Source organism: Staurois parvus, unplaced genomic scaffold, assembly GCF_062004578.1.
Source record: "Staurois parvus isolate SC_StPar_1 unplaced genomic scaffold, SC_StPar_1.0 ptg000106l, whole genome shotgun sequence".
Lineage (NCBI taxonomy): Eukaryota > Metazoa > Chordata > Amphibia > Anura > Ranidae > Staurois > Staurois parvus.
Window position 1 is genome coordinate 5,112,537 of NW_028317902.1, and position 144,179 is coordinate 5,256,715.

The 144,179-nt window shown below is 44.1% G+C and overlaps 3 protein-coding genes across 3 annotated transcripts in view; all 3 read right to left on the reverse strand.

Moving 5' to 3' along the window:
* Nucleotides 1-280, reverse strand: part of LOC149467550 (ferric reductase 1-like) — a 17,625-nt gene extending 17,345 nt beyond the window's left edge. The window contains exon 1 of the mRNA XM_089671511.1: nt 139-280. The gene's annotated coding sequence lies outside the window, so the exon portion shown is untranslated. The remainder of the gene's footprint in view (nt 1-138) is intronic.
* A 22,727-nt stretch (nt 281-23,007) lies between these two features.
* On the reverse strand, nt 23,008-60,685 carry LOC149467551 (uncharacterized). The gene is made up of 6 exons (XM_089671512.1): nt 60,481-60,685; nt 46,185-46,383; nt 34,847-34,986; nt 32,839-32,930; nt 26,114-26,786; nt 23,008-23,400 (listed from the first exon to the last, which is right to left on the reverse strand). Exons 1-6 carry the CDS (start codon nt 60,508-60,510, stop codon nt 23,326-23,328), a joined length of 1,209 nt encoding a protein of 402 aa, XP_089527638.1. The 5' UTR covers nt 60,511-60,685; the 3' UTR covers nt 23,008-23,325.
* Nucleotides 60,686-83,751: 23,066 nt separating this feature from the next.
* The window catches only part of LOC149467552 (ferric reductase 1-like), a 60,832-nt gene continuing 404 nt past the window's right edge, over nt 83,752-144,179 (reverse strand). Inside the window, exons 2-6 of the mRNA XM_089671513.1 lie at nt 136,960-137,158; nt 94,460-94,599; nt 89,051-89,142; nt 86,574-86,694; nt 83,752-84,094 (exon numbers count right to left, since the gene is read on the reverse strand). Coding sequence (XP_089527639.1) covers nt 84,020-84,094; nt 86,574-86,694; nt 89,051-89,142; nt 94,460-94,599; nt 136,960-137,158 — 627 coding nt within the window. The 3' untranslated portion in view covers nt 83,752-84,019. The remainder of the gene's footprint in view (nt 84,095-86,573; nt 86,695-89,050; nt 89,143-94,459; nt 94,600-136,959; nt 137,159-144,179) is intronic.

Sequence of the window (144,179 nt, forward strand, 5' to 3'; positions counted from 1 at the left end):
AATGTATAGTTAAATGTTAAAAGTAATGCTCTCTTTAAATGTAAACAGTGGTAGGTCCCTTGGTCCCATAATTCATAATTGTCTGTAATTGTCTGTGGTGATCTCTTCATATACTATGCTAGGGGGTAGCACACTTACCTGTGATCACAGGAGCACTGATGCTGTTGATACAGCTAGACTGTGTTCTCCTCCTTGGTGTTCAGTGACTGTAAAGCACACACACAAGCACACACTGAGCAGACGTGTTAATAGTGACCACAGGGAGGTTCCCAGGAATATATGTTCTGGTGAACATAGGTATATCGGTTTACAGCATTTTTTCAGCCCACATAACTTAAAGTTAACTGCCAATCCTGAAAAATTAGGAGGAAAGTGTCATACAACAAGCTATCTTACAATAACATATTGTACTTTAATAATATATATTACTACTACTACTGCTAATACTATTAACAATATAAATAACAACAATAGAACAATAGGACCAAAACAACAAAGAATTAATCAGGTTACAGGAAGTTTTTGTCAGCCTTGCGAACACGAGAGTTCGACTTATTTTTTTTTATAATACACCGCTTAGAATCCTTGTTGGGGCATGTTTTTAAAATGACAAAGCAGTTGACTGATCCTTCTTTCATTGTTCCTCACTGTATTTTTGCCGAGTCATAAAACACATTACAGCAACATTTGCCAATATTGGGATTTTCACACTCTCTACAAATGTGATCCTTTTTCAATGCTATTCTAAACCACACTTGATGTGCTTTCATTGGTCAACGTCTAAACTGCGAATCAAGACCAAGAATCTCCATGTATAGGTCCACATTTTCCATGTGTAATTATTACTGTAAATGTTTAAACTGTAGGAAATTGTGAATGCGAACAGATAACAGTGTGAGTTCTGTTTCAAATGTCATGTTACGCACAAACAATGCTTCTCCTTATACCCAGTCTATATGGACAGCATGGCTGCTTTCTAAGAAAGACCCAGAAGTAAAATCCAATACAGTTTATTGAAGCTTTATACATACAGATGATGTTATTCTGTTTTACATGAAGGAAAATACACAAGTCATTTCCAAAGCTTCCTTATGCTGCATTGGAGAGAACTGTATAAGTTCAGCGCATGGTGAGAGGCCAGCTAGGGACAGTACTAACAATAAACATAAAAGGTGACACAGGGACATACCAAAAAAACACCAAATCACAGATAATAAAATAGGCCGTATGCAAATGTTATACATGTTATGGGCCTGAATAGAGAGAAAGATATTTCTGTAAAGAGCAGGGAAAGTTGTTTTTTAAGGGTGTAAGAGCCAACCAATATTTGGATGCCTCCAGTCTTATACACAGAACTATAATGCCTGGCCATAAGGGAAACACAAACAGTAAGACAGGAGTCCTAGTTAAAAGTCAGGAAAACAGGACATTATTAGGGATGACAACAAGTTAATGGCTGATATCCAGCATCAGTGAAGAACAGAACCAAAAAATATAGATGGGTCAAGGTCAGGGCTACCGGTAAATTGATCCATAAGGTCAAGACCGAATTAGACAACATGGGTTTAGGGTTTAAAATGCACCCCTATAGTCACTTACAAGTGCTAAAAAATGCAGCTACAGCTCTGGCAGTACTGACCACAAACAATCAGTGAACAAATCTGTGGGTACCAAAGTGGAAGAATGTGAGCATATATGTACTGTATAATGCAAGCACCAACACTCCTGGAATGATGTACTTCAGAAAGAGAACTCTGTCACTTATGTGCAAATACTTATGTAGCACTACCCCTTTAGGAGTCGCTGAGTTTTTTGGTCCCCCTATAGTCCTGCAAAGCCCGGCAACACACATTTGCTTACACACTTGCACACTGGAGACAGTAAACAGTCCTCAAGCTTGTTTTTGTAGTTTTATTAAGGGGTATTGAACTTGGATGGGGTTGATGGGTGTATGGGATGCCCAAGGAAATAGACAAAAAGGTTTCTTCTCGGAAAAGAGCTCTCCAGCCCTCCTAGTGTACCACCTCAGACCCCAGATAAATTATCTTCTTTACTTAGCTGCCTGAGGGAATCCCTGGGCAAGGGAACCCAGAAATTGCCACTTTAACAAAGCAGCCACAGCTGAGGAGCTAGTTGGGTTTGCCACCTGACTGCCCTCCCTCCTTATCTGGCCCAGGGGGCATAGGATTGCTCACTCAGTCCTCTCCTGTGGGTTTATGCTGGGCTGGCTCCTTCCCTACTTCACAGGTGGTCTTCTTTCAGGGGATGGTGAGGCTAAGAGATCCTCCTCTCGAGCTCCTGCCTGCAGGTAGGCCCCTCTCCTGGGCTCCCTCCCAGGCTCCACAGTCCAGTCTTCACTTCATCTTCCACCCGTCACTACTACTACCTGATCAGGCTTTCTCATACTTAAGAGCTGTCCTAACCCCATGACAAGCCTCCTGCTTAGGGATTGGTCAGAATCCCTTGAGTATACAGATCAGCCCCTCCTCATCCAACACCCACTGCCTTCTAGAAACTTCTCAAGCTTCTAAAGTAGGGGGAAGTATCAGGGAACTGAACTGCAGAGCCCTCAGCCCTGATCTAACATTACCTGACTGACTCATCCCAGGCTCACTCATCCCAGGCTGCTACTCAGCCTCTATCTAAAAACCTATCTAGCTCCCCCTAGCTAACTAGAAGGGCGCTACACTTATGAATCTTAAGCATCTTAATTTTGAAATACATGACCAGATGCATGCAGACTCTGTAAATACCAATATCCTGGAACAGCAACTTAAATAAGAACATTAGATCTAAAAGAAAACAATAACCTCAAATCTCCATACCATTATGTCAGGTAACATTGTCAATATATTTTTGGTATTTGTTTTTTCAAAAATGAAGACATGCAAGAATAAAAACTCTTAAAACCCAAAACTACTCTGACTTAGTATTTTCATAGCTAACATACAATGTTAAAGATATGTATTGTATGTTGAATATAGGTTGTTTCTATATAAAGGACAGAGAAGCACGGCTACAGGAGAACCAGACAATCTTTGAAAGGATTACTTGGGTTGTCTTGCAGACAGTCTTTTACAGACTTATTGACCCTAATTTGTTTGGATTTTATATAACACCTGCTAGAAGTGGCTTATCTATCAATACTATCACCTGCAAACCATTAAAAAGTATATGTAAAATACACAAATAATATGTAAATTAAGCCTGCATTCACATCTGAGCAGAATGTATTCCTAGTGATTTTGAAGAGGTTTTTTTTCAGGCTTTTTACAGGCATTTTTGCACATGTATCAAGTTTTAGGAGTTTGTTTCCTGGGCTGAGCAAGGGAAGGAGAGCAGTTCTATAGGAGGAGAAGAATTCTGCAAAAATGTGCAAAAACACACATATAATACATTCACAGGCATTCCCATTAAAGTATATGGGACCAAAAACTCCTGAATAATTTCAAAGAGAGAGCAAAGCATAAGGTGACTGAACACATGCTGAAGCGCACAGTGCGCAGACGTCCCAACTGTCTGTAGAGTCAATAGCTAAAGACCTCCAAACTTCATGTGGCCTTCAGATTAGCAAAACAACAGTGCGTAGAGAGCTTCATGGAATGGGTTTCCATAGCCGAGCAGCTACATCCAACCCTTACATCACCAAGTGCAATGCAACACGTCAGATGCAGTGGGGTGAAGCACTCCGCCACTGGACTTCAGAGCAGTGGAGATGTGTTCTCTGGAGTGACCAATCAAGCTTCTGTTTGGCAATCCGATAGACGTGTCTGGGTTTGGCGATTGCCAGGAGAACGGTACTTGTCTGACTGCATTGTGCCAAGTGTAAACTTTGGTGGAGGGGGGATTATGGTGTGGGGTTGTTTTTCAGGGGTTGGGCTTGGCCCCTTAGTGCCAGTGAAGGGAACTCTTAAGGAGTCGGCATACCAAGACATTTTGGACAATTTCATGCTCTCAACTTTGTGGAAACAGTTTGGGGATGGCCCCTTTCTGTTCCAACATGACTGCCCACCAGTACACAAAGCAAGGTCCATAAAGACATGGATATTGGGTGGAGGAACTTGACTGACCTGCACAGAGTCCTGGCCTCAACCCAATAGAACACCTTTATGAGGAATTAGAGCAGAGGCTGCAAGCTAAGCCTTCTCACCTGACCTCACAATGTGCTTCAGAAAGAATGGTCAAACATTCCCATAGACACACTCCTAAACCTTGTGGGCAGCCTTCCCAGAAGAGTTGAAGCTGTTATAGCTGCAAAGGGTGGGCCAACTCAATATTGAACCCTACGGACTAAAACCAGGATGCCATTAAAGTTCATGCGCTCGTAAAGGCAGGTGTCCCAATACTTTTGTCTATATACAGTAGTGTATATACTATAGTTTGTAGGCTCTAAAACTTTCACATAGACTAAATTTTATACACCGATTTGGGTTATTTTTACCACAACCATGTAGCAGACTACATTTTGGCCAACATTTATGATGAAAGAATATTTGTTCGAAAAATGTTATAACAGAAACTAAGAAAAATATGTTTTTTTCAAAATGTTCGGTATTGTTTCGTTTATATAGCAAAGTAAAAGATATATTTGTGTGAAAAAAAAAGATATAAATTTCCTTTGGGTACGTTGTTGCATCACCAAGCAATTGCCAGTTAAATTAGCACAGTACTGAATAGCAAAAAATGGCTTGGACATGAAGGGGGTAAAAGCGCCCAGAGGTCAAGTGGTTAAACCCTTCCAGCTGCCAGCACAGTGTGACCACACCCTAACGTCAGTGCGGCGCACTAGACACCCTAAGGCTGGCCATGCACTATACAATTTTCTGTCCAATTTCTGCTCAATTTCCTTTAGATTTACCTTCAACTATGTAGTGCAAGGGCCTGCCTAATTGGATACAATTGAAAGTGTTGTTTAGGTTTGACCTCATATTATATGGTTTTTGGTAAATCTAAAGCAAAATTCTCAAGAAAATTGTATAATGTATAGCCAGCCTAAATTATTTTTCTTCCTGGCATTCCCCAGGTCTTCCCCAATCGTTGCAATGCCTCTGGCCTGTCTACTTCTCCACCCAGCTCCCTCAGCTTCCTCATTAGTGCAACTCTTCAGAACTGCAGATACAGTGAGGAGCAGCTGAAGAGAGGACAAAACGACAGTGGGCATCAGGGATGAATATTGCTTTTAAAATGAAAGATATTTTTGTTATAACTGTTAATTTACATGATGGTCATTTGGATCATTACACACCCAGCAATAATAACTATATAATTCTGTAGTTATTAACAGGCAGAGAATGTATTGATCACACAATATTGCCTGAGTTAGGTACATAGGGTTCTTGTGAGATAACACAAAGTTAGCAGCCAGTGCCCTTTGGACCTCCTTTATCTTGCCTTCAAGTGCACCTAGATGGTTAATTAGATGTTGGGCAGGAAAGAATTTTAGCAATAGTTGCTTCATCAGGTTTTAGCAGTTAAGAGTTGAATCAATGCTCCAGTTAGATACGAGGAGTTGACTATTTAGACTACAAGTCTTAGCCTTGAAGTTCAACACCACTCTAATCAGTCTGCCCATCCCAATGCTGGATGTTTCGGGTACTGGCACATTCATAGTGAAATTTAGATTGAATTTTAAATTAGCATAGAGCCTGTTTGTGGAATCCACTGCCTATTACCTTTTATCCTGACGAGGGGCAAGCACATATAAGAGGTCGCATCCTGTGATAAGCAGTTCATGACTTACGGTGGAGGAGAATAAAAGAGTGTCTTGCTGCATCATACACGGTGTCTGTAAAGCAGCTGAACATATCTTTACACTATGGGCAGCACAGTGGCTAAGTGGTTAGCACTTTCACCTAGCAGTACTAGGGTCATCAGTTCAAATCCCAACCACAGCACCACCTGCCTGGAGTTTGCATGTTCTTCCTGTACCTGCATGGGTTTCTTCCAGTTTCATCCCACACTCCAAAGACATGCTGGTAGGTTAAAGCAGAGTTTCACTCTGTAAAAAAAATAAAAGTCAGCAGCTACAAAAACTGTAGCTGCTGACTTTTAAAAAGCAGCCACTCACCTGTCCCACAATCCCGTGTTGCCCCCGGGCTAGCTAAATATCAAAAGTAAAAGTATTCAAGCTTGTAATTTGAACGATTGGTATTTTTTATATGTCACCCTCAAAGCTGCATTAAAAGAACATTGTTACGTTTTCCCAATGGCAGTGGCCAGCTCTTACACCCTTTTTTGACAATAGAATGCCTGTTATCTTGAAAAAATGTTCGATTTACTATTGCCTGCTTATGCCTCAGGGGGATTCGCCAATGAGTTCATTTCAAACACTATTTGCCAAACTGAGCTAAGGCAGATTAGCTCATTACCAGTATTTTTTTTTTCTCAGAATCATTCAGGTAAAAACAAATCATTCTGATTGCAAAACTGTTGAGATCTTTAAATGTAGCTATTAACCACTAACCACTACCAGGCACTTTTACCCCCTTCCTGCACAGGCCAATTTTCAACTTTCACTTTGAATGACAATTACACGGTCATGCAACATTGTACCCATATGAAATGTTTAGAATTTTTTTCACATAAATAGAGCTTTCTTTTGGTGGTATTTAGTCACCACTGGGGTTTTTATTTTTTGCACTTTAAACAAAAAAAAAAAAGTTTTTCTTTTTTCTATTATAAAGTTTAGCAAACAGGTAATTTTTCTCCTTCACTGATGTGAGTTAATGAGTCTGCACTGATAGGCAGCACTGATGGGCACTGATAGGCAGCATTGATGGGCATTGATGAGGTGGCACGGATTGGCAGCACTGATGGATTGGTGAGTTAATGAGTCTGCACTGATAGGCAGCACTGATGGGCACTGATAGGCAGCACTGATGGGCGCTGATAGGCTGCACTGATGATGCAGCACCGGTGGGCATTGATGAGGAGGCACTGATGATGCTGCACTGATATGCAGCAATGATGGGCACTGATAGGCGGCACTGATGGGTAGCACTAACTGACAGCACTAACTGGTGGCACTGACTGATGGCACTGACTAGTGACACAGATGGGCGGCACTGCTGGGCAGCACTGATGAGTGGCACTGCTGGGTGGCACTGCTGGGCACTGATGAGTGGTACAACTGGGCATTGATGGGTGGCACAGCTGGGCATTGATGGGTGGCATTGCTGGACACTGATGATCAGCCACTGATCATCAGTGCCCTGATTATAAGTGCAGATCTGCTCTGTGACATTTGCCGGTTATCGGTAGTACTTTCCTCATGTTGTGACAGTGTGAAGAAAGTGCTGCCAATATCCAGCAACTGTATTTACTTTGTGATCTGCTGTGTCATTGGATGCACCTGATCACATGGTAGAAGTCTGCTGTGATTGGCCACTGGGGGCGCGGAGGGCCTGTTCTGGGAGAACATCATATGAAGCCCTCCCAGAACTGGACAACCGTGCTGTAGCCATCTTTCGACTATAGAGCGTTTGTAAAGTGGTTAAGCAGCACGCCATCCAGCAATGATATTATACATGTATATATTTTCCTTCTGGACTGAAGCAGAACCTGGTGTTTTACATGTCTTGCATACTCAAACATTGGGGGGTCATTTACTAAAACCGCAAGGTGCAAAATCTGGTGCACCTCTGCAGAGAAACCAATTAGCTTTCAAGTTTACTGTCAAAGCTTAATTGAACAAGCTGAAGTTAGAAACTGCACCAAATTCTGAGTGCTCCAGCTTTAGTAAATCTCTCCCATTGAGATCTTACTGCCAAAATTCTATTTCTAGGTGTTTCTATCTACCTTTGTGTGTTCCAGTATTTCTTCTTGGATGCACAATGTAAACACCAATTTGTATTTGAATACGATTTTGGGCCATTATACCCACCCACTGATGGGAGGAGCTCTTATAGCATTATGGGACTTGACCCAGTTGTTATATAAGGACTTTGTATGCAACATCCAAGATGGGCTCTGGTGATGAGGGGACCCCCCCCCCTCAAAAAAAAAACACATCAGCCTTTTGGATGGTCCTCTTGTGATTGGGACTTGTCTAGGTGACCAAGTTGCTTTGAGTGCAATGTGGATTTCGATATGCCTGCAATGACAAGTCATTTGTGAATATATTTAATTTTATTTATACAATGAAGCTGCTAAAAGGTAATGCACAAGGCTGATGTGCCCCCTGTTCCTTGTCTTGCAATATCTCTCCTGGGTTTCTCCAGCCCTTAGAGGGCAACAAGGCCTGTGCCAGCCTCAGAACAGCCAAGGACCTGAGATCCATCACTTGCCAGAGGGCTGGGGATTGTTGTTTTTTTGTCACATGCTATTTGGTTGCCTGAGGGCTAGTTCACATTAGATGCAGTCCATTGCATTTTTTTCTGCTTCAAAAATGCATGCACAGTGTTTTCCATGTATTCTAATGACCCTAGTTCACACCACTGCCGTCAGTTCCAGTCAGTTTCCGGTGCAGAAATAAAGTAGAACATGCTGCATTTTTTCTGCACAGAACCATAGTGGAACATAGCAAACTGCATCAAAACTGCACTGGACCGCGTGTGGTGTGAACTGTAAGCAAACATTTATCCAGAATGCATCCGGAATGTGGTTCTGTGGTGTGAACTGGTCCTGAATGTCATCATCCATGCCCTGGCAGAAATTGTGAAATTTTGGTATTGATATTGAAAATATGACTGATCATGCCAAAAAATTCTCTTTTATTGATGGATGATGATCATATGAAGCCATTTATTATCAAATAGTTGTTTGGCTCCTTTTTAAATCATAACAGAAATCACCCAAATGGCCATGATCAAAAGTTTACATACCCTGGAATGTTTGGCCTTGGTACAGACACACAAGGTGACACACACGGGTTAAAATGCCAATTAGAGGTTAATGTCCCACATCTGTGGCTTTTTAAATTGCAATTAGTGTCAGTGTATAAATAGTCAATGGGTTTGTTAGCTCTTACTTGGTAGCACTGACTAGGCTAGATACTGAGCCATGGGGATCAGAAAAAAAAACTGTCAAAAGTCCTGCGAAACAAGGTAATGGAACTTTATAAAGATGGAAAAGGACATAAAAAGATGTCCAAAGCCTTGAATATGCCAGTCATCACTTCCACTAAGAAGTAGAAATTTCAGGGACCTCTTGATACCAAGCCAAGTAAAGGTAGACCAAGAAAAAAAGCTTCTTTCTGGAAATCAAATTTTTTCAATACTGTGTTCACATCAATGTGATGTGGAATGTTTTTGACAAAGGTTCCTTTACTACTTTAGTATGATTATAGCATGATTTTGGCTCCATTGAATATGCAATTTTTTACACTATAAAAAGACCAACAATTTTGAGAAAAAAAACAATATTTTTGACATTTTGCTATTCAACATGTCCAGTAAAAAAATGTAAAAAATGTTTACTAGTAATGGCAGCAATCAGCGACTTATAGCAGGAGTGTGGGATTGCGAGACTGCGGCAGGCATTCTGACACTGGGGGGACCTATAGCACAGTGACCCCATCAGAGTCCCCCAATAGCACAGTGACCCCATCAGAGTCAACCTATAGCACAGTGACCCCATCAGAGTCAACCTATAGCACAGTGACCCCATCAGAGTCCCCCTATAGCACAGTGACTCCATCAGAGTCCCCTATAGCACATCCCCAGTGACACCAATAGAGTGATCAGTGCTAATAAAAAGCACTGACACTGTACTAATGGTACTGGGCAGGAAGGGGTCAACATGTGGGGTTATCAAAGGGTTAACTGTGTGCTGTTTTACTATGAGGCTGTGTGCTGTGTTTCACTGTAAGCACACTGCTTTGTATAGCTCTGCTGACAGGGGAGAGATCTGTGTTGTTAATCCACAGGTCTCTCCCCTGTCGGAGATACATGGTGATCACCGAGGCCGCGAACAGCGGCGCAGGTAGGCTGCATGCGCAACTCATGCGCACCCACTACTCGGAAATGCAAAATCATATATATATATATATATATATATATATATATATATGTGTGAGTCAAGGTGAGACCTCCATAGGAGAGTGCTGCAGGGGAGGCAGTGTCAGCTGCTTGGAGCCAGGTTTCACTGCCTCCCCTGTAGCACTCTCCTATGGAGGTCTCACCTTGACTCACTCACCCAGGCCCAGCGGTCGGAAAGGAGGCGGGGTTGGTCTACTTCTGTCACCTCTAAGCACCTTTCAAGTCCTCCCTAACCATCCCTCTCTATCCTTCTCTTCCTTTGAGACCCACTGCATCCGGCTATTCTCTCCAACCTCCCTGAGGATTGCAGTGATCTACGGGCCTCCTGGCCCCGTGTCCCACTTTCTCGACGACTTCGCCGCCTGGCTACCCTACTTTCTCTCCTCTGAGCTACCCACTATCATCCTCGGAGACTTCAACATCCCTATTAACGTCAATAACCCGGCTACATCCCAACTCCTCCACTTAATCTCTTCTTTTGAGCTACCGCAGTGTATTCAGTCCTCCACTCATTCCGACGGAAATACCTTAGACCTTGTCTTCTCCCACCACTGTATTCCCTATAACCTCTCAAACACCCCATTTCCCCTCTCTGATCACAATCTCATCACCTCCACAGTCTCCTCGTCCTTAAACACCTATCCCTCCAAACGTCAAACTATCACCAGCAGAAACCTCCGCAACTTGAACCCTGCCCCATTCCACTCTGCTGCTGACCAACTTTACAACAGTATCCTTACCCTGTCCTGCCCTGACCTGGCCACTACTGTTTATAACGACTCGCTATCAGCCGCTCTAGACTCGCTAGCATCCCCAACAACACGAAGCATTAGACCCCGACCGCTACAACCCTGGCAGACTGACCATACCAAAAATCTCAAAACCCTCCCTGGGTCCCACCGACCTGAACAACATTAGACCCATCTCCCTGCTGCCATTTACATCCAAACTCCTAGAGCGCTTAGTCTATAATCACCTGAGTTCCCACCTCACCGACAACAACCTCCTTGATCCACTACAGTCTGGCTTCTGCCCCCTACACTCCACTGAACTGCCCTACTCAAACTCACCAACGACCTGCTAACTGCCAAAGCTACTGGCCACCATTCAGTGCTCCTACTCCTCGACCTCTCTGCGGCTTTTGACATGGTTGACCACCCCCTCTATTACAGCGCTCCTTTAGTGTTACCTATAAAGCTGCCACCTCCTCTTCACTCCCCCTCTTTGTTGGGGTCCCTCAAGGTTCTGTCTTCAGGCCCCTTCTCTTCTCCATGTACACCTCCTCCAATTGATACACTCTCACGGCTTCAACTACCATCTCTATGCCGATGACACGCAAATCTATCTCTCTACCCCTCACCTCACCCCTTCAATCTCCACCCATATCACAAGCCTACTGAGCGACATATCGGATTGGATGTCACTCCACTTCCTCAAACTAAATCTTTCCAAAACTGAGCTCCTAGTTTTCCCCCCAGCCCGCGCCCCCCCGACTTCTCCATCAAGACCAACAACACCACCATCAGTCCCTCCTCTCAAGCCAGAGTACTAGGTGTCATCCTAGACTCCAAACTGTCCTTCCAGCCCCAGGTCCATTCGCTGACAAACTCATATAGACTTCACCTCCGCAACATGTCCAAAATACGTCTGTTCCTAACCCCAGAAACCACTAAGCAACTCATTCACTACCTCATTATATTACGCCTTGACTACTGTAACTCCCTCCTCATCAGCTTACCTCACCGCAGGCTATCCCCGCTTCAGTCTATCTTGAATGCTGCAGCCAGACTCATCCACCTTACTCACCACTCCGTATCCGCCACCCCTCTCTGCCAATCCCTCCACTGGCTTCCGATTGCCCAACGGATAAAATTCAAAATGCTAACATTGACATATAAAGCTTTTCATAATATTGCCCCAAACTACATCACCGATCTGATATCCAAATACCACCCAAAACGTACTCTCCACTCCTCACAAGACCTCCTACTCTCTAGTTCCCTGGTCTCCTCTTCCCATGCCTGTCTCCAGGACTTCTCCAGGGCTTCCTCCATCCTCTGGAAATCCCTACCCCAATCCATCAGATTATCACCTACTCTCCTCACCTTTAGGCGCACTCTGAAAACCTTCAGGGAAGCCTACCCCGCCCTCAGCTAATTACTGAACTCCTCCACTCTTCCTACCACTCCATCCCCCACAACTATTTCCTCCTGTATCACTATCCCTTCCCTCCTAGATTGTAAGCTCCAAGGAGCAGGGCCCTCGAACCCCTCATGTATTGAATCATATTGTTACTGTACTGTCTCATGTACTGTCTCCCATTATAATGTACAGCGCTGAGCAAACTGTTGGCGCTATATAAATCCTGTATAATAATAATAATAATAATAATAATATGTGATTTTGTGCACTCCTGCTGCCCTGTAGCAGTATATCTGCTATAGGGCAGCGGGAAAGCAGTTAATACACTGAGTGTGGATATGGGTACTGAGCTTCTAGGCCTATAACAGCAATATGTCATGAAAAACAGGCCCCTATTTTTTCATTTGTACTGTGTTGATTATGACTTTAGATAGTCAGCTCCTCAGCCTAAAACAGCATATAGTTGCAATACAAAACTTTTGATTGTGTTTTGATTTATGAAGGTGAACTACCTTTGTTTTAAATAGTGGTGGGCAGAATGACGCCCAAGATTCAGTCTGTCATGTAGTAGTCAGTACCCTGACAGGTTTTTTTTTGTTATCAATCACCAGTAATCCCAGGTTTGAAGCATTGCTTCACACAAAACAGGGAAAATGTCACAGTATACACCTTCCTATTGTGTTTGCAAAGCAGAGTCATGCCTTTGCATAATTTGTTTTTACATTTAGTACTGAGTTTGCTGAGTCATTGTTCTTGACTTTCAGCCAGTGAATGGCACATTGTGAAATGTAATCCTAGAAGGTGGAAAATCTACCTAGAAAAAAAACAGATGTGCCAAGTACATTCTTAAAATAGGCTAGACACTTGTTCTACTTTTTCTATAGCACGCAATATTTGGGCAAACTTCCCAGCAATTAGTTAAACCTCACACCTCTTAGGGAGGTTCCTGTGCTTTTTAGGAATTTATTAGACGTGCAATTCATTTAGTTACAAATCAAACTTTGGACGAAACGTTTGTGATTCGAAAGACTCAGATGTATCTGAATCACTGAATCACAATAGTAACAAATTTCAACAAATCCAAAATAAATTAAAGCAAAACAACAAATTCATTCATACTCACTGGTTTTATTCAGATTATTATTATTATAATACAGAATTTATATAGCACCAACAGTTTGCTCATCACTTTACAATATAAAGGGAGACAATACAGCAACGATACAGTTCACTACAAGAGGGTTAGGAAGGCCCTGCTCCTCGGAGCTTACAATCTAAGATGACATGATGCGATAGTTTGGGACTTTTGTTAATGTTTGAAGCATCCAAAATAACATATCGACATAAACAATCCATATTGATTCGGATCCATTTTTATTTTTTTCATTCATATTTTTCATTATTTTACAATAAATACAGTAAGAGTGATATAAGATGATGATTCCTATTTACTCGGTTTGGGTTGGATGGAGGTAGATCCATTAGGCATGTGTGTGCTGTACATTTTTATTTTCTCTCTGATACATTTGTTCGTTGAAAAATTTTGTTTCGTTATATTCATTTTGTTGACCCCTTAAGAAAAAACGTCAGCATTATTTACATGTAAGAAAAGCTCACTTCCATTTCCAGCTGTGCACGACCAAGTCACGTGGCCACGTGGAAGTTCTAATCTTAGCCTGAAAGATAGCACAGGAAAGTAGGCATCCTTGGTCTCCAACATGGTGAATGATCTATCTACAGTTGTGACCAAAATTATTCAACCCCCACTGAAATTGAGTGTTTTGGCCAGTTTGACATTGCTTTTGATCATTCAGTCATCTTGCTTACATTTACATTAAAGAGGCACTTGTAGGTCAGACAAATATAACATAACAGTTATAATGAAATAACCACAAATGTCTTTTCTGTGCTCACAGCATTATCAGTTTTATTCAACCCCCAAGTGACATTCAATCTTAGTACTTAGTACAGCATCCTTTTACAGTTATAACAGCTTTTAAACGTGAAGCATAGCTTGACACAAGTGTCTTGCAGCGATCTACGGGTATCTTCGCCCATTCTTCATGGGCAAAGGCCTCCAGTTCAGTCACATTCTTAGGCTTGCGCACTGCAACTGCTTTCTTTAAGTCCCACCAGAGGTTCTCAATCGGATTTAAGTCTGGTGACTGCGATGGCCACTCCAAAATGTTCCAGCCTTTCCTCTGCAACCATGCTCTAGTGGACTTGGAGGTATGCTTGGGATCATTGTCCTGTTGAAAGGTCCAACGTCTCCCAAGCCTCAGGTGTGTGACGGACTGCATCACGTTTCCATCCAATATCTCCTGGTACTGAAGAGAATTCATGGTACCTTGCACACGCTGAAGCTTCCCTGTACCTGCAGAAGCAAAACAGCCCCAAAGCATGATTGACCCTCCACCATGCTTCACAGTAGGCAAGGTGTTCTTTTCATCATAGGCCTTGTTCTTCCTCCTCCAAACATAGCGTTGATCCATGGGCCCAAACAGTTCTAATTTTGTTTCATCAGTCCACAGAACACTATCCCACAACTTTTGTGGTTTGTCCACATGGCTTTTGGCATACTGCAGTCGACTCTTCTTATTCTTTGGAGACAGCAAGGGGGTACGCCTGGGAGTTCTGGCACGGAGGCCTTCATTACGCAGTGTGCGTCTTATTGTCTGGGCTGAAACTTCTGTACCCACATCTGACAAATCTTTTCTCAGTTCCTCAGCAGTCACACGGGGACTTCTCTCCACTCTACGCTTCAGGTAGCGCACAGCAGTCGAAGTCAGCATCTTCTTTCTGCCACGACCAGGTAGCGTTTCAACAGTGCCCTTTGCCTTGAATTTGCGAATGATGCTTCCTAAGGTGTCTCTTGGTATGTTTAACATCTTTGCAATCTTCTTATAGCCATTGCCCTTCCTGTGAAGAGAAATCACCTCTTCTCTTGTCTTCCTGGACCATTCTCTTGCCTTCACCATGTTTGTAACCACACCAGTAAATGTCTAGAAGGAGCTGAGTATCACAGTCATTTTAAAGCTGCCTAATTGGTGCTTATTATGCTTGATTGCTGCTCGGTGACATCCACAGGTGTTTTCAATACCTGATGGAAAGCACCTGTATGAACCTCTGTTCTTCAGAGTGGTAGTCTTTAAGGGGTTGAATAATTGTGGCAATGAAGAAACCACATAAGAACCATTTACTACTGTATTACATAAACAATTGATGTCATTTTAGTTGCATTTGGGTAGTTACAACGTCCTTGTAGGATTTGATTCTGAATACAATTCCAAATGTACACTATAGTCCCTAAACCCCTTTACAGCATTGGGGGTTGAATAATTTTGGTCACAACTGTATACTCTGTAAAATGGCACTGGTCACCAGGCAATAACACAACAATGGGCAGGTATGAAGTACTGACATGGTCATCGCAGCCCTCTTCCCTTTGAGAAAGGTCAGGTGATGAATTGCATCAGGGGCGTGGGACACAGATGGAAACCTAACATGAGCTACTCCTGCATGTAACTGATGCAATGTTTTTTAAGGGGGCAATCTATGTATTAAAGAAGCGATTACTCTTTTTGCACTGGATTTAGTTCACTATATTTATGTTGTTTAAATAAAGGGGAATGGTTTTTACAATATACTGCACTATGAGAGCTGTTTTGTTTTTTTGAGCTGATACTGCAGGAGGAGGAGTTGGCAGTATATGGTGAAGTGAAGATTGATATATCTGGTGAAAACAAGAGTACCAGCTCTATTTAAAAGGCAAAGTGCATATAGACCTTACTGTACAGTGGGTCAAATATATATGTGGCGCTACCCTCATGAGGGCTCCTGTGTTGTGGGTACCCCTAAGCTTCCCCCTGCGCAGCCAGGCAACACAGACTTGCATCCACAGACAGTGACCAGTCCATGAGCTTGGATTTGTTGTTTTATTAGGGGAATTCAACTTGGATAGGGGAATAGGGTTTATGGGATGCCCAACTTGGCATGGAAGGGGGACACTTCCCTTCTATGTACAAAGGCAGACCTGGACTAATATTTTCCTGAAAGCCGCCAGTCGTTGCGGATCAGTAGCAGCTGCCCTTTACGGGCGAGGAATTACTGTAGCAGCCCTTCAAAAATCACTATACTTCTCATAGGTACATACAGAGACGTCTTCTTTCCTCCTACAGTGCTGCTCCCAGCTCCGTAGTTCTCCTCCCTCCCTGCAGTCTTATGGGATACGTCACTGGTGCTGGAAGACTGAGGGACCATTCACAATGTATTGTATGGCGTGCACATGCGCCATGGGCAGCCGTTTGTAAAGTCACAAGCTGTCACAGCCAGGTGCCCACAGTTAAAGGGTAACTCCACTTTTGTTGAGGAAAAAAAAACATTCCCCTCTAGGTCATCAATGTACATTGCAAGGATTTTAACAAACGTTGTTGCAGATTCCTACCTTTTGTTATTCTGAAGAAATAGTTGTTTGTGTGTGTCCATGTGAAGAGTAAATCTGTATGGGAGTGATTTCATAATTATTAATCAGCTGCTGCACTTGCAGGGCTCTAATGGGGAGAGTGGTAGGGTCTGCATCCCTTTAGACTTGATTCCCTTTGAGAGTATCTCACCAAAAATTACTTTTGTGTTGCAGGGGATGTATCTTAGTCATCTAACGTCTGGGAAAATCAGTGAGCCAATTACACAAGCAGAAAATGGCATTTCTGGGGGGCGTTTTGTACACCAATTTTGTGCAGAACTCCTCCAGGTTGCTATATTGCATTGCATATTACAAACAATTACAGTGCTACAGATTGAAAATTAAAATGAATGAATTGAATGAAATGAAAATTAATTTTTAATAACATTCAATCACAATATGACTTGTTTCACAATTGTATAAGCTATATTATTATCTTTATTTACTATTGTTTTCCCATGAAAGTGGGATCGGTGCAAAAAACAACTCCTGGTGAGCATAGCACTGGATCATGGGACAGGTGAGTGCCTATTTATTAAAAGTCAGCAGCTACAGTTTTTGTAGCTGCTGACTTTTAATTCTCAGAAATATAACTGATGGTCCTCTTTAAGTATATATAAAGCCCATACCTTTTTTTTTCTAGTTTAGGGCAAAATAGGAAATGGCAAAGGTCTTATTCAATCTTTTTTTGGTTTTCTTGTCCTGTTGGGATTTCCCTCCACTGCATGCTAGAAATTTTCATTTCATTTAGGATGCATTTGTTCATTGAAGAATTTTCTTTCATCATATTTACGTTGAATCCTTTTCGGGATTCGTTTTTTGTATCTTCAGCAGTTTTTTTAAAAGATTGCTATACATTAGTTTTCGGTTTCAATATTTCGGGTGAATTCGTTATATATCTAAACCATTCAATACTTTTGAACGCAACAGAATAAACAATACAATATTTCAAACCTAAGAATTGCATTTGACTGTGGAACTGAACTGACTGAATGTGACATTTACAAATTCAATTTAAATCACAAATTTACTTAAACTTTATCAACCAAATTCAACATTTTTATTAATTTGCCAATGGGCCCCAATTACTATGGAATCATGAAACAAATGAAACTTTTTTAAATTTCATTATAACTTTTTTTTGTCCATCCAGAGATTCGTATATTATACATCCGCATCTTTGAAAATCACATTTTGTCCGAAAAATTGATTAATTGTGAAACAAAATACTCATGTCTGCCCTTCACTTCATGTCCTTATGACACAACAGGAAATGACAGAAAATATCTCTAACCTCCTGTTCTGGTGAAACATGTAAATGGCATTTCTGTTTGATTTCTGTTATCAGTTGTAATGGGTATTAGGACAAATAGAGATGGTGAAAATCCTAAGTGGCAAATGGAAAGCTGATAGAGGACCTAGCTGTTTCCTACTCTGTCCAATACTATAAAAGCAGTTTGTTTTTTTCCATAATGGACATAAACATATACTTTATATATAGGGAACATCTATAAATGCTAAGTGGACCTCAGCAGGAACCTAAAATGTATATTTTGTCTTGAATTGACCCAGAAAACAGCAGTGCACATCCAGTACCTAGGCATACCTGTGCATTAAAGTACACCTGTGCACAAACTATGGACATTACACTATTAAAATGTAGCCAGGTACTGGCATAAAGCCTCTCTAAGAAAAGGTTACCTGAACTACACTAAACTGTTGTTGGACAACAGGTCCCAGTATGTCCGCCTACTGTGATTCTATTGATTTTAATTGCTCTCCTCTGATTGGTCAGGTGCCAGAGGGGAAAGTGTGCTGAAAAGAGAATAATGAGATATGTAGTTCCATCATGCTTGGGTGGAACTGCACTTTGTTAAGAAGAAACTACAGCTCCCAAGGGTCCTAGCAACTGGGGAGGAGGGAGAGAGATAACTTTTAAAAACTGTCCGATAAGGTTTGGCGCCAAATAGGAGAAGGCAGCAGGTGCTTGGGATGGAGTGCTGAGTCTGCTAGCATCTGTCTTCCAGTGCAGCCTACATCCAGAGACACAGAGCAAGATCGCCAGTCTACACTCAGCTGTTTCAGAGACACAGAGAAGTATAACCAGTCTGTTCCCAGTTGTCCCAGAAATGCCAAGTGAGTTCGCCAAAGTCATTGCATCAGTTCATGAGGGGCCCCTGTGCCACCAATACCTAGAGCTAAAATAAAGGAATTTGGTGCACTCTTCAGCAGACATTGATACCCTAGCACATAGCCCTATTCAGTCCACTCTCAAGACTATTGTCCAAACCCCCCTGAACTGCACCTTCTGACGCAGTAACACCATTTGATATTTCCCCTTCCCTCAGGGAACTTATTGTAGCTCTTACTGGTTTAAGGTCTTCCTTGAGTTAAACTCTCCTCCATGTACCCTTTCTGCTACAGTTGCCTTCCTGACTTTAAGCGTTTGAAAACTATTGTGCTTTACCACTGTGCACCACCCTAAGGGCCCCAACCAAGCTGGCAAGACCAAATTATTATTATTTTTTTCTTTGCATATATATATATGGTATATCCACTCCTACAGACTTTACCATCCAAGCATTACTTTTTATTGGGGGTTGTTTGACTTTAAGTGGTTGAAAACTATTGTCTACTTTGTTTTACAACTGTGCACCACCCTAAGAGCCCCAACCAAGCTAGCAAGACCACATTCTTTTTTTTTTACATATATATTCACTCCTACAGACTTTATCATACAAGCCTGTACTTTTTATTGGGGGTTTTTTATTGTGTATGCAGTAAACTCCTGCAGGCAGACTTGAAGCAGGTCACTCCAGGGGGTCTGATGGTGCTGTAGCCTCCAGAGGAATTGGTACTATATTTCTTTGCTGCCATCATTACACCTTTTCTGGCTGGTGTAAGCTGACGTGAGTGTCTAGTGAAAGCCGGGCCCGGCTATTCTTTGCCTTATTGTTCATGAATATTTGTAGCATAGAGGGGCCATTGCATTCTCTTGTGCATTGTCTTGATTGGCAGTCACAGAGGTCACATGACTGGAAAGCTCACTATCACAAACATGCATCGGTAACTTTCCTGTACCTGCAAGAAACTGTGCTGGGAGCCCACAGGGCACGTGATCTCAGCACAGAAAATGTTTACATAGGGCCACATATATGCAGCCTCTCTGCGTTAAAGCAAAGTTCAAAGATGTCAGTATTGTGATATTCTATGGATCTATGCTTTCTGCACCTCTCTCTGCTGCTTGATAATTTCTCCATCAGTCATCAGATCACCAGTCATGCAATTCTTACATGAGGAAGCAAAGCCCTGTTCTACCATATAGAGACACAGGGGTTTATTTACTAAAGCTGGGGAGTGCAAAATCAGGCTCACTTCTGCATAGAAACCAGTCAGCTTCCAGGTTTTATTGCCAAAGCTTACTTGAACAAGCTGAGGTTAGAAGCTAATAAGTGAGCCCGATTTTGCACTCCCCAGCCTTAGTTAATAAACCCCACAATGCTGATCAAGGTATGGTAAGTAAGTAATGGGGAAAAGATCAGTTGCTGGGAGACCCCCAGAAATACTGATGACTAGTCCTTTGCCCCTCACCTGATTTTTTTTTTTTGAAGCAGTTAAGGTCCTCTTTAAGCATCAAACATTGCCATCCTAGAAAAGGACAAATATTTCACTTTGGATGTAATGAGCACAAAACCACAATTTGTTTTTTTTTTTCAAAACATGCATGTATATAATTACATACGCATATACTTAGAAAACCACATACTTCTTTCAACATGAGAAAATTACAACCACCTTTTGTAAACAAATATCTTTTATTACCATTGATACAATTTCAGTGCACCTCTCTCAGCAAATTGTTAATACATCTCTTCAATAACAGTTTAAAACCTCTTCCAGACCGCCCTATAGCAGAATTACTGCTACATGGCAGCACGGGTGCGCAAAATCACACACATATGTATATATACATACAGTCATGGCCGAAATTGTTGGCACCCTTGATATTTTTCCTGAAAATCAAGTATTTCACACAAAAAAGGTATTGCATTAACACATGTTTTGCTATACACATGTTTATTCCCTTTGTATGTATTGGAACAAATATAAAACAGAGGCAGAAAAGCAAATATGACATAATGTCACACAAAACCCCAAAAATGGGCTGGACAAAAGTATTGGCACCCTTAACTTAATATTTGGTTGCACACCCTTTGGAAAACATAACTGAAATCAGTCGCTTCCTATAACCATCAATAAGCTTCTGACACCTCTCACCCGGAATTTTGGACCACTCTTCCTTTGCAAACAGCTCCAGGTCTCTCTTATTGGAAGGACACCTTTTCCCAACAGCAATTTTAAGATCTCTCCACAGGTGTTCAATGGGATTTAGATCTGGGCTCATTGCTGGCCACTTCAGAACTCTCCAGCGCTTCTTTGCCATCCATTTCTGAGTGCTTTTTGACGTATGTTTGGGGTCATTGTCCTGCTGGAAGACCCAGGATCTTGGACGCAAACCCAGCTTTCTGACACTGGGCCCTACAGTGCGACCCAAAATCCTTTGGTAATCCTCAGATTTCATGATGCCTTGCACACAGTCAAGGCACCCAGTGCCAGAGGCAGCAAAACAACCCCAAAACATCATTGAACCTCCACCATATTTTACCGTAGGTACTGTGTTTTGTTCTTTGTAGGCCTCATTCCGTTTTCGGTAAACAGTAGAATGATGTGCTTTACCGAAAAGCTCTATCTTGGTCTCATCTGTCCACAAGACGTTTTCCCAGAAGGATTTTGGCTTACTCAAGTACATTTTGGCAAACTGTAGTCTTGCTTTTTTATGTCTCTGTGTCAGCAGTGGGGTCCTCCTGGGTCTCCTGCCATAGCGTTTCATTTCATTTAAATGTCGACGGATAGTTCGCGCTGACACTGATGCTCCCTGAGCCTGCAGGACAGCTTGAATGTCTTTGGAACATGTTTGGGGCTGCTTATCCACCATCCGGACTATTCTGCGTTGCAATCTTTCATCAATTTTCCTCATCCGTCCACGACCAGGGAGATTAGCTACAGTGCCATGGGTTGCAAACTTCTTGATAATGTTGCGCACTGTGGACAAAGGCAAATCTAGTTCTCTGGAGATGGACTTGTAACCTTGAGATTGTTGATATTTTGCCACAATTTTGGTTCTCAGGTCCTCAGACAGTTCTCGTCTCCTCTTTCTGTTGTCCATGCTTAGTGTGGCACAGACAGACACACAATGCAAAGGTTAAGTGAACGTCTCTCCTTTTTATCTGCTTTCAGGTGTGATTTCTATATTGCCCACACCTGTTACTTGCCCCAGGTGAGTTTACAGGAGCATCACATGCTTGTAACATTCTTATTTATCCGCAGTTGTGAAAGGGTGCCAATACTTTTGTCCAGCCCATTTTTGGAGGTTTGTGTGACATTATGTCGAATTTGCTTTCTTTCCTCCCTTTTTTTGTTTTGTCCCAATACACACAAAGGGAATAAACATGTGTATAGCAAAACATGTGTTAATGCAATACGTTTCGTGAGAAATACATGATTTCCTGGAGAAATATCAAGGGTGCCAACAATTTCGGCCATGACTGTATATATATGTATATATATATAGATATACACACATGATTTTGCATTTCCGGGTGGGGGGCCCATGCGCGCCCTACCCGCGCCAACATTTGCAGCCGCGGCTGTCAATCACCGGGTCCCGACCGGTGATTACTCGTTGGTGCTCGGTGATTGCTGAGGATTTCCAACGGGAGGAGAACTGTTTGTATATAAAACAGTTCTCCTCCCTATCAGCTCGTGGACACTGCTTTGCATGGCTGTGCGCAGCACAGTCATGCAAAGTAGTGTGCTTACAGTGAAGCACAAACATACGGCCCCCCTTGTAAAACAGCACACAGTTATCGCTTTGATTGCCCATTATGTTAACCCCTTCCTGCCCAGTGTCATTAGTACAGTGTCAGTGTTTTTTTTTCTAGCACTGATCACTGTATTGGTGTCACCGGGGATGTCAGTGACACCAAATCAGTTCCCCCCAGTGTCAGAATGCCCGCCGCAGTCCCGCAGTCCTGTTATAAGTCACTGATCTCTGCCATTACTGGTAAAGAAAAAAAAATTAAAAATCCAGTATATATACACCGCCATTTGTAAAGGCTATAACTTTCATGTAAACCAATTATTTTGTAAACCATTAAACACGTATTGGGATTTTTTTTTAGCAAAGACATGTAGCAGAATATGTTTTGGCCTAAATTTATGACGAAATTTGATTTTTTTTACTGGACATGTTTAATAGCAAAAAGTCAAAAATATAGTTTTTTTCTCAAAATTGTCGGTCTTTTTTTTATGGTGCAGAAAATAAAAAACGCACAGGCGATCAAATACCACCAAAAGAAAGCTCAATTCATGGGAAAAAAATACATAGATTTCATTTGGGTGCAGCGTTGCATGACCACGCAATTGTCAGTTAAATTAACGCAGCGCCATAATGCAAAAAATGGCCTGGTCAGGAAGGGGGTAAATCCTCAGGAGGGCAAGTGGCTAATATTGTTGTAGTATATATAAAATATAGTATACACATTATATAAAATATAGTATAAGCATTGCTAGCATCCTGTATTACTACAGTCATCTTGCCGCTAACATATCATCATCCGTAGCCTAATATTTACAGTATATTGGTGCTGTACATTTAAGGCACTCTTTTTGTCTTGAAGAAAACTACCAACATTCGTTGTACCAGGAAAGGAATGGCACAACAACCCAGAACATCAGGAAAGCTTGAAAATTCTGGCTCTGTAACATAAAATGTATAACAGTTAAAACTCAGAACTGCAAAAAAAAATCTATCTATCTATCTATCTATCTATCTATCTATCTATCTTTCTATCTATCTATCTATTCTTTTATAAATAATATAATAATAAATGTTATGCTTTCTTTTATCTTTGAGCTGTTCTTGCCGATTGTATGAAAAGTAGCTGCAGTTAGAGAGACCACAAAATGTTACAGTTGTCACCAGAACACCTGTTCCAGTGACAACTCTCTAATAGAGAGATTACGCACTTTAGTGAAACTTCCTATCCCTTCTTGCTGTGTTTCCTGAAAAGGCAGTGAAGGTACATCTCCCTAATATGACACAGGCAGAAACAAAACGATAGGGATGTTCTTACTCTATTCAAAACTAAAAAAACTGGTTACACATGACATACTTTAATACCATTTTTGGAAGCTGATGGCCAGTGTTGGTTGCTTAAAGCATTTGTAAAAGTTCAGATTTTCAAATTTCAAAAAGAAGTTCAAAAAGTTTTCTGTTTTTCTAAATAACAAACATATCATACTTATCTGCTCTGTGCAATGTTTTTGCACAAAGCAGCCCCTATCCTCTTCTCAGGTTCCCCACCAACGCTTTTGACCCCTGCCTTCTGCTGAGTGCCCCAATAGCACCTACAGCCTTCCGAACTACTATAAGCAAATTCATAATTACTCCACTGTACGCCAATATTTTCTAAATATGAGAGTTATGTGTATTTTTACCTAAATCTTGGGGGTCTGGTAAAAAATAAATCACTGTGAAAATGTCCCAACATTCTCATAAAAGTCAGGAAAAATACCAGTAATGTTTGTAATATATTTGAAATGTCAGTTACAATTTACTGCCTTTCACAAGCAAATATAACATTCCCTAACATTTGATCCTAGGAGAGAATAGCCGTAAGAACATTTGACCAGAAAAGTTATACATTCGACCATTAGAGGAAACACTAGCACTATAGGCTAAGGGCTAACAGCCCCATTTGATCAGAAAAGGAAATAACATAAGCTGGACTTCTGCAATGTAAAAAGATTCCTGTGCTCACCACCAACAGTGTAAGAAACCTACTACTGCAGAGAGTGAACCAGGGGCGGACTGACAACTCATGGGGCCCCCGGGCAATAGGGGATCATGGGGCCCCTGTGTCCTTGCCCAAACTAAAAAAAGACTATGAAAAAGGTACCAAGGACATTTCATGGGGCCCCCTACTGACCCCGGGCCCTCGGGCAGTGCCCGAGTTTCCAAATGGTCAGTCCGCCCCTGGAGTGAACTGTTCTACAGAATTGACACACTGCTGCAAAGTCAGAACTCTGTTGTGTTAGGTTATTTTCTCTGTTGGTTGAATGTTTTTTTACATCTTCTGGTCAAATGTTCTTAACCGCCTCCTGCCCACCATATAAGATAATGACGGGAGGGCGGTGATTCTCTCATTCTGGGAGGATGTCATATGACGTCCTCCCACTCTAAGCAGGGATGTATTTAACACAAGGCAAACAAGGCATTTGCCTAGGGCAGCATTTTTCAGGGGGGGCAGCACTGCCCCTTGGAAGAAGAGATGGAAGAAGGGACACACACGACATGGAGACCTGGTGGGTTCCGAGAGAAGCTGCGGGTTTCATGACGGTGTATGCACAACCCAACTCTCATTTCCGGGGATGTCCAAAGCTGTGAAGGTTAGTGTCTTTCTCTTTCTCGCCATGGGGGATGGTGGCTGGTGTATGGGGGCAGTGGCAGCACAAAACCTAAATACAGCACTGACTCTAACTGCTCATGCACGCCCCTGGGGGCGCACGGTGTTGCGATCGGTCATGCGCTGTGTCCTTGGGACACAATGGATCACCGATCAGAGTAAAGATCTGTCATGTCATCAGCTGTGTCCAATCACAGCTGATCGCAAGTAAACAGGAAATGCCGTGCTCCTGACAACACATGAGGAAAGGAGAGCCGGTAATCGGCATTCCTCAAAGGGGACATCTAAACTGATCATCAGGGCACTGATCATCAGTGTAGTCCCATCAGTGCCACCTATCAGTGCCACCTGTAAGTTCCCATCAATGTCACATGCCTGTGCCCATCAGTGCACATCAATGCCACATATCAGTGCTCACCAGTTCACATCAATGCCACATATCAGTGCCCATCAGAGCTGTCTTTCAGTGCCCACAAGCGATGCCTGTCGCCTATCAGTGCCCATCACTGCAGCCTCATTAGCACACATAAGTGAAGGAGAAAAATTACTTTTTTACAAAATTGTATAACAAAAACTAAGAAAAACTTTTTTTTTTCAAAATTTTCAGTCTTTTTTAGTTTGTTCAGCAAACAATAAAAACCAAGAGGTGATTAAATACCACCAAAAGAAAGCTCTGTCTCAAAAAAATTATACAAATTTTGTTTGGGTGCAGTGTTGCATGACCGTGCAATTGTCAAAGTGTGACAGCGCTGAAAGCTGATAATTGGCCTGGACAGGAAGGGGGTATAATTGCCCTGTAAGCAAGTGGTTAAGGCTATTGTCACTAGAATTGAATGTTCGGAAATGTTACATTCACCCGGCAGAAGGCAACAACTACAAAATTACATATTATATACCTTACAGGTACAGCTCACTACTGCTCTCTCTACTTATACATGGTGACTGGTCTTGTAGCTGCTTCTTCCTGTTCTTGTGGTGGAATTGAATTTGGTGGTGGTGCTTACCGTGGAACTGGAAGTGGCAGAGATGTTACTGGTCCTCACTGTGGAAGTGGAAGTGGCAGAGGTGTTAGTGGTCCTCACTGTGGAAGTGGAAGTGGCAGAGGTGTTAGTGGTCCTCGCAGTAGAACTGGAAGTGGCAGAGGTGTTATTGGTCCTCGCAGTGGAACTGGAAGTGGCAGAGGTGTTAGTGGTCCTCGCAGTGGAACTGGAAGTGGCAGAGGTGTTATTGGTCCTCACAGTGGAACTGGAAGTGGCAGAGGTGTTAGTGGTCCTCGCAGTAGAACTGGAAGTGGCAGAGGTGTTAGTGGTCCTCGCAGTAGAACTGGAAGTGGCAGAGGTGTTATTGGTCCTCGCAGTAGAACTGGAAGTGGCAGAGGTGTTAGTGGTCCTCGCAGTGGAACTGGAAGTGGCAGAGGTGTTAGTGGTCCTCGCAGTGGAACTGGAAATAGCAGAGGTGTTAGTGGTCCTCACAGTGGAACTGGAAGTGGCAGAGGTGTTAGTGGTCCTTGCAGTGGAACTGGAAGCGGCAGAGGTATTAGTGGTCCTCGCAGTGGACCTGGAAGTGGCAGAGGTGGTAGTGGTGGAACTGGTTGTGTTGCTGGCCCCTGACATATATGAAAGTGTTGCACTGCCGACATTAGTCCAAAAAACCTTCTCTGTTTGTACAACTGTGGCTCTGAAAAAAATAGCTTTGTAAATATTTAGAGTTAACACCACCTTTCTCTTTACCCAAAGATATTCTGCAAATACGCAACATATTTGGTTGCTAAGCAATATCCTCTAGAGAGGCACTATTTACCTTAAAAGTGTTTAGTATATTAAAAAAGAATATTGTGTGTGCTGCTATGATATGGTATGGTATAGTATACAGGGCCAGTGCTTCCACTAGGCAACCTAGGCAGCTGCCTAGGGCGCACTGCCACTTAGGGGCACAGCGCAGGCCAACACTCTACACGAGGGGTTTGAGGGCCCTGCTCCTTGGAGCTTACAATCTAGGATTAATGATCTTCCATCTGAGGGGAGGGGTGGAACGTTTGAAGAAGAAAGGACAGAGGAAGATGTCGGGTGTCTGGGGCCAGTGTAGTAGCTGAGCTGCTGTTCCTGCCAGTGTTCCTCTCAGACACAGTCCCTTACTTCAAGCCGAGTGGAGGGTGCTGATCACTGTGGTGTTTCAGTCCTTCTCTTCCCATTCATCAGCAGAGTCAAAACTGTGCCTGCGGAGAAAGGTAATGTCTGTCTGCATGTGTGTGTGTAAGCCAGCTGGCTATCCATCACATGTGCAATGTGTCAGTGAGTGATGACATCATCACCATCCCAAAGCCTGCTCTTCTAGTGCCTGCTGGGCCTGCTCATCTGTTTGTGTGTGCACTCACTGCAACTGTCACCCTGCCACTGCCAGCCACAGGTACAGTCTGTCCGTGACACTGATTTTGTCTTTAATATTGGTGCTGGTGGCATCTTATGGCACTTATTTTTGCAAATTAAAAGCAATTTAGCAGTTTCATGATTTTCTACTGTTTTTTTTTAAAAATGTATTAATTTTTTTTATCTGTTTTTTTTGGAGGGGGGGTGCAAGTAGCTGGTCTTGCCTAGGTGATTGCCTAGCACCCACCCTGATAGTATAGTATAGTCTCCCCCCTTATGTAATGATTTACTAAAGGCAAATACACTGTTCATTTTGCAAGGGAAGTTGCATTTGCAAGGAAATTTTCCCCAGAGCTCAGTGAAATTTCACTTTGCAAAGAATATCCAACCACATGCAGGGACAATAAAAACTGCATTTTTGCTTGCACATGATTGGCTGCTGAAAGTCAGCAGAGAGTCAGCAAAAAAATTACAGTAAAAACCCTTCCTAACCCTATTCAAAATGAAAAAAAAAATTGCCTTTAGTTACATTTTAATATAAATCCAAAGAATGACAGCGCTACTACTATCTCTCTATAACTTTTCAAAATAATCCCAGATGCTATTCAAGTCACTTGTTGCTCTTGCATATCAAACTGTGGCAGCAGTCCAAAGAAAACCTTAAAGTATAGCTAAAGGATAGAGTTTTGGTTAGAACAGATGGATTAGAATTCCTGTCAGGTTTTTACTGCTGTCTGTTCCCCTCCGCTAGGGAGACTCTCCCTCTCTATTTGTCCTGTTTACTGTTATTACAGAAAGTGAAAGGAAAAGATAATCCTGAATTTTGAGATGTCACCAGAAGAGAAACAGTGGGGGAATCCTCCAAACACTAGTTCTGCTGACCCTAGTGACAACCAAGGATTCTATCACTTTGGAGGGATTTTCTTTCACTTTCTGTTTGGCTATGGAAAAGGATATAAAGTTAAATTTCCCGAATGGGACACAGATGGGGTTATAACCCTCCCTTACTCTATCTACTTTTTAGATACAAAAGAAGTGGATTGAAGGATGCAGTGGGGTTGATTTACTAAAGGTTAGTAAAAGTGGTAAAGCTTCACTTTGTAAAGAATACCGTATTAGATGAAAGTAAATAAAAAAAAACTATAGCATTTTTGCTTGCACATGATTGAATGATTGGAGCTTTACCACATTTACTAAGCTCTGGGGAAAATTAGTGCAATTGCATTTGCAAAGTGTACAGTGTGTTTGCCTTTAGTAAATCAACCCCACTGCATCCTTCAATCCACTTCCTTTGTATCTAAAAAGTAGATAGAGTAACAGAGGGTTATAACCCCAGTGTGTTAAGTTTGTTCCTGGACTGCTGTCATGGTTAGGCTTTTAACCTCCTAACGGTAATCCCAAGTGTAGCTCGGGGTAAAATTTCTATACCAAAAGCGGTAACCCCGAGCTACACTCGGGCTTACCTTGCGGCGTTGCTCTGGGGGTCCCTGCAGCACTTACCTTGTCCTTCGCTCCCGCGATGTGTCCCCTGCAGCGTCCCCGGCCATCTCCTCCGGCCGATGCCGGCATCCGGCTTCTGTGTTCCGGTCCCTGTGACGTCGGGACGTACGGGCGGCGGAACCGGCGGGAAATTTGAAATTTTTAAAAAATTTCATTTTTGCTGTCATTGCTGTTTCAATGCATTTCACATATATTTTGTCCCTACTGCTTTGTCCTGCGCCCTGCCTGCATTTTGACTGTTATTTCTGCCTGGAAACTTAGAAAAGTCCATGTCGTTCAAAAAGCGTCCCTTTACGTCAAAAGCGGTTTTAGAACAGCTATAGAACAGCGATAGTAAATCAGAACCACTTGCAGAATTGAGTGATAATGATTCGTGGGGAAATTCGTCATCAGACACTGAAAACGATTTTGCAACTTGTGCGAATGTGCGAATTTGCCTCTGTATTTCAAATTTCAGTGTTTTCAGTTTGATTATATTATTGAATTAAATTTATTATTATTATATTATTATTTTTTATGATTATTTATTAGATTATAATTTATGATTTCGTGTTTCAAATTTTATCATATCCGGAATGTTTAATAGACTCTTGTTCGTACAGATTTCAGTGAGTTATTCCTAAAAATTACAGCCTACAATAAAAAACTACATATTTCCATGCAAACAAATGGTACCGCTTTCAGCACAAAAAATCGGAAAGAATCATACCGCCAAGGAGATTAAGGGCTCAATTATCCCCCCACCCCCCTGTTACAGCACCGCCCATCAAATGAAACCCATTCAAGTGAATGGAGCCATGTCGGCCTAGTGGTTCAGACTTTTAGGGATTAAAGCAAACAAATGCCTCTTTGCCACCTGTTAAATATTGCATATCACTTTTCAGAGGGCTAACACAAGTGTAAAGAGCAAAAGTAACTTAAAATAGTATCCGGAATTATTTTGATCTTGAAAACTTTTAGGCCCCCCCTGCACACAGGTGGCCTAGCCAGCGCTGGATTAAACTCTACGGAAGGCCCTGGCAGTCAAAACTTTGGGGACCCCTTGCAGGTTTCTTGTGCACCAGTGAGGTAATATTGAATTAAGTAGTGTGTATGCCGGCCGCTAGATGGAGATGACCACCACTGCTGTACATTACACATACATTAATACAGTATTTTTTCTATAGAGTCTTTAACCTCCTTAGCGGTATTCCCGAGTGTAGCTCGGGGTAACATTTCAGTACCAAAAGCGGTAACCCCGAGCTACACTCGGGAATACCATGCGGCGCTGCTCCGGCATGTGTTCTTCACTTACCTTACCCTGCGCTCCCACGATGTGTCCCCTGCAGCGTCCCCGGCCATCTCCTCCGGCCGATGCCGGCATCCGGCTTCTGTGTCCTGTCCCTGTGACGTCGGGACGTACGGGCGCCGCCGCCGCCGGCGGCGGGAAATTTAAAAATTTTAAAAAATGTCATTTTTTTTTTTTTCATTTTACACAGTAAAACATTGCTGTTTCAACCTATTTCACATACATATTGTCCCTAGTGCTTTGTCCTGTGCCCTGCCTGCATTTTGTCTGTTCTTTCTGCCTGGAAACTGAGAAATGTCCATGGCGTCCAAAAAGTGTCCCTTTAGGTCAAAAGCGGTTTAGATCAGCTAGAGAACAGCGATAGTAAATCAGAACCACTTGCAGAATTGAGTGATAATGATTCGTGGGGGAAATTCGTCATCAGAAACTGAAAACGATTTTGCGACTGAGCTCAGCAATGTGCGAACTTGGCGCTCTATTTCACATTTCAGTGTTTTTGGTTTGATTATATTATTGAATTACATTTTTTATTATTTTTATATTATTTTTATGATTATTTATTAAATTATAATTTATGATTTTGTGTTTCAAATTTTATCATACCCGGGATGTTTACTAGACTCTTGTTCGGACAGATTTCAGTGAGTTTTTCCTAAAAATTACAGCCTACAATAAAAAAAATACATATTTCCATGCAAAAAAATGGTACCGCTTTCAGCACCAAAAATCTGAAATAATCATACCGCCAGGGAGGTTAATGTAAAATTTTTGTTTCTTTGAGTCTATAAATTTTTTCTGTTTTGTAAACAATTATAATTATAGGTTTCTTGCAAGAATATTATTTTGATCTGTTGTCGTGGGGCCCTTAAACGGTTGGGGCCCATAGGTCTTTGCCTTCTCTGCCTGTTTGGTAATCCGGCACTGGGATTAGCTGCTGTGCATTGATCCTGGATGTTTTAGTGCTCCCTAAGGCACAGATGCAGTGTCCAGCCCTACTATCTATTAAATCAAAAAGGCAAAACAATGTACCAAACGTTACTCGTGTTTAGGACCCTATGTATTCAGGGACCAATGCCTGGAATGCAGAATCCCTGCATTATGGACATCTGTCCCTGAACACATAGGGCCTTAAATGTGAGTACCACTCCGTACAGCATTCTGTCAGTCCAACCTTAGACTCTGGAAAGCTGCAGGCAGCAAGGCTGGACGCTGTACCTGTGCCCCTCGAGTGCATTAGAACACTAGGAGGGACGCACAAAGATTAAATCGCCCCCATATGTGCAAAGGGCAATAGCGAGAATGTGGGATGTGGGAGGGCTGCCATTCTTTGAGTTTATAATGGATCTTTTTTACAAGGTAATGCAATTTGTGTTGGCAGCTCCTGGAAGGGCTAGCAAGTAGAAGAAACTAATATAAAAGATAGTGAGCGCTCTCATAAATATCAGCAGCTAGAACACTTAAGGCAACCACAATGCCTCAAAAATATCAATATAATCTTAAAACAACATAGTGCAGCGCTTAACAAGGTGAAAAAGTCAATAAAGTAATAATCGAGCATCCACAGTGATTCACTGGAGAAATACGAATTCCCACGACATCCACTCTGTCAGATAACAGAAATGCGCACTCACCAGAAACGCATGGAATATGCGCATGTGTGATCATGCATCACAGGCAATGGGTACATCAGAGGTTAGGCAGCAGGCATCTCCCTCACGGTGGGTCATCACAGACTTTTTAATCTGGTCCAGGGGTCCCCTTAAGGTCAGCCAGGTGTTCCATACAAAAAACCTCCTCCCAGGATGGCAAAGTGCTTTCTCTGTGGGGATGATAGCTCCAAGAAGGAGCCCCAGAAAACAGATGCCAGAGATAGTGTAGTATTTCCAGAAAAGTAATCTTTATTCATATAAACAGGTCAGTGTGCATACTAAACATCTGGTGAAAATAAAGATATGCAGCTGTACTGACCCCAGTAATGATGACCGCCGGGCTTCCTCCACCGCCGGAGCCACGAGGAAGCCCGGCGGTCATCATTACTGGGGTCAGTACAGCTGCATATCTTTATTTTCACCAGATGTTTAGTATGCACACTGACCTGTTTATATGAATAAAGATTACTTTTCTGGAAATACTACACTATCTCTGGCATCTGTTTTCTGGGGCTCCTTCTTGGAGCTATCATCCCCACAGAGAAAGCACTTTGCCATCCTGGGAGGAGGTTTTTTGTATGGAACACCTGGCTGACCTTAAGGGGACCCCTGGACCAGATTAAAAAGTCTGTGATGACCCACCGTGAGGGAGATGCCTGCTGCCTAACCTCTGATGTACCCATTGCCTGTGATGCATGATCACACATGCGCATATTCCATGCGTTTCTGGTGAGTGCGCATTTCTGTTATCTGACAGAGTGGATGTCGTGGGAATTCGTATTTCTCCAGTGAATCACTGTGGATGCTCGATTATTACTTTATTGACTTTTTCACCTTGTTAAGCGCTGCACTATGTTGTTTTAAGTAGAAGAAACTATATGAAGCTGTTGGATCTTTGTTATATTGAATATTCAGAAGAATCTTACTTGATTTGAATATCTGCAGTGATGGACGTCGGTGCTACCCATGTCACCTGTAGGCTGGTCTTTCCAGAACTGGATGTGTGACTGACTGAACTCTGCAATTAAAGTATGAATCTAAATGTTTGCAATTTCATGATAATATAAACCATATACATAAAAACTGGAGGAAATAAGATTGCCTGTACAAATTAATTTTTTTTCTGTCATGTATATGCACAAAGCATTGAGTATTGCATTGCATGGGATGCAAAGTATTTGCTTATCCCTAGAAATGTGCACAATGAAAAAAGTTGTTTAATTTCAAACATTTTGTTTCAGCATATTTGTTTTGTTTTCTGAATTAGTTTTGTATATTCAAATTAGTTTAATATATTGGTTGTTCTGAATTAATTAATATTTTCGGAAAATTCAGAATAATTAGTTATGTAGTTATGTTATTTCAGTGACTTGCTTGCAACTTTGATGCCACTTGCTTGCAACTTCCACATGACTTGCTTGCGACTTTGATATTTTGTGACTTTGGCTTTAGCCAAACATAACAATACAGAGTAGGGGTTAGTTGCTAAAACTGGAGAGTGAAACATCCGGAGGAGCTGAAGTCAGAAGCTGATTAGCTACCATGCACAGCTGCACCAGTTTAAGTAAATCTACTCCAGTGTGACACATAATTTTGGATTTACAAAACCCTCTGAAGTCACAAAAGAATGAATGAATACAAATGTATTCGTTGTTTTCATTATAATTTATTTTGGATTCTTTGAAATGTGTTACTATTTTGATTTAGAAATTTGGATGCATCCCAGTCTTTTGAACAAAACAAATCACACATGTCTATTTAACACCTTGGCATTAATCCTGTAATATTTTATCCATTAGTGCAAGGAATGTAATTTCTATTATCCTTGTCTCATGTTGTTACATGCTTGTTAACTTTGCTTATCATGCAATATAAATATATATAAACATTTGGTTCCATGCATCTCAGTTAATTTATTTTTTTAAAGTGGTTATAAACCCTTAAGCCGGGTATACACTGTGAGTTATTTTTTCACTCAGTAGGTAAAATAAAATGCTGGTTTTCCAGCAGAACCAATCTAAAAATTGGCTTCTGTTGAACAAAGGGCTAAACACAGATCGAAATTCTGTTGGCCCCTGTTGAGCCTGCAGAATTTCAATCCTTGTGTACTAGGGTTGCCTAGTACCGAACACATATTAGTTACACAGGTTCTGAGGCTAATTTAACGCAAATAAGGCACTAAGTGATTTTGATTGCCACCTTAATCAGCCACAGAACCTGTGCAATTAAAATGTGTTCAGTTTTAAAGGGATGAGGTTACAAACCTATTGTTTACCCAGCTTTACTTATACTCAGTGAAGTGAATGGCCACATGTGATGCAAAGAGGTGAAGCAAATCCTCCTACATAAGTTGTGCCTTTTTAACTGCTCTATCTCTCCTCTACAGCTATATAAAACATACAGCTCAAAGGACTTTTCACAGTAGTAGAAGGCGGGGGGGATCTAATGTCACACACACTGCCCAGCTAGAGCACACTCCCTGAAGCCTGAAACATAAACATAAGCACAAAAAATCAGCCAATCAGCTGCAGCCATTGATCAGTATATCTGTCAAAATACAATGTCCTGGTGGGAATAGGGGTGGGGGGGGGGTTCTGACATACACCTTGTTTGTGATGATGAGGGAACTTGTTGGCTAAATGAAATAAGACCTGACAATGTATGGCCAACTTTATTCTGAAATGTAAACTATAGCGGTCCTCTCATCTGCTGTGCTGAGTAGCACTAGGAAGGGGGCAATTACATGTACTGGAAAAGCCGGAGTGGTAAAGGTGAAAAGATGATTGGTGGGATAATTTCTCCCATACACTCTCAGAGACTTATTGGTTGCTTTGTATGACTTACAATATAACATAAAATACATCACTAAATTTTACTGGCACTTTTTAGCTATAGTTAATTAGTGGCATGCATTAAATACATGTCTATACTCACAGCAGTTGTTGTGCAAGCAAGAGTCTGTGCATTCGATGTGGAAGTTTGGAAAGACCCCAAAGGGGTAGTGTTGCTGCCTGATCGGGCTTGGATTAGAAAACCTTTAAACTGAGTCGCACCATTACTGCTGGTGAGAGTAACTGCAAAATTAAAAGCAAACTGCAAAGTAATTACATTATAATATGCATGTTAGAAGATATGTATTTGACTTGAAATATTTTACCTGTAAATTAGTAGTGATGGTTGAGTTACTAAATAATGAAAGGGGGGGTGGGGAGTGACATCACAAGGAACACATAATATACAGTCAGGGAAATTTATAAAGAGTGTCTAGAATTCCAACGCTGCCACAAAACAAATGTCTGTGCAGGCAACAGATTCATGTACCTGCTGTAAAAAGGTACTTGAATCTTGGGCTTGCACCACAAATGGAGGTGCACCAAGGCCACAATGTGCATATGGATACCTTGGCCTCAGTGCAGCTGACCTTCCTCCTGCCTCTACCGAGACCACACAGATGGTGGGGAATTTTGCATCTGGGGGGATGGAGCCTGATGGGGATTCACAGACACTAGTTCCCCATTAGGTCCCCTCTCCTTGTGAGTGACAGCAGGCAGCGGGCAGGCATTAGCCATTCTATTGGCTATAGAATCGGTCCACTGCTTGCTGTCACTTACAAGGAGAGAAAGAGAACCTGAAAGGGAACTAGAGTCCCAGATTCCCCATCAGGCACTGCAGCATAACTAGTCCCCACTGCAATGTCACTGGTTGCTAGGAGGCTGTCGGCTGGAAAGAAGACAGTGTCCTTAACAACTAGTGACAGGGAGAGAGCACACTGCATACAGAGACAGGTACTCTGCCTCTTAATCTTTCATTACCTACAATTTTGTTATCTACAAACTGGAGGTAATTATTGAATTTGGTGCATTAATAGTGTCACATTGTGACAGTGGCACTATTAAGAATTATTTGAATCTGCAGCAACTGTTAACTACACAGGCAGTAGGTATTTGTAATCAGGAAGACCATTTTAAAGGGCCATAGCACTAGAAAAGCATCAGTAGGGAAATATTGAATTCCTCTGAGTATATGTAATGCTGCAGAAGACTGTTATAGAGTGTGGACATGCTATAGGAGACAATCAGAGATTGCGGACAAGCTAAAAGAGACATTAAGCTACTGTATACATACTACATGAGAACTTCATGCCCACCAATGTAAAGTGTTACTAAACCCACAACAGTAAAATCAGTCTGTATATGCAGTAAAACATACTTGTTATACTCACTGTGGAACCTAAGGGGTTAATTCTCTGCATTGTGTAAAAAGACTGTTTGATCCTGACTTCTCTGCCCCTCCTCTTGTTCAAATGTCCACGCTGATAAAAGAAACAGAACCCGCAGCCCTTCTGCACATGCTCAGTTTGGTGTGTATTGCTAAAGAGGTTTTTTTTTTTTTTTACTTGGGAGAGTGCATGTGATTACATGAGCCACTCAGCACTGTCCAGACAGAGGTCAGGGGTTCTACATCCTTCTAGAGCAAAAAGAAAACTCCTCCTACAAGCTTTAACCAGTGCTCTGCTGAAGTCACATGACTGCTCTAACTGATGAGAAAAGGTATTTAGCAGTTTATATTTGCTAGAATAATTGCATTTCTATGTTCTGTGTACTGTGGGAGACCAGATATAGTGAATGCAGGGTCCTGGGTTTAGTAACACTTTAAATTTATGAATTATATAGCTGCTGTGAGAATTAGCACCCCTGAGGTCACTTATCACACCACCTTGGCAGGTTTCTTCACTAGCTTCAGGGACTTCTGTCCTTGACACCACACAGAGACACATTTTTAGGGCACCATGAAGAACACTCTTTACCCTCCACCTGTTCCATATATTTTGCTTTCAACTTAGCGCGAAGGCATAACAGGAACCCACTGAACACTTTATTAAGGACTTGCACACTTGAGGTCCAGGTTAGCACTTGGGAAAACTTGTTTCACAATGTGCCTTGGAATAGGGACTCAACTGTGACAAGGAGCAAAACAGCCAGGAATCAATTTTCCTTTCTGATGGCAACCTCCATAGCAGGCCACCACCATTACCGCTTCTATACTGGCTGCTCTTCTTTTCATTCCAGAAATGTTTTCTCACGCATTGGCTTCCATCACATCATAGCAGTGTACTTCACTCCCCATTAGAATTCACTGCAGGAATATATACTTAAAGTAGAAGTTCACAAAAACTTAAGTGTAAACCTACTCACAGCCACATTCTAAAACTATTCTATTTAGCTCTGTAAATAAGAAATTGCCATACCTTTTCTGAAGTTGATGTGGTCTGGTGTCCAGCGGCCGATGCTGTGTGCAGGAGAGAACTGACAATGGCTGTGAAATGCCTGGGAAGTCAGGTCACCCATAGACTTACTATGGGGCTTCCATTGCCGCCTGCCTCTCCTGCACACACCTAGACACTGAAGCCGCTGCTGACAACTCAGTGTGGGACCAGACCAGAGTGGCTGCAGAACAGGTAAGTATAACAATTTCTTCTTTGCAAGGCTAGATTAGTTTTAGAATGTGGCTGCGAGTAGGTTTAGAGTTAGTTAGGTTTTGGGTGAACTTCTACTTTGAAGTATAGGTAAACCCTCACCTTGTCAAACAATCCATGCAGATTAAAATACACTGCTCAAAAAAATTTAAGGAACACTTTGAAAACACATCAGATCTCAATGGGGAAAAATATCATGCTGGATATCTATACTGATATGGACTGGGTAATGTGTTAGGAACGTAAGGATGCCCCATCATTTGATGGAAATGAAAATTATGAACCTACAGAGGACTGAATTCAAAGACACCCCTAAAATCAAAGTGAAAAAATAATGCAGCAGGCTAGTCCATTTTGAAGAAATTTCATTGCAGCAACTCTGGACCAGGTTGTCAAAGTAGTTATAAAGCCTAAATATTTTTCACCTTAATGCATTCCTTACATTAAGGTAAAAAATGTTTAGGCATGAGTATCACTCCTCACCCCTATTATACTTACCTGAGCTCTTATTCGTCCCAGTGCTGTGCACTTCTGCAGCTCTCCTCTTCCCTCACTTCTTGGTCACAATGGCTTTGCTGAGGCCCATTGGCTCCCGCTGCTTTCAATCACAGACAGTGACGAGGGAGCTGGGGGGGGGGGGCAGGTCGAATCCCAATGTCTGTGTCTACAGACACAGACAGCAGGGCTTGGAAGCAAGCATTCAGGAGGGCGCCCATAGGAAGTGTTTTCCTATGGAGTACCACTGAGAAGAGAAGGAGCCAGGAGCGCTAGTTGAGGACCCAAGAAGAGGAAGTTCAGGGCCGTCCTGCACACAGCAGGTAAGTAGAAACCTGTTTCTAATTTTTTTTTGTTTACAAATGTTTTTATTTATTAAGAAATAGGCTGCAAAAACAGCTTAACAGCTTAAGGTATAATATCCAACAGAAAAAACAAGGCACATCTGTAATATTCATTCCAACAAGGTACGGTTATGTAGAACATAAATGATAAGCACATGAACAAGGTAGGCTGGAAAGTAGGCAGAGCAATAAGGCCACCAACAGAAAGATACCATCAATTAAATCATGAATATTCATTGGTGAGACAGTAAATGTCTATGAATTTTCCAAGCATCCCATTTTTTGTCAAATAAGTGCATCCTATCCAGTAACGTATAGTGAATACGTTCCATGAGCATCACCATATCGACTCTTCGTAAAACTGAGGCCAATGGTACCGTGGGTGACTTCATGAAAAGAAAGATCTAGAGCTCTTACATATGTTATCCACCATGCAGTCCCAGTCCTCTCCACAGAAGGTGATACCACTATCAGCTTCTCATTTCTGTCTGTATAAAAGGGGGTCAGGGAAAGATAGTTTCCAAAAAGTTTCCAAAAAAGGTGGTACAAATCTGAAATAAGACCTCTACACCTTGGAGAGTCACGGCTGATACGTTCAAAAAACGTAATCGGGGACGAAGGTATCAAACCAAAATGCGAGTTGAAAAAGTGTCTTATTTGCCGATAACGATAGTATTCGCGAAGTGGGATATCGAAAGGTTTTCCTAACGTCTCAAAAGTGATATAAGACCCACCTCTTTGAAAGTCGGATAATCTAATAAGGGATCGATCGTACCACCAGCAGAATGCCTGGTTTCTAATTTTAAATGTTTTAAATTGTTTGCGTTTGCAATCACTTTAATATAGTTTTACTTTGACTAAACACTAGAACATATTTCACAGCTTTACACGAACTGTGACTACTGGTGTGGCAGTGGTACATGTATTTGTAGCTTGTCACTTCCCAAAGACTGGCCATAAGTCTCTCTTCATCCTTTCTCTTTCCACATGCTCCGGCCCATAAGTTTGGGTATCGCCCTCTGATAGTCAGAGCAACATCATTGTATCGGTAAGCACTTTCTTTTCCCTATATACCCTGCTACTGGAGGTGACCGTCAAGCTGATGCATCACCATCCACATTTAACCCTGAAATCACCGAACATCAACCCTCCAGTACATTGTTACAACACCTTCCTACAACAGGATATGGACAAAGACACACTACAGGAGATAGTCAGGAGACTGCAGACATTCTACAGGTGTGTTTGGAAGCTAGGGACCTGATAGAGGGGCTGATTCACTAAAGGCAATTAGGCTGTCACTTTTTAAAGGAAAGTTGCACTTTGGAAGAGAATTTGCCCATAAGTGAATGTGGTGAAATTTCACTTTTCAAAGAATACCCAGTCACATGCAAGGAAATTAAAAAAAATAGGATTTTGCTTGTGCATGACTGGTTGATGGGATTCAACAGAGCTCACCTTTATTATATAGCGCTACCCTTGTGAGGGCCACTGTAGAACGATGTTGCCCTGACCTTGCAAGCCTCCTGACACCTCTGACACCCTGGGTTCAGACCAGGAGCGGACTGACAACTCATGGGGCCCCCGGGCAATATGAGATCATGGGGCCCCTGTGTCCCTGCCCAAAGTCATTCCACACCCACACAAAGCCAAACCTACAGACTGCACAGCCCACAGGTTTGTAGATATTTGAGGACATTGAGTCTGCCTGCACAGGGAACTACAAACAAGGAAAAGAATTTAAAGCTACACTAAACTCTGGTTTAAAAAAATCAAATATGTGTTTTTAATTTTAAAAAGAATATTTTAATGTTTTCAGCGTCCTCCAAATTCTGTCTTGGTGCTGTGATCCGACTTCCTGTTGAAGTTTGGCATTCTCCCTGGTCCCATTGTATATCGCTTGCTAACTACTGAGGTGGACTAGGAGCCAGAGACTATGCACTATGGGCTTTGTAGTATGCATGTTAGGAGGGGAGGATAGTAAGTAGGGCTGTGGTACGTCCTTCATGTTTCCCTCCTCGTTGGGTGAGGAGTGTGGACCACATAAGAGGCCTACCCCCGGGATGGGTTCTTCTGGGCTATGCTGGGCACCTTGGACAGGGTTACTCCTCTTGCACATGGGGTATCTTTATTGTGCCATGCTCATCAATGCCCCGGGACAAGGCAGATGAGCACTTTCAGGGATAACAACCTCAAGGCGGACTTCCAACATGTACCCTCCACTCTTAACTCCAAAACGCATTGACTCCTGCTGCCTTCCTCCTGGGTAAATGCTCCTTTCACCTACCTCCACTCTTAACTCCAAAACGCATTGACTCCTGCTATATTCAGAACAAATGGTGTATTTATATTTTTGTATATGTTGACCAGTTCTCACCTTTAGCTGCACCCGTTTTACGATCGGTGTCTGTTTCCTGAGAGAATCATCCCCCACTCCTCATGTGATCTTTATCAGCTTCTAATTGGGGTGGAGTTGAATGCTCATTTGAGCATCTCCCTATAAATTTAGATCAGCTCATGGGGGAGATCTCTGATGGGGGGCACAGTCTCTGATGGGGTGCTGCTTCAGATTGAGTGCGGCTTCGAACGAGTGCATAGAAGAAGCAGTTAAACGCAGCAGTGGAACTCAAGCAGGAGAACCCAAGCAGCAGGAAGACACAACAACAGTTAGAAGCTCTACTGCATGCTGGAAGACTGCAAGCAAACACCCTGGGAAACCTCTTACATGCCTGAGACCCACTCTGTGTGCCTTTATATAATACGCCCCTCTTCTCATCATATTACTACCCTCTGTTCCCAAATCTCATTTCTCTACCCCTCTGCTCCACCCCACAACCTGTACATCTCCCCCTCACTGCTATCATCTCCCTACTACTGCTCTCTTCACCTCCCCAAAATGTCTCTTCCACTCCTCCTTCTCATTTTCCTCTCCTCCGTTCCCAAATTCCATTCACTATATCCCTCTGCCCCTCCCAAACATTTGTATATCGTGTCCTCACTGCTTCCCTCACCCCTCTATGGCACCCACCACCTCCTCCTATTACTCCACTCTCCCACTGACCCCAACACCTCCACTAGGAGTATCTCACGCTCCTGCACATCCCGCTCCCATGCCACCTTTCTCACCCTTCTCCTCCTCCTAGCCGCGGGGGACATCTCCCCAAATCCTGGCCCTCCACCTCCCTCACCCGCTCAACACCCTCCCACTTCCACGTCCTACTGCAACCCCCGCAACTTAGTATCTGTCTCCCTGCTCCCTAAAATCTCTCCCCCGTTTTCATGTGCACTCCTGAACGCCCGTTCGGTGTGCAACAAGCTTACCGCCATCCACGACCTCTTTGTTTCCCGCTCCCTCAACCTCCTGGCGATCACGGAAACCTGGATCCAGCCCACTGACTCTACCTCCCCTGCTGCACTCTCCTATGGAGGTATCACCTGGACCCACTCACCCAGGCCTAACGGTCGTAAAGGTGGTGGGGTTGGTCTGCTCCTGTCACCGCAGAGCACCTTCCGAGTCCTCCCAAACCCCCCCTCCCTATCCTTCTCCTCCTTCGAGGCCCACTGCGTCCGACTATTCTCCCCAACCCCCCTGAAGATTGCTGTGATATACCGGCCTCCTGGATCCATACCCCGCTTCCTGGATGACTTCTCCTCCTGGCTACCCTTCTTCCTCTCCTCTGAGCTACCCACCATAATTCTTGGGGATTTTAACATCCCTGTCAACCTCGACAACCCGGACACAGCCCGTCTCCTCCACCTAACCTCCTCCTTTGCACTTGCACAGTGCATACAATCCACCTTCCACTCCGACGGAAATATCCTTGATCTTGTCTTCTCCAACCGATGTGCTCCCCACAACCTCACTAACACCCCCTTCCCTCTCTCTGACCACAACCTGATCACCTTCTCTATCTCCTCGTCCTCCAACGCCTACCCCTCCAAATGTCACACTACTACCAGCCGTAACCTCCGCAACCTTAACCCTGCCTCCCTCCACTCTGCAGCTGATCAACTCCACGACCGCATCCTCCCCCTGTCCTGCCCCGACTTGGCTTTGACCGCCTACAACAATGCGCTCTCAACAGCCCTTGACTCACTAGCGCCTTTAACCACACGCAACACCAGACCCCGACCGCTCCAGCCCTGGCAGACTGATCACACCAAAACCCTCAAACGACAAAGTCGTGCCCTGGAGCGACTATGGCGCAAAACCAAATCCAAACAAGCCTTCACCCGCTACAAATCTGCCTTCCGCACCTACACCTCCTCCCTCCATGCTGCCAAACAGGCCTACTTCTTGACCCTCATCAAGGCCCTCTCCTCCAATCCTCGCCGACTCTTCTCTGCCTTCAACTCTCTACTCTCTCCACCCCCACCTCCACCCAGCACCTCACTCACTGCCCTTGAGATTGCCAATCACTTCAAAAACAAAATTGACACAATTCGCAAGGACATTGCCGCAACTCACACGCCCTCTCAACCTGTCCCCTCTCACACAGCTACCCCCTTATCCCCCCTCCCCCTCGACATAACCCGCAGGGACTTCGTCGCTGCTCAAACTCTCTCCAACCCCCTTCACCCTCACTCAGCTACCCCCTCATCACCCCTCTCCCACGGCCCCACCACTGCTCTGACCTCCTCTTCCACCCCACCCTACATTCCTCATACTGAAGCTCCCCCAACACTCCACACCTTTGACCTTACTACCATCGAGGAAGTCTCCAAGACCCTCTCTGATGCCCGCCTCACCACCTGCCCCCTCGACCCTATCCCCTCACAACTCCTACGACCTTCCTCCTCCTCCATCCTACGCTCCCTCACCCACATCTTCAATCTCTCCCTCTCCTCAGGCACTTTCCCCTCCCCTCTGAAACATGCACACATCACCCCCATACTTAAAAACCCCTCCCTGGACCCCAATGACCCGAACAACCTCAGACCCATCTCCCTGCTCCCATTTACATCTAAACTCCTCGAGCGCCTAGTCTACACCCGCCTATGCTCTCACCTCAACGACAACAACCTCCTCGATCCCCTACAGTCCGGCTTCCGTCCCCTACACTCCACCGAAACTGCCTTACTCAAACTCTCCAACGACCTGCTAACCGCCAAAGCTAATGGACACTATTCAGTGCTCCTACTCCTTGACCTCTCTGCGGCCTTCGACACAGTCGACCACCCCCTCCTCCTCAAAAAACTACACTTCCTCGGCCTCAGAGATTCTGCTCTCTCCTGGATCTCATCCTACCTGTCACAACGCTCTTTCAGCGTTACCTATAATGCTACCACCTCCCCCTCACTCCCCCTCTCTGTTGGGGTCCCTCAAGGCTCTGTCCTCGGGCCCCTTCTCTTCTCCATCTATACCTCCTCCCTTGGCCAACTCATACACTCTCACGGCTTCAACTACCACCTCTATGCCGACGACACACAAATCTATCTCTCAACCCCCCACCTCACCCCCTTGGTCTCAGCCCGAATCACACACCTACTGAGCGACATATCAGACTGGATGTCGCTCCACTTCCTTAAATTGAACCTCTCCAAAACCGAGTTTCTTGTCTTCCCCCCAGCCCGGACACCACCCCCCATTGATTTCTCCGTCACATCCAACAACGCTACCATCAAACCCGCCCTGCAGGCCAGAGTACTGGGTGTCATTCTGGACTCCAACCTATCCTTCCAGCCCCAAGTCCAATCTTTAACAAACTCGTGCAGACTCCACCTCCGCAACATCGCCAAAATCCGCACGTTCCTAACCCCAGAAACCACTAAACAGCTCATCCACTCCCTCATCATATCACGACTCGACTACTGCAACTCCCTCCTCACTGGCCTGCCTCGCCGCTGGCTATCCCCTCTTCAGTCCATCCTGAACACGGCTGCCAGACTCATTCACCTTTCCAACCGCTCTGTCTCCGCCACCCCCCTCTGCCAATCCCTCCACTGGCTTCCGATTGCGCAACGGATCAAATTCAAAATCCTAACGCTGACGTACAAAGCTGTCCACCATACTGCCCCGAACTACATCACTGACCTAATATCCAAGTACCGCCCAGCACGCACACTCCGCTCCTCACAAGACCTCCTTCTCTCTAGTTCCCTGGTCTCCTCCTCCCATGCCCGCCTCCAGGACTTCTCCAGGGTGTCACCCATCCTCTGGAACTCCCTGCCCCAACCCATCAGATTATCACCTACTCTCCTCTCCTTTAGGCGCACCCTGAAAACCCATCTCTTCAGGGAAGCCTACCCCACCCCCTGCTAACTTGCCTCCCTCCTCCACTCTTCCTACCACTCCATCCCCCACAGCTATCTCCTCCTGTGCCACCACCCCCTCCCTCCTAGATTGTAAGCTCGAAAGAGCAGGGCCCTTGATCCCCTCATGTTTTGCATTGTATTGGTATTGTTCTGTCACATGTTCTGTCTCCCTTTGTAATGTACAGCGCTGAGCGAACTATTGGCGCTTTATAAATACTGTATAATAATAATAATAATAATGTACCCTCAAACAGATAAACTGAACTTCAGTTAACTCTCTCCTGTGTCAATGTACACCACTACCGGGACATTAACTTTTCTATTAATAGTTTACTATTTACTTTGAGCCATGAATTGTATTATCCAACTACCAATAATCACATATTTTAGGCAAGGAAAAAAGAAAAAATTAAAGAACTGAACATAGGTGAATTAGAACAGTGACAGCAGAAAAAAAGTGGTCCCTTGAGTCTGCCTCATTTTTTTAATCTGAGTATAGATCTGTTTGTTCCAAGCATGTTCAAATTTATTTGCTGTTGACTGACTTACTATGTCTGCTGGAAGTCTATTCCAATCATCAACTACTCTTTCAGTAAAATAATAGTTCCTAAGATTAGTTTTGAACTTTACTCCTGTTAGTTGAGGTCAAGTTTCCGTGTTCTTGATCTTGGCTTCATATTGAAAATCTTGCCCTCCTGAACCTTATTTACCCTCCTGCTGTATTTAAAACTTTCAATCATGTCGCCCCTTTCCCTTCTTTCATCCAGACTGTACATATTAAGTTCCTGATATGTTTTCTTCCCCAGACCTTTTACCATTTTTGTTGCCTGTCTCTGGACTTGTTCTATCTTATCAAAATCACTTATCACTTATTGTAAGTGAGGTCTCCAAAACTGGACACAGTATTCTAAATGAGGTCTATCTAAAGATCTATATATCTACATAGGGGAATCAGGACCTCCTCCTTCTTGTTGGTGACCCCTTTAGTCATATACCCCAGAATTTAACACACTTTTCCCATTGCCTGTTCACACTGTTCATTTTACAATTGTCAGAAATAAGTACCCCTAAATCCTTTTCCTCTGTAGTGCTGACCAACACTGTACCAACAATATTGTACTCTATGTGTTGTGCACTGACTAGTATTATACAATTGAAAGATGTTTGTGTGAGTGGCATGGGACAGCATGGTCCGATATAGTCATTCAGTTGGTCTTATATCTTATATGTTGTATAAATGGGACAGGGCATCAAACTAAACCAACATGTCTACCATAAGGGCACAATGTTTAACCTCTTGACACCAGCTGCACGCATATATGCAGCTGCTCAATGTGTGGGCCTTAACGCCGAGCAGCCCTGTTTAAACTACTTACCGTACTGACAGTGCACTCCCTGCATGATCCCAGCATGGTATCTGGCTGTGGTTGGTAAGCTCCCAATGCATATTTGCAACTGGGAGCTTTCCGATCATGCTACCGCAGTGACAGCCAATCACAGCGATCGCATGATCCAAAGGCCTGACTCACAGATTTTAAAACCCTTAAAGGGCCAGGAGGCAACTGACACAAAAGGAATAAACTGCTCATTTGCAGAAAATGTAAATTAAAGATAAGCAGCCATCACCTACTCCTTCATGCCTCCTTCCCTGCAGTACCTAAAGGTAACGGTTCATTACATTAAATCCATGCATGACTCTTACCTATAATGTTCTCTCCAGGACTGTAAGTGGTTTTAGACAAATTTAGAATATATGGTGAGGAGGTGGTCTGTGCTGGGGCACCATGTACTGGCATCATTGTGATACATGCATCAGTAACTTGGCCATTTCCATAGGCATCAACACTGGCTGAAAACCAGGCAAGAAAGATAAGGGCAAAGATTTGTACTGCAGGACTCATCTGTTGGGAGAAATATACATTGATTAAAGCATCTATACATACATGATGTTCACATCCAGACTAGTTACTTCTTACACCTATAAAAGTATACAAATCCTCCGTTTAACCATTTTCAGCAGCTGATTTAATCAGTTACTGAGTATGCAGCTTCTTTATCTTTTAGGGGTGGCTCACACCACAAAAACACACTCCAGATCCGTTTCGGATGTGTTTCTGTATGCACATTTTTAACACGTTTTTGATGTCTACCAGTGCATTTTTCATGCATTTTCAGATGCAATCCAGATGTTTTATTTTCTTCATTTGTTTTTTTCTTTTTCCTGTGTTTTCTTTTTTCACTGTACTGGGGTCTTGTGTGTTTATGATGCGTTCCAATGTGTTTTTGATGTATTTTACCATGTTCCAGTGCAGATAAAATGCAACATGTTCTACTTTTTTCAGGAACTGAAACGCCCTGGAACTGATGTGAACTACAGTTAGGGCCATAAATATTGGGACATCGACACAATTCTAACATTTTTGGCTCTATACACCACCACAATGGATTTGAAATGAAATGAACAAGATGTGCTTTAACTGTCAGCTTTAATTTGAGGGTATTTACATCCAAATCAGGTGAACGGTGTAGGAATTACAACAGTTTGCATATGTGCCTCCCACTTGTTAGGGACCAAAAGTAATGGGACAATTGGCTTCTCAGCTGTTCCATGGCCAGGTGTGTGTTATTCCCTCATTATCCCAATTACAATGAGCAGATAAAAGGTCCAGAGTTCATTTCAAGTGTGCTATTTGCATTTGGAATCTGTTGCTGTCAACTCTCAAGATGAGATCCAAAGAGCTTTCACTATCAGTGAAGCAAGCCATCATTAGGCTGAAAAAACAAAACAAACCCATCAGAGAGATAGCAAAAATATTAGGCGTGGCCAAAACAACTGTTTGGAACATTCTTAAAAAGAAGAAATGCACCGGTGAGCTCAGCCCAGTCAAAAGACCCGGAAGACCACGGAAAACAACTGTGGTGGATGACCGAAGAATTCTTTCCCTGGTGAAGAAAACACCCTTCACAACAGTTGGCCAGATCAAGAACACTCTCCAGGAGGTAGGTGTATGTGTGTCAAAGTCAACAATCAAGAGAAGACTTCACCAGACTGAATATAGAGGGTATACCACAAGATGTAAACCTATGGTGAGCCTCAAAAACAGGAAGGCCAGATTAGAGTTTGCCAAACGACATCTTAAAAAGCCTTCACAGTTCTGGAACAACATCCTATGGACAGATGAGACCAAGATCAACTTGTACCAGAGTGATGGGAAGAGAAGAGTATGGAGAAGGAAAGGAACTGCTCATGATCCTAAGCATATCACCTCATCAGTGAAGCATGGTGGTGGTGGTAGTGTCATGGCGTGGGCATGTATGGCTGCCAATGGAACTGGTTCTCTTGTATTTATTGATGATGTGACTGCTGACAAAAGCAGCAGGATGAATTCTGAAGTGTTTCGGGCAATATTATCTGCTCATATTCAGCCAAATGCTTCAGAACTCATTGGACGCCGCTTCACAGTGCAAATGGACAATGACCCAAAGCATACTGCAAAAGCAACCAAAGAGTTTTTTAAGGGAATGTTATGCAATGGCCAAGTCAATCACCTGACCTGAATCCGATTGAGCATGCATTTCACTTGCTGAAGGGAAAATGCCCCAAGAACAAGCAGGAACTGAAAACAGTTGCAGTAGAGGCCTGGCAGAGCATCACCAGGGATGAAACCTAGCGTCTGGTGATGTCTATGCGTTCCAGACTTCAGGCTGTAATTGACTGCAAAGGATTTGCAACCAAGTATTAAAAAGTGAAAGTTTGATTTATGATTATTATTCTGTCCCATTACTTTTGGTCCCTTAACAAGTGGGAGGCACATATGCAAACTGTTGTAATTCCTACACCGTTCACCTGCTTTGGATGTAAATACCCTCAAATTAAAGCTGACAGTCTGCAGTTAAAGCACATCTTGTTTGTTTCTTTTCAAATCCATTGTGGTGGTGTATAGAGCCAAAAATGTTAGAATTGTGTCGATGTCCCAATATTTATGAACCTGACTGTATATCATCGGAAGCCATAAAACCTACTTTCAATGCATTTTTGATACAGACAAAAATACACTGGACTGCATGTGGTGTGGCCTTTAGTACTGGTCTATGGTCCTGCCTAACCCTTTGTCCACCAAGCTGGTATCCAGGGGTTAAAGCATAACTAAAAGCATTTTATTTTTGTTTTGGATAGATTGGAGAGGGATTAGAACACTTGTCAGTGTTTTTGTTGTCTGTGTCCCCATTAGGGAGATTCACCCTCTCTGTTTGTCCAGTATACTATTATCATAAAAAGGGGAAGTAAAAGAAAATCCCAAATTTTAGGTTGACTTCAGAACAGTGATAGAGGGGGAATTTTCCAATGGCAACACTAGTTCTGGTGACACTGATGACACCCCCGGATTCCCTCTATGGGACACAGATAGCAAAAAAGAAACCGGACAATGATTATGATCCTTACTATATCCTGTTGCCTACACGTTCTTTCAGATAAAGGACTTGTTAACCCAATGATTTACTGTGCTCAGCATAAATGAGTACACCCCAACAAATTTGTCGGAAAACCTTTACTTTACTTTCAGAATCAACATTTTCTATGGAACACTATACTACAAAATACTCCCACAAATGCGTGCCATTGATTGCAAACAAGATTTGTTAATTTGCACACACAAAAATGTATTTTTCCTAACAAATTCATTCAAGACCACGTTGTAAAAATGAATTTTGGACAACAAAATCCTAATTAACAACACAACATTAATTATTTATTAACTACTTGCCCTCCTGAGGATTTACCACCCTTCCCCTTTTGCTACTCGGCGCTGCACTAATTCAACTGATAATTGCGCGGTCATGCAATACCGTACCCAAATGAAATTTACGTCTTTTTTTTCACACAAATAGAGCTTTCTTTTGGTGGTATTTGATCACCTGTGCACTTTTTATTTTTCACGCTATAAACAAAAAAAGACCAAAAATTTTGAAGAAAAACAATATTTTTTACTTTCAGCTATAAAAAAATAAATAGTAAACTCAAAGTTAATTATAAATTTAGGCCAAAATGAATTCTGCTCCATGTTTTTGGTAAAAAAAAATCCCAATAAGTGTATATTGATTGCTTTGTGTGAAAGTTATAGCGTCTACAAACTATAGTATAGATACTGCAATTTACGCCATTTTTTTGCTATACAGCGCTGCGCTAGTTTAACGGAGAATTGCGCGGTCATGCAATATGGGACATAATTAATTTATGTCCTTTTTTCAAACAAATAGAGCTTTCTTTTGGTGGTATTTGATCACCTGTGCACTTTTTATTTTTGGTGCTATAACCAGAAAAAGTTTTGAAGAAAAAAAATGTTTTTGAAAAATAAAAACAGTATTTTCTCATTTCGGTCATAAAAAATATCCAAAAAAAACTAACATTTCGTCATAAATTTAGGCCAAAATGTATCCTGTTACATGTTTTTGGTTAAAAAATCCCAGTAAGTGTATATTTATTGCTTTGTGTGAAAGTTATAGCGTCTACAAACTGTGGCATAGATAATGGAATTTACACAGCTTTCACTTTCTGACTGCCCATCACATTTCTTGAGGTGCTAAAATACCAGGATAATACAAACACCCTCAAATGACCCCTTTTCGCAAAGTAGACACCCTAAGCCGGGTGTCGGCAACCCGCGGCTCTTTCACCTTTGTTGCGGCTCCGGAGCACACTGCCCACCAGGCGACAGGCAATAGGGTTGCCGTAGCTCAGTGGTCGGCAAGCCGCGGCTATTTACACACTTCAGTGCGGCTCTTCTGTGTGCCGGGCGCCCGCTCCCCTCCCTCCTCTCGGGCGGCCGCCCCAAAAGTCAAGACTCTGCAGCTAGCCCAGCAATGGGCAAACTACGGCCCGGCGGACCTTTTAATCCGGCCCGCGGAGCGTGGCAAACATTGGCTGTCAGGATGTAGGCGGGGCAGCGTGACGAACTCCTCTCCTCTCACAGTCCGCCCTGAAGACCGGAACGGCGCGGGAACACAGCGAGATGAACGCGCGGAGCAAAGGTAAGTGAATTGACACAATATGGGGAATGAATTACTATAGGGGGGATGAATTACTATGGGGGATGAATTACTATATGGGGCATTAATTACTATGTGGGGGATGAATTACTATATGGGGGATGAATTACTATGGGGGATGAATTACTATATGTGGGATGTATTTTCAGTTTTAAAAATGTGGCTCACAAAATAAATTTCAATCGTGGTTTTGGCGAGATTTGGCTCAGTTGAAAAAAAAGGTTGCCCACCACTGACCTAAGGCTATGATTGTGATTATGACGATACACTGTGGCCCGATTAACCCTTTGCTTACTGGGTCCTTAAACCCCCTTCATGACCAGAGCGCTTTTTGCAATATATGCAGTGTCGGATTTGTTTTAAATGTTGCAATGGTTTTGCGGCTCCCAGTCTTTTTTTCCCTCTCGGAAACGGGTCCAAGTGGCTCTTTATGTCTTAAAGGTTGCAGACCCCTGCCCTAAGCTATCTGCTGAGAGGCATATTGAGTCCATGGAAGATTGATTTTTTTCCACAAGTTTCTGGAAAATGACAAAATCTTTTTTTTTTTTTACACAAAGTTGTCATTTAAATTATTTATTTCTTGCACAAGCCATGGGTATATGTGGAATTACACCCCAAAATACATTCTGCTACTTCTACCGAGTATGGGGATACCACGTGTGTGAGACTTTTTGGGAGCCTAGCCACATACAGGAGGCTGAAATCCAATGACCACTTTGAAAGCCTGAAGGTGCGTAACTTCCTCATTTCACTTCCTCACTACCTATCACAGTTTCGAAGGCCCAGACATGCCAGGATAGCACCAAACCCCCCCAAATGACCCCTTTCTAAAAAGTAGACACCCCAAGGAATTTAAAAAGAGGCATGGTGAGTATTTTGCAGATCTCATTTTTTCTCACAAGGTTTTGAAATATAAAAAAAATTGAAAAAATATGTTTGTTTTTTTTCTTCATTTTCCATAAACTGTGCAATGGCGACAAACAGCAAACATTTTTAATATCCATAGGCAACACTTTAAAAGCCTTTAAAAGCTACCATTTTAGATTTACAGAGGAGGTCTAGTGTTAGAATTACTGCCCTTGATCTGACGTTCAAGACAATACCTCACATGTATGGTGCAACTTCTGTTTACATACCGGCACAGGGTCAAGGCTTGGGGGGGGCGATTTTTTTTTTTTAGTTATTTTGATTTTTTTTTATTAATTTTACATTGTACCTTTCATTTTTTTTATCACTTTTAATGCTATCACAGGGAATGCAAATATCCCCTATAACTTCAATGGGCATTGTCATATATTCTTTTTTGAGAAATCTGGGGTCTATCAGACTCTGGATATCTCCTCTGCCCTTACATTATCTAATCAAACCAAGATCGGTGTGATCAGATGCTTTCCCAATTTACAAATGGCGCTGTTTATATCCTGCGAAACTGAAGTGATGAAATGCTTGTAGCTTCTGAATTCTTAGGCTATAGAGATGATTGGCACCATTCTGGTCTCTAATCAGCTCTATGGTCAGCTGGCAGAAACACTGGCTGCATTCTGAGGTTTCCCCGATGGCACGAGACTGCCCGAGAAGGCCGTAGAAGGCAGCAGGGGAGGGGGGGGGCATCATCTCCCGCTGCTTGTAAAAGCAATCCTGCAGATAATTAGCCACTAGGATTGGTTTTACATGAAAGCTGATCGTTGGCTGAAAAAAACGATACCAGGATGATGTCTGCAGCTGTAGGCATCATCCTGGTATAACCATTCAAAGTCCAGTGCTGTACCAGTATGTCGCTGGTCCTTGCTGGGTGTATATACTATGTTCTTTTTTTTTGTATGCAGCCTGTGGGCTAAATGAAAAAATGAGAAGAAATCTCTGCCAGAAAAAGTGCATGGTATGTCCACCATTAGAATATACTGCCCTGCATCCACCCACTTCTAATGGTGGGCACACATTAGGTCACACTTTGCCACATGCGCCAGTTCCAAGATTGAACAAATGTCTAAATAGTGGCACGCTTGAATAAAAATTGTCCACGTATAAGTGGTACCCCATATGGAGAAATGATGATACCAAGTCCTAAATTATCTTGCCACTGCTCCCCATGTAGTCTGGGCATCCAGGGGGCTCCACGTGACTTTCTATTCCCTCGTAAATCGAAAACTTATAAGTATAGCCTGTTGTCCTCTCACAGGTCTTCTATATCTTGACCCCATATCTGGCACACTTGCTGGGGAGAAATTGTTTGAATGCAAGGCGGTCATAAAAATGAATGAAGGACTCATCAACGCAGATGTCTTGCTGGGGAGTATAGACATCTACAAATTTTTGGTTAAGGTGATTTGTGACGGGCTGAATTTTGTGGAGACGGTCAAATTCAGGATTACCCCAAGGATGACAGAGTGTATGGTCGTTGAAATGCATAAAACACATTATACTCTCATATCTATGCATGGCCATGGCAGCAGAGAACACGGGTATATGATGAATCGGGTCTGCGGAACAATACAACTGCAATTCATTTCTTTTAGTAATGCCCATGTTGAGGGTTAGGCCCAAAAAAAATGTAAATTCGAAAACCGTAATTAGTTTCCATGCGACTGGTCTGGCAAGGTTTGAATTTGGGTTGGCAGCGATAAATTGTTTTTCATATAAATTGATTTGATCCACAATCAACGCATACAGATATTCCGTGAAAAACAGCTCCAAAAATCAAGGAGGTATGTGAAAGACCAAGATGTACTAGACTGCTGGTACTCGCCAGTTCACCAAAAGGTAGAGCGGCACCAGTACTAGCACTCTGCTGCATATGAGAGTCATCAAAATTTACCGGCAAGTGCTAACAGAGATCAGGCCTGATTCTGCGAACACTGCAGTTTTGTGTGCAATGTATGAAGTGACAGTGACCTACTGACACTGCACTTTCTGGGGGAGAAGGGGGGGTGGGGGTGGTAAGCGTAGGGGCTAAATGCAGGTGCTGGCAGGTTATCCCATTAATGCTGCATTTTTGGGGACGCTATACTAATGTGAACGCTGGTATAGTGCTGATCTGAATAAAGATATTGACCCGTTCAGACACTATAATAGCAATAGAGGTTTATTGTGCATGAGCATGATCCTGGCAATCAAGGGGTAAATGTGATGACTGGTGTACTGACGGGCAATCTGACGCTATCTGGGAGGGGTGTGAAAACCACGGAAGCGCAAATCACGTATATATATTTCTGCTATAGGGCGGTCAGGAAGCGGTTTGTGTTACTTCGCTGCGTTACTTTAACTGACAATTGCGCAGTCATGCAACATTGCACCCAAATTAAATTTACATCCTTTTTTTCCCCCAAATTGAGCTTTCTTTTGGTGGTATTTGATTGCCTGTGCGCTTTTTATTTTTTGCGCTATAAAAAAAAAAGGCTGACAAATTTGAGAAAAAAACAATATTTTGGACTTTTTGCTATAAAACATGTCCAGTAAAAAAATGTAAAAATCTAATTTAGTCATAAAATTTCTGCCAAAATGTATTCTGCGACATGTCTTTGCTAAAAAAATCCCAATACGTGCAAATTAATTGGTTTACGTGAAAGGTATAGTGTCTACAAATGGTGGGAAAGATACTGGGATTTTTTTTTCATTATACTAATAATGGCGGTGATCAGCGACTTATGGTGGTGATCAGCAATTTATGACAGTGATCAGCGACTTATGGCGGGACTGCGACGGGCATTTTGCCACTGGGGTGGGGAGCTCACTTGGGGTCACTGACATCCCCAGTGACACCATAACAGTGATCAGTGCAAAAAAAAACACTGACACTGTACTAATGGCACTAGGGAGGAAGGGGTTAACATTTTTTAGGTAATGAAAGGGTTAACTGTGTGAGAGGAGTGTTTTACTAGGGGGCGGCGGTGTGTACTTCACGGGAACACGCTGATCCCGAGAGATAAACTCTTCTCTCAGGTTCAGCGTGCTCTGAACTGACAGAGAGCAGACTTGCAGTGTAAACACTGCAGCGGTGCTCTCTGTCAGTGATTGCTGGTAATCGCCAGGACCCGGTGATGGACACCCACTGCCGTGATCGGCGGGACGGGTAGGGCGGGCACGCGCCTCGCGTGCCTCGCGCGCCCTCTACCTGTTTTGCAGAGCACAGTTTAAAAACGGCATTCTGCGCAGAGGTGCTGCCCTACTGCAGTAAAAACACTGTGGCTGGTCGGCAACCAGTTAAACCGGTGTCCAGCAGACAGCAGCTGTCAGCAATGGCACCACATGGAAAAGAAATGTCACAAGGCCTGAGAAATAAAATAATTTCATTACAGATGAAAGGTGAAGACTACAAGAAGATGAGCAAAACTTTACTTATCAGTCAGAATACTGTAGCAAAAGTGATACAAAAATTTAACAAAGATGGAACTGCAACCATCTCACAGAGATGTCCAGGCTGTCCACGGAAATTAACACTTCGACAGGAGCCTCTTCTGATGAGAAGGGTTTAAGAAAATTGCCTTGCAAGTTCACTGCAGTTAGCTAAAGAAGTAGAAAGCCAAACTGGGGTGATTATTTCCCATCATACAATACGGCGTACACTGCAGAGGAATGCATGCATGGGTGTCAGAAGCCTTTCTTAAAGCCCATGCACAAAAAAAGCCCACCTAGAATTTTCCAGGACCCATACTGAAAAAGAATAAGACTACTGGGACTCTGTACTCTGAGTGATGACCAAGATAAATGTTTCTGGAACTGAAGGCAAACTGTATGGCGTTACAAAAGTGAAAACCATGCAAAAAAATATGCATGGTGCATACAATGAAACATGGTGGTGGCAGTGTCCTTCTGTGGGGCTGCATGAGTGCTGCCAGTGTCGGGGATCTGCATTGCATTGATGCTATCATGAATTCACAGATGTACTGCTCTATATTGAAAGAGAAGATGCTACCATCACTCTGTGTCCTTGATCATCATGCATTTTCCAATATGACAATGATCCAAAACACACATCTAAGGCCACTGTTGCATTTCTGAAGAAGAACAGGGTGAAAGTGATTCAGTGGCCAAGTATGTCTCCTGATCTGAACCCAACCGAACACCTATAGGGAATTTTGAAGAGACAAGATGAGCATCACTCTCCATCCAGCATCCAGGCTCTAAAAGAGGTCATTCTTGAGGAATGGAAAAAGATTGATGTTGCAATATGTCGCCAACTTGTTCATTCCATGCCTAGAATACTTGGTGCTGTCCTTACAAATCATGAAGGTCATACAAAATGCTAGATGTAGTAGTTTTTGTTGTAGGGTGTATTCATTTTTGCATCAACTAATTTGAGTGAACCTGAAGATTCTAAGTTATATTATTAACCTTACTTTCATGTAAAGAACTAAACAAATATTCCAAAAAACAAGAACAATTTCCAAAATTGATGATCATTGTTTAACCTCCTTGGCGGTGTTCCCGAGTGTAGCTTGGGGTAGAATTTCTATACCAAGAACGGTAACCCCGAGCTACACTCGGGCTTACTATGCAGCGTTCTCTGGGGGTCCCTGCAGCACTTACCTTGTCCTTCGCTCCCACGATGTGTCCCCTGCAGCGTCCCCATCCATCTCCTCCGGCGGATGCCGGCATCTGACTTCCGTGTTCCGGTCCCCGTGACGTCGGAACGTTCGGGCGGCGGAACCGGCGGGAAATTTGAAATTTTTAAAAAATGACATTTTTGCTGTCATTGCTTTTTCACTGCATTTCACATACATTGTGTCCCCACTGCTTTGTCCAGCGCCCTGCCTGCATTTTGACTGTTCTTTCTGCCTGGAAACGTAGAAAAGTCCATGGCGGCCAAAAAGCGTCCCTTTACATCAAAAGCGGTTTTAGAACAGCGATAGTAAATCAGAACCACTTGCAGAATTGAGTGATAATGATTTGTGGGGAAATTCGTCATCAGACACTGAAAACGATTTTGCGACTTCTGCTCAGCGATGTGCGAATTTGCCTCTGTATTTCAAATTTCAGTGTTTTTGGTTTGATTATATTATTGAATTAAATTTATTATTATTATATTATTATTTTTTATGATTATTTATTAAATTATAATTTATGATTTTGTGTTTCAAGTTTTATCATATCCGGAATGTTTAATAGACTCTTTTTCGGATAGATTTCAGTGAGTTATTCCTAAAAATTACAGCCTACAATTAAAAACTACATATTTCCATGCAAAAAAATGGTACCGCTTTCAGCACAAAATTCCTGACATGATCATACCGCCAGGGAGGTTAAGCCATAGCTATCTGTCATGAATGGATTTCTATTCATTACAACATGCTTTCTGCTGACATGCTGTGATTGGCTACAGCACGGTAAAGGGTCTCAGGTACCATGTGATAGCTGTGGGCCAATCACAGCTTCACAACAGTAAGCAAGCAGTCATGAAACTGTTTTGTCTAAATTTTAATCATGTGATTACTATGATAGGTCATAGCGATCAAATGATACCCCAGCCACTGTGATCTGGACACAGCTGCACGCTCCATGGGAGGGATAGTGCACATGCGCTCAGCAACATACCAGTGTGTCACTAAGCCTAGCTGTGCCTAAGTGCTTTAACCACTTTGACCCCCTCCTCCTCCTCACAGTACTTTTATTTATTTATTTCAGTTACTTATATAGTGCTGTCATTTTATGCAGCCCTTTACACATATATATATTGTACATTCACATCAGTCCCTAACCCTCAAGGGGTGTACAGTTTAAGGTTGCTAACTCACATTCATACATACACATTTTAGGGCCAATTTAGACAGGAGCCAATTAAACTACCAGCATGTCTTTGGAGTATGGGAGGAAACCAGAGCACCTGGAGGAAACCCACAGAGAACATGCAAACTCCATGCAGGAGGTGCCATGGTTGGGAATCGAACCCATGACCCATTTACTGCCAGACAGACATGCTAACCACTAAGCCACTGTGCAACCCCACTTTTACTGTAAATGGGTGGCAATTGGTTAAAAAGTGTACAGAAAGGGGAAATTAGTACAGAGTTCATAGTGATTAATGTTGTCTATTCCACTGCAGCAATCATATATAAGGGTTAGTTCACCTTTACCAAAAAACTACCTATACATTCCATCACACCGGTGAGCTCTCAAAAGCTATGTTTAGAGCTACTGCATCTGGGGAGTGTGGGAACAGGATAGAATCAGAGAAAAAACTTACTCCTGTGATGGTGGAGGTGAGCAGTTATGACTAGGCCTCACTTATCAATGTCTTGGAGTATTCCAGTCAGGTCTTGGAAGGTATGTAAATGTAACCTATAGCAAGGGCATTATTCAACTTTAATCAGACACCCCTTATCTGCATGGGAATGTTTTGTAAAGGTGAACTAACCCTTTAAAGTACCCTATTTTCACCTACCCCATGAGTTCCCCCATAGCAAGCCACATACTGTGGGGGCACTCACGAGGACTCACTCTCAAGCCCCACTCGGCCCTGCCCCCCATTCCCTCCTGACTGGCTGTTATTGAGGCTGAGCCAGTGAGGAGGGACAGAGCCAAGAGAGCCTCTGCTCCTGTGCACATCACCGGATGGAGATTGGACTCGGGTAAGTATGAGCGGGAGCTGGGGGGGGGGGGTTGGGGAGCTGCATAATGAAGGTTTTATGACCTTAAGGCAGAGATTGCATTAAGGTAGAAAAACCTTCAGCCTTTAGAACCACTTTAAGTTGCAAAGGCAACAGTTGGGGGTGTAGACATGCCGTGACATGCCGAGACTGCAATGTATTGCTTTGTGGCCGTGGCAAGAACTATTTCCCCTGCTGCACTGGGCAGACAGCCAAATGTGACCCATTCACCAGAATGTGACTGCCTTAGAACTGTTCTGCAGCATTGAGGAGTGGCTTTGTGGCCGGTAACATAATGCCCTCCACCACAGATTGCTCTTCAGAGGTCTAATGCTAGTGTACATTAACCCTTATAAACCAATCACATGGATTGTGATCAATGTGACCAGGTGCTCAGTGTGAATAGTCTGAATAGTGTATAAGTACAGGCTGTCAACAACTTCTTATGCTTCCATGGGTGTGTATAATTATTAATGTAGATCAATGGTGGTCACTCAAACAGACTATGACATCAGAAAGGGCCATACATAATGTTCAGTAAATTTAACACTACAAAAATCTGAGAGCAGATGTGCAACAGTAGATGGTGAAAGACAATAGTACACATTCTGCAGGAGATGGTCAGAGACTATGAACATGTTATAGGAGTTGTTGGAGACTGGGAGCATGCTTCAGGAGCAAAGGCGGACTGACAACTCATGGGGCCCCCGGGCAATAGGGGATCATGGGCCCGTGTGCTCACCCACACTCAAACCACACCCAAACAAGCCTATGAAAGGTACCAGGGGCATGTCATGGGGCCCCCTACTGACCCTGGGCCCCCGGGCAGTGCCCGAATGCCCGAATAGTCAGTCCACCCCTGTTCAGGAGATGGTCATTGACTAGAGACACATTACATGAGACTGCTAGAGATCACTTCTATTACAACTCTTTTACACATCAGTGCTTCCTTAAAAATTACTTCTGTCACAGCAAGATTCATTATAAATTTCAGAAGTAAAAAAGATAAAAATGATAAACAACACAGAAAAAAAGCTAATATGAAAGTAATAAACCAAACCATTTAACTACTTAAACCCAGTCTAAGAAATATTAAACATCTTGGTAGGGAAGATGCAGATTGACAGGGCTGCAAAATATAGCTAAATTGCGATAAAACTGTCACGCCTCTGAAAAGAGATCCACAGTGGGATCACTTATTCAGCAGCTCTTGGCAGACAGTGAAGAGGTGATATGTTGCCCCCTCACCACCTGTTTCAATCCCATAAATGTCACATCAACGTGCCGCAAGCATGTGCAATGTTACCCAATTCTCTTGAAGCAAAGCATTGTGACCTCCTTGGCAACTTAACCTCCCTAGCGGCATGATTATGTCAATATTTCTGTGCTCAAAGCGGTACATTTTTTTGCATGGAAATATGTCGTTTTTTTATTGTAGGCTGTAATTTTTAGGAATAACTCACTGAAATCTGTCCGAACAAGAGTCTAGTAAACATCTCGGGTATGATAAAATTTGAAACACGAAATCATAAATTATAATATAATACATAATCATGAAAAATAATAATATAATATTAATACATTTAATTCAATAATATAATCAAAACCAAAAACACTGAAATTTAAAATATAGCCCCAAGTTCGCACATCGCTGAGCTTAGTCGCAAAATCGTTTTCAGTGTCTGATGATGAATTTCCCCACAAATCATTATCACTCAATTCTGCAAGTGGTTCTGATTTACTATCGCTGTTCTCTAGCTGGTCTAAAACCGCTTTTGACCTAAAGGGACGCTTTTTGGACGCCGTGAACTTTTCTCAGTGTCCAGGCAGAAAGAACAGTAAAAATGCAGGCAGGGCACAGGACAAAGCACTCGGGACTAAATGTATGTGAAATGCTTTGATACAGTAATGTTTTACTATGTGATTTTAGTGTATTGAGTGAATGTCACTTTTAAAATGTTTGAATTTCCCAACGGTTCCGTCCCCCGTACGTCCCGTACATTTTGACACTCGCAGGGAATGGAACCCGGAAGACGGATACCGGCATCGGCCAGAGGAGATCCCCGGGGACGCTGCAGGGGGGACATCGCAGGAGAGCAGGACAAGGTAAGTGAAACAGGGATCCCGGAGCAATGCTGCAGGGTATTCCAAAGTGTAGCTCGGGGTTACCGCTTTTGGTACTGAAAGTTTAGCCTAAGCTACACTCGAGAATACCACCACGGAGGCAGCTGGGGTTGGTAGGGTGGTAAAAACACAGCTCAAGATATGTTTTTACCACTAACTCCCCCCCAACTGTACGAGCCCTAACTGCCAATAAGTTTCAGGTTGGGCACCAAGAATGTAGTTCTTAAAGATATGGATACTCACCATTGCAACTGGGGATTTAATGCTAGGCATCTTGATGCTTTGCAGCTGCTGAATTCAAAATGTATACCTGCAGAATGCAGTCTCCTCTATGACACAATACAGATGTATCAGTGTCACCTCTATCCAGTTTGACTTGTTGAATAAGTAAAGTAGGTAAGCTTACTGCTGTTAAGTGGCAAGAATCTAAATTTTTCTTCTGGGAGTGACCTGACCAGTCTGGGACAGACTGCACCTAATATCATAAAAAAGCAAAAACCACAAGTAGATAACTTATTTGTTCTGCATTACATATGTGAAGCTTAATATTGTTAGTCATATTTGTACATTTATACATTTATGTTTTTTAGCAGCATTTAAATTATGTGTAGTAGTGCTATATACTGTATAAAATAATATATAATGATATGTAGCACCAACCCTTAGTAGTCGTTAAAGATTTGGGTCCCCCTATAGTCCTGAACTTCTCTTCTTTCACCCTGCAATCTGGAAGTATACCTGAACAGGGCATCTGGTTCCCACCAGAGTTCTCTTTCCCCTAAACGCCCAGGGGGTGCTGGGGTACTTACTCAGATCCTCTCCTGCACCACTGGTAGGTTTGTGGCTGCTATTAGTCCTATCAGCTGGGCCGCTCCTGCCCTACCGTACAGGTGGTCCTCATTCTGGGGACCAGTGAAGCTCTGAACTTTTTTCCTTTGCAGCTCCAGGCTTGCAGGTAGGCCCCATCCCACTGGGCCTGCTCACAGCCTCCTGCCTTCAGCCTCACATCTTCCTCACTGTCTTCCACCCAAATTCTCTCCTGCAACTGAGCAGGATCCAACACTTTTAAGGGTGTCCTGGCCCTTTGCCAAACTCCTGTTGGGGATTGGCCAGGATCCTTCATGAGTACAAGCTAGCCACTCCTCAGATCCACCCACTGCCTCTAGGCCTTCCTCCAAAGCTCTAGAGCAGGGGGAAATTCTAGAGGGGCTGTCCTGCAGAGCCTCTCAGCTCCTGACCACAATTTGACCCTCTGACTATCACACCCAGGCTACTCCTCAGACCTCCTCTCTATCAATAAGGATTCTAGCTCCCCCTAGCTAACTAGGAGAGCACTACAGATATAAAACATTTGAATAAAGCAAAAACTTGAATAATGCAATAAATTAGTGTAAATTCCTCCTGCGCTACATGGAGTACCTATAAATGCAAGCCTATCCTGAGGAAGTCACGTGTTAAGTGACGCAATGTGTAAATACGCCGTGACGCAGCTTCCGGTCCACGGTGACGTACATCTGGCTCGGCCGCCATCTTAGTACACCTGAATGAGCCCTAACCCATGCAGTACACCCATGCATGTGGTTTGTTGTTGCTGTTTGGAAACTACATTTTACATGTTACAAGTGAGTGGGCATTTTTACGCTATTAAAGAAGCTGATGGTTTACATTATGAAGGATCTTTTCTTCACTCATCATGCTCTATGATGAGTGGTATATTTAGTTGATGTCACTGTCCTGAGAGTCATGAATATTGATCCACCTGTGAAGGGGTCCACGGAAGGAGTATTGAGGATATCTATTATTACTAGAGTAAGATCTGTAAGTGATCTTGGAGGTGTGATGGCCCATTGGGTCGCAGAGTGAAGGTGAGGGGGCAATCTAGCCATAAGAGGAGTGTGTTGACACCATCACTGGAAATCATCACCTGTGTTATCACTTTTGAACTGTTATTGAGTGGAGCATGAATCTGAACTATTTATGAACTTTTGCATTAGGGAAATTATTTCTCAATATATAAGTTGGTCACCGTAGTATGTACACTGATCACGTTTGCAGTGTGTGATTCAGAGGGGTCTAGTATATGTCTACACGTGTGGAGTGATTACTGAGTTACCAGTCCGTTAATGGTAGCAGGGACTATAGATCACTTACTATATTACACATGTGTTATATGGGCACATGTGATATCAGTTTTGATCATTTATTTTTACTAATATGTTTATTTGTATGTCATATGAGTTGATATCGGAATTACATTTCAATATCGCTGCACTATAAGATTTGTTTATGAATAATACAATGATTTTTACTAGTTAGAAAAAGTAAAGAAATATATTCCAGCTCAACATAAACGTTTGTCACTTAGGCCCCTTTCATGTGGGTGGACTCCGACAGCGGATCCGCCTGCTCAGCAGGGAATCTCTCCGCTGATCCCCGCTGAGCAGGCAGCTGACAGGTCCACGTCTGCTCTACTCATGCAGAGTGGATACAGACACAGCCCATTTTACTCTATGGGTGTTAAGATGTAAACAGACCCCCTATACATTTACATCTGACTCACATCCGATTTTATCTGCTAGACAGATGGAGAACAGATCCCCCATTCCTCTGTTTTTAGCAGGCCAGATTGGATGCAGACGGGTGTTTACATCCGCTACTCCATAGAGGGCAATGGATGATCTGATTGGGTCTGCCTAACAAATGGACAAGCAGATCTGATCGGTCCACTTGTGTGAAAGGGGTCTTATGTTCTTGGAACACAACCTATTCTTATCTCAACTTGAACTGATCTTATGCAAATTTTCCATACTTATAGAGCCTCTGTAACTACCTGTTCTTGAGCCAATGGATGTGCAGGCCAAGAAGTCTCAAATTGTTAGTACTATCTACCCCAAAAGAAGCATGGGTAGCTAAATATGCATCTATATAGTCCTCCCACACTCTAAATTGTCAATCTCTGCCAATAGGCTGCCAACACCCTAAGACCTACCACAATGGATAATTGCTAAATAGAAATTATTTGGTGCTGCGCTAATAAATGTATATATCAAATAATCAAGAAATAAAAAAAACAAAAAAACTTCACAAATCGAACTTATAAAATGGAATCTTCAAAAAAAATATATATATAGAATAGAATGCACATGAATAATCCAAAATAATGGATAACAGTGAAAATACCCCCAAAATTATAAATCTAAGGTGTAACCTAGGTACACCATTAATGATAAATAGGTGACTATAGGTGACAATCCTTAGTAACCATAAATGGTGCCAACATAAATGGTGATAATTCCACAAACAGAATCCCACCATTACAGTGCTAAATATGCACTAAAATAGTGCTGTGATGTGAAAAAATACCTTCAGTTATACCGTGTGCCAACTAATACTGGCTATAAAAATATCAGCGTAAAGACACATATAGTGCACATAGTGAAAATAAAAATCTATTGAAAAAGTGGTGAATGGTGAAAACCACAAAGCTGATATGACGCAACACAGTTGCTGAAAATTTGATCAGACAAAACTCAAACCAAAATATAAACTGGCATGATTAAAGTGAACCATATAGCAGTGACCCCTAATTGGGGATAAGGTGAAAAAATTTGTGACTAAGTGACACTAATACAATGCTGTATATGGTGGAAAATTATAAGCCACAAAGCTTATATAATGTAATCCTGTAGCTGGGAAATGTAAATAGTAGAGTATAAATAAGAATGAACTAATTATTTGTGACCCTAAAATTAGGGGATAAATTATAGAACAAGTGACACAAGCGTAAATCCGTGACACATAAAAGTAATAGATCAAAAAAAGGTCCAATACCATATATAAATCATCCAACATATAAAGTGAGTCTCATCAATTTATAACGATTCAATCAAACTATAAAGTCCAAAACCACCTAAAAATGGCAGAGGTGTTCTATAGTCCTTAAATGGTGTTGGTGTATGAAAGGTTATACATAGAAAGAGATCCGACACTGGGTGAAATGCCCCCTCACCTCCATGAAGCAATCCCACAGGGTCAAAGCGCTTGTTCAAGCAATACCGCACCAACCGGGAACCCGGATCCCCTCCTAAAGGTATAGGGTCCAACGATGGATCATTCCCCCTCACTGATGGATAATGACACAGTAGGCAGCCTCTTCAGAAATATCCTAGGATCAGCCAATCCTCATACAGCCAGAGAAGATAAAAAGGAAGATGCTCCCATAGTGTGATAATGTTTTAATTAAAAGAATAGAGTAATACAAGTGCCCACTCACATGTTTATAACTTTAAACAAACCTTATGTGAAATCACATGCTGTGGATGTACTTTGCATTGGTGTCCATTGGAGTACCAAGATGGCGTCACCATGTCCGGAAATTGCGTCACCACGTCCCATGTGTTACGTCACGCTAATACTTCATCAATCCCTGATGTGACGTAATGCGTGGGACGTGGTGACGCAATTTCCGGACGTTGTAATGTAATTTCTGACGTGGATGCCATCTTGGTACTCCAATAGACACCAATGCAAAGTACACTCACAGCATGTGGTTTCACATAAGGCTTGTTTAAAGTTATATACATGTGAGTGGGCACTTGTATTACTCTATTCTTTTAATTAAAACTTTATCACACTATGGGAGCATCTTTGTCATGTTTCACATAACTGTCATATTGACGGTCATATGCCTTTAAGTGTTTTCTATATTTTGTCTCTGCTCTTCCTTTTCCTTTGGTTTAGTTAATGCTGTATAGATAGCCCACCCTTTTTCCCAGAAATGCATTGCAGCTCTAGCCTCATGTTATGAAGCAGGACACATTATGATCTTTTGACCTATCGAATGTTCATTGTTGTAAGAATCTGTCAGGGCTCCAGGGTATGACCAGAGGTATGTGACTGACGCAGGGAAACGCAGGCTTCAGATAAGTTATAAACAATATAATTTATTGAAGACTAACAATACAAACATAAACGCAGTGCAATACTAAAACATAACACAGTGCAAACGAACCAAACCACCCACAGATAACAGTACATACAATGCAAGCGTCGTCAGGCAGGCCGGGTCAATAACAATCGGGCAGGTAGGTACAGGGGGTCAGGCAGAGAATGGTCGGGGGTCACAAGCCAGGGATGAAACAGGAGAAGTCAGCAGAGGTCCGGATCAGGCAGGGTCAGCAACGAATCAGTCAGACAGGGACAGGGACAGGAACAGGGATGCAGGAACAAGATACAGGGCCCAGGAAAAACACACACACCAAGGCAAAGACTGCAGGTCTGGCCATCACTTAAATACACCTGCATAAGCAGTTTCAGGTGTTTGGCTGGCTGCAGGGTTGAGTCTCTGATTGCTGGGAGCACCCGCTGGCCAGCCCTGGTACTGCAGCCCACAAGGCAGGTGAGTCCCACCATTACTGGCAAGTCCATTCCTGACAGTACCCCCCCCTCAAGGAGCGGCCTCAGGACGCTCCAAACAGTCCTAGCTGGGCTAAATGTTCCACCGCCTGGGTCTGGTAACTGGCGGGATATCAAAGACTGGCACATCGGGCTGGACTCCGGGCAGCGGCACATCGGGCTGGACTCCGGGCAGCGGCACATCGGGCTGGACTGCGGGCAGCGGCACATCGGGCTGGACTGCGGGCAGCGGCACATCGGGCTGGACTCCGGGCAGAGGCACATCGGGCTGGACTCCGGGCAGAGGCACATCGGATCACCAGGCAGAGCAGCAGGCACCGGGCCACCAGGCGGAGCAGCAGGCACCGGGCCACCAGGCGGAGCAGCAGGCACCGGGCCACCAGGCGGGGTGACAGGCATCGGGCCCCCAGGCGGGGCGACAGGCATCGGGCCCCCAGGCGGGGCGACAGGCATCGGGCCACCAGGCGGAGCAGCAGGCACCAGGCCACCAGGCGGGGCGACAGGCATCGGGCCCCCAGGCGGGGCGACAGGCATCGGGCCCCCAGGCGGAGCGACAGGCATCGGGCCCCCAGGCAGAGCGGCGGGCGCCGGACCCCCAGGCGGAGCGACAGGCATCGGGCCCCCAGGCGGAGCGGAGGGTGCCGGACCCCCAGGCGGAGCGACAGGTCTCGGGCCCCCAGGCGGAGCGGCGGGCGCCGGACCCCCAGGCGGAGCGACGGGTCTCGGACCCCCAGGGGGAGCGACGGGTCTCGGGCCCCCAGGCGGAGCGGCAGGCGCCGGACCCCCAGGCGGAGCGACGGGTCTCGGGCCCGATGCCTTCAATATAATTTATTGAAGACTAACAATACAAACATAAACGCAGTGCAATACTAAAACATAACACAGTGCAAACGAACCAAACCACCCACAGATAACAGTACATACAATGCAAGCGTCGTCAGGCAGGCCGGGTCAATAACAATCGGGCAGGTAGGTACAGGGGGTCAGGCAGAGAATGGTCGGGGTCACAAGCCAGGGATGAAACAGGAGAAGTCAGCAGAGGTCCGGATCAGGCAGGGTCAGCAACGAATCAGTCGGACAGGGACAGGAACAGGGATGCAGGAACAAGATACAGGGCCCAGGAAAAACACACACACCAAGGCAAAGACTGCAGGTCTGGCAATCACTTAAATACACCTGCATAGGCAGTTTCAGGTGTTTGGCTGGCTGCAGGGTAGAGTCTCTGATTGCTGGGAGCACCCGCTGGCCAGCCCTGGTACTGCAGCCCACAAGGCAGGTGAGTCCCACCATTACTGGCAAGTCCATTCCTGACAGAATCTCTCAGTTTATGGAATAAACTTCACAAGATCTACAAGATATCACCTCCATTGAGTCACTGACTGTGGTATCCAACTGAGGTTGAAGTTATCGCTATCTCATCACAACTGTAAGTTACAGAGATCACACTTTCAATGCTTAGATTGGAGAGACAGAACAGTCAAATGATCTGTGAAACGCTTCATAGGATCCTTGCTAGTCAAACGATCAGTGAAATGTCTTCATATGATCCTTGCTGGCTTTGGATACACACTGAGATGTTATATGGACAGCTACAGAGAGTGCAGCCATCTCTACACAAGTCTGTACATGTCTGCAAGTATATCTCAGCATAACACGCATCAGTGTCAGGACAAATTATTGATGTGAATGTCTTCCAACTGCAAGTTTATACACTGCATCTGTATGCATTAGCACATGGTTGTCTGTAAATCTTGTAAGAAAGTAAAAGAAAACCTTTCTGCAACCATTGCCTAGGAAACCTGAGCTCACCCACACAAAAATTGATACATTTCTCTGTAAACTTTCTATCAACCCACAGTGTATACAGTCCCCCACTCACTCTGATGGGAATACATTAGACTTTGTTTTCTCCTATCTTTGCACTCCCTACAACCTCGCAAACACCCCCTTTCCTCTCTCTGATCACAATCTCATCACCGTCACAGTGTCCTCGTCTTCAAACAACTATCCCTCCAAGCAGCAAACAGTTACCCGCAGAAACCTTCACAACTTGAACCCTGCTCCCTTCCACTCTGCAACTGACCAACTCTATGACAGAATCTCTCCCCTGTCCTGCCCTGACCTGGCCACTGCTGTCTACAACAGTTCACTTTCATCTGCATTAGACTCGCTTGCTCTTCTAACAACACGAAGCATCAGCCCCCGACCGTTACAACCTTGGCAGACTGACAACACCAGAAACCTTTAACGACATAGTCGTGCGCTGGAGCGATTGTGGCGTAAAACCAAATCCCAGCAAGCATTCACTCGATATAAATCTGCTTTCTTAACATACAATTCCTCCCTTCATGCTGCCAAACAAGCCTACTTTGTCACTCTTATTAATACCTTGTCATCCAGTCCTCGTCGTCTCTTCTCTACTTTTAACTCTCTACTTTCTCCATCTCCACCTCCATCCAGTATCTCACTCAATGCTCACGAGATTGCAAATCATTTCAAAAACAAGATTGACGCAATTCGTAGGGGCATCACCACTGCACAGATATCCATCCCACTTAGCATACCTTATATTAAACCTCCCTCAAAACTTTGCTCTTTTGACCTTGCTACTACCAAAGAGGTCACCAAGGTTTTCTCAGAAGCTCATCTCACTACCTGCCCCCTGGATCCTGTTCCCTCACAACTACTATGGTCACCCTCTTCTTCCATCCTATGCTCCCTCACTCACATCTTCAAACTTTCCCTTTCTACTGGTGCCTTCCTTAAAAAGCCCTCCCTGGACCCCACCAACCTGAACAACTTAAGACCCATCTCCCTGCTGCCATTTACCTCTAAACTCCTAGAACGCTTAGTCTACAATCGCTTGAGCTCCCACCCCACTGACAACAACCTTCTTGACCCTTTACAGTCTGGCTTTTGCTCACCACACTCCACTGAAACTGCCCTACTAAAACTCACTAATGATCTACTAACAGCTAAAACCAATGGCCACTACTCCGTACTCTTACTATTTGACCTCTCTGTGGCTTTTGATACGGTTGACCATCCCCTCCTCCTCAAAAAACTCCACTCTCTTGGTCTCAGAGACTCTGCTCTCTCCTGGTTCTCCTCTTACCTATCGCAGTGCTCCTTCAGCATTACCTATAACGCTGCCTCCTCCTCTCCACTTCCTCTTTCTGTAGGGGTCCCTCAAGGTTCTGTCCTTGGACCCCTTCTCTTCTCCATCTACACCTTCTCCCTAGGTCACTTGATAAATTCCCATGTCTTTAAGTACCATCTCTATGCTGATGACACACAAATCTATCTTTCTACCCCTCATCTCACCCCTTCAGTCTCCTTTCGCATTACTAACCTACTAAGCGACATATCAGCTATGGTCTAATACTGTTAAATGCATGTCTGCTCTCTTCCAACAATCTCATGAGCCAATACAACTAGAGGGTGCTATCCAGTAATTGAATGTTGCTTATGAGAATTATCAAAGACTGTGTGTTAACTACACTGCTCTCTTAAAGCAGTACAATACTCAAGGGTCATTGGAAGAATTAAACGTGAGTAAGACCTCCTGCGCTTTAAATGGAGAGAGCTACAAGGAAGCTGCTGTCACCTGACCTGACTTCACTAGGTAAAAAACAATGATAAAAACAATGGTGAAGCGCTAGAAATATAATACAGATAAAAAATAACATAAAAAGTACATATAAACAGCAAAAAATGTATAAATGATGCATAAAAGTGAAGTGAACATACAAAGTGCTGATCCAATCGGATCTAATGAGTTGCTGCAAGAAGTGGAACAGGTAAAACCTGTAGCTATAAACGTGGACCCTTTTCCAAATGGAAAAACAATAAGCAAACCAACCTCCTCCTGTCCACATAGGAAACTGATAGTAAATATATAAGTGACCCCTCAGGGGGTGAAGAAACAACAACTGTGACCAATGCAATATTAAATAGTGGAATCTCTCCCGTAGATCATAATAAATGCACATGCAAAAACCATAAATGTCCAGACAGCACTATATGTCAACGCACAGGTGCACATATAAAATATAAAGTCCCAAAACGCAGAAAAGACTGCAAGCAAACACGTAGGTGCTCATGATGGGTGATCTCCAAACTGGGTGATAGGAATCCTGAATGGCAGAAATGCCCCCTCACCTCCAAGAAGCAACCACAAGGGCCAGCTCGCCTTATGACTCCCACCACGATGCCACGTCCAGACCAAGATGTTGCACAGGGTACTTGTTCACTAGTAATTTCAGGTCACACTCCCCACAGAGCCACACCATCGTGGTGGGAGTCATAAGGTGAGCTGCCATTCAGGATTACTATCACCCAGTTTGGAGATCACCCATCATGAGCACCTACGTGTTGGCTTGCAGTCTTTTCTGCGTTTTGGGACTTTATATTTTATATGTGCACCTGTGCGTTGACATATAGTGCTGTCTGGACATTTATGGTTTTTCCGCAGAGAGCTTGTTAAGACAGGCCTCACCAAGTTTGATGACAAGCCTGAAAATTACAGAGGCTGGAAATCCACTTTTAAGGCCACAATGAGTGACCTAGACATCAATGCCACAGTGGAATTAGATCAGCTCATCAGATGGCAAGGTCCCCAGTCTACTGAACGCATCAAGAGGCTCAAAGCAGTTTATATTGACAACCCTGCTGCAGGCCTTAATGCTGCTTGCAGCAGATTTGAACATACCTTTGGCAGCCCAGAGGCCATTGAAGATGCTTTATTCAAAAGGTTGCAAAGTTCCCAAGGATTTCTGCTAGCAACAATCTAAAGTTTCAAGAACTCAGCGATGTTCTATTAGAGCTTCAACTTGCTAAGGCTGACATCAACTTACCTGGTCTCAGTTACCTTGACACCTCTCATGGCATCAAATCTAATGTTCTCAAGCTACCATATGGAATTCAAGAAAGATGGGCAGCGCTTGGATCAAAGTATAAGGAAGAACATAGAGTTGCCTTTCCTCCTTTTTTCTACTTCTGCAAGTTCATCAAAAGAATTGCAGACACTAAGAATAACCCAAGTTTCTCATATGGGGACTGTAACCTTCTCAGTACACTCTCTCCAAGACCTAACACACCTATGTCGCACAGAGACTATAGAGGTCCAGCGTTAGTGAAAAGGACTAATGTTCTACCTGCTCCTGCTACAGTTCTTGAAAAGACTGATCAAAACACGAAAATTGAGGACCCAAATCGCCAATGTCCAATACATAACAAACCACATCCATTTAAGAAATGTATCGGCTTCAGAAAGAAAACCCTCCAAGAACGTAAGGAACTTTTTAAGAAATTTGGGGTTTGCTACAAATGCTGTGCCTCCACAGAACACTTTGCAAAGCACTGTAAAGCAATCATCAAATGTATGGAGTGTGACAGTGATGACCATGTGCAAGTTCTTCATCGATATTCGCACAACTCTACTACGCTCACAAACAATCTTCCTGAGGCAAAGCATGGCGGGGAGCGCCCAGATCAAGCAGCACCTACCACCCCAGTGTTCTCTACATGTATAGAGGTCTGTGGAGAAGGATTCTGCGACAAATCCTGTGCTAAGATATGCTTGGTACGTGTATACCCCAAAGGTCAACCTGAAAAGGCCACAAGACTGTATACTATTTATATTGTATGTATACTATTCTGGATGATCAGAGTAACAGATCTCTTGCAAGAACTCAGTTTTTTGAACTGTTGAACATAACTGGAGATGCTCTGCCTTATACCCTAAGCACTTGTTCCAGCACTACAGAAGTCTTAGGTAGGAGAGCCAGTGGTCTTTTAGTTACTCCTCTGAATGACAATGTGGCAATATCTTTGCAACCAAATTCCAAACAACAAAGAGGAGATCCCTACTCCTGAAGCTGCCTTTCACCATTCTCACTTAAAGCCAACCAAATACCAGCCCTCAACAAAAGTGCTGATATCCTGCTGTTATTCGGTCGAGACATCCTAAGGGTGCAAAAAGTTTGTCTTTCAAATCAACAGTCCACACAATGCACCAAATGCTCAGCGTATGGACCTAGGTTGGGTCATCATAGGCAATGCCTGCCTAGACAAGGACAGGAGGTCCTACTCAGTCTCTTCCTTTAAAACACATGTCCTGTCAAATGGACGAACAAATTGTTCTGCACAACAACCACATAAATATATTGTGAAAGAAAGACTGTTTGAAAAAGGTGCACAATGGCACATCATACAAGACAATAAGAAAGCTTTTAATCTCTGGGATGACAACATCGGCAACACAATGTTCGAGGTAACCACTTAAGACAATGATTTGGCAGCTACCATAGAAGACAAAGAATTCTTGAAAACCATGAGTAAAGAGTTCTACCAACTTGATTCCAACAGTTGGGTAGCACCAAACAACATTGTACACGCAGAATCACAGTTTGTTTCTTTAAATTGCATTTTGAACCAGAAGCCTGAGATGAAAAAGCACTTTGTGGACTTTATGCAGAAGGTGTTTTAGAGAGATCATGCTGAGCCTGCACCTCCTCTTACGGAAGGAGAAGAATATTGGTACCTACCATGCTTTGGTGTCTACCATCCTCGCAAGCCTGATCAGATTAGGGTGGTCTTTGATTCAAATGCTCATCATGAAGGTGTCTCCCTCAATGACAATCTTCTCACTGGGCCTAATCTGAACAACAATCTCATAGGAGTTTTACTTCGCTTCAGACAAGAGCCAGTTGCTGTTATGGCTGACATTCAACAGATGTTCCACTGTTTCATCATCTGTGAAGACTACAGAAACTTCCTCAGGTTCCGATGGTACAACAATAATGATGTCAACGATGAAGTCATAGTCTACCAAATGAAGGTACATGTTTTTGGCAACAGTCCTTCTCCTGCAGTAGCAATTTATGGACTGAGTAAAACAGCTCAAGAGGGTGAGAAAGAATTTGGATCTGATGCAAGACAGTTCGTCGAAAGGAATTTCTATGTAGATGACTGACTCAAATCTCTGCCCGATGAAGAAGAAGCTATTGACCTTCTTACTACTACCCAGAATGTGCTTGCCACTGCAAACCTCAGACTTCACACAATCATCTCTAACAGCGACAAGGTCATGATAGCCTTTCCTTCTGATGACCATGCGGTCAGTGTGAAGAAATTCCAACTAGGATCTGACTTTTCTGTTACACAACGCAGTCTTGGATTGCTTTGGAATGACACAAGACACATTCACATTTCAATCATCAGCCTGTGACAAGCCCTTCACAAAGTGAGGAGTTTTGTCTACAGTGAACAGCATTTATGATCCCTTCAGTTTCATTACACCTTTCACCATTCAGGGTAAGATACTGCTGAGACCACTTACTTCAGAAAGCTCAGTGTTATGTTCCACCTGACAGTGTCTCTAGCAGCCCACAGCACGGATTTCCTCGGGGCGCGGGGTCTCAGTCCCAGTCTACTATTCACCAGGGCGCCTGATGGTGGGGATGGACTTGGTGCAGACTGGAACCAGGTCACGACCCCTGAGTGCGTCAGGCGGTGGTAGAAGGCACTGGCAGGTGAGTGCGGGAATGGAGTCTGATGGGAAGAGGCAGGCAGACTTACTAATAGTGCGTGATCCGTGCGGGATGGATGGATCGTCGGGTGAAGTAGGCATAGTCAGGCAGGCCGGGTCGGTATCGTGCGGGCAGCAAGGTACAAGAGGAGCGAGCAGAGAATAGTCGGGGTGACAAGCCAGGTTCAGCAGGTTGTGGGCAGCGCGGTACCAGGGATCAGGCAAATGAAAGGTCAGGCAAGCCAGGGGTTAATCAGGAACAATCAGCAGGGTCAGGTACAAGCAGAGGTCGGCAACGAGATAACACAGGAACACAATATCAGGAACAGAGCAGGTAAGACCAAATGGCAACTGACATACGGCCAGGTCCATAAATATTGGGACATCGACACATGTCTAACATTTTTGGCTCTATACACCACCACAATGGATTTGAAGTGAAACAAACAAGATGTGCTCTAACTGCAGACTGTCAGCTTTAATTTGAGGGTATTTACATCCAAATCAGGCGAACGGTGTAGGAATTACAACAGTTTGCATATGTGCCTCCCACTTGTTAAAGGGACCAAAAGTAATGGGACAATTGGCTTCTCAGCTGTTCCATGGCCAGGTGTGTGTTATTCCCTCATTATCCCAATTACAATGAGCAGATAAAAGGTCCAGAGTTCATTTCAAGTGTGCTATTTGCATTTGGAATCTGTTGCTGTCAACTCTCAAGATGAGATCCAAAGAGCTGTCACTATCAGTGAAGCAAGCCATCATTAGGCTGAAAAAACAAAACAAACCCATCAGAGAGATAGCAAAAACATTAGGCGTGGCCAAAACAACTGTTTGGAACATTCTTAAAAAGAAGGAACGCACCGGTGAGCTCAGCAACACCAAAAGACCCGGAAGACAACGGAAAACAACTGTGGTGGATGACCGAAGAATTCTTTCCCTGGTGAAGAAAACACCCTTCACAACAGTTGGCCAGATCAAGAACACTCTCAAGGAGGTAGGTGTATGTGTGTCAAAGTCAACAATCAAGAGAAGACTTCACCAGAGTGAATACAGAGGGTTCACCACAAGATGTAAACCATTGGTGAGCCTCAAAAACAGGAAGGCCAAATTAGAGTTTGCCAAACAACATCTAAAAAGCCTTCACAGTTCTGGAACAACATCCTATAGACAGATGAGACGAAGATCAACTTGTACCAGAGTTATGGGAAGAGAAGAGTATGGAGAAGAAAGGAACTGCTCATGATCCTAAGCAAACCACCTCATCAGTGAAGCATGGTGGTGGTAGTGTCATGGCGTGGGCATGTATGGCTGCCAATGGAACTGGTTCTCTTGTATTTATTGATGATGTGACTGCTGACAAAAGCAGCAGGATGAATTCTGAAGTGTTTCGGGCAGTATTATCTTCTCATATTCAGCCAAATGCTTCAGAACGCATTGGACACTGCTTCACAGTGCAGATGGACAATGACCCAAAGCATACTGCAAAAGCAACCAAAGAGTTTTTTAAGGGAAAGAAGTGGAATGTTATGCAATGGCCAAGTCAATCACCTGACCTGAATCCGATTGAGCATGCATTTCACTTGCTGAAGAGAAAACTGAAGGGAAACTGCCCCAAGAACAAGCAGGAACTGAAGACAGTTGCAGTAGAGGCCTAGCAGAGCATCACCAGGGATGAAACCCAGCGTCTGGTGATGTCTATGAGTTCCAGACTTCAGGCTGTAATTGACTGCAAAGGATTTGCAACCAATTATTAAAAAGTGAAAGTTTGATTTATGATTATTATTCTGTCCCTAATTCCTACACCGTTCACCTGATTTGGATGTAAATACCCTCAAATTAAAGCTGACAGTCTGCAGTTAAAGCACATCTTGTTCGTTTCATTTCAAATCCATTGTGGTGGTGTATAGAGACAAAAATGTTAGAATTGTGTCGATGTTCCAATATTTATGGACCTGACTGTACCTTAGTTCCCGTTTAAATAGCCCGCCCTGCGCTGTCATTGGTGCCAGGCGCGTGTCCACGATCGCGAGTGTGCATGCGCGAACACTGCCGCCCAGGTCCCGTCGCTCGTCGGCTAGCGAGGACTGGTGTTCTGCGCATGCACCGCCCGGCGCGATGCTGCAGAACACCCACGTCCTGACATTGCCCCCCCTACGGGCAGCCGCCGAATGCCCAATTGTTCTCTCTTGTGTGGATGGTTATCGAAAAATTCCCGAATCAGCCTAGGAGCATGAACGTTCTGGGCTGGTTCCCATGAATTCTCTTCCGGACCATACCCCTTCCATTTAATGAGAAATTGGGTCTGACCTCCCCTCTTCCTGCAGTCTAGAATTGTCTCAACCTCAAATTCTTCTTCCCCATCAACGTCTATGGCCTCCGGAGGCCTAGATCTCCGGTTCGGGAATGGATGGTGCCGCGGGTTTTAACAAGGACACGTGAAATATTGGGTGTATTTTAAAAGATTCAGGAAGTATGAGCTCGTATGCCACCACGTTAACCTTCCGTTTCACCTTGAATGGACCCATAAATCTTGGTCTCAATTTCCTTGATGGGCATGTCATCTTTAGGTTTGTTGTGGCCAACCAGACCTGGTCCCCAGGGTGCAGAACAAGCTCACCTCCTCTTCTTTTATCGAAGGATTTCTTACTGCCCTCTTGAGCCTTCGTGATCGCCTCTTGTAAGACCCTATTATTTGTTGAGAAGAATTGCAAAATGTCTTGTTTAGCTGGTACCGAACTCTCTGAAATCGTGTCAGGTAGAAAAGTCGGGTGGAATCCATAGTTGGCAAAAAATGGAGATTGTTGAGTAGCAGAGTGGTTCGTGTTATTATAAGCGAATTCGGCCAATGGTAAAAGAGTTAGCCAATCGTCCTGAAAGAATGACGTATAGCATCGGAGATATTGTTCCAGGGTTTGGTTTGTACGTTCCGTCTGTCCATTGGTCTGTGGATGGTATGCTGAAGATAACAATAGCTTGATTCCCAGAGTCTCGCATAGTGCCTTCCAAAATTTAGAGGTGAACTGGACTCCTCTATTCGAAACGATATCCTTTGACACTCCATGAAGTCTTACCACTTCTTTCACAAAAATTCGAGTTGTCTCTGCAGCAGATGGTGTGTTCTTTAGAGGCAAAAAATGGGCTATCTTAGATAGGCGGTCCACTACCACGAAAATGGCGGTATGGTCTTGAGATGGTGGGAGCTCTACAATGAAATCGATGGAGATCATTTCCCACAGCCTGTTAGGTATGGGTAAGGGTCGCAACAGATCCCAAGCCTTGCTCCTGGAAGGCTTATTCCTCTGACAGACCGCACAGGTCTTCACGTAAGCCTCGCAATCCTTCGACATGCTGGGCCACCAGAACACACGTTGCAGAAGTTCCAATGTTTTCCGGACCCCAAAGTGGCCAGCCAGAGGATGGTCATGGCAGTGACCCAAGACTGCGATGCGGGATTCTTCAGGTACCATGATTCGTCCTTCTTTCCACCACAGTCCTCCCTTATTCTGTAGTGGCACACCCGGAAGATTTGGAATTCCTATGGATGCCGTCTGTAGTTGGGACCGTAGCTCGGTTTGTAGCGCAAGAAAATTCCCAGAAGACAAAATGATATCAGGTTTGTGGGGTTCTTCCGGATCTTCGAACATACGGTTCTCTGTTCTTTGATCTGAGTCTATATGTAATGTGGAACACAAATCGAGAGAAGAAGAGTGCCCACCTAGCCTGACGTGGTCTCAAGCGTTTCGCCGTTCTTAAGTACTCAAGGTTCTTATGGTCCGTGAAAATTAGTGTCGGTTGTACGGCTCCTTCCAGTAAGTACCTCCACTCTTCTAACGATGCCTTGATGCCCAGAAGTTCCCGATCCCCTATGTCATAATTCCTCTCCGCAGACGACAGTTTTCTGGAGAAGAATGCCACAGGATGCATCAACTCCTTGACGCCCTTCCTTTGGGATAGTACAGCCCCTACCGCGTTTTCGGACACGTCTACCTCCAAGATGTAGGGTAGCAAGGAATCCGGATGACTCAATACGGGGGCCTCGGTGAACAACCTCTTCAGAGACTCAAAAGCTCCTTGTGCCTCAGGTGTCCACCTGAAACGCACTCCTTGTTTGGTGAGTTGAGTGATGGGGGATACCAGGCCTGAAAAATTCTTAATAAATTTCTGGTAGAAATTGGCAAAACCAATGAACCGCTGCGCACCGGCCATTCCAGCATCGCAGAGATTTTCTGGGGATCCATAGCTACTCCGGTAGTTGAAATGACTAGACCTAAAAAGGGGATACTGTGCTGCTCAAAGCTGCATTTCTCTGCTTTTGCATATAGGCCATGTAAACGGAGCCGTTCCAGCACACTTTTGACGGGACCCCTATGCTCCTCCAGGGACGCAGAAAAGATTAGAATATCATCAAGATAAATGACCACAAAAACATCCAGGAAGTCCCTGAATACGTCATTAATGAAGTGCTGGAAAGTTGCGGGGGCGTTACATAGACCGAAGGGCATTACCAAATATTCGAAGTGTCCAAACCTCGTACGGAAAGCAGTTTTCCACTCATCACCCTCCCGAATACGGACCAGGTCTTAAGCCGCAGAAACAGTTCCGGTACTAAGGGAAGTGGGTAACGTTTTTTTACCCTTATCTTGTTGAGCTCCCTGTAGTCCACACAGGGTCTCAAGGATCTGTCTTTCTTCTCAATGAAGAAAATACCCGCCCCGTCCGGGGACATGGAGGGGTGTATGAACCCTTTCTGAAGTCACGACCCTTCCGGGGAGCTGGAATGAGATGGGTGCTGCTAAGTAACTAACATTGTGAATGGCTGTAGAAGATGTGGCAGAGTAAACAGATGCGCACTTACCCACTTTCACTGGACAGGAACATACCATGTGGCCCGCTTCCCCACAGTAGAGGCACAGGTTGTTGCGTCGGCGTCTCTGGCGTTCCTTAGGTGTTAAGGAGGGACAAGCTAGCCCCACTTGCATCGGTTCAGGTGGACCTGGAGTTTCCAGATTGCGATCCCCAGTAGGGCTACTGGCCTGCCCTGAAGCACGGGGTAACATCCATGCAGGCCTCAGACCCTGGCCCGACCTTTCCATCCTGCGCTCCCGCAAGCGTCGGTCGATCTGGATAGCCAGGGTAATGAGGTCTTCTAGCGTGGCTGGTATGCCTACCCTGGCCAGTTCGTCCTTCAAGGACTCGGATAGGCCTATGCGGAACTGATTGCGCAGGGCCGCATCGTTCCATTGTGTGTCTCCCATCCAGTGCCTGAATTCCGCTGCGTACTCCTACGACCCTGTCTGAGAGTTTGAAGGGCCGAATCAGTTGAAGCTGCTCGTTCGGGATCATCGTAAAGGAGGTCCATTGCTTCGAAGAACACTGACACTGACTCCAGCTGCGGTGGGCTTCCAGTAACCAATGAGCCCAGTCTTGGGGTTCGTCCAGCAACAGAGAAATGACGAACCCCACCTTTACGGATTCAGTGGCGAATGTTTGTGGCTGCAGCCTGAAGTACAGCTGGCAGGCATTACGGAAAGCTCTGAACTTCGTGCGATTCCCATTGAATCGCTCCGGAATAGGAACATGAGGTTCCGGCATAGGTGTAGGCCCTGCTGGTCTGGCCGGGGTTCCGGAAGTACTGCCGGCCAAGGGTGAGGGACCCGGGTCTTGGGGTGCCGAAATGGCAGTGTCTGGATCCGACCATCCAGATGGGTATAACCCTGTTGTAGTGTCTTCACCGCCAGAGTTAGAGCCGCCAGGTGCTGACATATATCCTCCAGCGGGGATGGTCCTCTTCCAGGCTCCGACATCTTGGCCGTTTCGTACTGTTATGTTCCGCCTGACAGTGTCTCTAGCAACCCACAGCATGGATTTCCTCAGGGCACGGGGTCTAAGTCCCAGTCTACTATTCACCAGGGCCCCTGATGGTGGGGATGGACTTGGTGCAGACTGGAACCAGGTCGCGACCCCTGAGTCTCTTCCTGGACTTTCGAGACCAACATCTGCAAGTATTATGCTAAATGTTTGCATTGTTTTCCTTTGTTCTTCCCTTCCCTCTTGTTTTGCAGATGTTCCTGGAAAGAATTTTCATTTCTTATATTGAACTAAAGTTTGTTGTACTAGAAATCATAGATTTCGAAGGGGAGTGTCATGTTTCACATGACTGTCATATGCCTTTAAGTGTTCTTTGTATTTTGTCTCTGCTTCTCCCTTTCCTCTGGTTTAGTTCTTGCTGTATAGATAACCCACCCCCTTTTCCCAGTAATGCATTTCACCTTCTAGCCTCATGACATGAAGCAGATCACATTATGATCTTTTGACCTATCCGATGTTCATTGTAAGATTCTCTCAGTTTATTGAATCTGATCGAGTCACTGCCTGTGTTATTCATCTAAGATTGGAGTTATCACTATCTCATCACAACTGTAAGTTACAGAGATCACACTTTAAATGCATAGATTGGAGAGACAGAAAAGGTGCAAAAACAACTCCTGGTGAGCATAGCACCTGATCAAGGGACAGGTGAGTGCCAGTTTTTGTAGCTGCTGACTTTTAATTCTTAGAAATTTAATTGGAGCTCCTCTTTAAGTATATATAAAGCCCAAACATTTTTTTCTAGTTTTGGGCAAAATAGGAAATGGCTAAATGTCTTATTCAATCTTTTTTTTGGTTTTCGTGTCCTGTTGGGATTTCCGTCCATTGCATGCTGGAAATTTTCATTTCATTTAGGATGCATTGAAGAATTTTCTTTCATCATATTTATGTTGAACCGAATCATTTTCAGAATTCGTTTTATATCTTCAGCAGTTTTTTTGAAAGATTGCTATATCTTAGTTTTTGGTTTCAATATTTCGGGTGGATTCGTTATTCATATATCTAAACAATTCAATATTTTTGAACACAACAGAATAAACAATACCATTTTTCAAACCAAAGAATTGCATTAGACCGTGGAACTGAACAGACTGACTGTGACATTTACAAATTCAATTTAAATCACAAATGTACTCAAACTTCAATTATCGACCAAATTCAAAAATTTCATTAATCTCTCCATGGGCCCCAATTACTATGGCATCATGAAACAAATGAAACATTCTTTAATTTCATTATAACTTTTTTTGTCCATTCAGAGATTCGTATACTGTACATCCGCATCTTTGAAAATCACATTTTCGTCCGAAAATCGATTCATTGTGAAATGAAATGCACGTCTGCCCTTCACTTCATGTCCCTATGACACAACAGGAAGTGAGAGAAAATATCTCTAACCTCCTGTTCTGGTGAAACATGTAAATGGCATTTCTGTTTGATTTCTGTTATCAGTGGTAATGGGTATTAGGACAAATGGAGATGGTGAAAATCCTAAGTGGGAAATGGAACGCTGATAGAGGACCTAGCTGTTTCCTACTCTGTCCAATACTATAAAAACTTTTTGTTTTTTCTATAGTGGAATGTGGACATAAACATATACTGTATATATAGGGAACATCTATAAATGCTAAGTGGACCTCAGCAGAACCCTAAAATGTATATTTTGTCTTGAATTGCCCCACAAAAACAGCAGTGCACTTCCTGTGCCTAGGCATACCTGTGCATTACAGTACACCTGAAAAAGGTTACCCGAACTGCACCAAACTGTTGTGGGACAACAGGTCCCAGTATATCTGCCTACTGTGATCCTATTGACTTTCATTGCTCTCCTCTGATTGGTTGGGATCAGGTGTCAAAGGGGAAAGTGTGCTGAAAAGAGAATAATGGGATATGTAGTTCCAACATACTTAGGTGGAACTGCACTTTGTTAAGAAGAAACTACAGCTCCCAAGGGTCCTAGCGCCCGGGGAGGAAGAGAGATAACTTTTGCAAACTGCCCAGTACGGTTCGGGGCACTTGGCACCAAATAGGAGAAGGCAGCAGGTGCTTGGGATGGAGTGCTGAGTCTGCTAGCATCTGTCTTCCAGTGCAGCCTACATCCAGAGACACAGAGCAAGATCGCCAGCCTACACTCAGCTGTTTCAGAGACACAGAGAAGTATAACCAGTCTGTTCCCAGTTGTCCCAGAAACGCCAAGTGGGTTCGCCAAAGTCATTGCATCAGTTCATGAGGGGCCCCTGTGCCACCAATACCTAGAGCTAAAATGCAGGAATTTGGTGCACTCTTTAGCAGACACTGATACCCTAGCACATAGCCCTATTCAGTCCACTCTCAAGATTATTGTTCAAACCCCCCTGAACTGCACCTTCTGACGCAGTAACACCTTTTGATATTTCCCCTTTCCTCAGGGAACTTATTGTAGCTCTTACTGGTTTAAGGTCTTCCTTGAGTTAACCCCTTCACGCCTAAGGGTAAAACAAATCTAAATGCCTAAGCACAATTCTGCAACGTTGACGTGTTAGTAAAACCGTACATATCGTCACAACTACTTTGTACATCCAGGTGGATTATACCTTGTTTTTTTCAGGACAAATTGGGCTTTCATTTGGTGGCAAATGGTAATGGATAGCTCCTAATTTTTTTTTTATTATTAAAGGAAAACTGGGCCAAAATAGTAAAAAAAAATCATTTTTTTAAATTTAACTGTGTGTTTCTTGTTACGACCATAACCTACCACCAAAGAACAACCCAAAATACATTCTCCAGTTCTTGACGATCGTAGCGATACCATATATGTGTATGTTATTTGTTGTTTGTACCTGTAGTACAGTCCAGAAACAACAGTGCGCATTTTGTTTTTGTCTTTTTTTTTTATTTTTTTTTTACATAAAACACACTGTCACTGACATTGACATTAACACTAACTGACACTGATACCATTTTTTTTTAAAAATCCTGACCTTTGACCCTGACCTTTGCCCTTGACCCTGACCTTTGACCCTGACCTTGACCCAAACACTAACCCTGGTACTGAACTAGATCAAACCTTGATCTAGGTATTTTTCTTTATTTTTTCTTTTATTTTTTAATATTTATTTATCTTTTTTTTTTTTTACAAACTTTTTTTTTATCTCTCTATGTCAGGAGTTCGAGAGATACAATGTATCTCTCTTCTCCATTCATAGAGAGAGAGAAAACAAGGGGGACGGGCTGCACAGTGATTGATCACTGTGATAGCCAATCAGAGGCTATCTCAGCGATCACGTGACCCGGAATCGAGAGTCCCGGGTCCCGATCGTTAGAACAGGACCCGGGGCTCTCAGTGACACCGCGGTCTTGGTGCTGGGAGCGCGCCGAGCGGCGCGCTCCCAGCACAAAGACAGGTACGCAAATATGCGGCCCCACGGAAAAAAGCCCAGGTCCGTGAGGCCGCATATTTGTGTTACGTCGGCGTCAAGGGGTTAAACTCTCCTCCATGTACCTTTTCTGCTACAGTTGTCTTCCTGACTTTAAGTGGTTGAAAACTATTGTGCTTTACCACTGTGCACCACCCTAAGGGCCCCAACCAAGCTGGCAAGACCACATTCTTTTTTTTTTTACATATGAATATTCACTCCTACAGACTTTACCATCCAAGCCTTTACTTTTTATTGGGGGTTGTTTAATGTGTATACAGCAAACTCCTGCAGGCAGACTTGAACCAGGTCACTCCAGGGGGTCTGATGGTGCTGTAGTCTCCAGATGAATCGGTACTATATTTCTTAGCTGCCATCATTACACCTTTTGTGGCTGGTGTAAGCTGATGTGAGTGTCTGGTGAAAGCCGGGCCCGGCTATTCTTTGCCTTATTGTGCATGAATATCTGTAGCATAGAGGAGCCATTGCATTCTCTTGTGCATTGTCTTTATTGGCAGTCACAGCAGTCACATGACTGGAAAGCTCACTATCACAAACAGGTAACTTTCCTGTACCTGCAAGAAACTGTGCTGAGAGCCCACAGGGCACGTGCTCTCAGCACAGAAAATGTTTACATAGGGCCACATATATGCAGCCTCTCTGCGTTAAAGCAAAGTTCAGAGATGTCAGTATTGTGGTATTCTATGGATCTATGCTTTCTGCACCTCTCTCTGCTGCTTGATCATTCCTGCATCAGTCATCAGTTCACCAGTCATGCAACTCTTACATGAGGAAGCAAAGCCCTGTTCTACCATATAGAGACACAGGGGTTTATTTACTAAAGCTGGGGAGTGCAAAATCAGGCTCACTTCTGCATAGAAACCAGTCAGCTTCCAGGTTTTATTGCCAAAGCTTAACTGAACAAGCTGAGGTTAGCTAATAAGTGAGCCCGATATTGCACTCCCCAGCTTTAGTAAATAAACCCCACAATGCTGATCAAGGTATGGTAAGTCAGTAATGGGGAAAAGACAGGTTGCAGGACTACATATACTGACAAATACTGATGACTAGTCCTTTGCCCCTCACCTGATTTTTGTGTGTGTGTGTGTGTGTGTGGGGGGGGGGGGGTTAATGCAGCTTCCACAGTTAAGGTCCTCTTTATGCATCAAACATTGCCATCCTAGAAATGGACATATTTTTCACCTTGGATGTCATGAGCACAAAACAACATGCATGTATATAATTACATACACATATACTTAGAAAACCACATACTTCTTTCAACATGAGAAAATTACAACCACCTTTTGTAAACAAATATCTTTTATTACCATTGATACAATTTCAGTGCACCTCTCTCAGCAATTCCTTGATACATCATTTCAATACCTGTTTAATATTGTTGTAGTATATATAAAATATAGTATACACATTATAGAAAATACAGTATAAGTATTGCTAACATCCTGTATTACTACAGTCATCTTGCCGCTAACATATCATCATCTGTAGCCTAATATTTACAGTATATTGGTGCTGTACATTTAAGGCACTCCCTTTGTCTTGAAGAAAACTACCAACATTCATTGTACCAGGAAAGGAATGGCACAACAACACAGAACATCAGGAAAGCTTGAAAATTCTGGGTCTGTAACATAAAATGTATAACAGTTAAAACTCAGAACTGCAAAGAAAAGTCTATCTATCTATCTATCTATCTATCTATCTATTCTTTTATAAATAAATGTTATTTTTTTACATTTGAGCTGTTCTTGCCGATTGTATAAAAAGTAGAATGTCACATTTTGCTGCAGTTAGAGAAACCACAAAATGTTACAGTTGTCACCAGAACACCTGTTCCAGTGACAACTCTCTAATAGAGAGATTACTCACTTTACTGAAATTTCCTATCCCTTCTTGCTGTGTTTCCTGAAAAGGAAGTGAAGGTACATCTCCCTAATATGACACAGGCAGAAACAAAACGATAGGGATGTTCCTACTCTATTCAAAGCTAAAAAAAACTGGTTACACATGACATACTTTAATGCCATTTTTGGAAGCTGATGGCCAGTGTTGGTTACTTAAAGCATCTGTAAAAGTTCAGATTTTTTTTTTTAAATAAACATATCATACTTATCTGCTCTGTGCAACGTTTTTTCACAAAGCAGCCCCTATCCTCCTCTTCTCTGGTCCCCCACCAATGCTTTTGACCCCTGCCTTCTGCTGAGTGCCCCAATAGCAAGCTGCTTGCTCTGGTGGCACTCAAGCGTGCTCGCTCCTGAGCCGGCTCTGTGTGTCTGTGAGACACACAGAGCATGGCTCAGCCTTTCCCCCCGCTCCCCCCTCACTGGCTATGATTGACTGCAGCAGGAGCCAATTCTGCTCTCATGTACACCGCTTGATCATCATCAGGCTTAGATGAATATGGGGGGGAGGGGCTGAGCGGGGCTGAGGGGGGAGGTGTACACTGAACGTCTTTTACCCTCATACAAAAAATGCATAAAGGTAAAACACCTTCAGCCTTTTGTACTACTATAAGCAAATTCATAATTACTCCAGTGTACGCCAATATTTTTTAAATATTAGAGTTATGTGTATTTTGACCTAAATCTTGGGGGTCTTGTAAAAAATAAATCACTGTGAAAATTTCCCAACATTCTCATAAAAGTCAGGAAAAATACCAGTAATGTTTGTAATATATTTGAAATGTCAGTTACAATTTACTGCCTTTCATGCCTTTCACAAGCAAATATAACATTCGTTAACATTTGATCCTAGGAGAGAATAGCCTTAAGAACATTTGACCAGAAAAGTTAAACATTCGACCATTAGAGGAAACACTAGCACTATAGGCTAAGGGCTAACAGCATTTCATCAGAAATGGAAATAACATGAGCTGGACTTCTGCAATGTGAGGAGATTCCTGTGCTCACCACCAACAGTGTAAGAATCCTACTACCTCAGAGAGTGAACTGTTCTACAGAATTGACACACTGCTGCAAAGTCAGAACTCTGTTGTGTTAGGCTATTTTCTCTGTTGGTTGAATTTTTTTTACATTTTCTGGTCATATGTTCTTAACCGCCTCCTGCTCACCATATAAGGTACTGACGGATGGGTGGCAATTCTCTTGTTCTGGGAGGACGTCATATGACGTCCTCCCACTCTAACTGCTCATGCATGCCCCCTTGGGCATGCGATGCTGCGATCGGTCATGTGCTGTGGGACACAGCGGATCACTGGTCAGAGTAAAGAGCCAATGCCGTCGTCTCTGTCATGTGATCAGCTGTGTCCAATCACATCTGATCGCCTGTAAACAGGAAATGCTCCTGACAACGCATGAGGAAAGGAGAGCCGGTAATCGGCATTCCTCAGAGGGGACATCTACACTGATCATCAGTGTAGTCCCATCAGTGCCAACTGTCAGTGCCGATCAATGCCACCTGTAAGTGCCCATCAATGCCACATACCTGTGCCCATCAGTGCACATCAATGCCACATATCAGTGATTACCAGTTCACATCAATGCCACATATCAGTGCCCATCAGAGCTGCCTTTTAGTGCCCACGAGCACTGCCTTTCACCTATCAGTGCCACCTAGTGCCCATCAGTGCAGCCTATCAGTGCCCATCACTGCAGCCTCATTAGCACACATCAGTGAAGGAGAAAAATTACTTTTTTTACAAAATTTTATAACAGAAACTAAGAAAAAGGTTTTTTTTAATTTTCAGTCTTTTTTAGTTTATTTAGCAAAAAACCTAGTGGTGGTTAAATACCTCCAAAAGAAAGCTCTATCTGTCTCAAACAAATAACAATTTTGTTTTGGTACAGTGTTGCATGACCGTGCAATTGTCCTTCAAAGTGTGACAGCGCTGAAAGCTGAAAATTGGCCTGAGCAGGAAGGGGGTATAATTGCCCTGTAAGCAAGTGGCTAAGGCTATTTTCACTTAGAATTGAATGTTCAGAAACGTTACATTCACCCGGCAGAAGGCGACAAATACAAAATTACATACCATATACCTTATAGGTACAGCTCACTACTGCTCTCTCTACTTATACATGGTGACTGGTCTTGTAGCTGCTTCTTCCTGTTCTTGTGGTGGAATTGAATTTGGTGGTGGTGCTTACCGTGGAACTGGCAGAGTTGGTAGTGGTAGAACTGGATGTGTTGCTGGGCACTGCCATATATGAAAGTGTTGCACTGCCGACATTAGTCCAAAAAACCTTCTCTGTTTGTACAACTGTGGCTCTGAAAAAAATAGCTTTGTAAATAATTAGAGTTAACACCACCTTTCTCTTTTCCTAAATATATTCTGCTAATACACAACATATTTGGTTGCTAAGCAATATCCTCTAGAGAAGCACTAATTACCTTAAAAGTGTTTTGTATATTAAAAAAGAATACAGTGTCTGCTGTTATGGTATGGTATAGTATACAGATTCAGGTCTTCCACTAGGCAACCTAGGCAGCTGCCTAGAGTGCGCTGCCACTTAGGGGCGCCTGGGCGCAGCGCAGGCCAGCACTCTCTGTGCGGGATGCCGCCACATCATGAATGATCCTCAAGCTGAGGGGAGAGGGGGCAGGTTGGAGGAAGAAAGGACAGAGGAAGATGTCAGGTGTCTAGGGCCAGTGTAGTAGCTGAGCTGCCGCTCCTGCCAGTGTTCCTCTCAGACGCAGTCCCTTACTGCAATGCCGACTGGCGAGTGCTGATCACTGTGGTGTTCCAGTCCTTCTCTTCCCATTCATCAGTGGAGGCAAAACTGTGCCTGTGGAGGAAGGTAATGTCTGACTGATGTCTCCTGCCTGTGTGTGTGTAACCCAGCCAGCCATCCATCAAATGTGCAATGTATCAGGGAGTGATGACATCATCACCATCCCAAAGCCTGCTCTTCTAGTGCCTGCTGATCTGTGTGTGTGTATCCATCATCCTCCACTCACTGTAACTGTCACCCTGCCACTGCCAGCCACAGGTACAGTCTGTCCGTGACACTGATTTTGTCTTTAATATTGGTGCTGGTGGCATCTTATGGCACTTATTTTTGCAAATTAAAAGAAATTTGGCAGTTTCATGATTTATTTTCTACTGATTTTAAAAAATATTAATTATTTGCCTAGGGCGCAAAATAGTAACCACCCTGATAGTATAGTATAGTCCCCCCCCCCTTATGTGATTGATTTACTAAAGGCAAATACACTGTTCATTTTGCAAGGGAAGTTGCACTTTGCAAGGAAATTTTCCCCAGAGCTTAGTGAACGTGGTGAAATTTCACTTTGCAAAGAATATCCAATCACATGCAGGGACAATAAAAACTGCATTTTTACTTGCACATGATTGGCTGCTGAAGGTCAGCAGAGTCAGCAAAAAAAATTACAGTAAAAACCCTCCCTAACCCTATTCAAAATGAAAAAAAAATTGCCTTTAGTTACATTTTAATATAAATCCAAATAATGACTACTATCTCTCTATAAATTTTCAATATAATCCAGGATGCTATTCAAGTCACTTGTTGCTCTTGCATGTCGAACTGTGGCAGCAGTCCAAAGAAAACCTTAAAGTATACTGTAGCTAAAGGTTAGAGTTTTGGTTAGAGTGGAGATGGATTAGAATCCCTGTCAGGTTTTTACTGCTGTCTGTTCCCCCCGCTAGGGAGACTCTCCCTCTCTACCCTCCCTGTCCTATTTACTGTTATCACAGAAAATGAAAGGAAAAGATAATCCTGAATTTGAGATGTCACCAGAAGAGAAACAGCGGGGGAATCTTCCAAACACTAGTTCTGCTGACCCTAGTGACAACCAAGGATTTTTGTATCCTTTGTATCTAAAAAGTAGAGAGAGTAAGGGAGGGTTATAACCCCAGTGTGTTAAGTCTTTTTCTGGACTGCTGCCATGGTTAGCCATATGAGGACTCGATAACCCATCCCCCCCCCGTTACAGCACCGCCCATCAGATGAAACCATTTCAAGTGACTGGAGCCATGTCGACCTAGTGGTTCAGACTTTTAGGGGTTAAAACAAACAAATGCCTCCTTGACACCTAACACAAGTGTAAACAGGTCCTAAGAGCTAAAAGTATCTTGAATAATGTCTGGAATTATTTTGATCTTGAAAACTTTTAGGCCCCCATGCACACAGGTGGTCTAGCCAGCGCTGGCAGTCCCCTTGCATTTTCTTGTGCCCTAGTGAGGTAATATTACATTAAGTAGTGTGAATGCCGGCCGCTAGATGGAGATGACCACCACTACATTATGGACATCTGTCCCTGAACACATAGGGCCTTAAATGTGAGTACCACTCCATACAGCATTCTGTCAGTCCAACCTTAGACTCTGGGAAGCTGCAGGCAGCAAGGCTGGACGCTGTACCTGTGCCCCCCAAGTGCATTAGAACACCAGGAGGGGCGCACAAAGATTAAATCCCCCCCATGTGTGCTAAGGGCAATAGCGAGAATGAGGGATGTGGGAGGGCGCCATTCTTTGAGTTTATAATGGATCTTTTTTACAAGGTGATGCAATTTGTGTTGGCAGCTCCTGGAAGGGCTAGCAAGTAGAAGTAACTATATGAAGCTGTTGGATCTTTGTTATATTAAATATTCAGAAGAATCTTACTTGATTTGAATATCTGCAGTGATGGACGTCGGTGCTACCCATGTCACCTGTAGGCTGGTCTTTCCAGATTCGGACGTGTGACTGACTGCACTCTGCAATTAAAGTATGAATCTAAATGTTTGCAATTTCATGATAATATAAACCATATACATAAAAACTGGAGGAAATAAGATTGCCTGTACAAATTATTGAATTGTTTTCTGTCATGTACAGTATATGCACAAACATTGAGTATTGCATTGCATGGGATGCAAAGTGTTTGCTTATCCCTAGAGATGTGCACAATGAAAAAATGTGTTTCATTACAAACATTTTGTTTCAGCATATTTGTTTTGTTTTTAGAATTAGTTTCGTATATTCAAATTAATTTCATATATTGGTTGGTCTGAATTAATTTGTATTTTTGGAAAATTCAGATTCATTTGTTATGTCGTTATGTTATTTCAGTGACTTGCTTGCAACTTTGATGCCACTTGCTTGCGACTTTGACATGACTTGCTTGCAACTTTGATATTTTGTGATTTTGGCTTCAGACAAACATAACAATACAGAGTAGGGGTTAGTTGCTAAAACTGGAGACTGCAAAATCTGCTGCAGCTCTGCAGAGAAACCAATCAGCTTCCAGGCTTTATTGTGAAAGCTTAATTGAACAAGCTGAAGTCAGAAGCTGATTAGCTACCATGCACAGCTGCACCAGATTAAGTAAATCTACTCCAGTGTGACACATCATTTTGAATTTACAAAACCCTCTGAAGTCGCAAACAAATGAATGAATAAATACAACTGTATTAGTTGTTTTCATTATAATTTATTTTGGATTCTTTGAAATTTGTTACTATTGTGATTTATAAATTTGGATACATCCCAATCTTTGAACTATGAAACAAATTGCACATGTCTATATAACACCTTAGCAGTAATCCTGTAATATTTTCTTCAAGGGATGTAAACATTTGGTTCCATTAAGCTCAGTTATTTTGTTTGTTTAAAGTGGTTGTAAACCCTTAAATTGGGTATACACTGTGAGGTTTTTTTTTCACTCAGCAGGTAAAATAAAATGCTGATTTTCCAGCATAACCAATCTAAAAATTGGCTTTTGTTGAACAAAGAGGGCTAAACACAGATCGAAATTCAGCTGGCCCCTGTTGAGCCAGCAGAATTTCAATCCTTGTGTACTAGGGTTGCCTAGTACCGAACACATATTAGTTACACAGGTTCTGAGGCTAATTTATTTTCCAACAGTTTTTATTAAAGATTTTAACGTACAAAAAGTATTAAAGACAGATGTTAAGATATAACAAAACAGCTCACTAGTACATATGAAGTCCCGCATTAACAACCTCAAACATATCGTATAAATGTCTTAGAGATTCAGCGCAAAATGAACCAGGTAAATCCAGCAAAAACATAAAAGAAGAAAAAACTGCACATGAGAGTTCTGAGGCTATTTTAACGCAAATAAGGCACTAAGTGATTTTGATTAGCACCTTAATCAGCCACAGAACCTGTGTAACTAAAATGTGTTCAGTTTTAAAGGGATGAGCTGACAACCCTATTGTGTACTCAGCTTTACTTATACTCAGTGAAGTGACTGGGCTCAGGTGATACAAAGAGATGAAACAAATCCTCCTATGTAAGTTGTGCCTTTTTAACTGCTCCATCTCCCCTCTACAGCCATATAAAACATACAGATCAAAGAACTTTTCTCAGCAGTAGAAGGCGAGGGGTGGGGATCTAATGTCACACACACTGCCCAGCTAGAGCACACTCCTGTGAAACCTGAAACATAAACATAAGCAAGGGAATGGGCAACCCCCCCCCCCCACTACACACTGCCATAGTTTCATAAACACAGCTTATCTGTCAGTCAGTTGCTGTGTGCGGTAATGGGGGGGGGGGCAGTTTTCACCCAAGAGGCTGTTGTGTCCTATCACTCAGTGCTTTGGATTCAGGCTGATACATACTGTAGAAGGATATGCTTTGTTCATTGTTTATGTTAGAGGTTTACAACCACTTTAAAGACCAACTCCACACAAATCAGCCAATTAGCTGCAGCCATTGATCAGTATATCTGTCAAAATACAATGTCCTGGTGGAAATGGGGGGGGGTAAGGTTCCGACACCTTGTTTGTGATGATGAGGTAACCTGTTGGCTGAATGAAATAATACCTGACAATGTATGGCCAACTTTATTCTGAAATGTAAACTATAGCAGTCCTCTCATCTGCTGTGCTGAGTAGCACTAGGAAGGGGGCAATTACATGTAAGAGCTGGAGTGGTAAAGGTAAAAAGATTATTGGTGGGATAATTTCTCTCACCTCCTATCAGCATGGGGGCGGCACAGTGGCTTAGTGGTTAGTACTTCCGCCTGGCAGTACTAGGGTGGTTGGTTCAAATCCCAACCATGGCATCACCTGCCTGGAGTTTGCATGTTCTCCCTGTTCCTGTGTGGGTTTCCTCCGGGTACTCCGGTTTCATATATTTGAAATATCTTGCGAGCCAGAAAGCAGACAAAAACTCCTTATTTATACACTTTAAAGTAGGATCGCAAACCTCTAGCACATAACTACCAATGTGGCAAAACGCAAAATAAAAATATATAGTGTTGCGCTCCCAAACCTCCAATCAATATATTATTATTTAAATCACTAAATCTCTATTATAAAGAACACAATAATTAAGAATGATGTGTGTAATTGATCATAAATTCTAATACTCATATACTTAGAATTAATTCAGATAAACCATGTGTATAAATCAAACAAATATCAAATAATAAAAAATATATATAAAAAAAAAAATATATATAAAAAAATAAAAAATAAAAAATAGATAATAAATATAAAAAATAAAAAATATAAAAATAAAAAAAGTGGAAATAATGTCCCAAAAAGTGACTTTGTGCTGAAAAATCTTCAATCTATAATGATTATAAATCGGTGACTGCTTGTGAATCCTCCCTCAAGTGAAGATGTGCGCTCACCTCATAGGAAGCCTGCAATTAGGCTATATAAGCTTGCGGTTCTCCTCCTTTGGAACCTGCTTGTTTAGAACTCCTGCTTTAAGATATCCGTGGTATACGACATATGCTATGGGGTGAACCTCCTCTCCAGAGGGTGCAATTCCTTTATACATTCATCTCCTTGCAGTTCTCCACATACAAAAAAGATCTCGACATGGTGCTTTATCTTTTATAAAGATTGACTTTATTTGCTTAGGGTATGGCACTCACATGTAATGTGTACGGATAGTGGTAGCACAAATACGATCCAAAACTACCGCTGACTGTCGGAGCTGTGTACCCGTGGTCCGGCAAACGAACTGACTTCCTCCGAGTGACGTTACAGTCCCACCCCTACGCGTTACGCCACTGGTCACGTGGCTTCATCAGGGGGATTTGATTGGTCCGTCACTCGCATATTGCCGGCTTATAAAGCACGGCTCCGCCATTTTAATGACTATCTGATGGGGGCAGCCATTTTCCTGGAGGTGAATGTAATTTGTAAACGCTATCTTCCATTGCTACATATAATGATAGTAACACTCTAATCATCTCGGAGGGATACTTAGTATCACAATTCCGCAGTCAGCGTGGATATAACCAATCTATCCAATAACATGAGTATGCGATATAATGCTGGTACATCCATATACGGGACAAGCAAACATTAACTAAACACAAAACATATAAAATTGCATCAATAAGTATGATATTTAATCCATAATAAAAAACAAATAATTTTTAAAAATAATTAATACAAATTAAAAATTAAAATTAAAAAATGCTAACAAAAATTAAAAACTATATAAATGAAGTATATGATATACACTTCCTTATATATTAATATGTATATAGATATGCCTGTGAATGATACATGTACTTATAATAACCTGTAACAACACTTGGGTAAGCCCTGATAGAGAACTGGTTTAATAAGGTGTATAAGGGCTGTATGGTAGGAGCTAATCAGAACAGAATGACGACCTAATCTTATTCCGATATAACTCTACCACACCTTATCAAACCTCTATGTAATCTTAATAGGGCTAAATTTACAATGGTGAGTCTAACGTATATTACCTAATCTAAATGTCACTGATGAAACATGATAAATCAAAATCCTTGTTCAATCCTCCTGGTGCTAAACTGCCCAACTCATAAATCCAAAATGATTCCTTTTTACTTATTTCACGTACTAACTTATCCCCCCTCCAGTGTGAATTATGTTTAGTGATACCCCAAAATTCTATTTTATCTATATCTTGATTATGGTGAATTTTGAAATGTACTGATAGATGATGGTATTTGAATCCAATATCTATATTGTGTACGTGTTCTTGCATGCGTTCTTTCAGACTTCTCTTTGTGCGGCCTATGTATAGATAATTGCAAGGACATTTTAAGGCATACACTACACCTGTACTGTCACAAGAAATGAATTGATCTATTTTATATTGTTTACCATTCCTCGGATTTGTAAATGACTCTCTGTGTCTTGGATTCAAATGTGTTTTTCTACAACTGTAGCACCGACCACATTTGTAAAACCCAGTTCCACTAAAGAAACTTAAAGTATTTTTCAAAGTTTGGGGGGGTTCTAACACATTTTTAACTACTCGGTCACGAATATTTGGTGCTCTTTTATAAATAAACCTGGGTTGTTCTTTAACGATATTCTTCAAGGTTTTATCAAGTATATTCCAGTGTTTATTTATAATTTTCTGAACATCTCTACTCTGGTTTCATCCCACTCTCCAAAGACGTGCAGGTAGGTTAATTGGATCCTGTCTAAATTGTCCATAGTATGTGTATGTATAAATGTGAGTTAGGGACCTTAGATTGTACACCCCTTGAGGGTTAGGGACTGATGTGAATGTACAATATATATGTAAAGCGCTGTGTAAATTGACGGCGCTATATAAGTACCTGAAATAAATAAATAAATGTTCCTTGTCAGCAAATTTGCATGCAGTGCACCTGATTAACACCCATTGCTGCCAATCTTTCTTTCAGGCTAAGTGCTGCTGTACAAGTGATTGCAAGTCAAATTCAGGTATTTACACTAGCTGCAAAATATGTTTTCATAGTCTTTTCACTGAAAACAGAACTGCATTACTATAAGTCTATTATGTGTGGAGTTCAAAATGACTATTCAATATTATTATCATACTGCCAGAGAGCTGACCTTCTCTAAATCCCACATACATGCCCTACCCACCCACCACTAATTCTAGTGATTTTGCATTTATTAGGGAACACTACAAACATTTTTCAGCCATACACTATCAGAGACTTATTGGTTGCTTTGTATGACTTACAATATAACATAAAATACATCACTAAATTTTACTGGCACGTTTTAGCTATAGTTAACTAGTGGCATGCATTAAATACATGTCTATACTCACAGCAGTTGTTGTGCAAACAAGAGTCTGTGCACTTGATGTGGAAATTTGGAAGGAGCCCAAAGGGGTAGTGTTGCTGCCTGATCGGGCTTGGATTAGAAAACCTTCAAACTGAGTCGCACCATTACTGCTGGTGAGAGTGACTGCAAAATTAAAAGCAAACTGAAATGTAATTAAATTATAATATGCATGTTAGAAGATATGTATTTGACTTGAAATATTTTACCTATAAATTAGTAGTGATGGTTGAGTTACTAAATAATGAAAGGGGGGGAGCAAGTGACATCATAAGGAACAACACATAATATACAGTCAGGGAAATTTTATAAAGTGTATAGAATTCCAACGCTGTCACAAAACAAATGTCTGTGCAGGCAACAGATTCATGTACGTGTTGTAAAAAGGTACTTGAATCTTGGGCTTGCACCACAAATGGAGGTGCTCCAAGACCACAATGTGCATATGGATACCGTGGCCTCAGTGCAGCTGATCTTCCTCCTGACTCTACCAAGACCACACAGATAGTGCAGCGGTGGGGAGTTTTGCGTCTGGGGGGATGGAGCCTAATGGGGATTCACAGACATTAGTTTCCCATTAGGTCCCCTCTCCTTGTGAGTGACAGCAGGCAGTGGGCAGACATTAGCCATTCTATTGGCTATAGAATCAGTCCACTGCTTGCTGTCACTTACAGGGAGAGAAAGAGAACCTGAAAGGGAACTAGAATCTCAGATTCCCCATCAGGCACTGCAGCGTAACTAGTCCCCACTGCAATGTCACTGTGAGCTGGAAAGAAAACAATGTCCTTAACAACTAGTGACAGGGAGAGAGCACACTGCATACAGAGACAGGCACTCTAATGCAGGCCATAGATGGGTCGAAAATCGGCCGATTTTTCGGCCGAAAATAAAATCGGCCGATTTTCGGATCGTTAGTGGGCGATTTGGTCGGCCGATTTTCGGTATTTTGGCCGGTTTTTTTTTTCGGTAAAGTTGGAAAAAAATCGGCTGATTTTGCCGATCGGCCGATTTTCGCGGCAATTAGTGGGCGAATCGGCCGATTTTTTACCGATAAAAAAAACTGCGCATGAGCAGTGACCTGCAAGAGGAAGACAAAAAGAAGAAAAAGAAGAAGAGGAAGAGGATGAAGAAGAGGATGAAGAAGAGGAAGAGGATGAGGATGAAGAAGAAGAGGATGAGGATGAAGAAGAAGAGGATGAGGATGAAGAAGAAGAGGATGAGGATGATAAAGAAGAAGAAGAGGATGAGGAAGAAGAAGATGAGGATGAAGAAGAAGAAGAAGAGGATGAGGATGAGGATGAAGAAGAAGAAGAGGAAGAAGAAGAGGATGAAGAAGAAGAAGAAGAGGATGAGGATGAAGAAGAAGAAGAGGAAGAAGAAGAGGATGAAGAAGAAGAAGAGGATGAGGATGAAGAAGAAGAAGAGGATGAGGATGAAGAAGAAGAAGAAGAAGAAGAAGAGGATGATGAAGAAGAGGATGATGATGATGAAGAAGAAGAGGATGAGGATGAAGAAGAGGATGAGGATGAAAAAGAAGAAGAAGAAGAGGATGAGGATGAAGAAGAAGATGAGGATGAGGATGAAGAAGAAGATGAGGATGAGGATGAAGAAGAGGATGAGGATGAAGAAGAGTATGAGGATGAAGAAGAAGAAGAGGATGAGGATGAAGAAGAAGAAGAGGATGAGGATGAAGAAGAAGAAGAAGAAGAAGTAGGATGAAAATAAGAATAATTCCAGTCCAGCAAAAAGTGTATCTGCAGAGAGCTCCGCTATTTCTGCCAGTTCTCTGACAGTTCCTTGACATTTACAGCGGTTGAAACATTGTATCTATTTGTTTCCTAATAAAAACATCTGTATCCTAAATGGAAATAAATAGATACAATGTTTCAACCGCTGTAAATGTCAAGGAACTGTCAGAAATAGCAGAGCTCTCTTCAGGGACACTTTTTGCTGGCTGTAGAAGGGATGAAAATCGGCCGATTTTTTTTACCATTGATGGCAACGTCGGCCGCTTGAACGACCGAATTTTCGTTTTTTAAAAGAAAAATCTGCCGTTTTTCTCCCCATCCATGGCCTGCATTAGTCTTGCATTACCTACAATTTTGTTATCTACAAACTGGAGGTAATTATTGAATTTGGTGCATTAATAGTGTCACTTTGTGAAAGAATTATTTGAATCTGCAGCACCTGTTAACTACACAGGCAGTAGAAATTTTGTAATCAGGCAGACCATTTTAAAGGACCATAGCACCAGAAAAGCGTGAGTAGGGAAATATTGAATTCCTCTGAGTATACAGTATGTAATGCTGCAGAAGACTGTTATAGAGTGTGGACATGCTATAGGAGACAATCAGAGATTGCGGACAAGCTACAAGGGACATTAAGAGACTGTATACATACTACATGAGAACTTCATGCCCACCAATGTAAAGTGTTACTAAACCCACACAAGTAAAATCAGTCTGTATATGCAGTAAAACAAGCTTGTTATACTCACTGTGGAACCTAAGGGGTTAATTCTCTGCATTGTGAAAAGGACTGTTTGATCCTGACTTCTCTGCCCCTCTTCTTGTTCAAATGTCCACGCTGATAAGACAAACTGAACCCGTAGCTTTTCTGCACATGCTCAGTTTAGTGTGTATTGCTAGAGAGGTTTTCTTTTCTTGGGAGAGTGCATGGGATCAGATGGGCCAATCAGCACTGTCCAAACAGAGGTCAGGGGTTCTACATCTTTCTAGAGCAGAAAGAAAACTCTTCCTACTAGCTTTACCCAGTGCTCGGCTGAAGTCACAAGACTGCTCTAATTGCTGGTGAGAAAATGTATTTAGAAGTTTATATTGTTTTTGCCGAGAGGAGGAGGAGCCTAACCAATGCGGCAGGTGAGAGGGCGATGTGAACGCTCTCCACAGGATGGCCACCCTCCCTCCCCAAATGTCCCCTGAGTAATGCTGCGAAGGTGCCCGGGCAAAAACTCACGGGTGAGAGGGGGCTCCCGAAGAAAACTTGAGAGGACGGAGCTGCAGGCGTCCACGACTGCGGGACGGTCGAAACCTCCCGCCCGAGGCTGCTGGGAGTCCAGGTGATGCAGTGCGGTCACGTGATCTCCCGAAAGGGAGCTCTGGGAGACAGAGAAGCCGGCCGGTTTCCCGAGACAGGGGGAGACACCGGCTTCCTCACTGACAGGACACGTGGTACCGGCTCGGTGAGAGGAGAAGGGGAGAGAATTGGCTGATCTCCAGTGGAGTCAGAGAGACGCCAGCTTGGGAGAAAGGAGACCCTGTCTGCCGGATACCTGTGAGAGAGGTAGACGGAGGAGGAAGAAGGAGACCCGGAGAGACCTTCAATTGAGGGGAAGAGGAGTAGAGCCAGAACAGAGGACAGAGATCCTAAAGGACAACCTCCCTGGAAAAGCAGCTGGAATGTGGGTGAGTGAGAGTGGCTGGACTGTATACTAAATTTGTGTTATGGACAGTTTATTGATGCAGCAGGAGAAGTATACATAGAAAAAAAAAAGGGGGAAATACCAAGTAGATCGAAGAAATTAGAACCTCTCTAAAGGACCCATTACAGCATATACCCTAAAGCCTTAAAGAAGAGGATTTGGACACATATAGAAAATATGAAGAGTAAAAATAGCAAAGGGAGTGGTTCCAAGCATTCCCAATCTGGAACAATTAGAAAATTTACGTCTCAAGGTAATGTGACCCCAGAAAGAACTCAGGGGGTAGCTGAAAAAAGTATAATGGAAAACAGTATGGATAAGTGTGCCAGATCTCCTGGGGAAATGGATAATAATAGCCAACAAATAATAGGAGGAATAGAGCTAAGAGAAAATGAAGGAGAACTACAAATCCCAAATAAAAAGGAGATGGCAGAAATGTTTGGAAATTTGGAAAAATCAATTAAACAAGAGATGGGAATTATTCGGAAAGACTTGGGACATCTTTTGTCCAGAGTAGAAGAAACAGAAGAAAAAATTAAAAAACATGCTCAAGCCATTCCTGAACTGAGAAATCAGATAATTGAGATTAGGCAAGAACAGAAAAAGTTGGGATATAAGTTGGAGATACAAGGTAACATGCATAGGAAAAATAACCTCAGGATAAAGGGAATCCCGGAGCTTGCACAAGAAGAAGATTTAAGAGAGACAATACAAAAAATTCTAAACTCCATCATGGGTAGACCTAGAACTGAGACATTTGTATTGGACAATATATACAGGTTAGGAAGGTTCCAACGAGATCGGATGGAAGAGAGACCGAGAGACGTAGTGGTACACTTTAATAAAAATGGAGAGAGAGAAGAAGTATGGAAGAAGATAAAAGGAAGGGCTAGTATTGAGTATGAAGGAAAACATTTGCAAATTTTTGCAGACTTGACACCTGAGACATTATGGAGAAAAAGATCATTGAGACCACTAATAGAACAGATGAAAAAACAAAATATACAATATAGATGGAGTAGCTCGATGTGTCTAATCGGATGGAAGAATGGAGTTACTGCATACCTGAGATTTCCAGAGGAATTAAGAGACTTTTTTGATAAACTTAATATTCAAAGAATAGAGATTCCAGGTTGGAAGGAAGAAGAAGAAGGAGGGATATATTGTGAGGGAAAAGAGGAGTGGCAGCAAGTTAGAAGAAGGAATAGAGAATGAATAGATAGGGGAACATCGGGGAAAATGGAGGGTAGGTGAACCGCACAAGGTTAGAGTTCTACCTCAGGGTCAAGATCCAAACGTGGCATTTGGCTCACAAAAGGATTAGATGGAAAAAAATAGGCCTAATGGGGGAGGGGGGAGACGGAGGGGGAGGGGGGGGACGGGAGGGGAGATGAGGGAGGGGGGGTGGATAGTAGGGAGGGGGGAGGAGAGGGGAGGGGTATAGTAGGAGAGGGGGAGGAGGATGGTATAGGGGGAGGTTTTTAAAAACACTCTGCATAGGGAGGAGATGTATGCAAGAAATATGGAAGATATAAGATTTATAACATATAATGTAAAGGGGTTGAATAGTCCCGGGAAGAGATTTAAACTATTTAAAGAATTACAACATAGAGAAGCTTTGGTAGTTTTTTTACAGGAGACACATCTTGAGATTAAGTCAAATATAAAATTAAACACCAGAAATTATCCAACATGGTTCTATGCGGATTCCCCAATTAAGAGAGCTAAGGGGGTGGCAACTGGGTTTGCTAAAAACGCAAGGTGGGAGATGGAGGAGAGAGAAATGGATCCTGAGGGGAGATTCTTGTTTTTAAGAGGTAGATTGCAAGAAATGGAATGTACAATAGTGAATATCTACTGCCCAAATAAAAAACCAGAGGTATACCTGAAAGGGATATTAAGAAAACTGATGGATTTCAAAAAGGGAAGATTGATAATTGCAGGAGATTTGAATCTATGCTTGGATCCACAGATGGACACAACCTCTTCTGTGCAGAGAGAGGGAGGTAGGTCTCTGAGAATTTTAAAGAAGGAGATACACGAATGTCAACTAGTGGACATATGGAGAATAATGCATGGAAAGGAAAGAGACTATACCTTCTTCTCTAATGCACACGAGATATACTCGAGATTAGATTATATAATGGTAGACCATCAACTTATTGAGAGGGTGGTTAAAGTAGAAATAGAGACAATGACACTCTCAGACCACGCCCCAGTTATAATGAAGGTAAGATGGGGGAGGAAGTTAACAAGGGGGATAGGATGGAGGTTAAATGAGGCTCTTCTACAAGACCAAGAGATTGATCAGAAGATCAGAAAGGAGATGGAAAGATTTTTTCAGGAGAATGAAACAGGGGATGTGTCAGTGGCCACAGTTTGGGAGTCCCATAAGGCATATATTAGAGGTTTACTGATTGCGTTAGGGGCAAAAAAGAAAAGGGAAAGAAGTAAGAAATTAACGGGGCTTTTAAAAGAAATATATGACCTGGAACAGATCCATAAAAATAGAACAACAAGTGAGATAAGACAGAAGGTAATAAAAAAGAAGAAAGAATTGGAGTTATTAATGGAGGAAGAGAAGGGGAGAGTACTTAATAAAGTAGCAGGAGAGAGGTATAGATGGGGAGATCGACCAGGAAAATATTTAATGAAAGTCCTAAGGAAAAAGAAAAATAGAAATTATATAGAAAAAATAAGAAATCCCAAGGGAGAAATGGCTCACTCCACTAAAGAGATCGTAAAGGTGTTCAAGGAATATTATAGTAAGTTGTATAATATTAATTCCCAGGATGTTGAGAATGAAGGTGAAAATGAGAGTAGAGAAAAAAGAAGAATATACTTAAAAAATGCAGGACTACCAAAGGTAGGTGAAGACCTATTGAAATCCCTGGAAGTAGAAATCACGCAGGAGGAAATAAAAATAGCATTAAAAAATACTAAGGTGGGGAAAAGTCCAGGCCCAGATGGATATACTGTGAGGTATTATAAAAAATATAGTGAATTGCTAATACCTAAATTGAAAGATTATATGAATGCCCTGGGTGGAGAAATGGAGGTTAGACAGGAATCCCTACAAGCCCATGTAACACTTATACATAAGGAAGGGAAGGACGCTACTCAATGCTCCAGTTATAGACCAATTGCACTGCTAAATATAGATACGAAGTTATACGCAAAGGTCCTAGCAAATAGAATGAAAGATTTAATGCCAGATTGGATCCATGGAGATCAGGTGGGCTTTGTGTTGGGAAGAGAGGGTAGAGATAATGGAATCAGAACTATGCTATTGATCCAGAAAGCTAGGAAGGGGAAAACCCCGGTAGTGGTGCTCTCGATTGATGCTGAAAAGGCTTTCGATAGAGTAAACTGGAGCTTTATGATGGATACCCTAGAGATCATGGGAGTAGGTAGTAGGATGAGGGAGTGGATAGGAAATTTATATAGCGCGCCCTCTGCGGTAATCTTGGTAAATGGTGAAAAATCTGACCCCATAGAGATGTCAAATGGGACAAGACAGGGATGTCCATTGTCCCCATTGCTATATGTGTTATCATTGGTACCTTTGTTGGAAACAATCGGGAAGAACGCAGACATAAAGGGAATACAGATAGGGGAAACTGAACATAAAGTGGCAGCCTTTGCGGACGACTTGTTGTTTTATGTGGGAAATCCTAGGATAACACTCCCGAACTTAATAAAAAGCTTAAAGGAGTATGGGAAATTATCAAACTTAAAAATCAACCCAGCAAAAACTAAGATCTTAAATGTAAATCTTCCGAATAGTGAGAAAGAAAAGATACAAAAAGAATTCCCTTTTATATGGAGAGATAAAGAGATAAAATATTTGGGGGTTAAACTTACTGCTTCATATACAAAATTGTATAAATTAAATGATATTGCTCTTCTAAATGAGATCAAAGAGGAATTGAAGAAATTGGGAGGAGGAAACCCATCTTGGCTAGGACGTATAAATCTGATAAAAATGATAATCGCACCCAAAGTCCTGTATAAATTTCAGATGATCCCAATTAGACTCCCAGAGGCCTTTTTTAAAGAAATTAAAAAGAAGATAACAAAATTTATATGGAAAAATAAAAAATCTAGAATATCATATGACCTGATGACTAGAAGTAAAGAGAGAGGGGGATTGGGAGTGCCAGACCTCAAGAGATACTATAATGCTGTAGTTCTAACAAGAATTTATGATTGGACACACAATGTAGAGGGGAAAAGATGGGTCAAGATAGAGGAAGATTTGAGTGGTGTGGATTTGAGTAGAAGCATATGGGCACCTTCACAATATAGAGGTTTAAAAGACACCACGAGTGTATATACACTGAATGTTTTAAAAGTTTGGAATAATTTACATAAATGTATGAAATGGGATTTTAATTCACAATTAATGTCACTAAGGAATATGGAATATTTTCCACCAGGTATAGAGGGAAGTGTAAGAAAATGGATTAAAAAGGAAGATATTCAACTGAGAGATATTATGGACGGACAGAAATTGAAAACACTGAAGGATTTAAAGAAAGGTGGAGGGGAACTTTTTATTAAGATTGATGAGTGGAAATATCACCAATTAAAACACTTTGTAGAAGGGCTTCCGAAACCTATGAGAGGAAAAAAGGAGTGGAATTTGTTTGAGAGGTTGTTGGAATCACGGGGAGATGGGAAACGGGGTACGGCAAAAATCTATAAGATTCTCACTGAGTTAGTCATGGAAGTAAAACCAATCTATATAGATAAATGGGAAAAAGACCTGGAGATAGAGATAGATGAAGATAAACAGAGGAAAATATATAGACTTACACATGAAAATGTCAGTATGAGAGAGGTGGAGGTAAATTATAAATGTTTGGTAAGATGGCACATAACACCGAGTGTTGAACATAAAATAGATGTAGAAAAAACACAGGAGTGTTGGCGGGGATGTGGAGGGATTGGTACGTGGTTTCATATGTGGTGGGAGTGTCCAAAGATCCAAAGGTACTGGGAGACAATAGTCAACTTAATAAGGAAAATCTCAGGGATAAAGATAGGACTAGATCCAGAAGCGTGCCTGTTACATAGTACGGATATACCAGTGAATAAATATAAAGACTTGGGTATATGGTACTATGTGAATGCAGCAAAGGGTTTGATACCTAAATTCTGGCATAGTCCAGAGGTGCCGAGAGAAAAGGATTGGGTAGAGAGAGTAAATCAGATTAGTAGGATGGAGAAATTGTATTATATCCAAGAAGACAAGATGGAGATTTACAATAGGAGATGGAGGCAATGGGAAGATTTTATACATCAAATGAGTATATGTGAAGCAATGGGAAGTAATAAGTGAAATTTCTTTTTGATTCTTTAGGAAAGGATGTAAGAGAGGAAAGCAGAGTGGGAGGGTGGCGGGATGTGGTAGGGAATAGGGGTAGAGGGAAGGGAAATAAAAAGGGGGAAATAGAAGGGATAAGAATCGTATATGATATATGATATTGTTGAAGAAATGTATTGTCACGTTCTTTTTTCCTTCTTCTCTTTTCATATGTATTTATAAATATGAAAAATCAATAAATATTTGAATTAAAAAAAAAAAAAAAGTTTATATTTACTAGAATAATTGCATTTTCATGTTCTGTGTACTGTGAGAGATCAGATATAGTGAATGCAGGGTCCTGGGTTTAGTAACACTTTAAATGTATTAATTATATAGCTGCTGTGAGAATTAGCACCCCCTGAGGTTACTTATCACACCACCTTGTCAAGTTTCTTCACTAACTTCAGGGACTTCTGTCCTTGACACCACACGGAGACACATTTTTAGTGCACCATGCAGAACACTCTTTACCCTCCACCTGTTCCATATATTTTGCTTTGAACTCAGCCCGAAGGCATAACAGGAAACAACTGAACACTTGCACAATTGAGGTCCAGGTTAGCACTTGGGAAAAATTGTTTCACAATGTGCCTTGGAATAGGGAATCAACCGTGACAAGGAGCAAAACAGCCAGGAATCAATATTTCCCCTCTGATGGCAACCTCCGTAGCAGGCCACCACCATTACTTCTTCTGAACTGGCTGCTCTGCTTTTCCTTCCAGAAATGTTTGCTCACACATTGGCTTCCATCACATCATAGCAGTGTACTTCGCTCCCCATTAGAATTCACTGCAAGAATATGCACTTAAAGTAGAAGTTCACAGACCATAAATGATAAGCACATGAACAAGGTAGGCTGGAAAGTAGGCAGAGCAATAAGGCCACCAACAGAAAGATACCATCAATTAAATCATGAATATTCATTGGTCAGACAGTAAATGTCTATGAATTTTCTAAGTATCCCATTTTTTGTCAAATAAGTACATCCTATCCAGTAACATAGTGAATACATTCCATGAGCATCACCGTATCGACTCTTCATAAAACTGAGGCCAATGGTACCATGGGCGACTTCCAATGAAGGGAAATGGCCCATAGGGCCAATACACAGATGGTGTGAATCCATCTCATAGCCTAAATCCATGTTCCCGAGATATGGGCTCCCAGTAGGCAAGTCTGCATAGACAAGTGCACCGAGGGAATCAGCCACAGTAGAGGCCACTGCAGAGATCGTACGCCATATCAATGAAAGGCCTGGACAGGCCCAAAATGTATGTACAAGGGTACCAGCTAGGCCGCAACCCAGAAGCAAGGGTGGGCCGTTTCTGGGAACATGATGTGTAGCCTAGAGGGGGTATAATACCAGCGGGTTAATACTTTAAGGGCCACCTCATGGACAGAAAGAAATCTAGAGCTCTTACGTATGTTATCCACCATGGAGTCCCAGTCCTCTGCAGAGAAGGTGATACCACTATCAGCTTCCCATTTCTGTCTGTATAAAGGGGATGAGGGAAAGATAGTTTCCAAAAATAAGACCTCTACCCCTAGGAGAGTCATGGCTGACAAGTTCAAAAAACGTAATCGGGGATGAAGGTATCAAACAAAAATGCAAGTTGAAAAAGTGTCTTATTATTATTATTATTATTATTATTATACAGGATTTATATCTCAGTCCAACAATTTGCTCAGCACTTTACAATATAACAGGAGACAATACAGTAACAATACAGTTCAATACAAGAGGGTTAGGAGGGCCCTGATCCTGGTAGCTTACAATCTAGGAGGGAGGGGCTAGTGGTACAAAAGGTAGTAACTGTGGGGGATGGACTGGTTGGAAGAGTAGAAGATTCCAGTATTAGCTGAGGGCAGGATAGGCTTCCTTGAAGAGATAGGTTTTCAGAGATTGCCTAAAAGTGAGCAGAGTAGGCGATAGTCTGATAAATTGGGGTAGAGAGTTCCAGAGGATGGGGAAAGCTCTGGAGAAGTCCTGGAGACTAGTATGGGAGGAGGAGACAAGGGAGCTAGAGAGTAGGGGGGTTGCGAGGAGCGGAGAGTACGGTTTGGGTGATATTTAGAGACAAGATTGGTGATGTAATTTGGGGCAGAGTTATAAATGGCTTTATACTTTATTGTTAGTGTTTTGAATTTTATCCGTTGGGCAATGGGAAGCCCTATTTGCTGATAACGATAGTATTTGCGAAGAGGGATATAGAAAACGTCTCAAAAGTGATATAAGACCCACCTCTTTGAAAGTAGGATAATCTAATAAGGGATTGATCGTACCACCAGCAGAATGCCTGGTTTCTAATTTTTTTTTTAATTGTTTGCAATCACTTTAATATAGCTTTACTTTGACTAAATGCTAGAACATATTTCACAGCTTTACACGAACTGTGACTACTGGTGTGGTAGTGGTATATGTATTTGTAGCTTGTCACTTCCCAAAGACTGGCCATAAGTCTCTCTTCATCGTTTCTCTTTCCACATGCTCCGGCCCATATGTTTGGGTATCACCCTCTGATAGTCAGAGCTACATCATTGTATCGGTGGCCTTCCTGCTATCTCCCATGCAAAAAGCCCCAGAGAAGCGCTTTCTTTCCCCTATATACCCTTCTACTGGAGGTGACCTAACCCAGGCTGATGCACCACCATCCACAGTTAACCCCGAAATCACCGAACATCAACCCTCCAGTACATTATTACAACACCTGCCTACAACAGGATATGAACAAAGACTACAGACACGCTACAGGAGATAGTCAAGAGACTGCAGACATTCTACAGGTGTGTTTGGAAGCTAGGGACCTGATAGAGGGGCTAATTCACTAAAGGCAATTAGGCTGTCACTTTTTAAAGGAAAGTTGTACTTTGCAAGAGAATTTGCCCATGAGTGAATGTGGTGAAATTTCACCCAGTCACATGCAAGGAAATTAAAAAAAATAGGATTTTCGCTTGTGCATGACTGGGTGATGGGAATCAGCAGAGCTCACCTTTATTATGTAGCATTACCCTTGTGAGGGCCACTGTAGAATGATGTTCTCCTTAGGTTGCCCTAACCTTGCAAGCCTCCTCCTCCGACAACTCATGTGGCCCCCGGGCAATATGAGATCATGGGGCCCCTGTTTCCCTGCCCAAATTCAAGCCACACCCACACAAAGCCCAACCTACAGACTGCACAGCCCACAGTACATGTGTTCATCACAGAATTTCTGTACGTCAAAATAAATGTTTAATAAGTTAATGTTTAATAAGTCCTAATTTGATGGATGTGTGGTTGCAGGTGTATAGCCCCAAACAGTGTGCATTCACACCCACACCTGCACACCTGTCAAAAGAGAACCTGCGGGTGTGTTTGTACAGTCACTACATTCCCATAGAGTAACAGGTTGGTCCAGCTGCAGAAACAACCCACTCATCCATAGTCTATGTGCAAAAGAACCTGTCTGAATGAGCCCTTAATATTTTAATTATCACATTTAAATTTTTTTTTTTAATGTTTTGTATTATTTATTTCAATGTTATTTTTTACATATTTGTTCACAATGCTTTTTTTGGGGGGGGAGCAGTGGCTGGTGTCAGTAGGAAAGTGGACAGTGTCAGTAGAGCAGTGGGCAGTCAGTAGTTTTTTCTAATATTATGATTTATTTTTTTACAATTCTGCTTTTTAATTTTTTTATTATTGTTTACAATTTTTTTTATATTTTTTTATTTATATTTTTATTCACAACCCTTTTTTGGGGGGGGGGGGGCAATGGACTGTCACAAGTTTTTTATTTTGATAATTTTATTTTTTCTATTTTTTACTTTTTTTATTTATATTTTACAATTTAATGCTTTATTATTTATTACAGTTTTTTTTATCAGCCCTGCTGGGAGTCTTTAGTGAGATACACAGACCCCTGAAGTCTCAATTTTGAAATAGAGGAAGGGACCGAAGATTTTCCGGTCCCTTTCTCTGTAGCCTCAGCTGCATTGAAGATGAATGACAGATTACTCACACAGCACATTCAGAAAAGAAAGGGGCCAGTAAATAACATATTTACTGGCCCTTTCCCCGCCACCCCCCCCGCTCTCCATCCTGACACATCCCCCACAGCAGCCGAAAGGAGAGAATGTTGTCAGTGCTGCAGGGGGGGGGGGGTGAGGGGGGGCAGGGGAGCACACAGGGGGGCCCAGAGAGCAGGGGGAATCTAATGGAAAGTCGGAGATGAGTGGTGCAGCAATGTGGGGGGGTTTACAAGCACCGATTTACCTGTATGGCTTACCATAAAGAAACTGAAAGCTATTTTCTATATATGACACTTCTCTATACAATGCTAGTACCTACAGTATGTAAAATGCTTGTTCTGTCTCTCCAATCTAAGCATTGAAAGTGTGATCTCTGTAACTTACAGTTGTGATGAGATAGCGATAACTTCAATCTTAGTTGAATATCACAGGCAGTGACTCAATACAGAAGACATCTTGTAGATCTTGTGAAGTTCCATAAAGTATTCCATAAACTGAGAGAATCTTACACCAATGAACGTCTGATAGGTCAAAAGATCATAATGTGATCTGCTTTATGACATGAGGCTAGAAGCTGCAATGCCTTACTGGGATAATGGGTGGGCTATCTATCCAGCATTAACTAAACTAAAGGAAAGGGAGGAGCAGAGAAAAAATATAGAGAACACTTAAAGGCATATGACAGTCATGTGAAACATGACACTCCCCGTCGAAATCTATGATTTCTATTATAACAAACTTTAGTCCAATAAAAGAAATGAAATGAGTTCTTTCCAGGAACATCTGCAAAACAAGAGGGAAGGGAAGAACAAAGGAAAACAATGCAAACATTTAGCATAATACTTGCAGATGTTGGTCTCGAAAGTCCAGGAAGAGACATAGAAATCCATATTCAGAGGGGAAGGCATCAACATGCACGATTCCTTCTTACCTCCCTTTAAGTCAGGTTGATGACTTGTCTTCCTATATGGACAAAAGAAGTACTAGTTCCTTTATAGGCCTGAAGTAAAGGTGTGCAGAACCTTCTTTCAGTTCAAAGTTCAAGCCTTGGAATAGTATGTGCAGGTTTTGGTGTGAGCTTGGTCTTGCCCATGATAAATCCTACACCCACTTCACCGCTCCGTAGCTCGAAGATAAGCCACCGCAGCAATGGCTTAGTTTGATGCATTGGAGAAGACATGAATCTCAGTTCTGGTGGAATTCTTTAAGGATGCTTGGGTGAAAGAGCGTGGTATCTGGAGTTCTTCTAATGCTTTTAGAGACTGTTTCCAGGATTCCCACCTTTGTTGTTTCTCCTTGGGTAAGGGGGTATCCCAGTCTGAGCTTTCAGATGTAAGTTGTCTCAGCAGTATCTTACCCTGAATGGTGAGGGATCATAAATGCTATTCACTGTAGACAAAATTCGCTTTGTGAAAGGCTTTTCACAGGCTGATGCTTGAAATGTGAATGTGTCTTGTTTAACATTCCAAAGCAATCCAAGACTACGTTGTGTAACAGAAAGGTCAGATTCTAGTTGGAATTTCTTCACACTGACCGCATGGTCATCAGAAGGAAAGCCTCTCATGACCTTGTCGCTGTTAAAGATGATTTTGTGAAGTCTGAGGTTTGCAGTGGCAAGCATGTTCTGCATAGTAGTAAGAAGGTCAATAACTTCGTCTTCATTGGGTAGCGATTTAAGGCCGTCGTCTACATAGAAATTCCTTTCGATGAACTGTCTTGCATCAGATCCAATTTCTTTCTCACCCTCTTGAGCTGTTTTCCTCAGTCCATAAATTGCTACTGCAGGGGAAGGACTGTTACCGAAAACATGTACCTTCATTTGGTAGTCTATGCCTTCATTGTTGACATCATTATTACGGTATCATCGGAACCTGAGGAAGTTTCTGTAGTCTTCACGGACAATGAAACAGTGGAACATCTGCTGGATGTCAGCCATAACAGCAACTGGCTCTTGTCTGAAGCAAAGTAAAACTCCTATGAGATTGTTGTTCAGATTAGGCCCAGTGAGAAGATTGTCATTGAGGGAGACACCTTCATGACGAGCACTTGAGTCAAAGACCACCCTAATCTTATCAGGCTTGTGAGGATGGTAGACACCAAAGCATGGTAGGTACCAACATTCTTCTCCTTCCATAAGAGGAGGTGCAGGCTCAGCATGATCTCTCTCAAACACCTTCTGCATAAAGTCCACAAAGTGCTTTTTCATCTCAGGCTTCTGATTCAAACTGTGATTTAAAGAAACAAACCATGATTCTGCATGTACCCTGTTGTTTGGTAGTCTCTTTCTTGGGGTACGAAATGGTAGAGGTGCTACCCAACTGTTGGAATCATCTTGGTAGAATTCTTTACTCATGGTTTTCAAGAATTCTTTGTCTTCTATGGTGGCTGCCAACTCATTGTCTTTAGAGGTTACCTTGAACACTGTGTTGCCGATGTTGTCATCCCAGAGATTAAGACCTTTCTTATCAAATTGTATGATGTGCTGTTGTGCACCTTTTTCAAACAGTCTTTCTTTCACAATATATTTATGTGGTCGTTGTGCAGAACAAGTTGTTCGTCCATTTGACAGGACATGTGTTTTAAAGGAAGAGACTGAGTAGGACCTCCTGTCCTTGTCTAGGCAGGCATTGCCAATGATGACCCATCCTAGGTCCAGACGCTGAGCATATGGTGCATTGTGTGGACCGTTGATTTGATGATGAACTTTGTGCACCCTTAGAATGTCTAGACTGAGTAACAGCAGGATATCGGCACTTTCATCTAACGCTGGTATTTAGTTGGCTATGTGCTTTAAGTGAGAATAGTGAAAAGCAGCTTCAGGAGTAGGGATCTACTCTTTGTTGTTTGGAATCTGGTTGCAAAGATATTTCCACATTGTCATTCAAAGAAGTAACTACAAGACCATTGGCTCTCCTACCTAAGACTTCTGTAGTGCCGGAACAAGTGCTTGGGGTATAAGGCAGAGCATCTCCAGTTATGTTCAACAGTTCTTGCAAGAAATCTGTTACTCTTATCATCTAGAATAGTACAGTTGTGTCCAAAATTATTCAACCCCCAATGCTGTAAAGGGGTTTAGGGACTATAGTGTACATTTGGAATTGTATTCAGAATCAAATCCTACAAGGACGTTGTAACTACCCAAATGCAACTAAAATGACATCAATTGTTTATGTAATACAGTAGTAAATGGTTCTTATGTGGTTTCTTCATTGCCACAATTATTCAACCCCTTAAAGACTACCACTCTGAAGAACAGAGGTTCATACAGGTGCTTTCCATCAGGTATTGAAAACACCTGTGGATGTCACCGAGCAGCAATCAAGCATAATAAGCACCAATTAGGCAGCTTTAAAATGACTGTGATACTCAGCTCCTTCTAGACATTTACTGGTGTGGTTACAAACATGGTGAAGGCAAGAGAATGGTCCAGGAAGACAAGAGAAGAGGTGATTTCTCTTCACAGGAAGGGCAATGGCTATAAGAAGATTGCAAAGATGTTAAACATACCAAGAGACACCTTAGGAAGCATCATTCGCAAATTCAAGGCAAAGGGCACTGTTGAAACGCTACCTGGTCGTGGCAGAAAGAAGATGCTGACTTCGACTGCTGTGCGCTACCTGAAGCGTAGAGTGGAGAGAAGTCCCCGTGTGACTGCTGAGGAACTGAGAAAAGATTTGTCAGATGTGGGTACAGAAGTTTCAGCCCAGACAATAAGACGCACACTGCGTAATGAAGGCCTCCGTGCCAGAACTCCCAGGCGTACCCCCTTGCTGTCTCCAAAGAATAAGAAGAGTCGACTGCAGTATGCCAAAAGCCATGTGGACAAACCACAAAAGTTGTGGGATAGTGTTCTGTGGACTGATGAAACAAAATTAGAACTGTTTGGGCCCATGGATCAACGCTATGTTTGGAGGAGGAAGAACAAGGCCTATGATGAAAAGAACACCTTGCCTACTGTGAAGCATGGTGGAGGGTCAATCATGCTTTGGGGCTGTTTTGCTTCTGCAGGTACAGGGAAGCTTCAGCGTGTGCAAGGTACCATGAATTCTCTTCAGTACCAGGAGATATTGGATGGAAACGTGATGCAGTCCGTCACACACCTGAGGCTTGGGAGACGTTGGACCTTTCAACAGGACAATGATCCCAAGCATACCTCCAAGTCCACTAGAGCATGGTTGCAGAGGAAAGGCTGGAACATTTTGGAGTGGCCATCGCAGTCACCAGACTTAAATCCGATTGAGAACCTCTGGTGGGACTTAAAGAAAGCAGTTGCAGTGCGCAAGCCTAAGAATGTGACTGAACTGGAGGCCTTTGCCCATGAAGAATGGGCGAAGATACCCGTAGATCGCTGCAAGACACTTGTGTCAAGCTATGCTTCACGTTTAAAAGCTGTTATAACTGTAAAAGGATGCTGTACTAAGTACTAAGATTGAATGTCACTTGGGGGTTGAATAAAACTGATAATGCTGTGAGCACAGAAAAGACATTTGTGGTTATTTCATTATAACTGTTATGTTATATTTGTCTGACCTACAAGTGCCTCTTTAATGTAAATGTAAGCAAGATGACTGAATGATCAAAAGCAATGTCAAACTGGCCAAAACACTCAATTTCAGTGGGGGTTGAATAATTTTGGACACAACTGTATACAGTCTTATGGCCTTTTCAGGTTGACCTTTGAGGTATATACGTACCAAGCATATCTTAGCACAGGATTTGTCGCAGAATCCTTCTCCACAGACCTCTGTACATGCAGAGAACACTGGGGTGGTAGGTGCTGCTTGATCTGGGCGCTCCCCGCCTTGCTTTGCCTTAGAAAGATTGTTTGTGAGCGTAGTAGAGTTGTGCGAATATCGATGAAGAACTTGCACATGGTCATAACTGTCACACTCTATACATTTGATGATCGCTTTACAGTCCTTTGCAAAATGTTCTGTGGAGGCACAGCATTTGTAGCAAACCCCATATTTCTTAAAAAGTTCCTTACATTCTTGGTAGGTTTTCTTTCTGAAGCCAATACATTTCTTAAGTGGATGTGGTTTGTTATGTATTGGACATTGGCGATTTGGGTCCTCAATTTTCTTGTTTTGAGCAGTCATTTCAAGAACTGTAGCAGGAGCAGGTAGAACATTAGTCCTTTTCACTAACTCTGGACCTCTACGGTCTCTGTGCGACATACGTGTGTTTGTAGGTCTTAGAGAGAGTATACTGAGACGGTTACAGTCCTCATATGAGAAACTTGGGTCATTCTTAATGTCTGCAATTCTTTTGATGAACTCGCAAAAGTAGGAAAAAGGAGGAAAGGCAACTCTTATGTTCTTCCTTATACTTTGATCCAAGCACTGCCCATCTTTCTTGAATTCCATATGGTAGCTTGAGAACAATAGATTTGATGCCAATAGGGTTGTCAAGGTAACTGAGACCAGGTAAGCTGATGTCAGCCTTAGCAAGTTGAAGCTCTAATAGAACATCGCTGAGTTCTTGAAACTTTAGATTGTCGCTAGCAGAAATCCTTGGGAAGCTTTGCAGCCTTATGAATAAAGCATCTTCAATGACCTCTGGGCTGCCAAAGGTATGTTCAAGTCTGTCCCAAGCAGCATTAAGGCCTGCAGCAGGGTTGTCAATATGAACTTCTTTGAGCCTCTTGATGCGTTCAGTGGACTGGGGACCTAGCCATCTGATGAGTAGATCTAATTCCTCTGTGGCATTGATGTCTAGGTCACTCATTGTGGCCTTAAATGTGGATTTCCAGCCTCTGTAATTTTCAGGCTTGTCATAAAACTTGGTGGGGCCTGTCTGTCACATACCTGATGGGAGACTGAATTGACGAGGTCGGCCTCACTTGTGTCACTAGCCCTGACCCCGCTGATATTGGAACAGAGGGAGTCTAGAGACCAGGGGGACAAGAGCGCCAGTGATTGTTGCTTGCGGCTCTTGCAGATGATGACCTTGGTAGGCAGAGTATCCTCTGATTTGGGCACTGTAGAAATAGACAGAGCAGGTTCTGTGGATTGCCAGATGTGCATCAAAACAAGGTAGATAGTAAGGACATGATACTGGAGCAGAGTCATAGGATAGCCGGGGTCATCAACAGTCGGGCAGCGCGGTACAGAATCAGAAGGAAAAGCCAAAGTCAGGAGCAGCGCTGAAGTCAGGAACTGGGAGCAGGAGAGTAATCGAAGTCAGGTCAGGAACAAGCCGGGTTGGTAACGGAGGAATCGTACAGGAAACAAGCAGGACACGGGTGGAGCTGAAGACCAGTTAGCACTGGACATGAGCAGAGGCACACCTTAAACAGGCCGCCTGGCGCCAATCTTTGCCGTGCATGTGCAAACGTGCATTTCTGCACGCATGCGCACAACCGGCAATTCTCCTGCGGGAATCTTTATGCGCATGCGCGTTCCCGATCGCGGTTCTTCTTGCCAGAAATCCCTTACACTGTCTTAAGAAGTTCTCTGCGCAGCATGTATTTAGCAAACTGTGACATGTCCGTGTTTTCTGATTTTGGGTGCATGACTGCAGGTGGAATAGAGTTGGTTGTGACGGTTGGTGGACTTGGGGGTGACTTGGGAACATATGTTGCTTCTAAGGCAGTCAATGCCGGAGCTAGCTTAAAGTCCAATGACACATTAGTTTGTAGAGTAGTGCGTTTGCTAGGAGGTACTCTGTTGGTGCCAAAGTATGATGGACGGTCTATTAAATACACACTAGTGTCTACGGCTAGCTACGGCTAGCTGAGATGCTGCAGTCTGATGTATTAGAGGAAGTAAGGGCAAATCGTTCTGAGGTACAGTAGGTGCAGAGAAGAGACTTTGAGTACTTTGGCTGCTGTGACAGGGAGTTGAAGTTCTGGAGAGGTGTGTGAAGAATCTGAGACATAAGATACAACTGAGTGTCTGGAACTGTTGTCTCTTTCATTTTCACTAGCGGCTTGTTCTAAGACCCTTAACCTTGCCATGGCTGTGGCATGCTCACATTGTTTTTCCAAAACTTCAATTTCTGCCTTTTGGTGTGTGGCTTCAGCTTCTTTCTCTGCTTTCTGATGTCTGGCCCGAGCCTCCATTTCTGCGGCCTGAGCCTCCATTTCTGCTTTCTTATATGCTGCCTGAGCATCCATTTTTGTGGCTTGAGCTTTTATTTCTGCTTTCTTTTGGACGAAAGCTGCCTGAATTGTAGAAGCTTCAGCATCAGCACAGGCTTTAATTAGTTGACTGAGTGTAGAAGACCTTGATTGTACGGATTTGGAAGATCTTGAGGAGCGTCTAGTAGATGCAGAGTGATAAGATCTGGATTCACGGAGCTGTGTTATTCTCACTTCTGCCTTTGTCTTTGTTTGCACCACTAAATTGTCTCTTTCAAGATTGAGCTCCTCAAAATTCATTAATTCTTCCAATGACCTTTGATTGTTGTACTGCTTTAAGAGAGCAATATATTTAACACACAGTCTTTGATAATTCTCATAAGCAACATTCAATTGCTGGATTCTAGTTGTATTGGCTCATGAGATTGTTGGGAGAGAGCAGACATGCATTTAACAGTATTAGACCATAAGTCATTGATATTAGACAGCAGTTCTTTGTCTTAAGTCCTGCTCTGGGTGAAGCTCTGATTGTGTTTGTGTCTTAGTTTTCCCAGACTGTATATTACTTTCTTGAAACATCATGTTAGCAAGGAGAGGGGTTGATAGAAAGTTTACAGAGAAATGTATCAATTTTTCTGTGGGTGAGCTCAGGTTTCCTAGGCAATGGTTGCAGAAAGTTCTCTTTCACTTTCTATAAGATTTCGCAGACAAGCCATATGCTAATGCATACAGATGCAGTGTATAAATTTGCAGTTGTAAGACATTCACATCAATAATTTGTCCTGAGACTGATGAGTGTTATGTTGAGATATACTTGCAGACATGTACAGGCTTGTGTAGAAATGGCTGCACTCTGTTAGCTGTCCGTATAACATCTCACTGTGCATCCAAAGCTAGCAAGGATTCTATGAAGACATTTCACTGATCTTTTGACTGATCTTTTGAAGCTAGCAAGGATCCTATGAAGACATTTCACTAATCTTTTGACTGTTCTGTCTCTCCAATCTAAGCAGTGAAAGTGTGATTTCTGTAACTTACAGTTGTGATGAGATAGTGATAACTCCAATCTTAGTTGAATATCACAGGCAGTGACTCAATACAGAAGAGATCTTGTAGATCTTGTGAAGTTTATTCAATAAACTGAGAGAATCTTACAACAATGAACATCTGATAGGTCAAAAGATCATAATGTGATCTGCTTCATGGCATGAGGCTAGAATCTGCAATGCCTTACTGGGAAAAAGCATGGGCTATCTATACAGCATTAACTAAACCAAAGGAAAGGGAGAAGCAGAGACAAAATATAGAGAACACTTAAAGGCATATGACAGTCATGTGAAACATGACAATTAGAGATGAGCGAAGAAATGAAAAATTCGATTCGACTGATTCGGCGAATTCGTGGACAATATTCGATTCGAGTCGAATAAATTCGCTGTGAATTTAACTTAAAAAAGGGTGTTTCTAGGCTTCAGAGAGACTTAATATTAGTGCAGAACACTGTACCTTTAATTTAAATGCCCTTGGAGTCTGCTGGGGAAGAGAAATAATACTGTCAGTCAGTATGACATGCAGATGAGTGCCGTCGATCTTAGAATCACCGCACACTTCACTCATTTGGGCAGTCACGGGGCCAAAACCAGAGTGTGGAGCCACAGTGTGGCGGTGGAGGCAGCAGCAATGGGAGGCCATACAGCACCCTATGACAAAAATGGAAACCACCAGCAGTGTGAGGAGACCTGAAAGTGGCACATGGCAGAGTGTGGCGATAGAGACAGCAGCAATGGGAGGCCGTACAGGGACCCATGACACACTCTGGACCTGGCAGCAGCATGAGGAGGCGGTACAGGGGCCCATGACAGATTACGGGCCTGGCAGCAGCATGAGGAGTCGGTACAGGGGCCCATGGCAGATTACGGGCCTGGCAGCAGCAATGGGAGGCCGTACAGGGACCCATGACACACTCTGGACCTGGCAGCAGCATGGGGAGGCGGTACAGGGGCCCATGACAGATTACGGGCCTGGCAGCAGCATGAGGAGTCGGTACGGGGGCCCATGACACACTCTGGACCTGGCAGCAGCATGAGGAGGCGGTACAGGGGCGCATGACAGATTACGAGCCTGGCAGCAGCAACTTGGACAGGAGGACGTTCAGCTTCTGCACCGTCGGGTGCGTGCTCGCAAACTGTTGTCTCTTGGAAACGGATTCCAAGAAAGACTGCTGACGGAATCCGTGAAGAGGAGTAGCAGGAGAAGGAGCATCTGAACGAGCGGAATATGCCAACAAGCGACAACAGTGGCCCATGACAGATTACGGGCCTGGCAGCAGCATGAGGAGTCGGTACGGGGGCCCATGGCAGATTACGGGCCTGGCAGCAGCTATGGGAGGCCCGTAATCTGCCAGCACCCTATGACAAAAAATGGAACCCACCAGCAGTGTGAGGAGACCTGAAAGTGGCACATGGCAGAGTGTGGCGATGGAGACAGCAGCAATGGGAGGCCGTACAGGGACCCATGAGAGACTCTGGACCTGGCAGCAGCATGAGGAGGCGGTATAGGGGCCCATGGCAGATTAGGGGCCTGGCAGCAGCTATGGGAGGCCCGTAATCTGCCAGCACCCTATGACAAAAAATGGAACACACCAGCAGTGTGAGGAGACCTGAAAGTGGCACATGGCAGAGTGTGGCGATGGAGGCAGCAGCAATGGGAGGCCGTACAGGGACCCATGAGAGACTCTGGACTTGGCAGCAGCATGAGGAGGCGGTATAGGGGCCCATGGCAGATTAGGGGCCTGGCAGCAGCTATGGGAGGCCCGTAATCTGCCAGCACCCTATGACAAAAAATGGAACACACCAGCAGTGTGAGGAGACCTGAAAGTGGCACATGTTTGGGGCATGATTCATGGCGGATTTAGTCAGTTGTGTCAGGAACTGGTGGTTTGAAATCCAGACTAATCCACGCCTGATTCATTTTCACAAACGTGAGTCTCTCCACACTTTGGGTGGACAGTCGTGTCCTCCGCGGAGTTGCAATACCTCCTGCCGCACTAAACACGCGCTCCGATGCCACGCTACTGGCCGGGCATGACAGCCTTTCAAGGGCAAATTCAGCTAGTTGGGGCCAAAGGTCAAGTTTCGTTGCCCAGTAGTCAAGGGGATTGTCTACCTCGGTTGGCAGGGTGCTGTCCAAGTAGGCCTAAGCCTGTTGTTTGAGGTCCTGCTCCAGGTCCACCTGATGCTGCTGCTGCTGCTGCGGCTGGTTAGTAGTTTCCTCACTGCGCTGGTGAAGAAAGCTACTCATCATCGACTGCAGACTGAGGCAGCCGCTGCTGGTGGAGCTGCCACTGCTCCTACCACCCCACCCCTCCCCTGCTGCCATGGCAGCGGAACACGAGCGCACAGGGCCCACAGTGTCTGAGGATGGACGTTGGCGCAGACAGGCAGAGACCAGCTGACTACATAGGTGTTTTTTATAGTACGTTATTTTGGCCTCCCTCTCAGCAGGTGTGAAAAAGGCCACCATTTTTGAACGGTAGCGAGGGTCCAACAAGGTGGACAGCCAAAAGTCATCCCTCTGTCTGATGGTTATTATTCGGCTGTCGCTACGCAAGCAACCGAGCATGCTATGGGCCATTTGTGCCAAGGAATGCGAGGGACTCCCTGCCTCCATCTCCACAGCATACTGCCACGGTGCGTCTAGGTCCTCTGTCTCCTCTTCCTCCTCCTCTACCAGATGCTCCTGCTCCTCCACTCCTGTCCGCTGAGTGGAAAAACCACCCATTTCACTCAATAATTCCTGAGCACCAATGTCCTCCTCTACCTCCTCCTCTTCTTCCAGTCCTGCCCCCACAGGGGCCATGTGGCGTTGAGATCTGTGCGCCACGTCTACCGCACCCTGACCAGCCATTGTTAACAGCATTTGTTCCAGGACGTGCAACAGAGGAATGACGTCGTTCATCCCATAGTCCTGCCGACTCACGAATAGCGTGGCCTCCTCAAAGGGCCTGAGCAAGCGCAGGTGTCACGCATGAGCTGCCAATGGCTGACATCTAAGTTACACAGGGAGTACCTTTATCTGCTTTTAACATCAGGAAATCTGTGATGGCCTTTTGCTGTTCGTAAAGGCGGTCTAACATATGTAGGGTTGAATTCCACCTTGTTGCAACGTCACAGCATGAGGAGTCGGTATAGGGGCCCATGGCAGATTAGGGGCCTGGCAGCAGTTATGGGAGGCCCATAATCTGCCAGCACCCTATGACAAAAAATGGAACACACCAGCAGTGTGAGGAGACCTGAAAGTGGCACATGGCAGAGTGTGGCGATGGAGACAGCAGCAATGGGAGGCCGTACAGGGACCCATGAGAGACTCTGGACCTGGCAGCAGCATGAGGAGGCGGTATATAGGGGCCTACGGCAGATTAGGGGCCTGGCAGCAGCTATAGGAGGCCCGTAATCTGCCAGCACCCTATGTCAAAAAATTCAACACACCAGCAGTGTGTGAGGAGACCTGAAAGTGGCACATGGCAGAGTGTGGCGATGGAGACAGCAGCAATGGGAGGCCGTACAGGGACCCATGACAGACTCTGGACTTGGCAGCAGCATGAGGAGGCGGTATATAGGGGCTTATGGCAGATTAGGGGCCTGGCAGCAGCTATAGGAGGCCCGTAATCTGCCAGCACCCTATGTCAAAAAATTCAACACACCAGCAGTGTGAGGAGACCTGAAAGTGGCACATGGCAGAGTGTGGCGATGGAGACAGCAGCAATGGGAGGCCGTACAGGGACCCATGACAGACTCTGAACTTGGCAGCAGCATGAGGAGGCGGTATATAGGGGCCCATGGCAGATTAGGGGCCTGGCAGCAGCTATAGGAGGCCCGTAATCTGCCAGCACCCTATGTCAAAAAATTCAACACACCAGCAGTGTGAGGAGACCTGAAAGTGGCACATGGCAGAGTGTGGCGATGGAGACAGCAGCAATGGGAGGCCGTACAGGGACCATGACAGACTCTGGACTTGGCAGCAGCATGAGGAGGCGGTATATAGGGGCCCATGGCAGATTAGGGGCCTGGCAGCAGCTATGTGAGGCCCGTAATCTGCCTGCACCCTATGTCAAAAAATTTAACACACCAGCAGTGTGAAGAGACCTGAAAGTGGCACATGGCAGCAGAGTGTGGCGATGGAGACAGCAGCAATGGGAGGCCGTACAGGGACCATGACAGACTCTGGACTTGGCAGCAGCATGAGGAGGCGGTATATAGGGGCCCATGGCAGATTAGGGGCCTGGCAGCAGCTATGTGAGGCCCGTAATCTGCCTGCACCCTATGTCAAAAAATTTAACACACCAGCAGTGTGAAGAGACCTGAAAGTGGCACATGGCAGCAGAGTGTGGCGATGGAGACAGCAGCAATGGGAGGCCGTACAGGGACCCATGAGAGACTCTGGACTTGGCAGCAGCATGAGGAGGCGGTATATAGGGGCCCATGGCAGATTAGGGGCCTGGCAGCAGCTATGTGAGGCCCGTTATCTTGCAGCACCCTATGTCAAAAAATTAAACACACCAGCAGTGTGAAGAGACCTGAAAGTGGCACATGGCAGCAGAGTGTGGCGATGGAGACAGCAGCAATGGGAGGCCGTACAGGGACCATGACAGACTCTGGACTTGGCAGCAGCATGAGGAGGCGGTATATAGGGGCCCATGGCAGATTAGGGGCCTGGCAGCAGCTATGTGAGGCCCGTAATCTGCCTGCACCCTATGTCAAAAAATTAAACACACCAGCAGTGTGAAGAGACCTGAAAGTGGCACATGGCATGAGAGACTCTGGACCTGGCAGCAGCAGGAGGAGGCGGTATAGGGGCCCATGGCTGATTAGGGGCCTGGCAGCAGCTATGTGAGGCCCGTTATCTTGCAGCACCCTATGTCAAAAAATTTAACACACCAGCAGTGTGAAGAGACCTGAAAGTGGCACATGGCAGCAGAGTGTGGCGATGGAGACAGCAGCAATGGGAGGCCGTACAGGGACCCATGAGAGACTCTGGACCTGGCAGCAGCAGGAGGAGGTGGTATATAGGGGCCCATGGCAGATTAGGGGCCTGGCAGCAGCTATGTGAGGCCCGTAATCTGCCTGCACCCTATGTCAAAAAATTTAACACACCAGCAGTGTGAAGAGACCTGAAAGTGGCACATGGCAGCAGAGTGTGGCGATGGAGACAGCAGCAATGGGAGGCCGTACAGGGACCATGACAGACTCTGGACTTGGCAGCAGCATGAGGAGGCGGTATATAGGGGCCCATGGCAGATTAGGGGCCTGGCAGCAGCTATGTGAGGCCCGTAATCTGCCTGCACCCTATGTCAAAAAATTTAACACACCAGCAGTGTGAAGAGACCTGAAAGTGGCACATGGCAGCAGAGTGTGGCGATGGAGACAGCAGCAATGGGAGGCCGTACAGGGACCCATGAGAGACTCTGGACCTGGCAGCAGCAGGAGGAGGTGGTATATAGGGGCCCATGGCAGATTAGGGGCCTGGCAGCAGCTATGTGAGGCCCGTAATCTGCCTGCACCCTATGTCAAAAAATTTAACACACCAGCAGTGTGAAGAGACCTGAAAGTGGCACATGGCAGCAGAGTGTGGCGATGGAGACAGCAGCAATGGGAGGCCGTACAGGGACCATGACAGACTCTGGACTTGGCAGCAGCATGAGGAGGCGGTATATAGGGGCCCATGGCAGATTAGGGGCCTGGCAGCAGCTATGTGAGGCCCGTAATCTGCCTGCACCCTATGTCAAAAAATTTAACACACCAGCAGTGTGAAGAGACCTGAAAGTGGCACATGGCAGCAGAGTGTGGCGATGGAGACAGCAGCAATGGGAGGCCGTACAGGGACCATGACAGACTCTGGACTTGGCAGCAGCATGAGGAGGCGGTATATAGGGGCCCATGGCAGATTAGGGGCCTGGCAGCAGCTATGTGAGGCCCGTAATCTGCCTGCACCCTATGTCAAAAAATTTAACACACCAGCAGTGTGAAGAGACCTGAAAGTGGCACATGGCAGCAGAGTGTGGCGATGGAGACAGCAGCAATGGGAGGCCGTACAGGGACCATGACAGACTCTGGACTTGGCAGCAGCATGAGGAGGCGGTATATAGGGGCCCATGGCAGATTAGGGGCCTGGCAGCAGCTATGTGAGGCCCGTAATCTGCCTGCACCCTATGTCAAAAAATTTAACACACCAGCAGTGTGAAGAGACCTGAAAGTGGCACATGGCAGCAGAGTGTGGCGATGGAGACAGCAGCAATGGGAGGCCGTACAGGGACCATGACAGACTCTGGACTTGGCAGCAGCATGAGGAGGCGGTATATAGGGGCCCATGGCAGATTAGGGGCCTGGCAGCAGCTATGTGAGGCCCGTAATCTGCCTGCACCCTATGTCAAAAAATTTAACACACCAGCAGTGTGAAGAGACCTGAAAGTGGCACATGGCAGCAGAGTGTGGCGATGGAGACAGCAGCAATGGGAGGCCGTACAGGGACCATGACAGACTCTGGACTTGGCAGCAGCATGAGGAGGCGGTATATAGGGGCCCATGGCAGATTAGGGGCCTGGCAGCAGCTATGTGAGGCCCGTAATCTGCCTGCACCCTATGTCAAAAAATTTAACACACCAGCAGTGTGAAGAGACCTGAAAGTGGCACATGGCAGCAGAGTGTGGCGATGGAGACAGCAGCAATGGGAGGCCGTACAGGGACCATGACAGACTATGGACTTGGCAGCAGCATGAGGAGGCGGTATATAGGGGCCCATGGCAGATTAGGGGCCTGGCAGCAGCTATGTGAGGCCCGTAATCTGCCTGCACCCTATGTCAAAAAATTTAACACACCAGCAGTGTGAAGAGACCTGAAAGTGGCACATGGCATGAGAGACTCTGGACCTGGCAGCAGCAGGAGGAGGCGGTATAGGGGCCCATGGCTGATTAGGGGCCTGGCAGCAGCTATGTGAGGCCCGTTATCTTGCAGCACCCTATGTCAAAAAATTTAACACACCAGCAGTGTGAAGAGACCTGAAAGTGGCACATGGCAGCAGAGTGTGGCGATGGAGACAGCAGCAATGGGAGGCCGTACAGGGACCCATGAGAGACTCTGGACCTGGCAGCAGCAGGAGGAGGTGGTATATAGGGGCCCATGGCAGATTAGGGGCCTGGCAGCAGCTATGTGAGGCCCGTAATCTGCCTGCACCCTATGTCAAAAAATTTAACACACCAGCAGTGTGAAGAGACCTGAAAGTGGCACATGGCAGCAGAGTGTGGCGATGGAGACAGCAGCAATGGGAGGCCGTACAGGGACCATGACAGACTCTGGACTTGGCAGCAGCATGAGGAGGCGGTATATAGGGGCCCATGGCAGATTAGGGGCCTGGCAGCAGCTATGTGAGGCCCGTAATCTGCCTGCACCCTATGTCAAAAAATTTAACACACCAGCAGTGTGAAGAGACCTGAAAGTGGCACATGGCAGCAGAGTGTGGCGATGGAGACAGCAGCAATGGGAGGCCGTACAGGGACCATGACAGACTATGGACTTGGCAGCAGCATGAGGAGGCGGTATATAGGGGCCCATGGCAGATTAGGGGCCTGGCAGCAGCTATGTGAGGCCCGTTATCTTGCAGCACCCTATGTCAAAAAATTAAACACACCAGCAGTGTGAAGAGACCTGAAAGTGGCACATGGCAGCAGAGTGTGGCGATGGAGACAGCAGCAATGGGAGGCCGTACAGGGACCCATGAGAGACTCTGGACTTGGCAGCAGCATGAGGAGGCGGTATATAGGGGCCCATGGCAGATTAGGGGCCTGGCAGCAGCTATGTGAGGCCCGTTATCTTGCAGCACCCTATGTCAAAAAATTAAACACACCAGCAGTGTGAAGAGACCTGAAAGTGGCACATGGCAGCAGAGTGTGGCGATGGAGACAGCAGCAATGGGAGGCCGTACAGGGACCCATGAGAGACTCTAGACTTGGCAGCAGCATGAGGAGGCGGTTTATAGGGGCCCATGGCAGATTAGGGGCCTGGCAGCAGCTATGTGAGGCCCGTAATCTGCCTGCACCCTATGTCAAAAAATTTAACACACCAGCAGTGTGAAGAGACCTGAAAGTGGCACATGGCAGCAGAGTGTGGCGATGGAGACAGCAGCAATGGGAGGCCGTACAGGGACCCATGAGAGACTCTAGACTTGGCAGCAGCATGAGGAGGCGGTATATAGGGGCCCATGGCAGATTAGGGGCCTGGCAGCAGCTATGTGAGGCCCGTAATCTGCCTGCACCCTATGTCAAAAAATTTAACACACCAGCAGTGTGAAGAGACCTGAAAGTGGCACATGGCAGCAGAGTGTGGCGATGGAGACAGCAGCAATGGGAGGCCGTACAGGGACCCATGAGAGACTCTGGACTTGGCAGCAGCATGAGGAGGCGGTATATAGGGGCCCATGGCAGATTAGGGGCCTGGCAGCAGCTATGTGAGGCCCGTTATCTTGCAGCACCCTATGTCAAAAAATTAAACACACCAGCAGTGTGAAGAGACCTGAAAGTGGCACATGGCAGCAGAGTGTGGCGATGGAGACAGCAGCAATGGGAGGCCGTACAGGGACCCATGAGAGACTCTAGACTTGGCAGCAGCATGAGGAGGCGGTTTATAGGGGCCCATGGCAGATTAGGGGCCTGGCAGCAGCTATGTGAGGCCCGTAATCTGCCTGCACCCTATGTCAAAAAATTTAACACACCAGCAGTGTGAAGAGACCTGAAAGTGGCACATGGCAGCAGAGTGTGGCGATGGAGACAGCAGCAATGGGAGGCCGTACAGGGACCCATGAGAGACTCTAGACTTGGCAGCAGCATGAGGAGGCGGTATATAGGGGCCCATGGCAGATTAGGGGCCTGGCAGCAGCTATGTGAGGCCCGTAATCTGCCTGCACCCTATGTCAAAAAATTTAACACACCAGCAGTGTGAAGAGACCTGAAAGTGGCACATGGCAGCAGAGTGTGGCGATGGAGACAGCAGCAATGGGAGGCCGTACAGGGACCCATGAGAGACTCTGGACTTGGCAGCAGCATGAGGAGGCGGTATATAGGGGCCTATGGCAGATTAGGGGCCTGGCAGCAGCTATAGGAGGCCCGTAATCTGCCAGCACCCTATGTCAAAAAATTAAACACACCAGCAGTGTGAGGAGACCTGAAAGTGGCACATGTTTGAGGCATGATTCATGGCGGATTTAGTCAGTTGTGTCAGGAACTGGTGGTTTGAAATCCAGACTAATCCACGCCTGATTCATTTTCACAAACGTGAGTCTCTCCACACTTTGGGTGGACAGTCGTGTCCTCCGCGGAGTTACAATACCTCCTGCCGCACTAAACACGCGCTCCGATGCCACGCTACTGGCCGGGCATGACAGCCTTTCAAGGGCAAATTCAGCTAGTTGGGGCCAAAGGTCAAGTTTCGTTGCCCAGTAGTCAAGGGGATTGTCTACCTCGGTTGGCAGGGTGCTGTCCAAGTAGGCCCAAGCCTGTTGTTTGAGCTCCTGCTCCAGGTCCACCTGATGCTGCTGCTGCTGCTGCGGCTGGTTAGTAGTTTCCTCACTGCGCTGGTGAAGAAAGCTACTCATCATCGACTGCAGACTGAGGCAGCCACTGCTGGTGGAGCTGCCACTGCTCCTACCACCCCACCCCTCCCCTGCTGCCATGCCAGCGGAACGCGAGCGCACAGGGCCCACAGTGTCTGAGGATGGACGTTGGCGCACAAAGGCAGAGACCAACTGACTACATAGGTGGTTTTTATAGTACGTAATTTTGGCCTCCCTCTCAGCAGGTGTGAAAAAGGCCACCATTTTGGACCGGTAGCGAGGGTCCAACAAGGTGGACAGCCAAAAGTCATCCCTCTGTCTGATGGTTATTATTCGGCTGTCGCTACGCAAGCAACCGAGCATGCTATGGGCCATTTGTGCCAAGGAATGCGAGGGACTCCCTGCCTCCATCTCCACAGCATACTGCCACGGTGCGTCTGGGTCCTCTGTCTCCTCCTCCTCCTCCTCTACCAGATGCTCCTGCTCCTCCACTCCTGTCCGCTGAGTGGAAAAACCACCCATTTCACTCAATAATTCCTGAGCACAAATGTCCTCCTCTACCTCCTCCTCTTCTTCCTGTCCTGCCCCCACAGGGGTCATGTGGCGTTGAGATCTGTGCGCCACGTCTACCGCACCCTGACCAGCCATTGTTAACAGCATTTGTTCCAGGACGTGCAACAGAGGAATGACGTCGTTCATCCCATAGTCCTGCCGACTCACGAATAGCGTGGCCTCCTCAAAGGGCCTGAGCAAGCGGCAGGTGTCACGCATGAGCTGCCAATGGCTGACATCTAAGTTACACAGGGGAGTACCTTTATCCGCTTGTAACATCAGGAAATCGGTGATGGCCTTTCGCTGCTCGTAAAGGCGGTCTAACATGTGTAGGGTTGAATTCCACCTTGTTGCAACGTCGCAGATCAGGCGATGCTGTGGAATTCCGTTCTGCCGCTGCAGCTCAATGAGGGTGTTCTTTGCGGTGTAGGAATGGCTGAAATGCATGCACAGTTTACGTGACATTTTAAGGATGTCTTGCAGTGGGATGGTGGATTTTAGGAACCGCTTGACAACCAGATTGAACACGTGAGCCATGCATGGCGCATGGCACAACCTTCCTTGACGCAGAGCAGACACCATGTTCTTTCCGTTGTCAGTCAACATGGTTCCGATTTTTAGTTTGCGCGGAGACAGCCATCTGTCGATTTCTCTGTTCATTACACTCAGCAGTTCCTCCCCTGTGTGACTACGTTCGCCAAGGCATACCAGGTGCAGCACAGCGTGACACCGTTGCGCCCTGCACATGTGATATGCCGGTCGGGTAATGGGACTTGGCACGGGGGTGGCGGCTGAGGACACGGCGGAAAAAGAGGTGGTAGAGGCGGACATGCTTGCTGGACCAAGGACGTGCAAACGTGGAGGCAAAAGCGTCGTGACCTGTCCAAGTTGCTGGTGCGGCTGTGCCGGCACCACGTTCACCCAGTGGGCCGTAAATGACATGTACTGTCCCTGACCGTAGTTACAGCTCCACACGTCGGCGCTGCCGTGCACTTTGGCAGAGACCGACATGCTCAAAGACTGGCCCACCATCTCTTCTACATGTGAATGCAGGGCTGGCACTGCCTTTTGGGCAAAGAAATGACGGCTTGGCACTCTCCACCGCGGCGCGGCACAAGCCATCATTTCTCGGAAAGGTGCTGAGTCCACCAGTTGGAAAGGGAGGGACTGCAGCACCAGCAACTTGGACAGGAGGACGTTCAGCTTTTGCACCGTCGGGTGCGTGCTCGCAAACTGTTGTCTCTTGGATACGGATTCCAAGAAAGACTGTTGACGGAATCCGAGAAGAGGAGTAGCAGGAGAAGGAGCATCTGAACGAGCGGAAGATGCCAACGAGCGACAACTCCCCTCAGCAGAGGTGTTGGAGCCTTGACTGGCTGATAGAGGGCGATTGACGACGTCGGGTGACGGAGCAAGTAACGGAGCGGGTGATGGAGCGGGGGCTGGGGCAGGCAGAACCGCCGTATGTTTATCACGGTTTTCCCAGGCCACCGAATGGTGACGCTGCATATGCTGACGCAACGCTGTAGTCCCAACATGGGCCCCCTGGCCACGCTTGCATTTCTGGCCACATAGTCGACATACGGCTACGTTTACTTCCTCGGGCGGCTTGAGGAAAAATTGCCACACCACCGAGTAGGAAACTTTGCCCCCGCTACTCTTCACTGGCTGACTGCTACTTCCTCCGTGCGCACCGGCACCACTACTGGCCGTGGTGGTAGGCTGCAGTGGAGCTGGTGCTCTACTCCGTGGACGTTTGGCTCCACTGACACTGATGCGACCCTGCTGCTGTCTCCTGGGCAACCCACCGACTGTTTTGCTCGCTGCCAAGCTGCCACCCTCTTCTCCTGATGATGCGGAAGAAATTGCCTGATGACGACGAGGCTGCCAAGTGCGATCAACCTCCTCATCATCAAGTAGGGTCTCCGCCTCACTACTAGCCCCCTCGGCTGCGTCTGGGTCAGGAGACAGACCTGTCTCTAGACCGGCTACCGAGCCACTCTCCTCGCCAGTACTTGTTCGCTTGGCTGCTGAAAAGGCCGATGTCTCCCCCCGTTCCTGACCGCCCTCTGTTAGCTCTTCCTCACTGTACAGTGGGGCTGAGCCCACAGCATGCGATACTTCGCTTGGTGAGGGAACAGCAAAGGACAGGGGCAGGTAGAGGACACGTGATTTCAGTGGGCTTGGTCCCGGGCCATGCCAACTAACGGTTGTGTCTGACGTACCCACCGACCGTTGGCTGTAGGTGTCAGAGGTGACCTGGGAAGAGGAAGACGACCGAGCCAACCAATCAATGACGGCAGGGTTGTCGGTGGAGACACGACCGCTGGATGACACCGGGAGCACTGGCCTCTGGCTGCGAATACTGCTGCCTCGACCCCTTCCTCTGCTGCCACGTCTGCTCGCTCCTAAAACATTGCCTCCTCTGCCACTCCTCTGCATGTTGTCTGACATACTATTTAATTCAACGATTAGGTGTCCCTGAGTAACAATTCTCTGGCACTCAGTAACAATTCTGTCTGTCCCTGAGTATGAATTCTGTGGCCCTGAGTAACAATTCTGTGTCTGTGCGAGTAACAATTCTGTGTCTGTGCGAGTAACAATTCTGTGTCTGTGCAAGTAACAATTTTGTGTCTGTGCGAGTAACAATTCTCTGGCACTCAGTAACAATTCTGTCTGTCCCTGAGTAACAATTCTCTGGCACTCAGTAACAATTCTGTCTGTCCCTGAGTAACAATTCTCTGGCACTCAGTAACAATTCTGTCTGTCCCTGAGTAACAATTCTCTGGCACTCAGTAACAATTCTGTCTGTCCCTGAGTATGAATTCTGTGGCCCTGAGTAACAATTCTGTGTCTGCGCGAGTAACAATTCTGTGTCTGTGCAAGTAACAATTTTGTGTCTGTGCAAGTAACAATTTTGTGTCTGTGCGAGTAACAATTCTCTGGCACTCAGTAACAATTCTGTCTGTCCCTGAGTAACAATTCTCTGGCACTCAGTAACAATTCTGACTGTCCCTGAGTAACAATTCTCTGGCACTCAGTAACAATTCTGTCTGTCCCTGAGTAACAATTCTCTGGCACTCAGTAACAATTGTGTGTCTGTGCAAGTAACAATTCTGTGTCTGTGCAAGTAACAATTTTGTGTCTGTGAGAGTAACAATTCTCTGGCACTCAGTAACAATTCTGTCTGTCCCTGAGTAACAATTCTCTGGCACTCAGTAACAATTCTGTCTGTCCCTGAGTATGAATTCTGTGGCCCTGAGTAACAATTCTGTCTCTGTGCGAGTAACAATTCTGTGTCTGTGCAAGTAACAATTTTGTGTCTGTGAGAGTAACAATTCCCTGGCACTCAGTAACAATTCTGTCTGTCCCTGAGTAACAATTCTCTGGCACTCAGTAACAATTCTGTCTTCCCTGAGTAACAATTCTCTGGCACTCAGTAACAATTCTGTCTGTCCCTGAGTATGAATTCTGTGGCCCTGAGTAACAATTCTGTCTCTGTGCGAGTAACAATTCTGTGTCTGTGCAAGTAACAATTTTGTGTCTGTGAGAGTAACAATTCTCTGGCACTCAGTAACAATTCTGTCTGTCCCTGAGTAACAATTCTCTGGCACTCAGTAACAATTCTGTCTGTCCCTGAGTATGAATTCTGTGGCCCTGAGTAACAATTGTGTGTCTGTGCAAGTAACAATTCTGTGTCTGTGCAAGTAACAATTTTGTGTCTGTGAGAGTAACAATTCTCTGGCACTCAGTAACAATTCTGTCTGTCCCTGAGTAACAATTCTCTGGCACTCAGTAACAATTCTGTCTGTCCCTGAGTAACAATTCTGTCTGTCCCTGAGTATGAATTCTGTGGCCCTGAGTAAGAATTCTCTGGCACTCAGTAACAATTCTGTCTGTCCCTGAGTATGAATTCTGTGGCCCTGAGTAACAATTGTGTGTCTGTGCAAGTAACAATTCTGTGTCTGTGCAAGTAACAATTTTGTGTCTGTGAGAGTAACAATTCTCTGGCACTCAGTAACAATTCTGTCTGTCCCTGAGTAACAATTCTCTGGCACTCAGTAACAATTCTGTCTGTCCCTGAGTATGAATTCTGTGGCCCTGAGTAACAATTCTGTCTCTGTGCGAGTAACAATTCTGTCTCTGTGCGAGTAACAATTCTGTGTCTGTGCAAGTAACAATTTTGTGTCTGTGAGAGTAACAATTCTCTGGCACTCAGTAACAATTCTGTCTGTCCCTGAGTAAGAATTCTCTGGCACTCAGTAACAATTCTGTCTGTCCCTGAGTAACAATTCTCTGGCACTCAGTAACAATTCTGTCTGTCCCTGAGTAACAATTCTGTCTGTCCCTGAGTATGAATTCTGTGGCCCTGAGTAAGAATTCTCTGGCACTCAGTAACAATTCTGTCTGTCCCTGAGTATGAATTCTGTGGCCCTGAGTAACAATTGTGTGTCTGTGCAAGTAACAATTCTGTGTCTGTGCAAGTAACAATTTTGTGTCTGTGAGAGTAACAATTCTCTGGCACTCAGTAACAATTCTGTCTGTCCCTGAGTAACAATTCTCTGGCACTCAGTAACAATTCTGTCTGTCCCTGAGTAACAATTCTCTGGCACTCAGTAACAATTCTGTCTGTCCCTGAGTAACAATTCTCTGGCACTCAGTAACAATTCTGTCTGTCCCTGAGTAACAATTCTGTCTGTCCCTGAGAATGAATTCTGTGGCCCTGAGTAAGAATTCTCTGGCACTCAGTAACAATTCTGTCTGTCCCTGAGTAACAATTCTCTGGCACTCAGTAACAATTCTGTCTGTCCCTGAGTATGAATTCTGTGGCCCTGAGTAACAATTGTGTGTCTGTGCAAGTAACAATTCTGTGTCTGTGCAAGTAACAATTTTGTGTCTGTGAGAGTAACAATTCTCTGGCACTCAGTAACAATTCTGTCTGTCCCTGAGTAACAATTCTCTGGCACTCAGTAACAATTCTGTCTGTCCCTGAGTAACAATTCTGTCTGTCCCTGAGTATGAATTCTGTGGCCCTGAGTAAGAATTCTCTGGCACTCAGTAACAATTCTGTCTGTCCCTGAGTATGAATTCTGTGGCCCTGAGTAACAATTGTGTGTCTGTGCAAGTAACAATTCTGTGTCTGTGCAAGTAACAATTTTGTGTCTGTGAGAGTAACAATTCTCTGGCACTCAGTAACAATTCTGTCTGTCCCTGAGTAACAATTCTCTGGCACTCAGTAACAATTCTGTCTGTCCCTGAGTATGAATTCTGTGGCCCTGAGTAACAATTCTGTCTCTGTGCGAGTAACAATTCTGTGTCTGTGCAAGTAACAATTTTGTGTCTGTGAGAGTAACAATTCTCTGGCACTCAGTAACAATTCTGTCTGTCCCTGAGTAAGAATTCTCTGGCACTCAGTAACAATTCTGTCTGTCCCTGAGTAACAATTCTCTGGCACTCAGTAACAATTCTGTCTGTCCCTGAGTAACAATTCTGTCTGTCCCTGAGTATGAATTCTGTGGCCCTGAGTAAGAATTCTCTGGCACTCAGTAACAATTCTGTCTGTCCCTGAGTATGAATTCTGTGGCCCTGAGTAACAATTGTGTGTCTGTGCAAGTAACAATTCTGTGTCTGTGCAAGTAACAATTTTGTGTCTGTGAGAGTAACAATTCTCTGGCACTCAGTAACAATTCTGTCTGTCCCTGAGTAACAATTCTCTGGCACTCAGTAACAATTCTGTCTGTCCCTGAGTAACAATTCTCTGGCACTCAGTAACAATTCTGTCTGTCCCTGAGTAACAATTCTCTGGCACTCAGTAACAATTCTGTCTGTCCCTGAGTAACAATTCTGTCTGTCCCTGAGAATGAATTCTGTGGCCCTGAGTAAGAATTCTCTGGCACTCAGTAACAATTCTGTCTGTCCCTGAGTAACAATTCTCTGGCACTCAGTAACAATTCTGTCTGTCCCTGAGTAAAAATTATGTGGCCCTAATAACGTTTCTGTGGCCCTAAGTAACAATTCTCTGGCACTGAGTAACAATTCTGTCTGTCCCTGAGTATGAATTCTGTGGCCCTAACTAGCGTTTCTTTGTCCCTAAATAACGATTCTGTGGCCCTCATTAACAAGTCTGTGTCCCTGAGTAATGGTTCTCTGTCCCTAAGTAACTTCTCTCTGTCCCCAATTCTCGTTTCTGTGGCCCTAACTCTGTCCCTGTCCCTAGTACAGAGCGGTCTGCCTCTGTTCAATGACTGCAGGCAAATGAAGATTTCCAAAATGGCCGCTATATATACCTCGACCATTACACAGTGCTGGCTGGCTGGCTGCTGATTGGCTGATGCGATCACATGTCGTTGAGGAATGCATTATGGGGCAGCGCGCCTTGTCTGCGCGCCTTCCCCGACATCCCCGCTCCGTCGCCGCACATGTCAGCCGCCATTTTCGGAAAAATTTCGATTCGCGCGTCCGAATTAGGCTGTTTTTCGGATTCGGCACGAATCGAAATTTTTCCGATATTCGACTCGAATTCCACTTCGGATACTTCGATTCGCTCATCTCTAATGACAATGCTCATATCTGCACACTGAGCTGCACTCAATGTACAGATTAGGGATGGGCTGCATGTTTGAGTTGAACATAAGTTCGGCTCGAACATGGGCCGTTCGTGTGTTCAGTGACAGTGCATTGTGATTGGTCAAATACTTTGATCAATCACAGTGGGTGATGACGTCACAAGGGGGTGGTGTCACCAGTGGAGCGTTTTTTTTTTTGCTTATTTCAGGTAGTGGTGGTGGCGAGCATCATGATTGATGTTAGATCTCCTTCGGAGGACAGTTTTATAATTTTTATTTTTAATAAAGGACTTGTCAAAGATTGTCTCCTCAGGACATCCTGGAAGGGCTGCCGCAGAATCTGCAACCAGTTTAGGGCGTCAGGCCTAGCCCCATGTGACACTGGGGCTCCACTGAGACTGTGGAATTGATGCAGCTAACCGACTAGACAGTCACTCTGCCGACAGGAAACTAGGATGGGTGAGCTGCTTGTGGGCATGTAACGCTCCCACTGAAGATCCTCCACACCGTCCGGACCACATGGCATACTCACCTCTCACAAGCAACCAGGTCTATCTTCTTATTTTCAGCTCGTGGTCCCAAGAGAAAGCACTTCCCCCGGGGTCTGATTTATATATCCTCCCCCAGCATTCTACTTCCTCTTTCAGCCGACTGGAACTTGTAGTTCACAACTGTACTTTCTCTACTTCCTCTTTCAGCCAACTGGAACTTGTAGTTCATAACTGTATTAGTCCCTCTGCAATTCCATTTTTCCGAACTACAAGTCCCACAATCCTCGGCTCTTTTGTTGGATCTTCCTCTCTCTCTGTCCCTCTGAACCATATATGTCAATATTACAGTTAAACACAAGAGGGAGCGCTAGCTCAGCATAATTCTTATTATGAATGTCTTGTGGGGGTACAGGTAGGTTAGCCAGCACTGGGCTACACTTACTAAGCTCTGGGATAAATTACCTTGCACAGTGTGCAGCCTATTTGCCTTTAGTAAATCATCCCCACTAAGTTCTAAAAGGCTGCAGGTTTGGCACCAAGGCTCTAAATAATTATTGTTATTACGGTAGAACAAAAGACTAGCCTTATTTTATTGTTTTGTAGATATTTGAGGACATCGAGTCTGCCTGCACAGGGAACTACAAACAAGGAAAAGGATTTAAAGTGACACTAAACTCTGGTTTAAAAAAATCAAATATGTGTTTTTAATTTTAAAAAGACTATTTTAATGTTTTCAGCGTCCTCCAAATTCTTTCTTGGTGCTGTGATCCGACTTCCTGTTGAAGGGTGGCATTCTCCCTGGTCCCACTATATATCGCTTGCTCACTCCTGAGATGGACTAGGAGCCAGAGACTATGCACTATGGGCTTTGTAGTATGCATGTTAGGAGGGGAGGATAGTAAGTAGGGCTGTGAAACTTCCTTCATGTTTCCCTCCTAGTTGGGTGAGGAGTGTGGACCACATAAGAGGCCTACCTCTGGGATGGGTTCTTCTGGGATATGCTGGGCACCTTGGACAGGGTTACTCCTCTTGCACACGGGGTATCTTTACTGTGCCATGCTCATCAATGCCCTGGGACAAGGCAGAGGAGCACTTTCAGGGATAACTCAACCTCAAGGCGGACTTCTAACACGTACCCTCAAACAGATAAACTGAACTTCAGTTAACTCTCTCCTGTGTCAATGTATACCACTGCAGGGACATTAAGTTTTCTATTAATAGTTAACTATTTACTTTGAGCCATGAATTGTATTATCCAACTACCAATAATCACATATTTTAGGCAAGAAAAGAGGAAAAAATTAAAGAACAACTGAACATAGGTGAATTAGAACAGTGACAGCAGAAAAAAAAGTGGTCCATTGAGTCTGCCTCATTTTTTTAATCTGAGTATAGATCTGTTTGTTCCAAGCATGTTCAAATCCATTTGCTGTTGACTGACTTCCTATGTCTGCTGGAAGTCTATTCCAAGCATCAACTACTCTTTCAGTAAAATAATACTTCCTAAGATTAGTTTTGAACTTTACTTCTGTTAGTTGAGGTCAAGTTCCTGTGTTCTTGATCTTGGCTTCATATTGAATATCTTGCCCTCCTGAATCTTATTTACCCTCCTGATGTTTTTAAAAGTTTCAATCATGTTGCCCCTTTCCCTTCTTTCATCCAGACTGTACATTTTAAGTTCCTGATGTGTTTTCTTCCCCAGACCTTTTACCATTTTTGTTGTCTGTCTCTGGACTTGTTCTATCTTATCAAAATCACTTATCACTTATTGTAAGTGAGGTCTCCAAAATTGGACACAGTATTCTAAACGAGGTCTATCTAAAGATCTATATGTCTATATGGGGGAATCAGGACCTCCTCCTTCTTGTTTGTGACCCCTCTAGTCATATACCCCAGAATTGTACTCACTTTTCCCATTGCCTGGTCACACTGTTCATTTTACAATCGTCAGAAATAAGTACCGTATTTTCCGGCGTATAAGACGACTTTTTACCCCTTGAAAATCTTCCCAAAAGTCGGGGGTCGTCTTATACGCCGGTAAGGGCATGCTGACACTTTTTAGGGGGGCGGCGCGGTGCCCCCCCCCTTCCAACAGAAGGGACACTAAGTACAGGGCTGGACAGGGGCTGCTGTCTCTTACCTGGCTCCGGTCCCACGACGATCCGGTCCAGGAAGCGCAGCTGCTCCTTCCTTCGGTTTGTCCACTGGATGTTCACGCGGCTGCTCGGCTCCGCCTCCTCACCGGTGATTGGCTGTCAGAACTGTAGCTCAGGAAAGGCACACAGGCGGCCAATCACCGGCGAGGAGGCGGAGCTGAGCGGCCCCGCGAAAATCGAGTGGAGATGCAGGTAAGTGTGCCGTGCTTAGGTGCTGCTGCAACCACATATGCTGGCTGCAGCAGCACTGTACTGGAACAGGGGTCAGCAAGTGTCAGTGGGAGGAATAGTGCCCCATCGTTGGTGTCACTGATACCAATGATGGGGCATTATTCCTCCCACTGACACCAACGATGGGGCACTTTTCCTCCCCCCCACTTACACCAACGATGGGGCACTATTCCCCCCCCCCCCACTGACACCAACGATTGGGCACTATTCCTCCCCCCCCCACTGACACCAATGATGGGGCACTATTCCACCCCCCACTGACACCAATGATGGGGCACTATTCCTCCCCCCACTTACACCAATGATGGGATACTATTCCTCCCCCCCTACTGACACCAACGATGGGGCACTATTCCTCCCCCCCCAACTGACACCAATGATGGGATACTATTCCTCCCACTGACACCAAAGATGGGGCACTATTCCACTGACACCAATGATGGGGTGCTATTCCCCCCAATGATACTAATGATGGGGCACTATTCCTGCCACTGATACCAATGATGGGGCACTATTCCTCCCACTGACACCAATGATGGGACACTATTCCTGCCACTGATACCAATGATGGGGCACTATTCCTCCCACTGACACCAATGATGGGGCACTATTCCTCCCACTGATACCAATGATGGGACACTATTCCTTCCACTGACACCAATGATGGGGCGCTATTCCTGCCACTGATACTAATGATGGGGTGCTATTCCTCCCACTGACACCAATGATGGGGCACTATTCCTGCCACTGATACTAATGATGGGGCACTATTCCTGCCACTGATACCAATGATGGGGCACTATTCCTCCCACTGACACCAATGATGGGGCACTATTCCTCCCACTGACACTAATGATGGGGCACTATTCCTCCCACTGATACCAATGATAGGGCACTATTCCTCCCACTAATACCAATGATGGGGCACTATTCCTCCCACTAATACCAATGATGGGGCACTATTCCTCCCACTAATACCAATGATGGGGCACTATTCCTCCCACTAATACCAATGATGAGGCACTATTCCTCCCACTGACACCAATGATGGGGCACTATTCCTCCCACTGGTGTGCATTGGAAGAGGGGTAGTCTTATACGGCGAGTATAGCCCAAACACTACATTTTAAACAGGAAAAGTAGGGGGTCGTCTTATACGCCCAGTCGTCTTATACGCCGGAAAATACGGTACCCCTAAATCGTTTTCCTCTGTAGTGCTGACCAACACTGTACCAACAATATTGTACTCTATGTGTTGTGCACCGACTAGTATTATACAATTGAAAGATGTTTGTGTGAGTGGCATGGGACAGCATGGTCCGATATAGTCATTCAGTTGGTCTTATATCTCATATGTTGTATAAATGGGACAGGGAAAGGGGCGGACTGACCATTTGGAATCTCAGGCACTGCCCGAGGGCCTGGGGTCAGTAGGGGGCCCCATGAGATGCCCCTGGTACCTTTTTCATAGGCTTTTTTGAGTTTGGGCAAGGACACAGGGGCCCCATGATCCCCTATTGCCCGGGGGCCCCATGAGTTGTCAGCCCGCCCCTGGACAGAGCCTCAAACTAAACCAACATGTCTACCATAAGGGCACCTTTTTTTAACATCTTGACACCGGGTGCACGCTATATGCAGCTACTCAATGTGTGGGCCTTAACGCCGAGCAGCCCTGTTTAAACTAATTACCGTACTGACAGTGCACTCCCTGCATGCTCCCAGCACGGTATCTGGCCGTGGTTGGTAAGCTCCCAATGCATACTTGCGATTGGGAGCTTTCCGATCATGCGACCACAGTGACAGCCAATCACAGCGGTTGCATGATCCAAAGGCCTGACTCACGGATTTTAAAACCCAAAAGGAATAAACTGTTCATTTGCAGAAAATGTAAATTAAAGATAAGCAGCCATCACCTACTCCTTCATGCCTCCTTCCCTGCAGTACCTAAAGGTAACGGTTCATTACATTAAATCCATGCATGACTCTTACCTATAATGTTTTCTCCAGGACTGTAAGTGGTTTTAGACAAATATAGAATATATGGTGAGGAGGTGGTCTGTGCTGGGGCACCATGTTCTGGCATCATTGTGGTACATGCAGGAGTAACTAGGCCATTTCCATAGGCATCAACACTGCCTGAAAACCAGGCAAGAAAGATAAGGGCAAAGATTTGTACTGCAGGACTCATCTGTTGGGAGAAATATACATTGATTAAAGCATCTATACATACATGATGTTCACATCCAGACTAGTTACCTCTTACACCTATAAAAGTATACAAATCCTCCATTTAACCACTTTCAGCAGCTGATTTAATCAGTTACTGAGTATGCAGCTTCTTTATCTTTTAGGGCCGGCTCACACCACAAAAACACACTCCAGATCCGTTTCGAATGTGTTTCTGTATGCACATTTTTAACACGTTTTTGATGCATACCAGTGCATTTTTTATGCATTTTCAGATGCAATCCAGATGCTTTTTTTCTTCTTTATTTGTTTTTTTCTTTTTCCTGTGTTTTTTTTTTCACAGTACTGGGGTCTTGTGTGTTTATGATGCGTTCCAATGTGTTTTTGATGTATTTTACCATGTTTCAGTGTAGATAAAATGCAACATGTTCTACTTTTTTCTGGAACTGAAATGCCCTGGAACTGATGTGAATTATATAATTGAAAGCCATAAAACCTACTTTCAATGCGTTTTTGATACAGACAAAAATGCACTGGACTGCATGTGGTGTGGCCTTTAGTACTGGTCTATGGTCCTGCCTAACCCCTTGTCCACCAAGCTGGTATCCAGGGGTTAAAGCATAACTAAATACATTTTATTTTTGTTTTGGATAGATTGGAGAGGGATTGGAACACTTGTCAGTTTTGTTGATGTCTGTGTCCCCATAAGGGAGTTTCACTCTCTCTGTTTGTCCTGTATACTATTATCATAAAAAGTGGAAGTAAAAGAAAATCCCAACGTTTAGGTTGATTTCAGAACAGTGATAGAGGGGGAAACTTCCAATGGCAACACTAGTTCTGGTGACACTGATGACACCCCCGGATTCCCTCTATGGGACACAGATAGCAAAAAAGAAACCTGACGATGATTATAATCCTTACTATATCCTGTTGCCTACATGTTCTTTCAGATAAGGGACTTGTTAACCCCCTGATATACCGTGCTCAGCATAAATGAGTACACCCCAACAAATTTGTCAGAAAACCTTTACTTTCCTTTCAGAATCAACATTTTCTATTGAACACTATACTACAAAATACTCCCACAAATGAGTGCCATTGATTGCAAACAAGATTTGTTAATTTGCAAACACAAAAATGTATTTTTCCTAACAAATTCATTCAAGACCAAGTTGCAAAAATGAATACACCCCAATGACAGCTTTAGGAGCAAAGCTAAAATTTGGACAACAAAATCCTAATTAACAACACAACATTAATTATTCATTAAACAGGTGTCCAGCAGACAGCAGCTGTCAGCAATGGCACTACATGGAAAAGAAATGTCACAAGGCCTGAGAAAGAAAATAAATTTCTTTACAGATGAAAGGTGAAGACTACAAGAAGATGAGCAAAACTTTACTTATCAGTCAGAATACTGTAGCAAAAGTGATACAAAAATTTAACAAAAATGGAACTGCAACCATCTCACAGAGATGTCCAGGCTGTCCATGGAAGTTAACACCTCGACAGGAGCCTCTTCTGATGAGAAGGGTTTAAGAAAATTGCCTTGCAAGTTCACTGCAGTTAGCTAAAGAAGTAGAAAGCCAAACTGGTGTGATTATTTCCCGTGATACAATACAGCGTACACTGCAGAGGAATGGCATGCATGGGTGTCAGAAGCCTCTTAAAGCCTATGCGCAAAAAAAAGCCCACCTAGAATTTTCCAGGACCCATACTGAAAAAGAATAAGACTACTAGGACTCTGTACTCTGAGTGATGACCAAGATAACTGTTTCTGGAACTGAAGGCAAACTGTATGGCGTTACAAAAGTGAAAACCATGCAAAAAAAATATGCATTGTGCCTACAATGAAACATGGTGGTGGCAGTGTCCTTCTGTGGGGCTGCATGAGTGCTGCCAGTGTCGGGGATCTGCATTGCATTGATGCTATCATGAATTCACAGATGTACTGCTCTATATTGAAAGAGAAGATGCTACCATCACTCCATGCCCTTGGTCATCATGCACTTTTCCAACATGACAATGATCCAAAACACACATCTAAGGCCACTGTTGCATTTCTGAAGAAGAACAGGGTGAAAGTAATTCAGAGGCCAAGTATGTCTCCTGATCTGAACCCAATCAAACACCTATGGGGAATTCTGAAAAGACAAGATGAGCATCACTCTCCATCCAGCATCCAGGCTCTAAAAGAGGTCATTCTTGAAGAATGGAAAAAGATTGATGTTGCAATATGTCGCCAACTCGTTCATTCCATGCCTAGAACACTTGGTGCTGTCCTTACAAATCATGAAGGTCATACAAAATGCTAGATATAGTAGTTTTTGTTGTGGGGTGTTGTCAGGGCTCCCAGGTATGACCAGAGGTGTGTGACTGACGTAGAGAAACGCAGACTTCAGATATGTGATAAACAATATAATTTATTAACACTAACAATACAAACATAAACGCAGTGCAATACTAAACATAATACAGTGCAAACAAACCCAATCAACCACCCACAGATAACAGTACATACAAGCAAGCGTCGTCAGGCAGGCCGGGTCAATATCAATTGGGCAGGTAGGTACAGGGGGAGCAAGCGGAGAATGGTCGGGGTCACAGGCCAGGTTCAGCAGGTAGCAAGCAGCGTAGTACAGAGGGTCAGGCAGAGGGATGGTCAGGGTCACAAGCCAGGGATCAGAACAGGTAGCAAGCAGCGTAGTACAGAGGGTCAGGCAGAGGGATGGTCAGGAGCGAGCCGGGATCAGAGCAGGAGAAGTCAGCAGCAGTTCAGATCAGGCAGGGTCAGCAAAGGAACAGAAACAGGATGCAGGACAGATACAGGGCCCAGGACAAACACAACACCAAGGCAGAGTCTGTGGGTCTGGCCATCCCTTAAATACCCCAGCATAATCAGTTCCAGGTGTTAGCTGGCTGCAAAGTTGAGTCTCTGATTGCTGGGAGCACCCGCTGGCCAGCCCTGGTACTGCAGATCAAAAGGCAGGTGAGTCCCACCATTGCTGGCCAGTCCATTCCTGACAGGTGTATTCATTTTTGCATCAACTAATTTGAGTGAATCTGAAAATTCTAAGTTATATTATTAACCTTACTTTCATGTAAAGAACTAAACAAATATTCCAAAAAACAAGAACAATTTCCAAAATTGATGATCATTGTTATAAGCCATAGCTATCTTTCATGAATGGATTTCTATTCATTACAACTTGCTTTCTGCTGACATGCTGTGATTGGCTACAGCACAGTAAAGGGTCTCAGGTACCATGTGATAGCTCTGGGCCAATCACAGCTCACAGTAAGCAAGCAGTCATGAAATTGTTTTGTCTAAATTTTAATCATGTGATTACTATGATTGGTCATAGTGATCACATGATACCCCAGCCGCTGTGATCCAGACACAGCTGCACGCTCCATGGGAGGGCTAGTGCACATGTGCTCAGCAACATACCAGTGTGTCACTAAGCCTAGTTGTGCCGAAGTGCTTTAACCACTTGACACCCCCCCCCCCCCCACAGTACTTTTACTGTGAATGGGCGGCAATTGGTTAGAGTTCATAGTGACGAATGTCCTTTATTCCACTGCAGCAATCATTTATAAGGGTTAGTTCACCTTTATTAAAAAACTACCTATACATTCCATCACACCGGTGAGCTCTCAAAAGCTATGTTTAGAGCTACTGCATCTGGGGAGTATGGGAACAGGATTGAATCAGAGAAAAAACTTACTCCTGTGATGGTGGAGGTGAGCAGTAATGACTAGGCCTCACTTATCAATGTCTTGGAGTATTCCAGTCAGGCCTTGGAAGGTATGTAAATGTAACCTATAGCAAGGGCATTATTCAACTTTAATCAGACACCCCTTATCTGCATAGGAATTTTTTGTAAAGGTGAACTAACCCTTTAAAGTATCCTACTTTCACCTACCCCATGAGTTCCCCCATAGCAAGCCACATACTGTGGGGGCACTCACAAGGACTCACTCCCAAGCCCCACTCAGCCCTGCCCCCCCAGTCCCTCCTGACTGGCTGTTATTGAGGCTGAGCCAGTGAGGAGGGAGAGAGCCAAGTGCACATTACTGGATGGAGATTGGACTCAGGTAAGTATGAGCGGGAGCTGGGGGGGGGTTGGGAAGCTGCATAATGAAGGTGTCAGGGATCCTGTCGCCGTGCAGCAGTGCAACGGCGACGGATCCCCTCGAGTCACGGCGGTGTGAGTGCACAGTCGCGGGAGCGTGCGGCCACGCATGCGAAGTGGCACGGAAAACTCACGCATGCGCTGTAAGCGCACACGTCACGTCAGGCGGGCTATTTAAACCTGCTTCATAGTAAAATCTCTGCCTTCTGGTCTACAACGTTCCTGCATACATTCCTGATCCTGATACCTGTATTCTGCCTTATCTGACTAAGAAAGAACTCCACCTGCACAGACCCCGGCTATTCCTGACCATTGTCTTGTCTGATCCTCTTGTACTTATCTGCCCGCTTGTTACTGACCCAGCTTGCCTGACTCTGCTATATTATCCTGCCTGCACCTCACCTGTATCTTATCGGCTACCATACTCACCTGCCGCTGCACCCACGGCTCTGCATCTGGCCTGCATCCGGATCACCACCATACCTGTCAGCCACCGAATCCACGCACCGGTGCTCGGTCCTAAACCCGCACCCTGACTGCCGCCACGCCTGCTTACTGCTGCACCTACGTTCCTGCACCCACACCCGGCTTGTGTCCGGATCTCCTGGGTCCCCAGCTACCTGCCGACAGTTTCAGGAGCTACATGGCACTCCTGCCACTCCTGGCTCTGCGCCCCTGTTCCCACTTTCAGGGGCTCCGAGCGGGAGTTGTAAGAGGATGCCCTCTCTCCACATCAGGCTCCCCAACCAGGTACGTGACAGAAGGTTTTATGACCTTAAGGCAGAGATTGCATTAAGGTAGAAAAACCTTCAGCCTTTAGAACCACTTTAAGTTGCAAAGGCAACATTTGGAGGTGTAGACATGCCGTGACATGCCGTGACTGCAATGTATTGCTTTGTGGCCGTGGCAAGAATTATTTCCCCTGCTGCACTGGACAGGCAGCCAAATGTGACCCATTTACCAGAATGTGACTGCCTAAGAACTGTTCTGCAGCGTTGAGGAGTAGCTTTGTGGCCGGTAACATAATGCCCTCCACCACAGATTGCTCTTCAGAGGTCTAATGCTAGTGTACATTAACCCTTATAAACCAATCACACGGATTGTGATCAATGTGACCAGGTGCTCAGTGTGAATAGTCTGAATAGTGAACAAGTACAGGCTGTCAACGTCTTCTTATGCTTCCATGGATGTGTATAATTATTAATGTAGATCAGTGGTGGTCACTCAAGCACAGACTATGACATCAGAAAGGGCCATACATAATGTTCAGTAAATTTAACACTACAAAAATCTGACAGCAGATGTGCAACAGTAGATGGTGAAAGACAATAGTACACATTCTGCAGGAGATGGTCAGAGACTATGAACATGTTATAGGAGTTATTGGAGACTGGGAGCATGCTTCAGGAGCAGGGGCGGACTGACAACTCATGGGGCCCCCGGGAAAAAGGGGATCATGGGGCCCCTGTGTCCTCACCCACACTCAAACCACACCCAAAAAAGCCTATGAAAGGTACCAGGGGCATGTCATGGGGCCCCCTACTGACCCTGGGCCCTTGGGCAGTGCCCGAATGCCCGAATGGTCAGTCCACCCCTGTTCAGGAGATGGTCATTGACTGGAGACACATTACATGAGACTGCTAGAGATCACTTCTATTACAACTCCTTTACACATCAATGCTTCCACATTTGTGCTTCCTTAAAAATTACTTCTGCCACAGCAAGATTCATTATACATTTCAGAAGTAAAAAAGATAAAAATGATAAACAACACAGAAAAAAAGCTAATATGAAAGTAATAAACTAAACCATTTAACTACTTAAACCCAGTCTAAGAAATATTAAACACCTTGGTAGGGAAGATGCAGATTGACAGGGCTGCAAAATATAGCTAAATTGCGATAAAACTGTCACGCCTCTGAAAAGAGATCCACAGTGGGATCACTTATTCAGCAGCTCTTGACAGACAGTGAAGAGGTGATATGTTGCCCCCTCACCACCTGTTTCAATCACATAAATGTCACATCAACGTGCCGCAAGCATGTGCAATGTTACCCCATTCTCTTGAAGCAAAACATTGTGACCTCCTTGTCAACTTAACCTCCCTAGCGGTATGATTATGTCAATATTTCTGTGCTCAAAGCGGTACATTTTTTTGCATGGAAATATGTCGTTTTTTTATTGTAGGCCTGTAATTTTTAGGAATAACTCACTGAAATCTCTCCGAACAAGAGTCTAGTAAACATCTCGGGTATGATAAAATTTGAAACACGAAATCATAAATTATATTATAATACATAATCATGAAAAATAATATAATACTAATAATACATTTAATTCAATAATATAAACAAAACCAAAAACACTGAAATTTAAAATAGAGCCCCAAGTTTGCACATCGCTGAGCAAAGTCTCAAAATCGTTTTCAGTGTCTGATGACGAATTTCCCCACAAATCATTATCACTCAATTCTGCAAGTGGTTCTGATTTACTATCGCTGTTCTCTAGCTGGTCTAAAACCGCTTTTGACCTAAAGGGACGCTTTTTGGACGCCATGGATGTTTCTCAGTGTCCAGGCAGAAAGAACAGTAAAAATGCAGGCAGGGCGCAGGACAAAGCACTAGGGACAAAATGTATGTGAAATGCTTTGATACAGTAATGTTTTACTATGTGATTTTAGTGTATTGATTGAATGTCACTTTTAAAATGCTTGAATTTCCCAACGGTTCTATCCCCTGTATGTCCCGTACATCCCGACGCTCGCAGGGAATGGAACCCGGAAGATGGATTCTGGCATCAGCCGGAGGAGATGGCCGGGGACGCTGCAGGGGGGACATCGCAGGAGAGCAGGACAAGGTAAGTGAAACAGGGATCCCGGAGCAATGC

Excerpts from the sequence above, each read along its gene's own strand:
- LOC149467551 (XM_089671512.1), bottom strand. The coding sequence starts at position 60,510 with ATGCCTAGCATTAAATCCCCAGTTGCAATG. Across the intron at positions 34,987-46,184 it reads TCCTGGAGAGAACATTATAG|TTACTCTCACCAGCAGTAAT; the intron begins GTAAGAGTCATG and ends TTAATTTTGCAG. Across the intron at positions 23,401-26,113 it reads CTGCCACTTCCAGTTCCACG|AGCCAGAATTTTCAAGCTTT; the intron begins GTAAGCACCACC and ends TTTATGTTACAG.